At 36.2% G+C, this 144,179-nt stretch overlaps 3 protein-coding genes and 1 long non-coding RNA gene across 4 annotated transcripts; 3 read left to right on the plus strand and 1 right to left on the minus strand.

Annotated features, from left to right (window-relative positions):
- Positions 1-21,498: 21,498 nt before the first annotated feature.
- LOC127938777 (crooked neck-like protein 1) lies at positions 21,499-31,367 on the plus strand. Its single transcript, XM_052535640.1, has 14 exons — positions 21,499-21,684; positions 21,853-22,005; positions 23,570-23,661; positions 23,738-23,896; positions 24,009-24,175; positions 24,636-24,814; positions 24,906-25,076; positions 25,271-25,462; positions 25,588-25,647; positions 28,716-28,796; positions 29,341-29,580; positions 29,711-29,812; positions 29,898-30,146; positions 30,926-31,367. Exons 1-14 carry the CDS (start codon positions 21,637-21,639, stop codon positions 31,283-31,285), a joined length of 2,253 nt encoding a protein of 750 aa, XP_052391600.1. The 5' UTR covers positions 21,499-21,636; the 3' UTR covers positions 31,286-31,367.
- Positions 31,368-32,045: 678 nt separating this feature from the next.
- On the minus strand, positions 32,046-34,364 carry LOC127938778 (N-alpha-acetyltransferase 20). The gene is made up of 6 exons (XM_052535641.1): positions 34,239-34,364; positions 33,734-33,758; positions 33,546-33,636; positions 32,849-32,984; positions 32,504-32,649; positions 32,046-32,339 (listed from the first exon to the last, which is right to left on the minus strand). The coding sequence occupies exons 1-6, from the start codon at positions 34,289-34,291 to the stop codon at positions 32,254-32,256; spliced, it is 537 nt and encodes a 178-aa protein (XP_052391601.1). The 5' UTR covers positions 34,292-34,364; the 3' UTR covers positions 32,046-32,253.
- Positions 34,365-34,639: 275 nt separating this feature from the next.
- On the plus strand, positions 34,640-58,105 carry LOC127938153 (CD109 antigen-like). Its single transcript, XM_052534581.1, has 33 exons — positions 34,640-35,083; positions 35,484-35,650; positions 36,199-36,227; positions 36,345-36,581; positions 37,856-37,981; positions 38,171-38,210; positions 38,291-38,372; positions 38,451-38,544; positions 39,001-39,133; positions 39,211-39,320; positions 40,107-40,382; positions 40,500-40,598; positions 40,670-40,732; positions 41,334-41,510; positions 42,757-42,909; positions 43,312-43,401; positions 43,506-43,575; positions 45,051-45,153; positions 45,820-45,934; positions 46,022-46,135; positions 48,528-48,746; positions 49,420-49,561; positions 49,651-49,827; positions 49,914-49,995; positions 50,093-50,321; positions 50,418-50,589; positions 50,803-50,993; positions 52,448-52,606; positions 53,586-53,651; positions 54,124-54,260; positions 55,034-55,190; positions 55,333-55,435; positions 55,533-58,105. Exons 1-33 carry the CDS (start codon positions 35,013-35,015, stop codon positions 55,727-55,729), a joined length of 4,380 nt encoding a protein of 1,459 aa, XP_052390541.1. The 5' UTR covers positions 34,640-35,012; the 3' UTR covers positions 55,730-58,105.
- Positions 58,106-78,587: 20,482 nt separating this feature from the next.
- LOC127937984 (uncharacterized) lies at positions 78,588-106,443 on the plus strand. Its single transcript, XR_008148601.1, has 3 exons — positions 78,588-78,686; positions 103,491-103,605; positions 105,835-106,443. It is a non-coding gene; the product is annotated as an uncharacterized LOC127937984 (long non-coding RNA).
- Positions 106,444-144,179: the final 37,736 nt, after the last annotated feature.

Below are 144,179 nucleotides of genomic sequence, written 5' to 3' on the forward strand. Positions count from 1 at the left end.
GGTGAGCCGGCGGGACGCTCCAGGGTCGGGTCACATAAGGGCAGGAGAACAGATGCCAAACTCTGCCCCACCTCCTTAGAATTAAAGCAGGAGTCGCTCCACTGATTGGCAGGGTAACGGCGGGAGTATTCGGTCCAGGGGCCTGTGGCGTATATGGAGGGGACGTTGGTGTGGAAGGTGAAATCTATGACCAAATGGCCATCGAGCAGCAAACAGGCATCATTGATGGACTTAAAGGCATCATAGTGGACAGTTCTATGAGAGAAGAAGACCTATGAAAAGTGAATGCAAGTTTGTTTTATTTAAAATGTACAAACGTGCAGTATTTTAAGTGGTTTCCAATCATGATGGACTAAACATCCCTTAAACGCATGTTAAAGAACTCATATTATGAAGAGTTAAAATGTCCTTAATCTTTTTAAAAATTAAATACTAAATCATTCTGTAACTTTCATAACTAAAAATGTACATTTATAGGTGAAATAATATCTTAAAGGCACAGGAGCATGATAAAATAAATGTAATAATAATAACATTGCTACCATTACAAAACTACCATTTTAAATTTTGGGGTCAGTGAGATTTACCTTTTTTTTGGAAAGAATTAATACTCTATTTAGCAAGGATGCATTAAATTGATATAAAAATGAGAGTTAAAACATGTATAATTTTATAAACATACATAATTCTATAAATAAATGTTGAAAATTGAAATTGAAAGAATCCTGAAAAAAAAATCACAGTTTCCACAAAAATATGAAGAAGCACAACTGTTTTCGATATTCATAATAATCAGAAATGTTTCTTGAGCAGCAAATCAGCATTTTAGAATGATTTCTGAAGGATCATGTGACACTGAAGACTGGAGAAATGATGCTGAAAATTCAGCTTTGATCACACGAATAAATTACATTTAAAAATATATTCAAATAGAAAACTGCTATTTTAAACTGTAAAAATATTTCACAATTAATGACTGTATTTTGTATGATCAAACTGTATGATCAAATACATACAGCCTTGGAGAGACTTCTCATAAGAAACTTATTTTCATAGATTTTCTATATTTTTATATAGATTTTAAACAGTATTGTGCACAAAAAGCACCTCAAAGAAAAAATAAATAATAGAAAATGTATTTGTGAACTGATAAGATGTTTTCTGTTCTTCTGCATGCAATTTCACTCATCGCACACTCCATTAGTCTGAGCATCAGTGGTTATGTCACAGGATCTGTGTGTTCTCCATCCTTCACTGTTAAACCAAACAGTGAAATTTACTAAATGAAATGAGTTGATTTCACTCAAATAATAATAAAGGTTCATTGGGCTTAATTGGAATAAGTTCTATAAATTTAAAATGTTGTGAACTTAAAATGATTGCATTTTCTAGTTCCCAGCATGCTTTGCATCAGACAACAAGGAACATAAATGTAGAAATTACACAAGATTAACATAGAGAGACATAAGTTAACTTTAATGCTGTGTCAGTTAGGATTAACATAGGTTTCTGTTGGTTTTGTAGTGTTACCGTTGGCTTGTAGGATGGACATCAAAACTTAAAGACTATATATATTGCATGTTGTTTTACTAAGTACATGCAAGTATTGTTAGTCTTTTTGTTAAGTACATTATTACATGCCAGTGTGCTGTTGCTAACTAGCACTTATCTGTAAAGATCTGAATATAATTATCATTGTGATGAGTGGGGTAGGATCCCGGAAACAAGGCTTGGCTCCCATGGCTTTCAGCCCTCCCTTACTTATCATAAAAATAGTGAGTTTGTTTACTAAAATATTTTGAGGCAATACGTTTCCTCAAATGTTTTGAGTGTTCTTAACTTATCGGGATCTAGTGTTTGATTTGATTCAACAGGCAGTCATGACGGACATGGACTTCCTCCATTTCTAGCGCTTGTTTTACTGCATGATCCAGTCATTGTGGAAACAGGAAAATGGATCTTCTTTGGGAGAATGGACTACATGAACCCGACGGCCGCTGACACCAAGATGCATGAGCATCTCCACGCAGGTGAACATGTCTATGCTGTTTTCATACAGCGCAGCATCACCTGTGTCAAACATCATTTTGTGTTTGGTGTATATTTTACACAATTCACATTTAAGAGAGTGGCTACATTTGACATGGACAACATATTGTGAAAAAACACTGGACTTTATTACATTCATACCAATGAGAATTAATCAAGTTACATTCCCCCCAATAAAAAAAAAACTGGTTTACTTAAGTGTAAAATAAACTTAAGGCCATTTACCCTGAACAAGGGGGAAGGGAAGCAATTTATAACAGCCCTTTGGAGAGATAATATCAGTGGCTGTGAAACAGAGAAGGGTCACTTAGCAACCCGGAGAAGGTCCCATTAGGTTAGATGAGGGGGAGAAAAAGAAATAAGGGAGAGAAGATGAAGGAAGTGATGTCCTTTCACTGCTGCATCCAGTGTCGCAAACCCTCATACAACATCAATGCTGGATTGATTTAATTGAGATCTTTTGTGAAGGAAGGTCTTTGATATTAACATTAGAGTCTTCAAGGATGAAAACTAATCAGACGGTGCTCAAATAACACACAAAATGACACACGGTGAATATATAGGCACACATGCATGATCCTGTATAATGACTTTTTTACTGTATTACTTTTGCCTTGTTTACACTAAAGCATGCTCTCTATAATATTTCAGAATAAAACAATTGTAGCATCAATGAATACAAAATAAATGGCTTGTGGATCAATAATGCAATCAACATTTTTTTATTAAAAAATATGAAATTGGAACATTTAGGAACTGTAATGAAAATTATTATTCAAATCATTAGTATTATTATTTTTAATATTATTAATATTGCTACATTAATACAAAGTCCCATTCAAAATGTTTTTAAATGTTTTTTTCTTATGCACACCAAGGCTGCATTTACTTTTGAGCATCCTTGCTGAATAAAATTATTCATAAAAGTATTAATTTCAATAGTATTAACATTTGCGGTCAAAGGTGTGTGTAAATTGGCTTTGAACTTGATTCATCCAATCAGATTTGAGAACCAGACCTTTGTCTTGTATACATCTCATGCTTTCAGTCCTGTAGCTTATGTCTTCAATGCCATATTTTCTGCCAGTTTATGTTAAATAGCATTCATTTACATATCATCTGTCTTTCCTAATGCAGGGCTGAATGCTCAAGCCCTGTCCATGGTGCTGAAGCATCGCCAGCTCCGCTCAACCTCTGAGTGCTTGAATGTTTTCGACCAAAATCAGGATTTCTGCCAAAACTATTATCAGGTCATTTGTGTTGACAGCTTATTCTGAGCCAGACCCAGCGATGCCTCTCTGGTTGACCCAAATACACATTCTCATGCCACTAAACTGATATCTTTCATATGCAGACAGTATAATTAGCATTCACTGATAATTTGCACTACTTCCCGGATTATTAAAAGAGGCTGTAATTAGTAAATATAATAGGCTTAATCAGACAGATAGCAGTGGCTCATCTCTGCCCGTGTAGATTAATTCTTAGCTCACCCTGCTAATATTAATATTCCCCTTTAAATGGATGAAAGGAGATGAGATTTTACTCACGCTAATTAGCTACTTGTTATGCTCTGACAGTTGGATGCGGATTTAGAATAACAGTGTCTTGGTAAATGAGATGTTGGTTCATACTGTTGGTTTTTTGGATTATGGCATCGGCGCTGGTGAGACTGTGCATCAGAAGAGTAGTTAAAAATCTTTTATTTATCACAAATTGCAGAAACTTTGTAGAAACTGGTAAATATATTTGTAAGTACATACATTTTATATAAACATATGTACAAATTTATCTGCCATGGGCTGTGTAGAACAAAGTCCACAACGAAGGAGCAATAAACCAAGAGTACCTCAAGAATAATCCACAAGAAAAGCACAAACCAAACACAGCCACAAGTAAGCAAACATAAGACCATACAAAAGAACTAACTCAAACTGAGGACTTTTATGGATAGAAAACTAAGGAGCTAATTAACAAGGAACATCTTAACTGTAATCAGAAACCAAGGAGAACATAACAAATTAACAACATAAAAAACTAACTAGAAACAGAAAAGAACAGAACAGGAAAACAGAACAAAACAAACTCTAAACAAGCTAAAACAAAGACTGTACTCCGCCCTCCTGCAATGCAGGACCATAAACAGTCCAATGGGGTGGCCCAGACTGAACACAAAGCCTTCAGAGCGGTGGCGGCAGCTCGGGTGGCAGGAAGGTGTCGGCAGTAGCCCAGGAGGTGCTGGAGACACAGAGGGCACCGGAAACACGGGAACATGGTAGCCCCCTCACCCCAAAATTCTCTTGGGGAATTCTAGGAAATAAGTGGGCTTCAAGGTGAGCTCAGGGGCAAGTGTGGCCATCTGCCTGAGCTCTGGAGTGAGAGAAGCCTACTGGTACAGCCAGTGCTTTAAGTGGCCCAAAATAGGTGCCGGTACTCTATTATAGCCAAAAAAATATATATATATTTTCTGTTTTTTTATTTATTTTTTTTATGACTCCCCTCATCCCCTGAGGTAACAACAACTATATTGAAGGGGTTTTATATAAAGCATTCTACAGGCAACCTTAATAATAAATCCTTTTATTAGTTTGTGGATTTGCTTGAGCTAGAAAGAACTAGCTACTGAACATAAATAAAATGTGCAAAAGGATTTTGAAAAAATACCCTTAGAAAGAGCTACTGCATTCAAACTGATTCAAATGATTCGCGATCCCGCTCCAAACTCCCGAACTGATTCAAATGATTCGCGATCCCGCTCCGAACTCCCAAACTGACTCAAATGATTCGCGATCCCCAAACTGACTCAAATGATTCGCGAACCCGCTACGAACTCCCGAAATTACTCAAATGATTCGCGAACGCGCTCCGAACTCCCGAACTGACTCAAATGATTCGCGAACGCGCTCCGAACTCCCAAACTGACTCAAATGATTCGCGATCCCCAAACTGACTCAAATGATTCGCGAACCCGCTACGAACTCCCGAAATGACTCAAATGATTCGCGAACCCTCTACGAACTCCCGAAATGACTCAAATGATTCGCGATCCCGCTCCGAACTCCGGAACTGGTTCAAATGATTCACGCTCCATACTCCGAACTAGGAAGAATTAGGAAGCGTGCATTGTGAAGGGCATTCTGAAAAGCGGCAGCGCAGGCAAAGGATTAAAACCTCTATTAAAGCAGATGTCCAAATGAACGTACTGGTACGCTAAAAGCACGTTATGGGCGCACGGAGAGGTGGCGGTACACTCAAGAGCTATATGTGGAAGAGGCGGTACTGAGTACCGGTGCATACCGGCCCACTCATGCGCGTAATTTGCAGGGGGGTTACGGGGGTCATGACCCCCCCAAAAATCAGATCCAACAAATATAACACCCTCAATATCATAACATCATTCAGATTAAAATAATATGAAATATTCAGAATGAATACTTTTGTTCGTTTTCTTTATTAATTTCATTTGCCAGCAAGAAAGATAGTATCATATTTTAAATAATCTGTAATGTAAATTAGCATGTTACCTTTTACACAAGAAAATTATTCATATGCCGCGAGTTTAACCCCCCCAATGGTAGACCCAAAGTTACGCCCTTGGGCCCACTTAAAGCACTGGGTACAGCTCTAAACCGAGGGCTGATACTGTGCTGAGATTCGGTACTGGAGCAGACACAAGATTTTGTGATCTTAGTGCTGCGTTCGACACCATAGATCATGACATACTCATAGATCGATTACAAAACTATACAGGTATTCAAGGGCAGGCTCTAAGATGGTTTAGATCCTACCTGTCCGATCGCTACCATTTTGTTTACTTAAATGGGGAGTCATCTCATTTATCATCAGTAAAATATGGAGTGCCACAAGGATCCGTCCTAGGTCCCCTTCTATTTTCAATATATATGTTGCCCCTTGGTAATATTATTAGAAAATACGGAATTAGCTTCCACTGTTATGCTGATGATACTCAGCTATATATCTCAACGAGACCAGATGAAACTTCCCAATTATCTAAGCTAACAGAGTGTGTTAAAAATGTAAAAGATTGGATGACACACAATTTTCTCCAATTAAATTCGGATAAGACAGAGATATTAATTATTGGACCAAAAAACACTACACAGAATCTTGTAGATTACAATCTGCAACCAGACAGATGTACTGTTACTTCCTCTACAGTCAGAAATCTGGGTGTTATATTAGACAGCAATTTGTCTTTTGAAAATCATATTTCCAATGTTACAAAAACTGCATTCTTCCATCTTAGAAACATTGCCAAGCTACGAAACATGTTATCTGTTTCTGATGCAGAAAAGCTAGTTCATGCATTCATGACCTCTAGACTGGACTATTGTAATGCACTTCTAGGTGGTTGTCCTGCTTCTTCAATAAATAAGCTACAGGTCGTCCAAAATGCAGCAGCTAGAGTCCTTATGAGGTCAAGAAAATATGATCATATTACCCCAATTTTACAGTCTCTGCACTGGCTACCTATTAAGTTCCGTATCAGTTACAAATTATCATTACTTACCTATAAGGCCCTAAATGGTTTAGCTCCAGCGTACCTAACTAGCCTTCTACCACGCTACAACCCATCACGCACCCTAAGGTCACAAAACGCTGGACTTTTGGTCGTTCCTAGGATAGCAAAGTCCACTAAAGGAGGTAGAGCTTTCTCACATTTGGCTCCCAAACTCTGGAATAGCCTTCCTGATAATGTTCGGGGTTCAGACACACTCTCTCTGTTTAAATCTAGATTAAAAACACATCTCTTTCGCCAAGCATTCGAATAATGTTTCTTTTTAATTGTGAGTGTAGTTGCATCTGTTCAAAGTTGCATTTTTATTCATTAGCTTGGGTTAAACTAATTTTACTTTGTTGGATCAGCAGCTATGCTAATGATGTCTGTATTTTGTTTCTATGTTTCGCCACGGGATTTACATCCCGTGGTAACTAGGATTTAAACAAGCTCCAGTCTGGATCCAGAACACCTGAGAAGAGATGATGCTGACCCTCAGAGGACCCCAGATGATGCTAACCTTGAATCAACAAACAGAACTAACAATTATTGCTAAATGTGTGACTGAATCATATAATAACTTAATAATATTGATAGTTCATCGTCTAGCTGACTACGTCTTGTATTATTATTATTATTTTTTCTAAAATCCTGTCAAATGTGCACAAACTACTAGCTACTACTAAATATTGTAGAAACATAATTTTCTGTAAAGTTGCTTTGTAACGATTTATTTTGTAAAAAGCGCTATACAAATAAACTTGAATTGAATTGAATTGAACAAGATTGAGCTCTGGAACAAGAACATGCATGAGCGGATCGAGGTGCTGGAGCCAACACCGGAGCAGACTAAGGCGCTTGAGCTGACACTGGAGTGGACTGGGGCTGGAGCCGACACGTGTGGATCTGTGTGTGACCCAGACACACATACACATGTTAGAGCCATTATGGACAGTGTGATGCTCTCTGGGTTGGGTTCTGGGTTTCCCCGTACTGGAATGGACTTGAGAATTTGCTTCACAGGAACGGACTCAAGAACATTACTCACTGGAATGGATTTGGGGACTCGCATTGTGACCACTTGCATTGGCAGCTTCTATATATAAAGTATCTGCAATGTCCTACCATTAAATGTGTTAAGTGTTCCTGTAGCCCAGTTGGTAGAGCATTGCGTTATCAAGCGCAAAGTTGGGGGTTCGATTCCCCGGGAACACATGATAGGTAAAAATTGATAGCCTGAATGCACTGTAAGTCGCCTTTAAAAGCGTCTGATAAATGCATAAATTTAATTTAATTTGTAAATGTATTGTCAGACTCTGCCAAATACAGCATCATACTGTACACACAAGCTGAATTCTAATGTACTAATTACTGTACTCTGCATGAAAACCAAATTAGCATTGCATTAATTTGCAAACAATGATCTGCACTGGCACAGAATACATGTTTCATAATTCACAGTGGCATCTTGGTTCGCTGAATTGTGTTGATGTTGTGTATCTTTGACCTGATACTGCAGGCCGGTGCAGAGGATCTGATCATCATACAATTCATAAATTATGAATTTACTTTTTTCACTTTCACATACTTCACTTTACCATTCTCCATCAGCTCCAGGTGTTTGGCCTTGTGTACGATATCCTTCATCTTACCCGTCACCACGCTGATCCATCAGTGCAAAGAGAGCTGGGCTTGATCCTGATCACTGTATAGTGACTGTGGAGGAACTCATCCTGCAATCAATCTTACACTGCAATGAACAGAGCAGCCAGAGGGACATGTGTGTCTTTCACCGAAACGGTTTCTCAGTGCTCAAGGTTAACTGACATATTCACTGGTTTATTCTATAAATGAGATGCTCAGAATCAAGGTTTTGTGTGGAAGCTAATCTAATAATTATAAATTAACTAATTAATGCAAGAAGACAATAATAAAGAGCACTGAGCACTGACAACTCTGTTCTTTTAGGAGACTGACAATATTATAGCACAGTGCAGTTCTGCTGTATAAACTTTTCTCCTTGGAAATTATTAGTAATGTTTATAATGCATTGACTTTTCATTAAAATATGAGTCAGGCCTTCGAGTTTGAACTCTACTGACATCACAGGACAGCTTCAATGCTTAAGCACTTCACATCTGTGTGACAGAATGGAAATAAAGCAGTCTCTTCTTCTTTCATGGAGGGGAAATATGCTGCATGATGTCTGAATGCCTCTCGTTTGTAATGCATCTCTCACCTTGTAACCAGAAATCTTGTGTTGTCATCAGATTAGCAATTTGGAAAACCGTGCATGGAGATGAGAGTGAGATTGTTTGATCTGAGATGAGGACTGGCGGGAAAGAGAAATGTAGTCGAGTGAGAGTCACATAATGTCATCGACTCTTTTATTTATCAACTTTATGCATCCTGACATATACAAAGAATCGTTGATGTTCAAACTGTTGATCGAACATGTCTCCAAATCAATTTCAGGTACAGTAAGCGTCTTTTTGAAGAACAGACTCGGTGTAGGACAGATCGTGTCCATTGTGGAAAATGAGCCTTTTTTGATCAAATTTTTTGTTCCTTTTCTTCTGTCCAGAAATGAATACCATTGAATGAAGAGAGGACAGTAACGACGTCTGAACAAAAGCATGCGGTGTGTGAGGTTATTCTGCAAACACTCGATGGACAGATGCTGAAATCCCTTAATTTCCAGCATTAAAGTGCTTTCTTCTCCAACCATCACAGTAAAAGCCTTTCCTTTTGTTTTGCCTTTTTTCCCCTCTTGTTTTGTTTCCTGTGTGTAGTGGTCTCCCTCCATCGCCCTCCCCCGTCCCCTCTGGAGTGTAAAAAGGTCTCTTGTCATGTAAATGACCTGTTTTGTATATGTTAGAAAGACATGATCTCTATCTGAGGAAATCAGGCTAGCGTGTGTTAAAAGAGGAGTGTGTGAGGCCTGTGGACTGTCTTGATTGATCAGACGGAGAACGGCTCTGTGTTCTAGTGCTCTAAGGGATGCAGACAGACAGAGCTGCGACTGTCATCTTCAGCTATCTGTCCTCTATTTGACCCTGTTTTAAGGTTTCATTCCCTGTCAACAAAATGAATGACATGCCTAAATCCACTTTTAAATATACATACAAAATTAATAACATTAATTGATTTGTGTGCTAAAATAACATTTAAAAACGTGTACATTCAAATATTTAAACAAAATTTGGAAAATGTCTTAATGCACTAAATAATTTAAATGAAAAAAAAAAGATTTTTTTTTTTAGGATTTGATTTTAATGATACCCATTAATTTTTTTTTAAATTATTGTTTAGTGCTAAAGTAACATAAAAAAAAAAACACTTAAAAATAAATTAAATTAAAAACAAGATTTTTATTTTGGGACATGCCTAAATACACTAAATAAATGTAATTATACATTTTAATGATTAATTATTGTTTAAGTAATGTTTATTGCTAAAATACTAAATTATTATTTATTAAAATAACGTTTAAAAACATGTATAAATTAAATTATTTTTTAATATTCTCAAACACAATTATTATGAATAAATATTATGAATAAAAATAAGATTAAAAAAGGCATGCACATTTAGTCTAAATTAACCAAATTAGCTAATTAGGGACCAGATGTTGTAGTTAATTATAAACATGATTCAAAGAATAACTTTTTGTTTGATAAAATTGAGCAAATGTGACTAATATTATTTACTAGATGGCATTGGATATTTTCATTGTTGTTTCATTAAGAATGTATGGAATTAATTAAAGAACAGAATTATTTTTCCATCTTTTATATTCGAAAAATAATAATTGGTGAATCCGTGTCAGTGTGAAATGTTAATCTCGTGTGTGTGTGTGTGTGTTTTCTCTCCGCAGGCTGTTCTTGACCACCAGCTCACAGCGTTCTGGTCTTATCAGCAGCTGACAGGCCTTTATTGTGGCTGGTGTCTGACTGCTAAGTTTAGGGGCCAAGCATCTTTATTGGTCCTCTATGGTCCTGCGTTTCACCCCATCCTCAGGGGTGATAAAAGACAAGAGAGAGAGCGTGAGGGGGGTCAGTGGTTTTGGCTTGACAGATAAGCGCTGTCGGCCATGGCCTCCACCTTCTCCATTAGTCAGGCGGCCTCTACAGGGGCTGACCGGCCATAAGTTTAGTGGACACTAACTGCCTCATTAGTCAAGTCATTAGCGACAGCAAGCACCAATTGCGGCCTAGAGAACATTGGCAGGGCTAATTAAAGGGCCAGCATGACCTCCATGCACACACTGCTAGCTCTAGACAGCTGTGTGCCCGCGGTGTCTGCCAAACCAGCAGGAGTTAACACACACACACACACAGCCGCAGAGCGACCCCTGCTTGACAGACAGTTATCAGCTTTCAGGAAACAAGAACTGGCTTAAATCACTGCTTTGTTTGGTCAAACACTTTGCGAGAAGCTGCATCCAAACCCCTGACCTCTCCTGATATCCTCTTGAGAAATGAATTTCTGAAAAGTGAAATCCCTCGGAGACGAAACAGCTAAAGTGTGTGGATGTCACTGTCTAAAAACAGTGTTTCCCAATCTTTTACTGTACACTACCTTTAAATTCTTCTTTAGGGAAGAAATTAAAACTTTTATTCAGCAAGGATGTGTTAAATTGAAGACATTTATAACATTATAAAAAAAGGTTTTACTTTTGAACTTTCTATTCATCAAGAATCATGAAATAAAAAAATATAATGGTTTTCACAAAAAATATGAAGCAGCACAACTGTTTCCAACATTGATAATAATAATAAATGTTTCTTGAGCAGTAAATCAGCATATTGAATTGATTTCTGAAGATCATGTGACACTGAAGACTGGAGAAATGATGCTGAAAATACAGCTGTGCATCACAGGAATAAGTGTCACATTAAAACACAATCAAAAGGAAAACAGTAATTAAAAATTGTAGTTTGCTCTAGATGTGATGTTTAACAAAGAAAAGGTCATTTACAGTCTTTGTAAAGTGACTTATGAATTTCATAGTTGCATTTTCTATAAGGTTTTTCTCACCAGAATGTGGCTCTGATATTTAAGATGAAATCTTTCAAAGTACCACTTGGGACTGATGCCTAGCTGGGAATCACTGCTTAAAAATGTTAATAAAGACTTATAGTTTATTTGAAGAATCCTATTTAAAACACAAAGAGATTTCTGTCCAGAGACAGAAGGATCCAGAATACAGGTATTAATTGGTGTGTGCTGGGCTGAGAGTTATTATATAAAGGGATAAGCTCAGATTTCATGCAATCATTGTTTGGCTGAGATCCCTGAGGGTCACTCTCACTAATTATAATCACACTTGAGATGATGTCTCTCCACCCCCCAGAAAAAGAAGAACAAAAAAAGATATTTTCAGACACAAATATCTTGCTGTTTCTTCTTCTTCTTCTTAAAAAAAAAACTATTTACTGTAAGGCTTAGTAATCAGAGTTAACCATTTGACTGAAGTAGCATTTCAATCAAACTGCTTCCGGGAATGTTAGTGCTTCAAGAAAAGCTAAACCCATGTCTGATGCTCCCACTACCACGATTATGGCATTGATGGTGAGTTTTCTGTTTGTGTGGTACAGGGCAAATGGAGCCTGACAGAAAGAAATGAGAAAAAACTATCTTCTTTAGTGTTATCTAACCCATAAAAATGCTCACTGGTGGAGTTTTTCAGTGGCCAATGATGATATGAAATATGAAGCAGCACAGCTTTTTTCAACAATGATTCTTGAGCAGCAAATCAGCATATAAGAATAATTTCTGAAGATCATGTGACACTGAAGACTAAAGAAATGATGCTGAAAAGTCAGTTGTGCGTCACAGGAATAAATTACATCTCAAAACGTACTCAAATACAAAACAGTTATTTTAAATTGCAATAATATTTCATTTTTGTATCAAATAAATGTGGCCTTGATAAGCAAAACATAAAAAAATTACCAACCCCAAACCTTTGAACTGTACTGTACTTATATGTAATAATTTATTATTAATTTATTATTAGATTTATTGTCTTACAAATGTGTGTGATGTATAGACAACTGATTTAAATATGTAATCAAAATAATGTTAGGTATAAGTTTTTTTTTAAATCTGATAACTGATGGATGCCGTTAGAAAGGGTTTAAAATCATAAAGAGTTTTGTGCTATATTATGTTTCCATCAATAAGTTTGGTTTATGAATTTTTATGCACCAAACATACAGTTAAAACATAATAATAAAAAAGCATTATTTTTTTGTTTTTGCTAAAACAGCTGTATTTTTGTATCTGTGGTCACTTAAACCATCAGCTCAGCTGGACCTTATTGTTGAACACTGGTTAATCTCATAAACTTTTTGCTTGTTGATGCAGTGAAATGGCTGTGTGTTGTGTTTCAGGTGTGTGTTTTTGCTTTAACCAGAGAGTTAACAGCTAACAGCTAAGCTCAGCTAACAGTAAATGCAGTTTTCCTAAAAGCACTGCTGATGTCCTACACACGGACGGGTTCCCCTGCATGACAATAGTTTAATCAGAGCAAGAGCGACAGTATGTTTCACTGAGCACTTATTGGGCTAAAAACATACCAGCACAGCGAACAGGAAAAAAGCATTTGCATTAGCGAGCACTGTAACTCATCTAAAATACTGAAATGTGCTAATGTTAAAGAGTTCCACTGAGAGAAAGGACACATACTTTATAAAAAAAAAAAAAAAAAACACTTGCAGAACACCTAATATGAAGCATTGAAAAGATTAATTCATGTTGCAGATTTACTGAAAGGGACATGTTGGGTGCTGTGAACAGTCTCCGTGTTCTCCTAATCATTCTCTCTCTGGTTCTCTAATTGGCCCTTGAGCATGAATAATTTGAAGGATTTGTTCTGTGGTACACCTTATCTGATTTTAAGTGGTAGAATAGAGACGCGGTGGACTCGAAACTATGCCATTTGTCATTGTAATATAAGAACACAGCTGATTACATGGCGATCAATGATTGGCTCTTCAGAGTCATTCATTAACTGCTATAATCAATGGCAGAGACTGAAGGAGGTTTCAATTTTGGACATGTGCATGGGGCCACTTGAAGAATCAGAAAATGCACAACAGAGATCATGTGCATAAAAAAGTTATTCATTTATTTCTGTGATGCAAAGCTGAATTTTCAGCAGCCATTATTCCAGGCTTCAGTCTCAATTTCTTAACCATTTTCTTAACAGCTGTTAAAATTATGCATTGCTCATTTTGTGCCGTTCAGCATTCAACCTCTTTTAAATGATGTTTTTCATGATGTTATTTCATTAGTTTGCGTTTTGAATTCTGACTGGTCTTCCTTCTATCCATTTACCCTATAGCTGCTGAGAAGATGCTAAAAAGATGGCGACCAATGGCAGACTTTGAAAGTTTTAAGGAAACCTGTTTGAAAAGTTTTCTTTTTTAGAAATTAAAATGTTTTCAGATATTGTTCATCTGCTTCTGACAATGATGTGACAGCGATATTGATGTCAAACGGGAGCTGGCCCTGTCCTCTCTGCTCAGGTAAACCAGTGCAGGTGCGTTGGTCTCAAACATGCAGGACTTCTATAAGACATAATGCCCTTCGTAACACAACACTCTACTGACGAAGACTGAACAGGTGCTTTAACTCTGATTAATTCATCTGAACCGGACAGAGGATTAACGCAGTCATTGCACTCTTATCTGGAGCACTGCCTGGACACCAGCGTTGCTGCGCTACCAAATGGACCTTTCTAATGTGGACTGAAGGGTGACAGCTTGTGTTTCTTGCTAATGCACTGCACTGCACACACACACACTCACACACACACACACACACACACACACACTCACACACACACACACAAATCTGCATTTGACACAGCAGCTCTGTTCCAAACCTAACGAGCACCCTGTACTGTTTAAAATGGGCAGTGGTTTCAACTGGTTTTGCTTCAGAAACCAGTCTTTACACTGGACTTCAAGTGGTGACTTAATTGTCATATGCCCACTGTAAAAATGTCCTGTTAAATTTATGGTAATAAACTTCCAGCTGCAGCTGTCAGAAATTCACTGTAAAAATAAATACATTTATTTTCCCACCTAATATTGTAATTCATATTTTTAACATGCAAAAACCATACATTTGACAGTATTATTCAGTAAAATCTATTTATTTATTTTATATTTATTCTTTAATATATATATATATATATATATATATATATATATATATATATATATATATATATATATATATATATATATATACACACACACACACACACACACACACACACACATATATATATAAAAAAATAAATATTATTATTATTTTTTTATTTTTATTTTTTTTAAAGTTTGTGTGTGAGAATGTATATAAAGCTTGCGTTTAATAATTGGGTAATAATTTTCATAATTCTTTGAAAAGAAGACTCTTATATTTACCAAGGCTGCATTGATATGAACAGAAATAAACTAACTTATTTTGTGAAATATCATTAAACATTAAAATAACCATCATTACTCCGGTCACATGCTCCTTCAGAAAAAGTTTGCCATACAGAAGTGCACAAAATAGCAGTGCATGAATAATCAATCTTTATGAATGATGCATATGATGAAAAATACAAGAAAAGAAAATACATTTTGTAATAGCTAATCATGTTGTGAACATACATTTAAATGCTGCCTACTTAGGGCATATAAGCCACCTACAAGCTTTTATAGACCCATGTTTGTAGACTGCCATGGCCACAATCACACTATTCATGCTCTCCTGATGCATTTTATTGAAGAAAATTGTGAAATCATTTGGGGCTGAATGTGTTTCATAACACCTCATGGTTAATTGAGCTTGTTTAGATTGTATTGATGAAGAAACATTGAAGTGAAATCTTCCCTCTGGCTGTCGGGTGTGTGGTATCTCACTCAGGAGTAAACACACACACACACACACACGTCTACAGCAGATGTTGGTTGTTCTGATGATTGCTGGATAAGAATGCTGCTGTTACCTGTTAGAAGCCAGTGTAAACATTCTCCGCCATCTGCCAGCATCCATCCATCTGTTTCTTTACAACTAGACCTTCAATAACCTCAGGCAACAACGGCCCTGGGATCTGCTTCACGTACGGCTAACGATTCTGATGCGCAGAACGTGTAACGAGTGGAATAATGAAGACAGCTACGGCGTTAATTACTGATAACTGTAAGTGGAAACAAAGATGTCATGCTGTCCATTGACAGTTTAGGGATGGAGAGTTGCAAGTGTGTCACAAATTACATATGTGATGACACATTCATTTACTGCACAGCACCCTCTTGTGGTGTATCATTTTCTACTCGATGTGATCACTAAAGCATGCATCCTCGTGTCCATACTCAGGGTAAGCGATTTAAACAAAGCCATAGCCCTAAGCAGTACACTTCAGTGTCCAAAACTGTTTGTGCTCTAGCATTGTGCTGGTGAGTGCTGAGTTGTATGGAATAGATTCAACTATTGGTTTTGTATACAAATAACGTTACAGGTGCTTTCATTGTTGCAATATTTGATTGCAGGCTTTATGTTAATGTTGCTGGAAGCTGGTCTGACCTGTTTTTGGGTGGGAAAAGAAGTACAAATGAAGAAATGTTTGTCAAGCCCTGAACCAGAAATCAAGACTTTGGATGTAAAATATTTAATTAAATAAAATGTATGCATTTAGCAGATGCTTTTATACAAACCGACTTACAGTGCATTCAGGCTATCAATTTTTACCGATCATGTGTTCCAGGGGAATCTAACCCCTATATATATTTACTTGAAGCACCCCTGAGATGTTAAGTTAATATTTTAATAATATTATGAAAAATTCACATGATAAATGTTCTCTGATGTTGGTTAATGGTCACATGTCAGATACTTTTTCAGTGTTTGATTTTGTTTTTATTTTAAACTTTATATACAGGACTTCACATATACAGTATTTGGCTTATTGTTATGGTTATTATTATTAGTTTTAGCTGAAAATATAAAACTATTATATAAACTAACTAAAATATAAAAATTTATACTTGTTGTAAATTACAGTTGTCTTATGTATAATATATAATAAAATAATGTATAATAATTATAATAATTAAACTATAAGTTACAATATAAATATTTATATCTTAAATTCTTCTCTTTTAAATGTTCAAACTTTGATTTTGGCAGAATACGGGTGAAGTTCTGTAAACATCTGTCCACAAAAAAAGTTGCAAATTACACTACTAGTCAAAAGTTTAATAGAACAATTCATTAAAGAATAATAGTGATTTTTAATGATTGAGTCTCGAATGCTCACTAAGGCTCCCTTTTAAAAATATATATTTTTTTCTTATTTATGCATATTTTCTTAATAAAAGTACCAATTTATAAAAATTTAAAAAAAGAGTGACCCAAACTTTTCAGAGCTCTTGTCTTAAAGATGTATGACTTTTTTCTTCCAAAGTACACAAAAGGATATATTTTGAAGTATATCACTCAACTGTTTTCTAAACAAGCCAAAAACTTAATATTAATAATTATAATATCTCAGAAGACTTGAAATATAGCATTCAAATCATACAGACTACTATTACTAGTTTTTAATGGTACTTTTTGTAATAAAAGAAAGCCACAGAGCAACATGAGAGTGAGTAAGTTATGATAATTTTTGGGTGACTAACATATTTGGGTGATTTCTGGATTCCTTAAATTGATGTAGATTACTTACCGTGAACAGTTTATACAGTTACGACAGGAAGACGACAACAGGAATGAAAGCTTATGAGCATCATCTGTCCTGCAGGAGCATTGAGAAAGGCTGCCATGTTGGGTGGTAGAAAGAGTGTGGTCTGTCACTTTAAGCGTTCTGCTCATTAATTACATGTTCATGCTCTGTGGGGAGCGACAGGCCTCCATACTCCACAACAGCTGGCCAATAAGCTGGCACACAGACCAGCTCAGCGGGAGCCAAATAACACTCAGACTGATTTCTACTGGAGAATGGCCAGATGAGGACAGACAGTTTTCCTTTAACCAAAATTCATTTAATAAGTACAAGTGATAGCTTACATACTTCAGAAGAACCATATTTCACGTAGCATAATCCCACTAAAGTCATGGTTTCTTGCTCCAGAAACAGTCATATATTAGAATCTCAAATGACAAATATCCACCCTTTCTCTGACCATTTGAACTAAACAGGATATTCTCAAGGTTGCTAGATGGTTACTTACTGGTACAAGAAGACCTCATCTCATTTCAAACGTCTTTTCCATTGTGAAGAGCTGGATGCTGAATGCATTAGGTGGCCTATCTGGTTCAGAGTCCTCACCTGAGTCCACTGTGTCTTTGATGCAGATCTCAAACCACTCTGGCTAGTTAAGACAAATCAATAGAGAAACAAAAATAAGCTATTCAAAAGTTACTTGGCATGAATCACAAAAATAGTAACTGGTATTAAAATGCAAAAGAAGGAAGAAGCATCTCAAAGATGATGTTTGGCTCTGCCATCCATTCACCCTGTAAAGTTGCTTTGGGAATACTTTTAAAATATTTACAGTACAGACCAAAAGTTTGGACACACCTTCTCACTCAAAGAGTTTTCTTTATTTTCATGACTATGAAAATTGTAGAGTCACACTGAAGGCATCAAGGGCTATTTGAGCAAGAAGGAGAGTGATGGGGTGCTGCTCCAGATGACCTGTCCTCCACAGTCACCGGACCTGAACCCAATCCAGATGGTTTAGGGGTGAGCTGGACCGCAGACAGAAGGCAAAAGGGCCAACTCTTTGAATGAGAAGGTGAGTCCAAACTTTTGGTCAGTACTGTATATGATCCATAAAGAGCACCATTAAATATTCTGAATGTGTCTTTTGAAACTTGCACAGGTTCTTTTGGGGTCATCTTTAATTTTTATTGCTGGGCATCAAAGATATTATTTTCATCCCCCAGTGGATGTGATTCCTTTTTTTCTCTTGATGGGCTGGATTTGTCTTTCTCAATCTTTCAAATTCTTCAAGTTTAAACCACTTATTAAATAGCGTCAAATCCATGTGGCCACTCACACTGATAAAGCCAGAAAAACTGCCTCAAAAACAGAATTCCTCTGAGCCATTTACAAGTATACAGTAGCCTATGATAAATGAGTCTCAAGACTTTATTTAAGCCTAATCCTGATGCCCCCTTTTTCCACTCCTTTAAGTTGTTAATAGGTTAGGAATAGTTCTTTGTCAGTAACATTTTGACATTAAATTGCTTTTGTTATTTTGTTAAATCCATTAAGCTTATACATTTTGGATTATTTTTTTTTAAATCTATAATTTTTATTTTGTGATGGAAGTTTTAATGGCATTTTTGAACTCAGCATCATTAAATTAAGTATTACTAAGCTTTTTCTGCAAATCAGCAGATTTTTGTTTTCAGAGTTCAGATATAATTATGATTAAAAAAAAGATAAATGGTACTAAAAATTGTTGTCTTTTTCTTCAAAAACAGAATTCATTCCTATTTCTGTTTGTGATTTTGGGGTGAAATATGCTCTTGACAGATTTCATGAGATTCACCCATATATAATTTAAAACTCTCATAAAAACTGAGTTAGAGATCTCGAAAAAACAACACCTCTGTAATAATTTATGAATTTTCTCTAGAATTTTTATTTTATTTTTTTAATCCTCCTGGGCAATGTAGTACAGTTGTCCCGCTGAATGGACGGCACATTCAGACAAAAGGCAAAACTGCTACAGATGTCTGGACACAATATGTTCAGTGTGAGTATGTCTTGGCAGGACATGAGCTCTCATCTGCCATATGTCACATGAACACATGTCAGCATGCACCGCAGGGGAGAGAGTGGGGCGAGCTGTCGTCCTGTCATTCCTGAGAAAACACAAACTAACACAATTTCTGCCCCACTTTGCATAAAGAGTCAATGAACTTAAAAGGTTATTGTGCTCTTTTTCTCAAGCGATACATTTCCCTGTTGCTTTCCATTTTCTTATTTAAAAAGAAAAACAAGAACTTTGCATCTTGAAAAAAAAGAAAAAAAAATCTGCTGATTTACAAAAAGCCATCATATTACGCATTTTGATGATGCTGAGTTCAATAACATTAAAAACTTTCAATCATGCACACATATATCATGTAAATAAGAAAGCAAAAATGCTACGGAATGCATCTTATTTTGTGATGTTCGAGTAAACAGACACCATTAAAAAAAAAATAGCAGTCCTATAGTATAGTATAGTTTATTATAGTATAGGATTTAATTTCTCAAAAATAATACAGGGCCGTCTATTTAAAGAGGTCATATTTGTGCACATAGGGAAAATGTTATTTATTCAGAACCTAATTTTTTAAGCTTGATGATCAACATTCATTTTCAATTTCCAAATTGTAAACAAAACCTCACTAACTTCACAGACAGCTGCATGGTTCTCCTGGTCTTGAGCCTCGATGAGCTCAGACAGGAAGTACGGCCCATGGGACTCCACCAGTGGCGTGATCTGATCTGAAAATATGTGCATGAGGTCATCGTGATCTTCCACTCCGGGGAATATGAAGTTATTGCACCAGGATTTTAATACATCACTGTGCTGCAAATGCCCTTTATAAACTGTATTGATATAAATTGCCCACAGCAGGACGAAAACAGTCTAGACGTGGATTATAATAAGCTTAATACTAGATGAAACTACACAAATGTCTGAATGTCTGAGTGAATGTTTCACCCCAAATACAAGAGGAAAAGAATAAAAAATATGAAATTATATTTTGCATAGAGAAAGTGAAACCTATTTTAGATTTCTTTATATTAGATTTCTTTTAATCATTAATTGAAAATGAGTGCTGTCAAATGATTAATCGTTAATTGCATCCAAAATAAAGTTTTTGTTTATATAATATATATGCGTGTGTATACTGTGTATATTTATTATGTATAAATACACAAACATGCATGTATTCATATATTAAGTATTATTTATAATATAAATTATATATATATATATATATATATATAAATATATATATATATATATATATATATATATATATATATATATATATATATATAATTTATATTATAAATAATACTTAATATATGAATACATGCATGTTTGTGTATTTATACATAATAAATATACACAGTATACACACGCATATATATTATATAAACAAAAACTTTATTTTGGATGCAATTAACGATTAATCATTTGACAGCACTCATTTTCAATTAATGATTAAAAGAAATCTAATATAAAGAAATCTAAAATAGGTTTCACTTTCTCTATGCAAAATATAATTTCATATTTTTTATTCTTTTCCTCTTGTATCTTTAAAATTTATATGTATGTTTGTGTATTTATATAAACATATACATTTTTCTGTACTAATATGTACATTTAGGCATTTATATGCGTATACAGTGCTGGTAAGGTTAGTTTGGAAAAGTAACAGGTTACAGACTACAAGTTACCTTATTTAAAATGTAATAAGTAGTGTAACTATTTCAATTGCTTTATTAATAATGTAATTAATATGTATATTTATCTAATTAAAAATAATTATTCATTAATCATTAATAATTAGTCATTTGTTGTATTTAATTTTTCACTACAAAAAACAAAAAGTTTTTTTTTATATGCTTGATTATTATTTTTTATTTATTTTCATTTTGTTTTTTGTAAGACTAACTAATTACGTAATAATTTTCTTAACTCTTAACCCTTACAGTAGATGAATGACATCGATTCTCCCAACTCCCATACGGATGAAGTGATGTGGTCATTGCAAATCTAATACGATTAAGAAAACATACAAATAGTTACGATTAGATACAGGCATAAAATGTGCTATAGTTGTAGGCTTAAATATTTGCCATTTGTTTTTATTTTTACCACGGAGCTCCGTGACGTACTGAGGTCAAATGTTACAGCGTGTCACGTCAGACGCGACGCGCGACACACGGCATGCTAACGAAACGTTTTTAGCGGCTTATCGAAGTTTAAAAACGTAAATAAATACATAAAGTTGCCTTTTAGTAAAGTGACAGGAGCGTAACAATCATGGCGTCCACTGCGGCGGGTAAACAGAGAATTCCGAAAGTGGCGAAGGTAACGTAACTTAATAAAATAAACAATGTTTTGTGAGTTAGCATTAGCATGTAAGCTACGCGAAGCGGTTGTGTTTCACTGTAAACACCTATTATATCATGTTTCTAGATGTAGTTAATTGAGCTAAACGTGGTTTTTGTTTCTACTTATCTTGTGTTATGTGTTCAGGTGAAGAATAAAGCCCCAGCAGAGGTGCAGATCACCGCGGAGCAGCTGCTCAGAGAGGCGAAGGAGAGAGAGCTCGAGCTGCTGCCTCCTCCACCCAAACAGAAAATCACTGATGCAGAAGAGCTCAACGACTACAAACTGAAGAAGAGGAAGGTATAACTGCTGTATGTTCTGTATATGATCACGACATGTTTTGCAAAATGCATGATGTATCAAGTAGTAGTACAACGGTTACAGCTACTGTGATGCATACCATAGTACTGTGTGGTTACTATATGCATGCACCATGATATTACCATAATGTCTAGAATAGACGGTATTACCAAAGTATATGTACAGAAAACATGGTTTTGTCAAGTCACATTTATTTATATAGTGCTCTAGCAATACAGATTGTTTCGAAGCAGCTTGACACTAAAATATATACTAAACAGTATTAATGTTCATCTGTTGTGGAACATCTTCAACTTCAAAAGAGTCATTTTTCAGGTCAGTTTAGTTCAGTCACAGTTCATGCTTTAAAAACATGATATTACCATAGTACATCTCTGGAAAACATGGTATTAAAAACATGGTGCATGCACAAAAAACATGGCTATACCGTAGGACATCTCTGGAAAACATGGTTTTAAAAACATGGTGCATGCTTTAAAAACATGGCTTTACCATAGTACATCTCTGGAAAACATGGTGTTTAAAAAAGATGGTGCATGCTTTAAAAACATGGCTTTACCATAGTACATCTCTGGAAAACATGGTGTTTAAAAAAGATGGTGCATGCTTTAAAAACATGGCTTTGACATAGTACATCTCTGGAAAACATGGTATTAAAAACATGGTGCATGCACAAAAAACATGGCTTTACCATAGTACATGTCCATAAAACATGGTATTGTAATGGTATATGCCTCAGTGACATAGTATTATTATTATAGTAGAAGTCCAGAGAACTTGATATTGTCATGGTACGTGCCCCTAAAACATGGTATTACCAGTGGACATGCAATAAAACATTTGATTGCCATGGTACAGGCTTAAATTTAAAATGTATTGTCATGATATCATGATATCTCCAGAAAACATGACATTACTTTAGGGAATGTCCAGAAAACATTGTTGTGGGATGTGCTCCAAAAATATAGTTTTAACTTTTAAGGTGGAACCTGCCATAAAACATGGTACTACCAGGGTACATGCTGTAAAAATATTTTGTTACCATAAGTAAAACATTGTATTACCATAGTACATGTCCAGTAAATTTGGTATTACTCTTGTCATGTTATATGCCACAAAACAGAAGTATTATCAATAAAAATGTAATAAAATATGGTATAATTGCCATGATGCATGCTTTTAAGTATATTATAAAACCATGTTATATATTATAATACCATCTCAAGAAAACATGGAATTTATCATAATGCATGTCCAAAAACCTGGTATTACCACAGTGCATGTCCAGGAAATATTATATTGTCATGGTATGTGTCCCAAAAAATATAGTATTACCAATGTACATGCCATAAACATGCTATTACCATGGTACATGCTTTAAAACATGACATTACCATGGTGCAGCTCCAGAAAACATAGTATTATCATAGTACTTTCAAAAACTTGGTGTTATCATATAGAAAATAAGAACTTACCAGGGTCCTAAAAATGCAATTGCTACGGTACATATCCAAACACATTCAACTTTTTTCTATCAATTCAGGGGTTTGAAGACAACATCAGGAAGAACAGAACTGTCATCAGCAACTGGATCAAGTACGCACAATGGGAGGAGAGCCTGAAGGAGGTCCAGAGGTGAGTTTCAGTTTCGTGTCTGATGACAGAATCCTAGACTGGAGGTGATTTCTTTAACTGTTTTTATTGTCTTCAGAGCTCGCTCTATCTACGAGCGTGCGCTCGACGTAGATCACCGCAACATCACGCTGTGGCTGAAGTATGCAGAGATGGAGATGAAAAACCGGCAGGTGAATCACGCTCGCAACATCTGGGACCGAGCCATCACCATCCTGCCCCGCGTCAATCAGTTCTGGTGAGCTTCCTTCTCATGATCATTAATGCATTCAGACATAGATACTCTGATTTATTTATTTTTCTTATTGTGACTCCTGCTTCATTCTTTTATTCCTATGTTTATGCACTAGGTACAAGTATACCTATATGGAGGAGATGCTGGGGAACATTGCTGGCTGCAGACAGGTGTTTGAGCGCTGGATGGAGTGGGAGCCGGAGGAGCAGGCCTGGCATTCGTACATCAACTTTGAGCTGCGCTATAAGGAAGTGGACAAATCCCGCAGCATCTATGAGAAATATATCTTTTCATAAATAGTCTGTTTCACCAGCTTTATCCGGACACAATACACATACAGTACATGAGTACTACATAGCAAATCCCAACTGCCTTGTTTCATAGCACAATGAAACTATATTATCGCCCAACTTTTCATATAAAGTTAAATAAGTATGTCCAACTTCAGCTGCATACATACAGTATACTTCTGTGGAGTTATATGTATTATATGGCAAATATCAGCTGCTTGATTTTTTGTTGTGGCATAATGCAACTATTATCTCCCAGCTTGAATTTGCTAAATGCACAAGGCATGGAGGTACTCTAAACATTAACATCAAGAATTTCTGAAAAGCGCTAAAGAAACAATTTTGACTTATAAAACATATATAAAAATACGTATTATACATATATTGTCATCTGAGTGAATGCTTGGCTGTTACATAAAAATGTACTGTTGTTATCCTTAATGTCAAAGTACTTGTGATGGTTCATCCTGAAGTGAAGAACTGGATCAAGTACGCTCACTTTGAAGAGAAGCATGGCTACATCGCTCGTGCGAGGAAAGTGTTCGAGAGAGCTGTGGAGTTTTATGGTGAGGAGCACATCAACGAGAACCTCTACGTGGCTTTTTCCAGATTTGAGGAGAAACAGAAAGAGGTATGAAGCCCTGTGTTAACGCCATCCAGTAAACACGTGACCCTTCTGATGTTTCCTGCTCAGACCTGACCGTTTGCTTTGTGTCTTTTAGTTTGAGAGAGTTCGCATCATCTATAAATACGCTTTGGACAGAGTCCCCAAGCAACAGGCCCAGGAGCTGTTTAAGAACTACACAGTGTTTGAGAAGAGATTTGGAGACAGGAGAGGAATCGAGGACGTGATCGTCAGCAAAAGGAGGTTTCAGTATGAAGAGGAAGTCAAGGTGACAATAAACCCTTCCTCAAAATTAATACTTAATCTTAGTTCTGATTTAAAAACAAACAAAAAAACAAATGACTTGCTTAGAAACCTTTTGGTCTTTGCTAAACCAGTTTGTAGTTCTAGCCATATTCAAAACATCGGTTTCTTGCTTCATAACAACTCTGTTGCTTAATATCATCATTTCCCCCTCTATAGGCGAGCCCACACAATTATGATGCCTGGTTTGATTACCTGCGGCTGGTGGAGAGTGACACCGATGCAGACACGGTTAGAGAAGTGTACGAGAGAGCGATAGCCAACACACCTCCCATCCAAGAGAAGAGACACTGGAGACGCTACATCTACCTGTGGATTAACTACGCTCTCTACGAGGAGCTGGAGGTCAAGGTATGATAGACATCAGTGAGCTGAAGTATTCAGCATTCATTTGCATCTCTCAGTTAAGCTGTGGAATTACATCTGCATGTTTAGAGTCAGACCTTGGTGACATAAGTTTAGTCTGGTTTGTTTAGGACCCTGAGAGAACGAGGCAGGTGTACCAGGCATGTCTGGAGCTTATACCACACAAAAAGGTAAATCTGTCAGTCTTAATGGTGCTTAAAAACACTATTTACACAACCTCGTGTCATTTTTGGTGAACCAGTCCTTAAAATGTTAATTCTGTGCACTTTTGGACAGTTTGCAATAGGGCTGTCACTAGGGGCGGATCTAGAAAAATATTGATGGGGTGGCGAGAAGGGGGCAGGAATTTTTGAGGGGTGGCAACATATGGCAGACGTATATATACTACAAAAGGACACAGGCTATCATTTTCAAACTTAATCTCATGCAATCAATGTCTTGCATTTGAAACCGTTATAACAAACATAACAAACATTACAAACATATAAGGAATAAGTGACCATACCCCATAAGCACCCCCACACTCACTAATGCATACAGTATGCATCAACATGTAATTAAGAGCATTATAAAAGGTTCAGTGTTATTAAAATGTCAATTTTATTATAAGAAACACAAGATTTTAACAGCCAATGACATTTCCAGCTGGGGAGACTCAACTGATTTTCTACTGTTTAGTGTTAATCATCATCTAACTCAACCAGTCAAGAGCTACATTTAGACTTGTTATATGAATATGGTCTCTGAAGCATAGGGTTTTATTAGCTGACAATAATAATAAATGAATAAACATTATAGGCACAGATACAAATGTACTTTTAGAAATTGTTTTTGAAAAATATGGTGTTATTGTTTTGGCAAGCTTAAATTAAAATTTCTATGAAAACTTGTGTGATATTCCTTTAAAATAATGTTTTAGTATAGCTTTTTTAAGTATATTTTACTAAGCAATTTCTTACCTAATTTCTTTGAGTTGGACCAAACTTTTATTTTGGTTTCTGTGTTTTTTAATTAACTACTATTATTAGCTAATAGGAAGTATAGCATATCAAGTATGCTAATACTTGAAGTATAGCAAACTCTACTGTGCAATATATTTCTGTTTGAATTTCTTCAAGTTATACCGGAATTTTATTTTGACAGGTTGTCGTAAAGACATTGCCGTTTCTGTCTGTGTATACAATACGAATGAATGACGATAGTTTAATCAAATTAAATGTTGAAATCCTCTCATAGCGCGCTGACGTGCACATGTGTAGCATACATCATGCGTCAATATAGTGAAGAGCTGAAAACACCACGCGTGCTTCCGTGTGTGTGTGTGTGTGTGTGTGTGTGTGTGTGTGTGTAGTGGAGCACACATTCACAGAGACGTGTATAACAGCACCTTAAGGGTTCCCATAAGCAGGATTTATTGTTGTGCCCCCCTTCCTCAAATATGATGATGGAAAAAAAAACTAAATGAATAAATTGTATTATTTACAAATCACAATTGTAGCTCTCGACATTTACCTGTGGCTATAACTTTATTATGACTCTAATTTATTTTATAGTCTCAAGCATTCAGAAATCACGCAAAAGGAAACTAAGAAGTTTTACTATGATAAAACCATGGTTTATTTTTGTTAGGGTTGTGATATGAAAGTTTTTAGTTGAAGAAATTATAAAGCCTGTGTCATCTATAGCAAAAAGGTGGCCAAAAATGAAAGATTAAGTCAATGTCTGAATTAAATGTTTGGTCAGTAGCCTAAACAAGGATTTGATTGTCCTTTAAGTGTAACAGCAGCAATCACAAGGCATTTGTAATAACATGTACATAAATTGTTTATTTTGTATTTGCCTACATGATGTATTTTAACAGTGTTATTATTAACCAATTATTATTGCCTCATTATTTTTTTATATAATGCATTTTAAGCCATTTTAAAGGCTATTGATGGCTTAGGTCTGTTTTTATAGCAACAACAGCAACAAAAAATATTACAGTATATTAATACTTTGTAAATTATTAGAGTTTGGGGTTCGCGAATCATTTGAGTCAGTTCGGGAGTTCAAATTCGGATTCGCGAATCATTTGAGTCAGTTTGGGGATTGCGAATCATTTGAATCAGTCCGGGAGTTCGTAGCGGGATCGCAAATCATTTGAGTCAGTTTGGGGATGATCGCAAACCATTTGAATCAGTTCGGGAGTTCGGAGCGGGTTCGCGAATCATTTCAGTCAGTTCGGGAGTTCAAAGCGGGTTCGCGAGTCATTTGAGTCAGTTTGGGGATCGCGAATCATTTGCATCAGTTCGGGAGTTCGAAGCGGGATCGCAAATCATTTGAGTCAGTTATGAGGATCGAGAATCATTTGAGTCAGTTTGGGAGTTCGGAGCGGGATCGCGAATCATTTGAATCAGTTCTCGAGTTCGTAGCTGGTTCGCGAATCATTTGAGTCAGTTCGGAAGTTCAAAGCGGGTTCGTGAATCATTTGAGTCAGTTTGGGGATCGCAAATCATTTGAATCAGTTCGGGAGTTCGGAGCGGGATCAGGAATCATGAAAGATTCACGCTCGTAAATTTTCAAATTGGCCATAACCTTTAATTCGTTGCTGCCAACTGGGGTGGCAGCAGGGGTGGCAAGACTTTCTTTTAGGATGGCCCTTACTTTGAGGTTGCATGTTTTGATGTCCACATGTTTTTGAAATGACACTGGCTGTAGGATTTCTATCATAAAGATGTGGCCAAATAATAAAGAATAAGTGGACATCTGAATTAAATGTTTATTAAATTGTAAAAACAATCATCAGGATGTTGGCGCCCTCTGCAGGCATTTGATAATAATAAACACATAATGTACATAAGTTATGATTATATTGTTTTATTACATTGTATTTTAGCTGTTTTGTTCATTAAAACTATATGATTACTTGCTTTTGATTTTTTTATATGAACCGATTGTTATTGCCTCATTGCTATTATACATTGATTTTAAGTAATTTTAAAGACTTTGGTCTATTTTAATTACCACCAAAATATATCCAGTTTCTCCATTAATCGTCAGAATAATCTACCAATTACTCTATTACCAAAAAATCATTAGCGACAGCCCTACTTTGCAACAATTTTAGCAGCTGAAAAATGTTGTGCTTGACACGTATTTTATCTGTGAAATCTTCCTAGGGTGTTTCATAATGATGTAACTACTGTTTTTAAGTAGTTTTCTAACTAAAGCCTGTATGCCTGTGTTTTATACCTAGTTTACATTTGCCAAGATTTGGCTCTTATATGCGCAGTTTGAAATCCGACAAAAAAACCTCCCGAATGCTAGACGTGGCCTGGTAAGTGTTTCACTCTTAAACACACTTGTATACTTTGACTTCTGCTGTGTTTAGGTTCAGTAAGATCAACAAGGATGCATTAAATTGATTAAAAGTGACAGACATAACTTTTACAAAAGATTTATATTTCAAATAAATGCTGTTATTTTGAACTTCTATTTTTTTTTAAATCCAGAAAAAAAAAATCAGTTCCCACAAAAATATATTTTCAAATCAAAATAATCAGAAATGTTTCTTAAGCAGCAAATCAGTATATTCGAATACTTCTGTAGATCATGTGACACTGAAGACTGGAGTAATAATGCTGAAAATACAGCTTTGATCACAGGAATAAATTACATTTTAAATATTTAATTCAAATGAAATCAGTTATTACACTTTTTTAAATAATTTTTTTACTGTATTTTTGAATACAGTAAATAAATGCAACCTTAAGAGCATAGGAGATTTCTTTCATGTCTTTTAAAAAATGACCCCACACCTTTGAAAGGTAGTGTACGTCATACACACTGCAGAGTTTGACCTCTGACCTTTCTCCTGTCAGGGCACAGCTATTGGAAAGTGTCCCAAAAACAAACTGTTCAAAGGCTACATCGAGCTGGAGCTACAGCTGAGGGAGTTTGACCGCTGCAGGAAGCTCTACGAGAAGTATCTGGAGTTCAGTCCAGAAAACTGCACCACCTGGATCAAGTTTGCCGAGCTGGAGACCATCCTGGGAGACACCGAACGGGCCAGAGCCATATTTGAACTGGCCATTGGACAACCACGACTCGACATGCCAGAGGTCACTACTTAACATTTCTCTCTCTCTCTACAGTTTTTTTTCCCCTCCATATTCTCATTATATCATACTTATATGTGCCATAAAAGCCTGATAAAGCCCAAAAAAAACCTATTCCATGTGTTTACATCAGGTGCTGTGGAAGTCATACATTGATTTTGAGATCGAGCAAGAAGAGTACGACAACACACGAGGACTTTATAAGAGACTGTTACAGCGTACCCAACATGTCAAAGTAAGCCATCAAATTTACGCCAACACACCATGCTCATTCTAAATGATTATCTGATGCATTTGTTTCCGATCTGGTTGTATTGTAGGTCTGGATCAGCTTTGGCCAGTTTGAGCTGTCCATCGACAGTGACGACCGCATACAGCGATGCAGACAGATCTTTGAGGAAGCCAATAAGAGTATGCAGGGCTGTGAAGAGAAAGAGGAACGTCTGATGCTCCTGGAGTCCTGGAGAGACTTTGAGGACGAGTTCGGATCCTTAACCAACAAGGAGAGAGTCCAGAAACTCCTGCCGGAGAAGGTGAAGAAGAGGAGGAAGATCACAGCAGAGGACGGGGTGAGAGTTTATGCCTTCTTATGTCCGGTTCATGATGGTGTCATGAAAGTAGGGACAGTATGATTCATTTGTTCTCTTGATGCATCAATCTTGAGACATGAATTTTTGAAATGTTGATTGTTTCAGTAAAGAATCTATTTAAAAGGCTAAACACGGAATGAAATGTCATTTGTTAAAATATCATTCAATATTGTTAAATATTAAAACATTTAATTTATGGAGACATGGTGACACTCGTTTTCTTATTATATTGGCCTGCAGATGCATGCGCATTAATCTTAAAACACGAGTTTTTAAAATTAGAAATCTTTGTTATAGTCAAGAATTGATTTTAGAATTTGGTCAATTATCATTGAGTATTAAAAAAAAAGTATTTAATTACTTGTATGTGCAAATTATTGGATACTTTCTTAGTGTGTTTAATTCAATATTTATATTTATATATAATTCTATTCCATGTACTCTGTACATGCACTAGGGATGCAACAATACAGTAAGCCCATGGTTCAGTGTTTTTTTTTTTTAAACCAGTTTTTGGTTCCATTCTGATGGCTTTAGTACATCAATGTTTTTTTGCAAATTAAAATAAGATTAAAACAAATTTTCCTACCTAATCATTTACATAATCCTGTTAATGCACTTAAAAAAAAGAATTATTTGAAATCAGAGTCTCATTGTGTATTGAATATTTTTCAGAAATCATTCCTGAATTGAAAACCTATGAATTGTTAATTAAGTCGACCCTAGGCATCCCTAACATATTGTCTTTTGTTTATCAGTCGGATGCAGGCTGGGAGGAATATTATGACTACATCTTCCCTGAGGACGCAGCCAACCAGCCCAACCTCAAACTGCTGGCCATGGCCAAGATGTGGAAGAAACAGCAGAAGCAGGAGGATGAGGATGAAGAAGAGCAGGAAGAAGAAGAAGAAGAAGAAGAAGAACAGCAGGTTCCACAAGGAAAGGAAGCACAAGAGAATTCAGAACCAGATGAGCAGGGACCTGCGGCCCACAGAGAAGAGCCCGGAAAAGAGTATGACGATCGTGATGATGAGAGCAGCAGCAGTGACAGCGAGAGTGATGGTGAGGATGACAAAGACAAGACGGAAGAAACAAAAGCAGACACAGAAAAACTCTAAAACGGAACTTGACATGTTATGTGTCTCCATTTCTTTCTATCAATTTCTTTTCTTTTGTAACAAAATAAAGGTGTGAACCAAATGTGCCAGTCACTTACTGTTATTCAATATGGCGTCCTTCAAACCGATCATCGTTTAGATTGTAGTTGAAGAATCAGTGGGAATCACATCGCAAACGTTTGAGGAGTTGTCATGTTATTTATGATGACTGAGCAATCAGGTCACTGATATAGTACGAATGGAGACACATACCATATTTTCCGGACTATAAGTCACACTTTTTTTCATAGTTTGGCTGGTCCTGCGACTTATAGTCAGGTGCGACTTATCAAAATTAATTTGACATGAACCAAGATAAATGAACCAATAGAAAACATTACCGTCTCCAGCCTCGAGAGGGCGCTCTATGATGCTCAGTTCTCCTGTAGTCTACACTGAAGACATAGAGCGCCCTCTCGTGGCTGTAGATGGTAATGTTTTCTCTTGTTCTTGGTTCTAAATAAATGCGACTTCTAGTCCAGTGCGACTTATATATGTTTTTTTTCCTCATCATGACGTATTTTTGGGCTGATTCGACTTATACTTATGTGCGACTTATAGTCCGAAAAATACGGTAGTCTCGTGTTAATGGAAATGATTTATTGAAGCTGTGCATGGACATATGCTATGACACAAGTTTATTATAATTATGTCACTATGGTGTTCCCTGCCTTATTTGGACCGCCTTTGCACTGTTACAGGAAAAACAACGAGACAGATGTTCAACCTGCACAAAAGCCTTTTATATTTTATTAAAAAAGACAAATACGCCAGGTGTTTGCATTAAACTTTGTTAATGTAACTAGTCCATAAGATTTAGCTTTATTAACTAATTCATTCAAAGCAGTGGCTCTCCAACATTGTGACCAAAAAAATCAAATGTCTGTTTTCCCAATTAAATGTTGATCTCAGAGAGCCACATGTTAATGTTATTCAATATCTTCTGGCCGGACGGGGTGTGGAAGCGGGATTATAGATTTCTTCTCTGTGTCTCTGGATAAAGCTTTTCTCATATCTGTCAAAACGAAAGAATGGTAAAATAAGATTTGTACGTTTTCTGAAGAAATGTGAGTTTAGCTTGCAGAAGACTTTGCTGTGATTCAAGTCTTATTTTATTGTTTTCCAGGTAATAACCAAACCCAAAATTTTGGACAGTAGTGTAATAAGTGAATAACCCACCATATGCATCTTCATCAGGTTCACCGTTACTGGCCGAGTAATACTCTATAACGGTTCGGTACACGCTGTAGCCGAGCTGTTTGTACATATTCACAGCAACTTGATTGGAAACTCGCACAAAGAGATCCACAAAGAATCCACCCTTCCTAAATAAAACCCAAACAAACGGCTCATTTAGAGTAAGGATGCACAGATACTGTGGCCAATACTTATATTTCTAGTAATATTATGGCTGATAATATTATTTCAGATTATACAGTTCTGCCTGTTTTCATTTTTACATGCATTTATTTAACAGATAGGATATTTCAAATAAGGAATGCTACAACACAATGTAACTTGTACCTTTCTGAGATCTCCTCTAACATCTCCATGAGTTTGGCAGCCAGACCCAGTCGTCTGAACTCGGGGGCCACAGAGAGAGCGGTGACGTGCCCGTGCCACTCCTCTCTAGCGACGGACCCCTCTGCCTTTCCCATGACTACAGGATGACCATTAACATACAGGTTATAAATACTCCTGTCAGACAGTTTTACACCAAATCCAAATGTTGCTAGTTACTGTTTTAATAAATGTTTCTAGTTGTGCTGTCAAAATTAAGTGCACTAACACGTGCACTTAATTTTTACAGTTTAACATATTACAAATATTTAATGCAATTAAGCAGGGGTTGAGTTAGGGTTGGCCACCCCACTCACAACTGCTGCTTCTGTCTCTTTTATTTTATATTTTATTAATAATTTGTTCTGCCTCTGAAACCACTTTCCTTTTCAGATGACATCAATCCCTTTTATTATTCAGTTCAGTCCATCCCCTTTTTAAACATAAATGTACATAAATGTTCCCACAATGTAATCTTGTTTTGCACAGGAACATGTCAGATTTCTAATGTATAAATGTCTTTCTAGATTCCCCAGAACAAAGTAAGTCATATAGGTTTGTAATGACATCAAAGTAAGTAAACAATGTCTTAATTTTGATCCTTTACATGCACTTTGAGCTACAAAGTGACAGAGATGAGAAAGAGACACGTTTGACTCACTGTAGCCCATCAGTTCACCGCCTGGAGCCTCTGCTACTATGAAATACTCCGGCCAATGAGCCAAATACTGAAGATAGAAAGGAATTCCATACTGGCCAATTAATTCAAGTTAAGTTTTTTAATAAATATATATAACAGTGCCAGACTAATTCATATTTGGTCATTTTGTGGTGTGTTTTAAAGGATACAGTTTCTGTCAAGGGGTCCAGATTACTGTGGGATAATAATACACACGTTAATGTAAATATTATCACAATCTCATATATGATGAGCAGCATATAGAAACAAACCTTTTTTTTTTTTCATATTACAGTGTTCTAACACACTATTGATAGAATGATTATTAACATTTATAGAGGTAAAACTACGATATCACTACATGTTTATCCAGATCATGTTCAACATGTAGATAATACACAGTTAAATGATATAAATGATTCAGAGTGGAAGAAAATCCCGAGTACAGTAAAATACTATGATACATGACAATACATAAATAAAACTCCTTACTTGTTCTTTATAATTTATATTGATGAATATCTGTATGTTGAATAGGATCTGAATGAATATCTAACATGCCTTGCACCGGTGAAGGTGGCTGATTGTTAATACTATCGTATTATCGTCAGACACATTCAATTCTAAAGTACTTTTTTCGTTATTATATATATTGTATTTCATTCTATAACTCACATATTGTTGAATTTAAACAGATCATCGCACGTGAAAGCTCTTAATGTTGTCATTCTCCCGTGTGCGCACTGCGCAGGGCGACGCTCTGACCTCTCACCTCTACGTCACACACGTGACGTTTCGTTGTATTTTTAAACAGCGGCATCTGTCGGCTCGATGGAGAAATACACCGGCGGATTTATTTATTTAATCCAATATGTTTAGGCGATCGAGCGGAGCATTTGAGTGGCTAAGGACTGAATCTAAAAATTTCAGATGACACACTGCTGATTTAATAAATAATACTTTTAATAATAATGTATTCACTAATATTTGTTTGAATTAAATTAAAATATGAAAATAATTAAATCACTTTTATATTACATATATATATTAAAATTTGTTTACAAAACAAAACAAAGGCTAATTAAAAATGAATAAATAAAAATAAAGAAATTTTATTGTTTATGAAAACAGCACAAAACTGTATATTAATAGTTGAGTGCAGCAGTATTTTTAGACACCGTACACAGCTTTACCTGAATGTATTCTTCACATTTCATTACAGTTTCATTTGTTTAAGACTCATTAATTGTTTTTTCTTTTCTTTGTTAGTTTTTCTCAAACATGTCTTTATAAAGGTCCCTTTCTTGTGCAGAGAATGGCCTTTTATTGTCTCAGGTGTGTAGGTGGAGTGATGTGGGATCAGGTGTTGGATGGCTCTTTAAAAGCATGTGTTAGTCTCAGTAGTTCAGTAACAGTAACAGTACATTCACTGGAGCGTCACACCTGCAAATGGAGTGGCTTCAAGTTTTTGGGGTCCTGGGATGTTTACTACTCTGCAGTGGAACTCTAACCTCACCAAGGTAATAACAAGGTATAATTTGTACTTAAAATAAAAAATGCTTCAAGACTTTATAATTTATGACAGACTACTGTACAACGATTTAGGGTTGGTAAAATAAAATAAAAGAAGACACTTTTATTTGTTTGAAAATACAGCAAAAACTATTATATGGTGAAAATAGCTGTTTTCAATTTTAATACATTTGAACATTTTATTTAAATCTGTGAGTTAAAGCTGAATCCAGTCTTAGGTGTCACGTGATCCTTCAGAAATCATTCTAAAATACTGATTTGCTGTGCAAGAAGCATTTCTTATTATCAACAGTTGTGCTGCTTCATATTTTTTCAGGAGTCTTTGATGCATTTTTTAATGTGTCTCTATTATAATGCTATGAAAAATAAGACATTTTCTAATTTCAGCCCAGCACAGAATCCCTCCTATCTCATATCTGTCTCAGAAGTCCTGCGCTGTGGCGTTCCGACCACTTTATCAGTCACCGTTCTGGCAGAGTATCCCATCAAAGTCACGGTTGAACTCATCCATGGACACAGCAGTGTGGCCCAAACAGAGAGCACTGTCCCAGCAGGTAAATCAACATTATTATTGTTTTATTGCATTGCACTGAATAACCATCTGGCTCATCCCACATTTGTATATCTCCTATACATATATGCAAAACATTTATTATGTTAGCTTGACCAAACCAGCATATAGGTTAGTTTTTTTTTCTTATCTTATCTTTCTTATTTTATTATTTTATTTATCAGTAGTGAACTCCAAATTTCTTTCTCTTAGTTTATCTAATGTTATGTTTCAGTACGGAACAATTAATCATTGAAAAGCTGATATATGTAGAAAATCAGTATTGAATTATTTCGTAAAATCTCCTCGCAGTTTCTGAAGTTCAGAAATTATTAAAATGTATTAATTTAGCCCGAGATGCAATGCAATGCAATTTCTTAAATCCTAAACAAATTATTTGTCTAACAGAGTATTTACATTCTAAATCACACTGTCTAACTGGAAAAGTGACCTTATTAAAATGACCTTGGAAATGTACATATGATTTTATATAATATACAACTCCACCTTGTTCTAACAAGTATTCATGTCTGCTCTGTATTCAATTTAAAGGCTCTACCAGACTGCTGGCTCTTCCGCCTGTGAGTATCAAGACTCTCATTTCCATGAATGTATTTCTAAATACAATAAATGAACTGACTGAAAACCAGTACAGTACAGAGTTGCAGAGTTTACTGTGTGTTGTTTCCCCTCCGCAGGTCTTTTCTGATGCCATGAGTTACGTGCATCCATATCAGCTGAATGTCAAGGGGTTTGTTGGAGCTAATCAAGTGTTTTCTAACTCCACCACAATGGTCTTCAGCTCCAAGTGCATGTCCATCTTTATCCAGACGGACAAGAACAACTACCAACCAGGGCAGACGGTGAAATTTCGAGTTGTATCGGTTACACCTGAAGGAAAGCCATCCAAGGGTCAGATCGATATCTTCATCAGGGTGGGTGTCTTGAGAGTTTGGCGTTAAACAGCTCAGCTGTTCTAAATTTAGTGTAAGCCGCAGCTTCATGGGGCTTATTGCTTTTATAAAATGGTCACATGACACATATCTTAAATGCAAAATATGTGTATTAATAAGGGCTGTCAGTCGATTAAAATTTGTTATCTTAATTAAATGATTAAAGTTGATCACAAATTACATTTAACTTTGAAAATACGCACAGAAGATCATTTAAAGCCATCATTGGGTTAAATGAGAAAAATATCATGTAAATATTGCAAAAAGTAGCTTTATAATTATTTAAAAAAAAAAAAATTGATTCAGCACAAAATTTATTAAACATAAGCATTTAGCTTTAACATAACTAAATATAATTTGAGAAACATTTCAGTATTTTTTGTTCATATATTGAAAGTAATTGGTAACCATTTTTCCAAATATCTTCTTTTCTGTTCCACAAAAGTAAGTCATACAAGTTTGAAATGACAGTAAGTGACTACAGAAATTTTGTCTTTGTGTGAACTATCCCTTAAATGTTATTTTATTATCTTAAATGTTGTTTATTTATAAATGAATGAATTAATATTTCTTTTAAAAATTATACTAAGCTAAAAAAAAAGGTTTTTACATTAAACTATAACTGCCAGCAGGTGGCGGTAAATGTCTTTGTGAGTCAGTCATTGAGTCATTCATTCATTCAATTAGTTTCTGTTTCATTCAGGAATGACATAAATGCCTTTGAATCATTGTTCAACTGATTTGTTCAAAATGATTCATTCAGAAAAGAAACATCGGTGTGTTGATTGGAGACACACAGCAGTTCTGCTGTGGCTTTATAATATTTATAATATTTTCTTAATGAATAAATTTAATTAACGTTAAACTGACAGCCCTAGTAATATTTGTTTTAAATAAATAAATGATTATATGGCATCAGTCAGCTAGAAAAATAAATCCCTGACAGTAAAGCCAGTAGTAGCCTAACATGTAAATCAAAACAGATACTGGAACTGTTCTCATGTGCTGCTATTTATTTATTTATTTTTAACAATATATATTTCCTCACACATACATCTGATTATCCCTAAGTAAACCTAATCTTTCAGTTTAAATCAGAGACAACATTAATATGTTCTCATACTCCTTGGCAGTCAAAAGTGACTGAACATCTTAAAACGGTTATTTTAGCACCACTGTGAGGAAATGAACAGATACATCAGCAGTGTCCTCATGAAATGGATGGACTGTTTTTTGTGTGTTTTAAATGTGAACAGGATCCCAAGGGGAATATGATTCGCCAGTGGCTGTCTGTCGATGGCTTTCTAGGGGTTGTTTCGAAAGAGCTGAACCTCTCTCAGAACCCGCCGCTCGGCCCGTGGAAAATTGTAGCTGGAAGCAATGTGAGTTGAGTGGAAAGTTGCCTTTTTTTGAAGTTTTGGCCTATTTTGCAGAAACAATATTTTAGCAAACATGAAAATTACACATCAGACTGTTTAAACCCCCCTAAATACCCCCTAAACTATACAACTTTGACATGTAATTGATGCTCTTTACACAATTCCCACACTTCTTTTTTTGTATTTATGCAGGATGTTGTACAAGAGAGAGAGTTCACTGTGGACTACTATGGTGAGGTTTCACATATGCTGCATATCTTTTATGATCTATGTTTTGTCAAGACAGCAGTCTTTAACATCATGTGTTTACAGCGCTGCCTAAATTCGAGGTGAACGTGGACGTCCCCTCCGTCCTGCATTATGAAGACACACTGTCCGGGACGGTCACAGCCAAGTGAGCGTTTGTCCTGAACAGTAGTAAATAGAAAACTCAAAAGAAAAACAAAATTAATACTTTTTCCTCTGTTTTCAGATACTTTTATGGGAAGCCTGTCCGTGGGATGATGTCTGTCACATATTTCCACTTTTTCAATGGGCTTAATAAGCATTACCAACTCAAAGAAACAGTGAGTACAGTTTCAGGAGAATCATCTTGCAACTAACGATACACCATTACTACATTTCTCAGCTGAGACTGATACTGATAGCTTTGTTTTCTCTCTAATTCTGTAAGTTATTATATAAATTACTATTTATTTTCATAAATGTTTCTATAGCCTACAACTCAATTCTTTTCATAAAATCATGTCATAAAAGATGAATTCAGACAAACATAGATAACTAACAGTAAGTGCCCCCTGGTGTTGTATAGCTAACTAATGAACTGTGAACACTGCATAACGTTCCTGAGGTAAATGCATTGTTAAGTGTCATATTTTTCAGAAGCTGTTTTTATACGATGTCTTTCTTTTGGTTAAAAAGGCTGATTTAGTGACTGACTGGTACCTATTTGAAACCCCATGCATTGAATTTAAAGTCAACATTTTGTTAACCGTTAATCAGACTCATTATCTCTGGTGTAGATCGACGGTTCTGCTGCTATCACGTTTGATGTGCCGTACTCCAAACGGTTAGGTGACCACACATACTCATATTATGATGGATATGGGCCCAGTGAATACGTGGACATTAGTGTGAATGTCACAGATGTTACAGGTGCGTTCCATCCTGCCTGTACATGGCTATCAAACATTAATAACATTAATAAGATGTTTTTATTTCTCTGTCTGTAGGGTTAACCTACAACAGCAGCGCACGGGTTTCTATTGTGATGAATAAATACACCCTGGAGTTTCTGCAGCGTCCACAGATCATAAAACCCTCCATGACCTTCACTGCTCAGGTAGAGACTGATTAACAGTACTTTTCAGTCCATACTTGGGGTAAACTGGGTGAATCATTAAGTCATGTTTCACCCTAAAAAAAACAAATACACAAAATAATATAATTTTATTATTTTCATCACAATCAACCAAGATTGTGTGATGTGTCTATGTGTCATTGCTGTAATGCAGTTATATTTTACTTTATTACACAAAACTGCTGTAATTATCTTTTAGTAAAATCAGCTGCAATATTCAATATTTATGAATATTGTAAATTTACATAACATAGAATTACATTTTATTGACAGTAAACCCACTCAGAAAACCTTAGCTATTGGAGCAACACGCTAAAACCCCTCCAAGAACACTATGTGTGTGTGTGTGTGTGTGTGTGTGTGTGTGTGTATGTATGTGAGGCCAGCGAGTAGTGCTGTGCAGGTAAACCTCACTCCCCGATCTCAAGAGACGCTCTAGTGAGGACCCGGGAGAGAGGGGTTACATATGTATATATATATGTGTATTTATATATATTTTTTTTGTTATGGAAATAATGTCACTATGCAAAAATCTGAATGGTTCTAAGGAACAGGCCTTATTTAAATGAAGTAATGGGGTGAATTCTCTATTCTAAAAAAGAGAACAATAAAGTTGTATTTTCTTTTTTTTTATTGATTTGTTTTCATTATTTTATATACTGTATATGTTTAATTTTTGTGAAATATATGACCTACACATGACCTATCATGACCAATGGATTCATCCTTCATTTAAAATTTTTTCCCCTGTATTTTTTCTTTTCTAAGCTGAAGTTAAGCACCTATGACAGCCGGCCACTGACAGCTGAAGAGCAGAGAAGAAGTGTGCAGCTGGAGGTGACCCAGAGCGAGTCCAGCCCCTGGACGTGGACGTGGAACAACAATGAATCCATGGCACCTCGCATGCTGAACAACACACCAACATTCACCTTCTCTTCCATTTCCGATATTCCAGTCGAAGATATGAATCTTCCTGTTACTGCTGATGGCGTGATGTCTTTCCAGATTCACCTCTCTGACAGCATTGCCACACTCGATATACAGGTGTGAACACTTCATCCACACTTTCCACTGCCTTGATATCCAATATGCATAGTAGAAGCATGTCAACTGGGATGAAGCTTGGCACTTGACATCCCTTCCTCCTAACTTTGCTTTCAGGCTCGGTTTAAAGATGCAGTCCAGGGTCTTCAGCTCTACAGGAGTTATTCTTCACCAAGCAGTTCCTACATACAGCTTCACAGAGACAGTGAGCCTCAGGTACTCAGGCTGTTTGAATTTCATCTTATTTCACATTATTTTTGATTTCACTGACAGAGTGACTTTTGCAGGTTGGACAGCCGCTGTATTTGACTTTGGAGAACAATTTTAATCTGGCAGAATTTCACTACCTTGTAAGTATTTTGAATAAAGCGATACTTCATCCATTTTTAAGACAAAGATTTAACTATTGAGCCAATACTGATCAACCCTGTATGAGAAACCTCCATTTGTCAATCAACCAATCAACCAATCAATCAATCAACCAATCAATCAGTCAGAATTTGGAAAGTTCAAACAACCATTTTGAAGTAGTAGGTAAGATTAGGGATGTAGAATAAGGTCAAGTAGAACAAGGCATTAATATGTTCTTAATTAGCACTAATACATGGCTAATATTCTAATATGCATGCTAATAAGCAACTAATAGGTGTTACCTGTTCTAAAGTGTTACCAGTCCATTTAATGTAATTGTGAATAATGGGAACCTGCAAATGTATTATTTTACAATAAGAATAAATATTGAAATTTAAATGTTAATAATATTTTAATTAGATATTGTTTAAATCAGACATTTAAAATGTGTTTGATTTAAAATAATGTGATTAAATCCAGTACAAAATTTAAATTGATTCTATTAAATGTGATTATTTGAACTTATGAGTGCTTTTTTGATCAGGTTAAGTAGAACGTATGGTTTAAAGTATAAGTCATTGGGACACTGTATTGATGCAGGTGATGTCCCGCGGTCGGGTGTTGGATGCTGGGACGGTACATTCATCCTCCTTCAGTCTGAACACGGATCACTCTTGGACCCCAGAGGCTTGTGTGGTGGTGTACCACACGCTTCCAGACGGAGAGATCGTGAATGATGCGCTGCAAGTTACTTTCACACAAGTCCTGCAAAACACAGTAAGAGCTCATCAAATGATACTCACGTATATATATATATATATATATATATATATATATATATATATATATATATATATATATATATATATATATATATATATATATATATATATATATATATATATATATATATATATATATATGTTTGGAAATATAACATAAGATCAGGATGGAAATGTATAAATGTGATGTGATTTTATTTCTAAATTAATTGTTTGTGATAATGCTGGTTAATCTTCCTGATGGATTTTCTCATTAATTATCCTGTTTTATTCTTAAATATGGCAATATTAAGACATTGAGCTAAAAACTATTCAAACTGATGACACCAATGCTGATAAAGAATGTTTGCTAAAAATAATAAATAAATAAATAAATAAATAAATGATGTAATAAAATAAATTTATATTTAAATTGACATTTTTTATTATATTTTAATTATACTTAATTAATTTGTTCATGCAAATGTACCATTTTTATATTATATTATTGAGTCATATTTCTGATATTTTGATGAAAATCAGCCATCTAAAAAATAAAATATTTATTTGGCATTACAGATTAACTGTTTTACTAATCTGTAAAATATTAAGGTTTTATTAAATGTATTATGTTTTGTTTCACTTTTATTTTTTATATTTCTTTATGAATAAAATGTTGACAACTTACTCAAGCTACTTACTCATGCATAGAAATAACATGGTACACGCATTAAACTGAGCTAACAACAGTTTAACAGTCTAATAGTCCTGCAGTGTTCTGGAATGTTCCAGAAAGCACTAGAATATTACAGAATGTTAGCAAAATATCTTTAAACTTAGTGCAAAATTTGTACAGAAACGTATCTGTACTAAACCAGAGTTTCATAATTAATGACTTACCTGACTTAAATATTTACCAAAATATTGATGCAATGTGAAAATATATAGTACAATAATAATCAGCACCACAGATTTACAGAAGAACCATAAAATAATTGAATCACATTAAAAGTGATTTTTTTTTATTACAGTATGTATATATATATATATGCACTGAATGTAATGTTTTTGGACACTTTATCACATCTTTTGCAATAGATACAAAGTTATTGTAATTTTAATTTATATATTAAATGCAGTCATTTGACCGTTGAATGATTCTAGTTGAATACTCTGTTTCACGCTGAAGTTTGTCACATTATTGAAGTAAAATAGGTTGCAGTGTCATTCTAATAATAATTGATCCTTGATCTCAATTGCAGGTATCTGTGAGCTGGAGTCAGGATCACGCCGAACCAGCAGATTCTGTCTCTCTCTCCGTGTCTTTATCCGAGGCCGGATCTCTGCTGGGAATTCTGGTGGTGGACAAAGCAGCATTAGACTCCAGCAAAGACAATGGCATCACAGAGAAGACGGTAACATGGTCTCATACAGATTCTAGATCGTGTCATCAACACCGAGCCTTTGTTTCCCGAGTTTCTCACCTGATTTCTTATCTTGTTCAGTGTGTGTTTTAAAGTGTGGGAAATCTTCTTTGAGATTTTCAGACGATTGTTTCACCCACACAAAGAGCACACGGTAACTTTAACTGGGCATCCTATGTAACCAAACGCCGACACCACGCCTGCGTTTCACTTTTAGACAAAAGAAAGAAACTGAGAGGAGCTGTGTTTGTCAGAACTAGGTGAACAAATTTCAACGCAGAATTTGTGATCGCCAAACAGCAGCTTGTTCTATTCACATGATGTCTGGCATCACAAAAACTGATCCGAACTAACCTAAGATCAGCAACATGAGCTTCTGTGTGTGTTTTTCAGGTGCTGGAGGAATTTCTGTCATATAGCAGAGAGATGAGCCATACGGATTACAGCAGCATGAAAATGGGAGATCCGTATTCCATATTCACGGTAGATCAGATACATGAGTGTCATCTGATGCTTGATTTTAATCTCAGGAACAGAACTCGTATCATTTGTTCACAAGGGTTTATGGTTATTGTTGTATTCTGCAGATGTGCGGCGTCACGGTTCTGACTGATGCCACGCTGAATCAGGAAATTGATCAGTTTATACCTGCATTCCGTAAGTCTCCTGCAACCAATCAGAACACTTTAGCAACCACCTAGTAACGCCCTGGCAACCAATTTAAACAGAGCAACATCACGTTTTGCAGTCACATTTCCTCGAGACGAGGTGAACACCGTGCAATTTTTAACTAATAGATATTATCATACTCCTTTGCTTATTAATCACAGTACATTGACATTAAATTTAGAATGAAAAGATATGTTTAAATATGCAAATAAGCTATTATATAATTAAATATGCACTAATTTCCAGAACAGAATTCTGAACATTGACTAAAGCCAGTTTTAAATACCTTTTTGTTTCATTTTGCTGATTTAAAGGTGCTGTAGGGAACTTTTGTAAAAAAAAAAATTTTTTGTACATATTTATTAAACCTGTCATTATGTTCTGACAGTAGAATATGAGACAGATAATCTGTGAAAAAATCAAGCTCCTCTGGCTCCTCCCAGTGTCCTATTGCCATTTGCAGAAACTCCATCGCTCCCGGTAAGAAACAACCAATCAGAGCTGCGGTCCGTAACTTTGTTTGTGTTCAAAATGTAGAAAAATCTATATAATAAGAGAGTAGACCATGAATCCATTTTCCAAACCGTGTTTTTAGCTTGTCCTGAATCACTAGGGTGCACCTATAATAAGTGTTTATATTCGGACTATTTTAGATTGCTTCGGGGATACCGCGGCGGAGTAACCCAGTACCTTTGTGATTCTTCATAGACATAAACAGAGAGAAGTAGTTCCGGCTACAATGTTCTTCCGCAAGATGCAAGCAGTTCTGTTTATTAACCGCTAGAGCGTCAGAAGTTCCCTACTGCAGCTTTAACAGGGTATTTTTCAATATCTTTTTTATCACTCCATTAATCAGAAGATACTGTCAACAGCCAGAAAAAAAAAAAAGATTTATATATATATTAAACCGAACAGTTTGATGAATGTAAGTGCTCCTGAATGATTTCTGGCTCAGTGCAGGAGAAAATCTGAGGAAACAGCCTTTCAAGATATGCATTATAACTGAATCAGCATCGATAATAATCAGAAATATTTCTTAAGAAGCAAATCAGTATATTAGACTCATTTCTGAAGATCATGTGACAATGAAGACTGGAGGAATGATGCTGAAAATACAGCTTTGATCAAAATATGTTGATTAAAATATGTTGAAACTGAAAACAGTTATTTTAACTTGTAATAATATTTCACAATATTGCTGTTTTACCATCTTATTTTTGATAAAAACAATTAAGCATAAGAGACATCTTTACTATATTCTTCATAATATATATTGAGTATTCCTACAATGTCTGTAAGCTATTGACACAGTAGAAATAAATAAATAAACACAAAAATATGTAGTTCTGAAAATAAGAAATGTAATGCAAAATTTACCAGTACATGAAAAAACAATGGTTTTGCCTTTAATGTCTTGCATTTCATAATCCTTCTCTCATCGAAGCTCATATATTCCACAGCAGGGACGGAAGACTATCTGAATCAGCTGAACAGCGAGGCTCTTCAGGAACCAAGAAAGCGAAAAGATTTTCCTGAAACCTGGATCTGGCTGGATGCTAATGTGAGGTACGAGGAGAACTTGCTGACTTTAAGTAGGAAATAACAAGAATTCATAAATGAGATCTCTTTAATATCCCAGTTGTTTCTCCTACAACAATGAGCCAAACAACTTTGCTTTAGTCTGCTACTGATTTTTTCCCCCTGAGACCCCAGTAACTTCACATGCATCTCCTCTAGAGTTTCACAAGAGATCTCAACAAATATATGCCATTAGTCTTAAACCAACAGTCAGAGATCTCAGTTTTATTTGACTTTAATGCTTAAGTTATTCATTACTGTTCAAAAGTTCTATTTTTTACCCATTGTTTTTTAAAGATAAGACATACTTATATGCTGATTTGCTGCTCAAGAAACATTTCTGATTATTATCAATATTGAAAACAGTTGTGCTGATTCATATTTTTATGTAAGCCACGATACATTTTTCCCAGAACACCTTGATGAGTAGAAAGTTAAAAAAGAACAGCATTTATTTTAAATACATTTTTGAAGTATTAGAAATATCTTTACTGTCACATTTGATCAATGGAATGCATCCTTGCTTAATCAAAGTATTGTCTTCTGCTTCTCAACACCCCCCTCCCTCCCTAAGAATGATCTGAGCTTCTATCTACATTAATTTAATGTCAGCAATTTACTAAATTTTGTCTGTTTTTATTTCTTACATTGCAGTAATTCTGTCTCGGATTCCTTCCAGTTCACAGTGCCGGACAGCTTGACCTCTTGGGTGGCCTTTGCCATCGTGATGTCAGAGAATCTGGGTTTGGGCATCAGCGCTCCTGCAGAGGTGATTTACCATGTACAGTTTACTCATCACTGAATATTAATATATATAATAGAGATACTGATTATTAAAAGAGAGTTTCTTTCCCAGCTGACTGTGTTCCGAGATTTCTTTGTGTTACTGAATCTCCCGGCATTCCTGATCCGTGGAGAACTGCTACTGCTGGAAGTCAATTTATTCAACTATATGGATGTAGATTTGGAGGTGAGATTAACTGATGTGAACTTTGATTAACTGATACAGGAAAACACATTTATTAGTGTTTGTTAAAGTAATAGTTCACCCTACAATGAAACCTTGCTGAAAATGTACTCACCCTAGGGCCATCCAAGATTAAGATAAGTTTGTTTCTTCATAGAAACAGATTTTGATAAAGGTAGCATTGCAATACTCACTCACCGGTGGATGCTCTGCAGTGAATGGGTGCCGTCAGACTCAGAACGAGAGTCCAACCAGCCGATAAAAACATCCACAAGTCTTCCACACCACTCCAGTTCATCAGTTAACATCTTGTTAAAAGCTGCATAATTGTACGAAAAAAAAATACTATAATCTATAATCAATAATAACGCTTCCTCCAGTAAAGAAGTCCATCCCTTATTGTTCTCTCACATCAAAATCCACCTACATATTTGTTTAGAAGTGTTTTGGCATGTAAACAGTACTAGATCTGTGGACATTTCTCTTCTAATTCAGACAAGACAACATATTTAATTAGAGAAAGCAACATTAAAAGTAGAGCACTTTTTAACCAGAACAGTTTGACATTAAAAAAATATTTTAAAGTTTATGTGTTTCGTATAAAAACTCAGCTTTTCACTTCACATGATGAACTGGAGTCTGGATTATTGTGATGTTTTTATCAGCTGTTTGGACTCTCGTTCTGATGGCACCCATTCACTAAAGAACATCCATTGGCGAGCAAAGGATGTGATGCTACATTTATCCAAATCTGTTCCAAAAAGAAACAAAATCTTCTGCATCTTGGATGGCCTGAGGTTGAGTACATTATTCATTTTTGGGTGAATCATTACTACTGCTGAAACTGTTAAACTTTGTGTTAGTTATTTGAACAAAGCACCGGTGTTCTGTCGATTTGTCCTACCTCCCACTAAAACAGTGGGTAGTAATTCGACAACAAAAAATACTACTGTAAAGTTATGGTTTATTAACATCTACACCTACCACAACCCTAAACCTACCCTTACATTACAAATACAGTAATTATGTGTTATATTCGTGGTTGTAGCTAGAAGGCATACAGCTATAGGAAACCAACAATAAATATTGTTTTCTACCTATTAGATTGCGTTTTTATTAAAGTCTACACCTACCCCAAACCCCGTACCCTTACAGTAATGCAGATCAGTGCTTTAAGTGGCCCAAAAGAGGTGCCGGTACTGTAGTATAGCCTTTTTTTTTTTTTTTTTTGTGATGACTCCCCTCATTCCCTGAGGTAACAACAACTATATTGAAGGGCTTTTATATACAGCAGTCAACAGGCCACCTTAATAATAAACCCTTTTATTAGTTTGTGGATTTTCTTGAGCTATAGAGAAATACTCAACATAAATAAAATGTGCAAAAGGATTTTGAAAAAATACCCTTAGAAAGAGCTACTGCATTACTGCATTCAAACTTCCAAACTGACTCAAATGATTCGCGATCCCCAAACTGACTCAAATGATTCGCGAATCCGCTTTGAACTCCCGAACTGACTCAAATGATTCGTGATCCCACTCCGAACTCCCGAACTGATTCAAATAATTCGCGATCCCCAAACTGACTCAAATGATTCGCAAACCCACTTTGAACTCCCGAACTGACTCAAATGATTCGCGAACCCGCTACGAACTCCCGAACTGACTCAAATGATTCGCGATTCCCAAACGGACTAAAATGATTCGCGAACCCGCTTTGAACTTCCGAACTGACTCAAATGATTCGCGAACCCGCTACGAACTCCCGAACTGACTCAAATGATTCGCGATTCCCAAACGGACTAAAATGATTCGCGAATCCGCTTTGAACTCCTGAACTGACTCAAATTATTCGCGAACCCGCTACGAACTCCCGAACTGATTCAAATGATTTGCTATCCCGCTCCGAACTCCCGAAATGATTCAAATGATTAACGAACCTGCTCCGAACTAGGAAGAATAAGGAAGCGTGCATTGTGAAGGGGGCTCTGAAAAGCTGCAGCGCAGGCAAAGGATTAAAACCTCTATTAAAGCAGATGTCCAAATGAACGTACCGGTACGCTAAAAGCACGTTCTGGGCGCACGGAGAGGTGGCAGTACGCTCAAGAGGTATTGCGTACAGGCCCACTTAAAGCACTGATGCAGATACATTAAATATAGTTGTTTAGAATGAGAAAAAGGACACGATATTGATGTGCGCATGCTAAGTAACCCGGGTAGGAAAATCTGACGGATAGGAAAAAATGTCAGGACACTAGCTCACAGCATTAAACCCTGGAAATACAAATAAACAAAAGCAAACTGTTCTGTGAATTTAATTTGAAGTTGATTTGTGAATTGGAGTCAGCTACATTACAATTGACCTGAAGCTCTCTTCTTGTCTTTACCCATCACAGGTGATGGTGGTGGTTGCAGAAAGTTCGATGTTTGAGTTTGTGTCACCAGACAATGGAGGATTTTCTTTGGACAACGTGAGGAAAGCCTCAGTGTTGAGTAACAACATCACAACACTTCTGTTCCCCATCAGAGCCACAGCGCTGGGAGAGATTCCCATCTCTGTCAAAGCCACGTCCATCTACTCTTCAGACTGGGTCTACAAGACGGTTCTTGTCAAGGTGATTCATTTCAGTGTAATATATCACCCCAAATTTAAAAGAAAACCTTTGGCCTATTTTGCATAATGGAAATCCATTTTGTTTTGAGATTAGTATTTTTTTTTTTTTATTCATGCATTTATTTATGTATTTTGACATTATTATTACATTTTCAACTCAAGCAAATTATCAAACTCAATGTAAATTATCAACTCAAATTAAACGACTGCAATGCATATGTACATTTGTAGCTTTTTCCTCATTTTTTATAATTCTATATTTCTTACATTAATGGAAAATCAGTTTTTATTTAAATAAATTCAAGATGTTTATTTAAGAAGAATTATTTATTAACTTATTAATTAAATAATTATTTATTTTAACATGTTGACAGTTTTGATGTATTTGATATATATATATATATATATATATATATATATATATGTATGTATGTATGTATATTCATGACAATGCATCTGGATATTTTAGCTTTTTTCCCCTCATTCTTCATGATTCTATTTATTACAGCAAACCAAATCTGTAATCCAAATCCATTTTTGTTTTAAACAAATTAAACCGACTCCAACAATGTGCAGTGTACAACATGTGCAACAGCTGGGAAAGTGAAAAATCCCGCTAAACATTTGTTGTTATTTTTGTTGGATGTTGATGGTGATGAATGATTTTTCTCTAGCCAGAGGGACTGGAGCAGTCGTTCACTCAAACCTTGTTTCTGGAGTTTCAACTGAAGCAGAAAACGCTGTCCAGGACAATGTCGTTTAGTTTTCCTCCAAATGTGGTTCCTGACAGTCAAAGGGCCAGTGTGTCTGCTGTGGGTGGGTGTCCTCACTCTGTATTTCTATTGTAAGAGGACTTCATCAGACTGAGTGAAAACATCTATCCTCTATATCTGTCTGTGTTGAAGGTGACATTCTTGGCCCGTCCATTAACAATCTAGACTCTCTCATTGAGATGCCTTATGGTTGTGGTGAGCAGAACATGATCCATTTTGCTCCGAATATTTATGTTCTCCAGTACATGAGAAGCACGAAGCAGAGCGATGAACAGACCAGAAACAAAGCTTTGAGCTACATGATGGATGGTAAGCGTGTGGAGTCTTATAGTGCTATAGCACAAGAAGCAAATGTCCCCAAGTTGTCATATAATATATCATATGTTTGGTTGCAGCTTATGAACGTGAGCTTTCTTACCAAAGGGTTGATGGCTCCTTCAGTGCTTTTGGAGACAGTGATGATTCTGGCAGCACATGGTAAACACAAATAAACACATTCCAGCATAAATTCTGATTTGGAGTAAAACTAGCATTTACCATATTGAATATTGGTGGTGTGTTTTATGATCTTCAGGCTGTCAGCGTTCGTGCTCAGGTGTTTCCTCCAGGCTCAGGACTTCATTTCCATTGAGCCGATGGTGATGAATAGGACAGCATATTGGCTGCTGGTTCATCAGAACGCTGACGGTTCGTTCAACGAGCCGGGTCGGGTCATCCACACAGAGCTCCAGGGAGGACAGGATGGGCCGGTGTCTCTCACAGCGTATGTCCTCATAGCGCTTCTGGAGGACGCTGAATACAGGGTGACTTAGACTGAATGATTGAATGGTAGATGGATTGATCGAACGTAGAAAGGATGGATGGATTAATTGAAGACTATCTGTTTGTTTCTGTGGTAGAATGCATATGAAGGCAGCATCTCTTCTGGCGTGAGTTATCTGACGTCTCGACTGGCTCAGGGAATCTCCAGTAACTACAGTCTGTCTGTAGTCACCTATGCTCTGTCTCTGGCCAACAGCACCGCCGCTCCATCTGCCCTCACAGAGCTGTTGAACAGAGCTCTAGTTGTTGGTAAATATCCTCTGGATTTACACTCTAAAGACAGCACGCCACAGATGTGGAACATGTGAAACACACACACGAAGCTGTAAAAAATATCCTGCAACTTTCCTTTAAATCCACACAGTGTGGCGAGCAGCTGTAGTGTTATGGAAGAGCGTCGTACCTGGCACAGTAAATGTGTTTATAATAGTTGGGTGGTGATGTTGTACCTGGGTCTTTCAGATGGAGTGCCAACCTGGAGATCTCCAGCCAATGTCCTGTATGGTTCCTGGCAGCCAAGTTCATCAGATATTGAGATGTCGGCTTACGTACTGCTCGCCATGCACAGACTCCAGCTAATGGATGAAGGATTCACTCTGGTGAAGTGGCTCAGTAAGCAAAGAAACCATCTAGGGGGATACGGATCCACTCAGGTACATATCAAACAGACAATCATCTCACAAGAGAGACAATAGAAACAGTTTAAACGGGACAGAATGGCTGACTAAAAGGCACTTAAAGGCATTCAGGCTCCTGAAACGAATGTCAACATTTAAAACACTGGCTTAATAGTTACACAAATATGAAGCATTGGAAATAATCAGAAATATTTCTAGAGCAGCAAATCAGTATATTAGACTGATTTCTGAAGATCATGTGACACTGAAGACTGGAGCAATGATGCTGAAAATACAGCTTTATATCACAGAAATAAATACATTTTTTAATGATATTCAAATAGAAAAAAATGTTTTTTGAACTGTAATAGTATTTCACAATATTACAGGAATATTACAGGTTCAATAGAAGTTACGCTCCATCTATATCATTTGTATCATAATGTTGATTATCCCCAGAAATAATCTTGACTAATTCCACATTTTATTTTGTTAATTTCTCTTAAAAAAAAAAAGGAAAGAAAAAAAAAAAAGGCAAAACAGCCAGGCACTTACAATGGAAGTGAATGGGGTCTATGTTTAGAGGATTTAAAAGCAGAAATATGAAGTGGATAATTTCATAAAAACACTTACTTCTTCTTAAAATGCATCTATTATTTGGGCTGTAAAGTGATTTAAATCATAATTTCATAATTGTAAACATTGTTAACACACATTGTTTACATCTTATGGTTTTATTATTGAAACAATATTATACGTATATGGATTGGGCCCATTTACTTTCCTTGTAACAAAGCTGTAACAAAGCTTCTTATTCTTTTCTTTTTTTTTTTTTAAAGAAAAGAAGGATCAAACACACAAACAAAAAAGCTAATCAAATTACACCACAAATGAACCTGTGAAATTCCTTCAACCACAGGGTCCTTGCAGTCAGCAGGGTTTAACACTGACTAGTTTCCACTGTTGACGATTACACACATCTATTCCATTGATTCAGGGGGTGAATTAATTGGCAGGCAAATGTTTCAGTTGGAAATCGAGCTGTGCCAAAGGCCATTGAGGCGAGACAAGAAAATGTACTTTTATCTATTTTACTATTATCCTGGAGATTTGGCTCAGGACCAAGGCCTGCGATCAGTCATGAACACTTACCTCAATGATAACTAGCAGTTTCCAGGACGTGAGCTTTGATAAAGCTCTACTCTCATGTTGAAGCCCCTCGCTTTGACACAACAAACGAGTCCTGGCGGAGTGTGGAAAGATTAAAGGATCTGTGTCTCTGCTCCGCACATGTGCAGTGTTGGATTCCAGGCGGTGGGTGATTGAATTGAGAGTGTTTCTGTGACACAGATGCACAGACACCTGTCACTGACGCAGAGATTAGAACATCTGCCAAAAATGATACATGCTTTTCCCATTTTTTTTTTTTGAATGCCCTTAAAGCTTTATTAAAAATATCTTTGCTCAGTTTTTTTTGTCTTTATCGTCAGGATACAGTGATGGCGTTGCATGCGCTGTCGATCTACGCCACCTACAGCAGCGCAGAGTCCATAGATCTCAGCATCACTGTGAACCGTGCCTCCGGTGCTGCCGCCACATTCAACATAGACAGAGACAATTACCTGCTCCAACAGAGCCAAGACCTGCCCGTATGTATATAATACACTGCTCTAGAGACACACGTCTGTTCAAAAGATTGGGGTCAGCAGGGTTTTTTTTTTTTTTTTTTTTTAAAGAAACGAATGCTATAGTAAAGACAATGCTACAAAATACTTACAAATCAAATAAATGCTGTTCTTTTGAACTTTCTATTCATCAAAGAAGCCTGAAAAATGCATCACCATTTCCACCAAAAGTATTAAGCAGAACTGCTTTCAACATTGATAATAATAAGAAATGATTCTTGATGCTGAAAATACAGCTTTGCATCACAAAAATACATTACATTTTAAAATATATGAATATAATATAATCTATATATTATTATAATGTAATTTTACAGTTTTTACTGTACTTTCGATCAAATAAATGCATTAAGATGAACAATCTTAATGAACAATCTTATTGTAAAAGCACAAATGTGAAGCATATATTTTTTATAAACACATTAATTCTTCAGTTAAAACCTCTATTATTTGAGCTGTAAAGCTGTTTAAATCGTTTTAAGGGCTGTCATGGTAATTTTTAAGTAGTCAAATTTCACAAAGAAAAGATTAGTTTTTGCACAATAAAATCATATGAACACGCACAGTGTTTACATCATGTGGTTTTATTATTGAATCAGTGAAAATTCAGCTTTGCCATGACAGGAATATATTGTACTTTAAAATATATTACAATTGAAAACAGTTATTTTCAGTTGTAACAATATTTCACAGTGTACTGCATGTGTCTTTACTGTATCTTTGATCAAATAAATGCTTTTGTGAGCATAAAATACTTTATTCAAAATTGTATTCCCCATATTTCTAAACAACAGTGTGTAACTCCTAACATGAAGCATTAAACAGCATATGTGTGGTTTCTTATCAAAGTTCTGACTGCAGTTAACTGTTTGTGAAGCTCTAGTAATGTGTGAAGATCTGCTAAGCGACACAGGCTTACTGTATGTTGGGTTTATCTCTACAGATTGAAGCAGTAAAGGAGGTTGATATTGAGGTGGTGGCAGAGGGTAAAGGCTTTGCTCTTTTTCAGGTACGTCTAAACTCCCTCCTTGAGAATTTGTCCTGAAATAAATTGGTTTGTACTGCTGCAAAAAATATTGAAGTTAAAAAAAGCTGCTATTTGCTGGTTGACCATCTTAACACATTAGACCAAGCTAACATCTCCATTGCAAACCTGTCAGTTAGCAAGGTATTACCAATGAAAGCAGGTTATGAAGGTGCAACAGATGCGAATAACAACTGAAATCCCCATAAAGATAAAAAGAGATACTTTCTCAGTCCAATGTGTAATTAAACCTTTGATTGCTCGCCATGAAGCACATAAACCGGCCCAGGTGGTTTTCCTCATTAGAAGAAACAGCATCCAGATCTCTGTTCAGCAGAAGAGTCAGAAAAGCAGAGATGATCTCATTTCAAGTTGTGATTGCTAATTTGGTTATGAAATGAGGACAAAAATCCCAAAGACTTATTAGAGTAATATTGATTATCTCTTACTGTTTCAGCTTAGTGTGTTCTACAACGTGATGAACCTGAGAACATCGCTCAGACGGCGGGACATTCACACGGACGAGGCCTTTTATTTGTATATAGATGTAATGGATGATCGGCAGTTCAGTGTAAACCTTAACATATGTTTCAGGTGAGAGGCTGAGTTAAATGATTTCATCAGCACCAAAATATGTGATTAAAAAGTTTACAAAATAATAGGGCTGCTGGATTATGGTTAATTAATAAACTAATACAAATAAAAATCACATTAAACATATAATAATATAAATTAGAAAAATATATAAAATAAAATATATCAACAATACGTTGTTTAATATCTTATTTTCAAATCCAAAATGGTAATAATAAAAATATATAAATATTTGTATTATATAACAAAATATCAAAACAAATGGCATTTATTTTAAACCAAATATAGCAAGTGCACAATTCAATATAAAAAAACTAATCAAAAATGAAGTATGAGACAGAAAACATATTCTTAAAAAAAAAAAAAGACAAAAAGTCTTTGACAGTTTCTGGTTGGCAAACTTTGTGGATGTTTATTGTTATTTATATAATAAAGGACATTCATACAAAAAAGTACAATACAGAATGCATATAATAACAATAGTTAAGTAGTAATTAAAAAAAAACACAATAAATAATATACAGTAGTCTCATTATGGATGTTAAAAAGTAAAACCAGTGTCCACATGGTTGATTATCAAGAAACCAATTCCTAAAAATATCCAAGTTCTACAGTATATCTCACAAATATTACATTACATTTTGGATAACTGATGCAAATCATGAAATACAAACATTTTTAAGTTTCCAAATACTTTTTGGGGTCACTGTGAGCAATCGCTTTTATTTAGAAATCTGTTTGAAAGCAGTATTTTTGCTGTTTTTTTTTTTAAGGCTGAGGGAGAACCAGGGCCTGAGACAGACGGGGATGGCCATACTGGACGTGGGTTTACTCTCGGGGTTCAGTTTGGCCCAGAACGGTGTCCAGCTAAATGATATAGTCAGACGAGTAGAGACACCATCAGGACGAGTTATACTTTATTTAGACACAGTGAGTTCCTCTTAGCTCTTACAGTATTTAATCAGTATTACAGTATTGTGTGCTAAGTCTGTTTTTGTGCTGATGATGGATTATTTGGTTCATTGTTTTTGTGTTCATTCTGTGTGTCTCATTGTCTTTCCTCTCATCACAGGTGACCACAGAGGAAAGCTGTAGTAAAATATCCACCATCCGGGAATTTAAGGTGACCAGTGTCCAAGATGCTGTGGTCATGATTTACGATTACTATGAGCCCCGTAAGACTCTTTAAATAATAGCTCCAGATTCTCTAATGCATTTTCAGGTTCCAGTATGTGCTCCAAGCTCCTTGTTTCTTTCCCTTATCTTCTGCAGGACGGAGGACAGTCCGGTCCTACACATCTGAGACAAGACGGGACATGTCAGTGTGCTCACTATGTGGGCCGGATTGCACTCAGTGTGAGGATCAAGACATCTGGATGACTGACCGGACGATGTCTGTTAACCAACATCCACTTCTAACTCTAAGTTTGACCACAGCTCTCATCATCCTTCTGTCAATCTACAACTAGTGTTTTTTTTTCCCCTAAATCAAAACCATTGTAATCAGTTACACAATACAACAAGCAAAATATATGTGTAAATTGTTGAAAAAATGGTTCTGTAAATTCTGTGTAAATTTTATGTATGATAATCGGTGCATTTAGTTCAGTGCAACAATTAATGATTCCATTTCATTCATGACAGTTCAATTAAAAATAAACGATTAAATCAAATTCATTATTAAATTATTGATTAATATCACAATTATTTTAATTAATTAATTAATGATTGAATAAAATATGCTTTTATTTTTTGAGTTTTTTTTATTTTTTTAATTAATATAGTAAATGAGGGTCAGGATCAAAACTGATAAATGAACTTTTTAAATGTGAACACTGTGATTCTGCATTCCGTCAACATTATAATAATCCACTGCATAAAGCTGTTATCTACCGCAATTACACATTTTCTAGTAGTAAACATGTTTGTGTCTTTTTGGATCTCATAAGCTGCAACTTCTTTAATAAGTTTAAACATTATTTGTTCTTTAGACATTCCCCTTTAAAAACGATAAGTATAAGCTGTATGCAAGGTGATTTTTGATCATTGAAAATTGGTCAAATTTAAGAGTTTGCACATGGAGCCACATTGTCTCTGGCACTGAACCATATAGGGCCTTAAAAATTAAGATTAAAAATAAATCCAGAATTTACAAGATTATCATTGATTTGTTTTGAGTAACAGATATGCAATTTGGAAAAATAATATTTTGGGTAATTTTGTTCTTATGATAGTGTTTTGATAGAGGGAAACAAGATTCTACTTCAACATTATTTGATTTTCAAACATTCTTTAATTACATGATTTAATTTCATCACAATCATATTGTTCATAATCCATCCAAGCGTCATTATCTGAATAAATGTATATCCATTTAGTAAGAAATTGTAACTGATTTACCATATAGTACATTAAAAAGTTTGGATTGTCTAAGCCCCCTGTAATTTTTTTTTTTAATTAATTTAATTTTTTTATTTTTTTTTTGCAAAATAGACTATTTCTAACTTTCAGATATAACTGAGTTCAGTAATTGGAACCATTTAGAAGAATCCTGAAATGGAATCATTCAGTGCTTTAAGTGGCCCAAAAGAGGTGCCGGTACTCTATTATAGGCAAAAAAAATTATATATATTTTCTGTTTTGTTTTTTTTGATGACTCCTCTCATCCTCTGAGGTAACAACGACTATATTGAAGGGGTTTTATATACAGCAACAGGCCACCTTAATAATAAATCATTTTATTAGTTTGTGGATTTGCTTGAGCTAGAAAGAACTACTGAACATAAATAAAATGTGCAAAAGGATTTAAAAAAAAATACCCTTAGAAAGAGCTACTGCATTCAAACTGACTCAAATGATTCCTACGAACTCCCGAACTGATTCAAATGATTCGCGATCCCGCGCTCCGAACTCCCGAAATGATTAAAAGGATTCGTGATCCCCAAACTGACTCAAATGATGTGCGAACCCGTTACGAACTCTCGAATTGATTCAAATGATCCGCGAAGCCGCTCCGAACTCCCGAACTGATTCAAATGATTTGCGATCCCCAAATTGACTCAATGATTCGCGAACCCGCTACGAACTCCCAAACTGACTCAAGTGATTCGCGAACCCGCTACGAACTCCCGAACTGACTCAAATGATTCGCGATCCCGCTCCGAACTCCCAAACTGACTCAAGTGATTCGCGAACCCGCTACGAACTCCCGAACTGACTCAAATGATTCGCGATCCCGCTCCGAACTCCCAAACTGACTCAAGTGATTCGCGAACCCGCTACGAACTCCCGAACTGACTCAAATGATTCGCGAACCTGCTCCGAACTCCGGAACTGGTTAAAATGATTCACGCTCCATACTCCAAACTAGGAAGAATAAGGAAGCATGCATTGTGAAGGGCGCTCTGAAAATCGGCAGTGCAGGTAAAAGATTAAAACCTCTATTAAAGCAGATGTCCAAATGAACATACTGGTACGCTAAAAGCACGTTCTGGGCGCACGGAGAGGTGGCGGTACGCTCAAGAGCTATATTTGGAAGTGCTGGTACTGAGTACTGGTGCGTACTGGCCCACTTAAAGCACTGGAATCATTGAAAATAAATAATCTTTAATAATAAGGGAGTATTTTCATTTTCATTAAAAAATAATTGAATATCTATTGATTCTGAATTATTTATAGAAGAAGATAATTCATGATCAGTTTTTTGAAGACCTCATGGTTGATTTGACACTGAATGACCCAAATGCAGTCCCTCCAATGACCTGAATGCAGCTATGTTGGAGATGTTGAATGATTACATGCATGATTACACCATGATACAATAAACACATTGATTGCTAATTGCATTTTCAGTTCGCTTGCATTATTGTATGACCTATCAAGCCCATCAAAACACCACTGTAGACTTTCTGTATTACAAATTCAATTTACACCAGATATGACATCACATCTTTGTTAAAAACCCAGCGAGTAAGATAATGCGCTGGCTTTAACTGGTTTAAGATAGTTTGGCTGGTCTTTCAGCATGATCATCAGACAAAGACCCTTATAAAACCACCAGATCAGACCAGCTTGATGAAGTTGGGAGACTAGCTGATTTTCTCCCCAGCAGGGATACCACCACAATATGTATTCATAATGATATTTTATCTGACTGATTGTGGATCAATAAAACAGCTCCTGCTAAATAAATAGCAGACACAATGAGCCAGCAGGAAACGTTTACTGCAAACTAATCCAGACTGTTTCCGTTCAGTGACAAACTTAGTCTTAGTCGAGATGAAAACAAGACAAATGTGCCCCATATTCAGAGCCAATCAAACTCAAAACTGCAGAAGCGATTGTAGTCGCCCTGTTTACAACAAAGTATGGTAATGTGCAGAAGATGCGTTTGTATTCATTAGCAAAGATCCATGAGTCCTTTTTACTGAATGCAAGAGGTTGAATCTCTTTGTTCCTCCATGTTCACGTGGTCGAGCCACACGGAGCGTTTTCTCTGCCACTTCATTATTGTGGCCCACATGGAACGCTTTCACAGGAAACACGTCATAACTCGGCTCCATCCTGACCTGCAGGCCTGCTTTCCTTTTGGAGTCCAGATCCTCCAGCTTCATGTTGGCAGTGTGGTTTACTCATTCTTGTGAATAGCGGGTTTCTGATGCAGTGTAAACATGTGAATACTACGGTGTAAGAGGAACTCCTTTGTGTCTCGTTCAGCTTGTTCAAGCCCCATCTTCCCAGCAACAGATTTGTTTAAAAAAAATATGCAAATCACTGTTTATTTCAGTCAGTTTAATCTACTTTCCATTATGTGTGAAGTGTTTATCTATTATACAGTAATGAAAACTTATCTTTGTAGTTAATTGAATAACCATTTAAATAATGTCATAATTTTAGTTTTTTTTAATTTTGTTTTTTTTATTGAGGTAATTATCCTAAAATATGCTTCATTTAGGAGTAGATTATTATTATTGTATTCTTGCAGTATTTCTCCAGTGACAGTTATTTTTGTTGTTGCTATTGTTAAAGAAATATTTGCAGATGCTAAAAAAAAAACATTTGAATAATAAATCATGAATATTATTTTATTTCTTCTGTTTTCTATTAGCTGCAGAATAAAAGTGTGAATTTCTTTTTTTCTTTTTTTTTTGGAAGGCTTGAACATTAAAGTGCACACTTTACCTTTAAAGAGCAGGTCATATGGTATTTTAAATTGTCCTACTATTGTGTTGGAGTCCTCTACAACAGGTTTAAATGCAGCTAAGATCAGAAAACATTGTAATTTTCTCAGAATGTACATTTATTTTTAGAATCATTTTTCAATGATAACGAAACGATTCGTTTGAAGCAGTTCTCATCTTAAGGTCTGTAAACTCCTCCCTTCCATACCTGGCAAGTTGTGACCAATCTGCTCTGAAGTCTGTTGTGATTGGTCTTTCTGCATATAATGCGTTACGGAAAAGAAACCCCATTACCTTAATAACTGTTCTGCTCTGGAGGGTTACTTGTAAACAAAGATGCTATAAGTTTGCAAAAAGGCTTCGATATTACCTTATCATCTGAGAATTTTTCCGATGCAGTCGTTCAAACAGAAACTCCATCGCAAACACAACTTGATCAGGACGTTTCTAGTGGAAGTGTTTATGGGCAGGTCAGGGTGACGTGACATAAAGCCAAGCATGGTGACCCATACTCAGAATTCGTGCTCTGCATTTACCCCATCCAAAGTGCACACACACAGCAGTACACACACAGCAGTACACACACACACACTCCATGAACAACCATTTATGCTGTGGCACCCAGGGCGCAGTTTGGGGTTCATTGCCTTGCTCAAGAGCACCTATCATGGTATTGCCAACCAAAGACTCAAACCCACAACCTTAGTGTTAGGAGTCAAACTCTCTAACCACTAGGCCACGACTTTTCCCAGGGTGTTCGTATTTTGCGGTCAAGTGGGGAGTATGCAGATATGTTACCCTGTGACATATATAGGTAACAGGCAGAAGATTTGAAAATATGATGATGACATTGAGGCAGTTCAGATTCAACTCTTTCTTTTGAGAGATAATATATTTATTTATCATGCACTTTTTTGATTAACAGCTGCAGACTGTTAACAATGAAGGATAGCTACATTACAACTGCAAAAAAGATATTTTTTCGAAAACCCATATGACCTGCTCTTTAAATAGTGAAGTTGCGACATCTGCTAGCCTGTAGACAAAACTTAATTTTCCTCCTTTGATATTAAAAATATCATATATATAAATAAAAAAATATCATATATATGTATATATATATGTATATATATATATATGTATATATATATATATATATATATATATATATATATATATATATATATATATATATATATATAATACTGTAAACAACATATATTAATATTTGATTGTGTTATAGTATATGTTTTTAACTGGCAGCTCGATTAAAAGAATAAAGCTGACTTGATTCTTCATTTTCTGCTATGACTTGCACACCTCAGGATAGTCGTACTGAACGGTTCGGAAATGTGTGTATGTATGTGTGTGTGTGTGTGCGTGTGTGTGTGTGTGTGTGTGTTTCTTTTTAGTTACATCAGCCAGTGTCACGATGTCATTATCTGGAGCTATTTATCCCAGAGAGCCAAACCCACATGCATCAAAACACATTCCTGTTTATATCCACAACCAGCCACAAGTCACACACACACACACACACACACACACACACACACACACACATATATATATATATATATATATATATATATATATATATATATACATGTGTGTGTGTGTCTGTATATATATATATATATATATATATATATATATATATATGTATTACACAAGACACCATTTGAAGAAAACTGAACAGAGCGGAACGATGATGTCACTCAATCAGCAATGAAATAACTTCATGACTTAAACTATATAAAAACAATACTGTTCACTATTGTCTTCCTGCTGCTTTGACACAATCTGTATTGTATAAAGCACTATAAATGTGATTTGACATCTTTATATATAAATATGTACAGTGAGCATTTGAACCTTCTGTAATAGTAGCATATGAGTCCCTCAGCTGTCCTCAATGTGAAAAGATGGATCTCAAAATCAAATAGCCGTTGTTGGAAAGGGTTCAAATATGTAAAAGATGCTGGATAACCGAAGTATTTGTGGGAGCTGAAGGATTTTACTGAAGAACAGCAGCCAGTTTAACTGTTCAGGACAAACAAGGGACTCGTGAACAACATTCCCAAAACAACAAAAAACAGCTGTGGATCATCCACATCACAACACAGGGTCATTTTTATAAATTCAACTATTACTTTCTCTTGTGTTCTATATATGTAAATGCGTTTTATGTTATTTTTATGTTAGGACTAAATGTTAACTGATTTCACATTACATCAATTTTTATTTTAGCTCAGGTTTACAGAGTTTAGGAAGCATTACTCCACAGAGTCAGAGCGTGGGGGCGATGAAAGAGCAGGGCACACTTCCTCCCTGGCTGCACACAGGAAATGATTCAACGGCCTTCAGTCAGCCTGTCCAGAGTTAATGTGATTGGATTCAAACTTCCACCAGGAGGCAGGCATGGATAAGCAATGTTCGACAGGGTTAACTTGGTGCGTCTTGAAGAAGCCTCCTCCTAAATCATGTGCTAATAAGAGAAGGGTGAGTGCTTTCCAAAGTGCTCATAAAGCTGTTAGCATCACAATGGCACAAAAAAAAAAAAAAACATGCATGAATGAAAATCACAGTTGAAGCCGAATCAATCCTCAAGACCCGTTCACACACAGAACGAAAGTGTTCTCACCAATGCATGATAGCATTCTGTTTATCAAAAGCACGCTGCAGTTTGCAGCTTTACATTCTCGAGCTCTTTAAAATCAAATGGATTCTGTTTGGCTGTCATTAAGCCCTTTCACACATACAGACGTTTCCGGAAAATTACTGGTAAATTTCCATAAAGAGGTCATGTGTGAACAGGATCTTTTAAAAAATACCGGTAAATTCGTTCAGGAAATTTAACGGTATGAGAAGTTGTAACATTACCAGTAAATTCGGAATTCTGCTGTGTGTGAACGCAGAAGGAAAATTACCGGTAGGAGCACACGTAAGAGTTCAGAACGCGGTGACGTAAGACGTCTTCCAATCATCAAGCATTCACCCAATGTTTAAGAAAATAAAATAAATGTCATCCATCCAACTGAAGCGACAGTGAAATTAAGGCGCTTCCTATTATCCGGTAGGATGAAGTAGCCTAATTTGTCGTCATCTGAGAGAAACTGTTAGTGATGCAGTAACATATGATAAAATAACTGTTAACTGTCGCCGACAAAGTCAGGTCATCAATAAACTGAAAACATTGTGTCTTAATATCTAAAAAATAAACGACCATCACAAACGAAGTAGTATTGGGAGTATTTCTTGTTCCCATTATGACTTTTGTCCGTCTATTTGGGGGTTCTGCTACTCCACAAATCTTGTAGGCCTAGCTCTACGTGGATCTCAACCCGCGGCACGGCATGAAATCACACGCTGCCCACCATGCCGAACACAATAAATAATAAAAACAATAACTTTAAGTTTTACAACTTAATTTTACAACTTAATTTTAATTTTAGTTTTTACATAGGGAAAAACAGATAGGGCACAAACGAGAAGTCGGAGCAGTGAAGAAGAGTGCTTGACATTCGGCTTCAACTTTCGGTTTGCCCCGCAACTCACTTGAGGATGTTCAGCACGTCTTTTTTTCCAATTCTCCCAAAACAGCTCATACTACTGTTTGGAGCAGTTTTTGATCGTTAAACAGGCATATAGGCTAAGTTTTTTTTTTTAAAGCGGCCAGCACAGAGAGAGAGTTTACATAGCCTATGTTTAGCCTTCTCAAGTCATCACGAATTGTCTAAAATAAAATCTACAGATATAAAACAGTTCAAGCATAACGATGTTTTAACGTTGAACCCAGATGCGCGCTATATGTATATTTTGTGCGGAGAACGCAAGATAAAGCACGCTTTTTTTGGGACATAGGTGCCAGCGCGATCATGATATAACAAAGAAATATAAAATAAAGAAATATAAAATAAAGAAAACAAACATGCTTTCTGCCGTCTCATCTTGAACAGGAGAGCTTACAAAATACCGAAACACAGCGAATACATGCCTCACAGACATGATAAATATATCTATAGAAAGCTTTTAATTACTACTTAACGAAATAATAAAAACAAACAACAAAAAATCTAAATACAATCATAATCCGTTTAGGAGGCGCATCTAATGAGGAGTCAGGCAACTTCATCCTTGGGGCACAGACTCAGAAAACACTAGTCTATTAGTAAATAATTCAAATATATTTTTACTATTTCCCTCTGTCACATTCATGGTAATTTTTCCGGTGCTTTGGGACATATTTTGAACTCAATTTATACGCACAACATGTTTATCTGCGCTGATAGACTATTTGATATGAATTTGGATCAGGCTACATTTGTGAATGCACCTTTTCTGCAAAGTGCGTCTTACAGACTGCAATTTACAATCGCAACTTCATTGTGCTATTAATCCTTTCAATCCGATTTTCACTAAATTGGTCAGCTCCAGACAGCATCGGGTGTTTTATTAATGGGGAGTATAATTATTCAAAACAGTCATCTATTACGATGTCTCTGTAACAAAAGCAGTTACATGAATAATAAATTTAAAAAAAAAATTAAACCATAAACAGAAATACTGAACACGTATTACCCTCCGTGTTTAAAAATACAAGCGCAGCTGTTTAGAGATTAATTACGTCACAGAATTTACCGGTATTTTGGAATGGATGTGTGAATGGTGCTTTTCTGGAAAAAAGACGGAATGTCGTTGACTGTGTGAACAGCGCAAATGTTTTTAATCGTTCATACCTAAAAAAAAAAAAAAAGTTCTGAAAGTGATTTCAATGATATTGTTTGTCTGTGTCTTTATTGCTAGCCTAGTTGCGGTGTGAATCTCCCTTACGAAAATTAGGACCTCGGGAATTCACACTCCCGAGTGGAACTTGCCAAGTCCAAGCTACCAAGGATGCATGTCTGAATGTTGCATACTTGGCACTGAGAAACAGCTTTTGTTTCCTTCCAAAAGTAACCTGCTCTTTTTGTCTGTCAATGTGTTGCTTCGCTATGTATTTTTCACTGTGTGATGATAGCGTGACAATCCAATCGCCTCAGTTCAACCAACATGTGAACTTCTCTTACTCTTTACTACTATTTATAGTGTAGCCAGGTCAGTAGTGGGCGCTGCTGAGGGTATCAGTATAGGGTGTAAGTTCCCTTTAAATATGTCACTTCCTGTTGGTTGGAATGGCTGCAGTGTTTGAATTGTTTGGCATGGTTGGTCGCTGGAAGAACAAGCTCTGGTAGGTTTATTTAAGAGAGGTTATGGTCTTAAGAATAGTGTTTTAATGCTCACTTGTGATGTTTTGTGATTGGTTTGACGTGTTGACCAAAAGCCGGTGATTTTGGGTTTTAGTGTTGTTTTAATTGGGCATGGGGTGTTTGATCAATTCATTGTGTTTATGTAGTTGGTTTGTTTAGACGTGTGTTCTAATTTATTGTCCGAAATGAGCGGTGAAATACCTTTTTGTATGTATTAAAATAAATAAATACTTTTTAGAGAAGTTTCCTTAAAGGCCCTTATATTGGCTGCTGAACGAGATGAGCAGTGGATATTAACGACGGTTGTACTTCCTGTGGTGTCTGAAATAAGGTATCTATTTATTCATGTAATTCTGGAATAGCTAGCATAGTTTAACATTGATTGATTTTGTAATAGATGTACGGGCCTAATGTTATGTCTAGAGATAATACTTGTATGTTTTAATAAGAATGTGTTTTTGCCTTATTTTTTTCCTTTATAGAATTTGATCCATCCAGTGTAAATGACCACTGTTTTTCCCTACCTTTTGTGTTTTTTTGTTTCTTTATAGGGTTATGGTATTGTAATCGGTTTTCTATTTATTTGTGATTTTGTTTGTTTGGTTTTTTTTTTTTTTTGTTTTTTTTCTCTCTTTGTTTTTTTTAGTATGGAGGATGAGGATATGACCGCTCAGCTTAGGACACTTACTGAGTTGGTGAAACAGCTCCAGGTAGAAAACGCACAACTTAGATCAGAGGCAAGTCAGAGCTCATCCTCTGTCCCCATGGGTGCTCTCCCTATGAGGGAACAACAACCTCATTCTTTTGGTACTAGTGTTGTGGGTGGTTCTACCACACCAAGTCCGGTGGGAGCCATAGAACGTTATGTTTATGTACCACGAGAACGCAAGTGTCCTAGGTTTTCTGGGAGAATATCCCAAGACTCAATAACTGTAGAGGATTGGGTTGAGGAGGCCCAACGTCATCTGTCTATGCGTCCAATGCTACGTTCTGAGCGGGTTTTGGCCATTTTTGATTTGCTGGATGGTGAAGCTAGGACAGAGGTTAGGTTCCGTCCAGTTTCTGAACGAGATGACCCTGATAAAATATTTAATATATTAGCCAGTGTTTATGGGTGTTCTCAGTCTTATATTAGTCTTCAGAAGCAGTTCTTCCAGCGACGGCAACTAGAAGGTGAATCATTGAGAGAGTATTCTCATGCTCTTATGTCCCTCATGGATGTGATTAAACGTAAGGATCCTGCATGTTTTGCTAACCCAGACACTGTTTTACGAGATCAATTTATAGAATTTGTGAGAGATAGCATGCTTCGTCGTGAACTACGTCGTCATGTTAGGCTGGATCCTACCTTGAGTTTTCTAGATGCTCGACAGGAAGCCTTGCGTTGGGTAGAGGAGGGTGACAACCCTTGTGTACAGCGGCCTCGTGCCCAGTCTTGTAATATTGCTAATATTACAGAACTCTCAGCCCATTCTAATGCCGTTCTTGGTAAACCCCCAGATGAATTGACGGAAGTTAAAGAAAGTCTTCGCAAACAGCAGTTGCAGTTGGATCATATCCTGAAGCGTTTAGAGTCCTCTGTTCCCCATGCTGCTCCAGGATCGTTTCTACCACCAGCTCCCGCTACCTTGAGGGGTGGTGCTCGTAGCCCCCAGTATCGTTATCATTCAGATGGTAGACCTATCTGCTTGCGCTGTAATCAACCTGGTCATATTGCGAGATTTTGTAAAGCCGAACTTGGTACAGCACAGAGGGTAGCTGCAGGGCCTAGATCTGCTAATCAGCCATCGGAAAACTAATGCCCCCCGACAGCATGGCCCATGTGTCGGGTGGGGAATCCTTGGGCATTTCTCCTGTGGAGGAGTTTCAACTCCTAGGTAGATGTCCAGTTGTAGACATTTCTATTGGTGGGGTAACTGTGGCATGTTTGCTGGATACAGGATCTATGGTGACTACGATCACCCAACAATTTTTTGAGCAGTATTTGCAACCACATTCCCAGTTTCAGTTGCAACCTTGCCAATGGCTTAAGCTCAAAGCAGCCAACGGCCTTGATATCCCTTATTTGGGGTATTTAGAGACTACTATAGACATACTTGGAAAGGTTCTGCCCAAGATGGGCATTTTAGTAGTGAAAAATTCAGCTGATCCTGCTATCCAGTTAAAGCGAGAACAGGTTCCTGGCCTGCTGGGAATGAATGTTATTAGCAGTTGTTATCAAGAACTGTTTTTGGAGCATGGGACTAGGTTATTTAACTCTCCACCTATCAAACATGCAGGGAACGTATGGCAGAGGGCTTTTTCTGAGTGCCAACTTTGGGAACATGCCTTAGAGACTGGGTATGTGGGTCCAGCTCGAGTTCAGAAGGGCCCAGCCGTGAGAGTACCAGCAGGCGCCATGAAATTGGTTCCAGCAACTTGCCATCAAGGGTTGGGGGCTACCTTTAATACTTGTTTCTTGGAACCGGTATCATTTGTAGAAGGACGGTTGCCTGGGGATCTCCTTGTTCCATCTGCCTGTTTATCTGTTGCCTGTGGGGTAGTGAAGGTGCCAGTCATTAACGTGGGGAATCAGGATCGTTGGCTTTGGCCAAAGACTGTACTTGGAGAATTACATATTGTTCAGTCACCTGTTTTAACATCTTCTGTCCAGTTCCAAGAACAAAATGATGATTCTGAGGCAGTAGCGTTTATCCAGTCAGTTGGGGTAGAGAGTAGCCCAAATGTTGATCTTTCCCAGCTCACTTGGCCTACGTTGTCTTTTCAAGAACATCAACGAGCCCAGTCATTACTGGAGAAATATGCCAATGTATTTAGTAAGAGTGACAGAGACTTGGGTTGTACTGACTTACTCCAGCATACTATCCCGCTATTAGATGATGTACCAGTGCGTCAGCGATACCGTCGTCTGCCACCTTCTCAATATGATCTGGTTAAGACTCATATTCGAGAGCTGGTTGAACAGAATATAGTTAAGCCCAGTTGTAGTCCATATGCTTCGCCTATAGTTGTGGTCCAGAAAAAGGATGGTTCTATTCGTTTATGTGTAGACTATCGTCAACTCAATGCCAAAACCCGTAAGGATGCCTTTCCTTTGCCTCGAATAGAGGAGACACTAGATGCGCTTAGTGGGGCTAAGTTGTTTAGTACATTAGATCTGGCAAGCGGTTATAATCAGGTTTCTGTAGCCCATCACGATAGGGAAAAGACAGCGTTTTGCACCCCCTTTGGGCTATTTGAGTTCAACCGTATGCCCTTTGGGCTGTGCAATGCGCCCAGCACCTTCCAACGGCTTATGGAACGTATTTTTGGGGATCAGAGCCTCCATGCCCTTTTATTATATCTGGACGATATTGTAATTTTCTCCAGTACTTTTGATCAACATCTTGAACGGTTGGAGATGGTATTGAGTCGGCTTCAAACCCAGAATTTGAAGGTAAAACTAAAAAAGTGCCAATTTTTCCAGACCGAGGTTGGCTATCTGGGTCATGTGATATCTGCGGCTGGGGTGTCAACTGACCCAGGTAAGATCCAGGCTGTTGTTGAATGGGGTAGACCTAACTCTGTCAAGGAGTTGCGGTCATTTCTCGGGTTCGCCTCATATTATCGTCGGTTTGTGGAAGGGTTTGCTGGACTAGCTGCTCCCCTGCATAAGTTAGTTGGTGCGCTACAGGGTTCTCGAAAGCGTGTCATATCCATTAAGCAGGGTTCCTTTGCACAATACTGGAATGACGTATGTGAACAGTCATTTATTGACTTAAAGGAACGACTCATTCAAGCTCCTGTCTTGGGGTATGCTGATTTTACCCTTCCTTTTATCCTGGAGACCGACGCAAGTCATTTAGGATTGGGGGCAGTGTTGTCACAAGACCAGGGGGGGCTACGGAGACCTATTGCTTTTGCTAGTCGTGGGCTTCGGCCAAGTGAGAGGAACATGACTAACTACAGTGCAATGAAGTTGGAGCTCCTGGCCCTTAAGTGGGCAATGACAGAAAAGTTTAGAGAATATCTTCTCGGTAGTAAGGTGACTGTCTACACTGATAACAACCCTTTGCGTTACATTGACTCTGCAAAATTGGGGGCGGTTGAACATCGCTGGGTTTCCCAGCTTGCACTATTTAACTATGAGATCAAATATCGACCTGGCAGTGCAAACTGCAATGCAGATGCACTTTCCAGGCTGCCTTTGCCCTCTGTTGATCACTCTGAAATGGCATTATCAGGTATTACAGTCCCCAAATCAATTGTAATGCAGGAGAAACGGTCTGGATTGAGCCCCCAGGTGGTGGAATCATCAACAGTGGATGCTGTTCCTGCCCGGAGTAAGGCTGATCTGAGAGCATTGCAGGCTGCAGATCCATGTATTAAGACCTTTATGCAATTTTGGTTGCAAGGGCAGCGTCCAGTAGTTGCTCAGTTGAAGAATATGCCAAGGGATGTTCGACAGTTGGTAAACCAGTGGCCCAGGTTGCGAGAATTAGATGGGGTGTTGTATAGAACAGTTCAGGTTCCTCCTAAAAAAGAGTTGGTGTGGCAATTATTACTGCCTAAGGGGCTTCAAGTAGAGGTGCTTACTAGCCTCCATGACAACCATGGCCACCAGGGGGTCGAGCGCACCACAGACCTCATACGTCAGAGGTGTTATTGGCCTAACATGTGGCAAGATGTAAAGAAATGGTGCACTGAGTGTGAACGTTGTACTGTGGCCAAGGCTTCACAACCCAAGGTAAGAACATATTTGGGAAGCTTGTTAGCTAGAAGACCATTAGAAATCATTGCAATTGATTTTACAGTGTTGGACAGAGCGAGTAACGGGCAGGAAAATGTCCTTGTCGTAACAGATGTCTTTTCCAAGTTTACCCAAGCTTACGCCACACCTGATCAAAGGGCGAGTACTGTAGCTAAGATCCTGACAGAGAAATGGTTTTATGTGTATGGGGTGCCAGCAAGGATTCACTCTGACCAGGGGCGTAGTTTTGAGGGGGAATTGTTGAGGCGCTTGTGTGACCTTTATGGTGTTACTAAAAGTAGAACGACCCCATACCACCCTGAGGGTAATGGCCAATGCGAAAGATTTAATAGGACATTGCATGATTTGCTTCGTACCTTGCCCTCGGAACAGAAACGGAAGTGGCCGCAGCTGTTGTCCCAGCTCCTCTTTGCATATAATACCACTGTGCACCAATCGACTCAACACTCCCCTTATGAACTGATGTTTGGACAGAAGCCGAAATTGCCTGTCGACCATCTGCTAGGCCGTAATGATGAACTAGAAGAGCGTACCCCTTCAGACTGGGTTGTTCAGCATCAGGAGTATTTGTCTTCCGTTTATGCCAGTGCCCGTAGCCACTTAGAGTCTGCAGCCGAGCGCCGTAGGGCTGCGTTTCCTGAGTCCATATCTATACTGCCCCCTGGCACGTTAGTACACTGTAGAAACCATTTTCATGGCCGTCACAAGATCCAGGATATCTGGAGTTCTACGGTGTTCGAAATTGTAACTTGCACTGATGAAGTGGGGACTTTGTATAGAATAAGACCACAGGGAAAAGGCGCCCCTATTAAAATAATGCATCGTTCAGAGCTTAAGTTGATTCCCCGAGGCGCAGAGAGGTCTGCTTCACCCACTAGGAGTGTTTCATCTTCCACTGTTAGTCCATATAGAGATACGAGTACTGAGGAACCAGAAGTAAAAAGTCAGCCACAAGTGGCTGTTGTCTATACAAGAGCAGGTGCCCAAGTTGTTTCTAGCCCCCAGCTATTAGACCATCGTGGTAGCTTGGCACAATCTTCAAGGGACCATTCCCCTAGAAGAAGTATAAGAGAACCCATGAGAGTACAGTTTCATACCATTGAACATGAGCAGGAGTCTGATCTAGTGAGTAATGTAGATATTACGGTAGAGTACCCTGTAGACCAGTCAGTCGGTCAGCCAGAGGAGATGTGTCCCCCCATTAGACGCTCCACTCGTAGGACGGCAGGCCAACATCCAAATCCTTTTAATCTTCCCCAGTCTGTGGCACAGAATGGGTCTAGTGGTTTTGCAGAAGTTAGTTCCCTCACTGCCACCTTTAGGCCTTGGCAGTAGGGATTACCCTTTGGGTGGTTCACCGGGACGGTGATTATTAAAGCAGGGGTGTATGTAGCCAGGTCAGTAGTGGGCGCTGCTGAGGGTATCAGTATAGGGTGTAAGTTCCCTTTAAATATGTCACTTCCTGTTGGTTGGAATGGCTGCAGTGTTTGAATTGTTTGGCATGGTTGGTCGCTGGAAGAACAAGCTCTGGTAGGTTTATTTAAGAGAGGTTATGGTCTTAAGAATAGTGTTTTAATGCTCACTTGTGATGTTTTGTGATTGGTTTGACGTGTTGACCAAGAGCCGGTGATTTTGGGTTTTAGTGTTGTTTTAATTGGGCATGGGGTGTTTGATCAATTCATTGTGTTTATGTAGTTGGTTTGTTTAGACGTGTGTTCTAATTTATTGTCCGAAATGAGCGGTGAAATACCTTTTTGTATGTATTAAAATAAATAAATACTTTTTAGAGAAGTTTCCTTAAAGGCCCTTATATTGGCTGCTGAACGAGATGAGCAGTGGATATTAACGACGGTTGTACTTCCTGTGGTGTCTGAAATAAGGTATCTATTTATTCATGTAATTCTGGAATAGCTAGCATAGTTTAACATTGATTGATTTTGTAATAGATGTACGGGCCTAATGTTATGTCTAGAGATAATACTTGTATGTTTTAATAAGAATGTGTTTTTGCCTTATTGTTTTTCCTTTATAGAATTTGATCCATCCAGTGTAAATGACCACTGTTTTTCCCTACCTTTGTGTTTTTTTGTTTCTTTATAGGGTTATGGTATTGTAATCGGTTTTCTATTTATTTGTGATTTTGTTTGTTTGTTTTTTTTTTGGCCCAGAATTAATCCGTTGTATTTTCTTTATGGTTTATTTTGTGAACTTCAAGCTAAGTCAGTTTCAACAGCTCTTAATAGAGTAACTATGAGGGGAAGATACTCATTTTGATTTATACACCAGTGTGGTGTGGAACGAGTTTGAGTGTGTTTTTGTGCACGTAGTGTGCGGTGCAGAAAGTTTGTAATTTCTTTTGGGGTTTATTGTATTTATTTATTTTTTGTGTATATTTTCTTTTTGAGGTATTGTTACCCAACATAATCTAGTGTACTGACATCCTGTATTACTAAATGTGGTTAGCTTGTGAAGGAAATCAAATGAGACCAGAATCCATGTATTTAATAAAAGTGATGTTTTAATTCTCATAGCAGTTTGGCCTTAAGCTTATTCATTTAATTGGATAGCCGAGCGGGGAAACCCTTGAGTGATTGGGGATCTCCTACCCAAGTATAATTGGAGTGGCGTAGTCAAGAGCAATCAAACACCTTTGTAGCCTCATCACAATAGCATGAAATAAACACAAATGATCATCAGAGTTATGTCGTCTCAGAAAGTTGTCAATACACCATAGTCCACTGACATTAAACTAACTTTCCTGTTTGATTTGTTTGTTGGACAAATGGTGGATTCAGTATTATAAACACCCGTCAATAGCAACGGGTGTTTTCCAGACCCATCTTATATATTTTTTCTCATTCCAGAAGCCATTGCACTCAACTATATGTCAAAATAAGGAAAAAAGGAATATCACAACTTCTGTTAACTTCGACTCATATGCATGAGCTAGTTAAAGCAAGATGAATTCGGATTGGCTGTCAGTGTTATTATCGTTCTGAAAAGTTCTGAAAGTGATTCCAGCAATTACATTCCCATGTGTCGTTATCATTAGAGATGTGATGTTGAGTTCGTTATTCTCATAGAATAAAAATGTTTATTAAAACTTAAATCATTGTTATCATTATAGTTATTGTCCTTGTTGAGTTAACATTTCTTCATCCTGTTGCTTCCATCATGTAAAATTTCTTTTTACCCTTCTTAATAAAATTAGATTTTTCTAAGTGTTTTAGAACATTGTTATGTGGGTGTGATATTCGAGTCTCTATTACCTGCTGTTCTCTAAATATGTCTTGGATTCATAGTCATCGCAAGTCTATTTGATTTTTCAAACTTTATGGACCAGTATTTATCTTTTTTCAACAAGCCACATCATTTATAACAGTGGTTTGTACAAAGCTATCTTAAGTGTAAGTTTTAAATATAAGCTACAAAACATATGAGATGTAGACATGACCTGAATGGGCAATAGCCACTGTAGAATTAATCTTTGCTGAGTAACGTCATATAAAATTAACATGCATACACGCACACTTTTTGAAAGTGTGTGTTAAAGTTGTAGACTCTGTGCCTGAAACAGACACAGTAAGCAGATCTGTAATGACATCAGCAGGACACAGCATGTTTAGTTCATTATTGTTCTAGGGTTCTCTCTGAAAGTCACGGTCGAATCCCACAGCCAACTTGTGAGTAAAACCTGATGATTCCCGAATGGAATAGATATGATGTCTAACATTAACAGATATTTGAATGACTCTATCGCCCCCTGGGTACTAAGGTTTTTATTGGCGCACAAACTTAAAAATGTCAACATGCAACCAACCTTTTAATTTTTTTATGCATATTTCGGTCTCATTGTGCAAGAAACTTTAAAGCATATAAAATCTTTTTTTAATTTAAAGTGTAACTTTCCCCACCACTTAACTACAAAAATTGTAGTTATTAACGCAAACTATTACATTACAAAATATAATCAGACTACTTTTAGATTACTTTTTACTCATTTGTTTATTACATTAATATAAATAACAATCGTGTACCATATTTAAATAAAAATGTGTGCTGTCATACGATTAATCGTGATTAATCGCATCCAAAATAAACGTTTTTTTTTTATATAATAAAACTGTGTGAACTGTGTATTTTTATTATTTATATACTGTATAAATACACACACATCCATGAATATATTTAGGAAAAAATAAGTTCAGTTTATACATGTAAAAAAATGCATATTAGCAGTTGGCAGTTTTAGAAAGGAACATTTCAAGATGAAAAAGAATGGAAAAGAAGGGAGAATCAGTCAATTGTGAATACTTTATTGCTTTTTTGTGAATAATGTATAATCATGTAATCAATAAAAATTTAACTAGTCTAGGAGTATTTTAAAATATTATATAATCTAATAACAAGTACTTAATTTTTGGAATATGATTATGTAATTCAGATAGCATGTAATATGTCACATTTCGTAAAAATAATTACAAATTAATTTCATGTTGATGCATGTTCAACGAAACCACGTGCATGAAATGTGTTGGCTAAACATTCGCATCTGTGTTTGGGTTTTGTTTTGACTAAACTATAGTCCGGATGTGGTTTGTGCAGTTTTGTGTAGTTGCTCAGAGCTGCTGGCTTTTGTTTTCCTACTGTTTATTCTGCAATCAGAGAAGACAAGAGTGGATTTATGGAAGTGGATTTCCGGACTCGATCGATCATTATAAAAGGGAATTATTAAGTGCTTTAATGGGCCATAACTATTGCTACTAATGCTTCGTTGTTTTCCCATTTCAGTAATTTGTTATGAAATCTTAAATAAAGCCAACGAGACCACAAGCCTACGAAAGGTCGCAAGTTCTGTGTTACATTTCATCTGGAAAATATTGTGAGTTATCACATCAACACAGCATCTCTCATATGAACACTTTCATAGCTTATATTCATTATCTCATACAAATTAGATTAACCATTATGGCTTGGGTGATTTGGAGGCGTCGCAGAGGAGATGTCATAGATTGAAGAAGCCAGGAGGAAAGTTCTCATTTGTTTCAGACAAACAAGCAAACAAAACCTTGCGCTGGCCCATGATGATGATGTGTTTTTCTGGCAAGGACAGCTCACCCTCTCATAGGGAGTCATGGAAAAACCGTCTGGTGTTTTCATCCCACCCAGAGATTTGATTTAAAGAAGAACGCCCGTGCATACTTCCGTCTGGGGGTCCGCAAACTGAAAGTGTCGTGAATGACCTACATCGCTGTTCTCTCTCACAGCTGCTGCACTGAAAACTGTGAACAAAGTCTGCTAACATGTCATTTTTTTTGTTGTAAAGCTGCTGCTATGATAATGTTCATTTTAATTTGATGATAAAATATTTTTATATCTCACGTGGGGCCCACTATGTCCCATAAATACCACTGATGTCAAAATAACTCCACATGCATGTCACTCCTAAACAGGGGCGCCGGACTGGGGGTAAAACCAGTACTGATTACCAGGGCCCCAAAGGAAGAGAGGGCCCTTGAAAAGTCTGGAATATATATTTTCAAGGGGATGGGGGGCCCATTAGGACTGCCTATGCATAGGGTCCGGGATCTTGTGCAGCGCCCCTGCTCCTAAACATCAGTACCATGTCCTCTAGCTCATTTCAACAAACCTAAAAACTAATGCTAATACAGCCAGAAACATTCTAACCATCCACCATAACATCATGACATAAGCCAAAACATCTAGAAATGTTTTAACAACCTGCCAGAACACCTAGCAATCCTCTAGCAATCAGCTACAAGACCACTGTGTTAACAGCCAGCCAGAAGAACACCCAAGCAACATTCAAGCAATCAGTAGGGTGTAAAGCATCAATCATTCATTAATACTGCAATTTAATGATATTTCCCCTGAAGGGATTGCTCTTAATTTTTCTGTAATTTTATTACAATTACTTTTGATGTAATAGCATCAATACTGTATAGATTATGGAACAATTCTATATAAAACAGTAATAGATTTAACATTAAAATTTCACATTTTCATAACAAACTAGCAACACTCCGATATAACGCCCATCTGTATTTACAGGCAAACAACACTCACATTGTCTTTAAAACATTAACAGAAATTAGGGATGTGTTATATTTACAAAAAATGGCATCTCAATATTTTGGGGGATTCTTTTTTTTGTCTTGTGCGTGGATTAATGTTTTGTCAAAAACTGATTTATTCAGGAATAAAACACAGCAGTGTTGCTCTGAGATGCACAAAAGTTCTGCTCCAGCTTTGTTTTAACTATTTTTGTTGATGAAACAGAAAAAATTAAAAAAACCTATTGAACTATTGCACCTAAAATGACACTCATTTAGTAGTAACTTCCTGTTTGTTAAACTGTTCTATAAATAATCACATTCTCAATCGTGCTCGCATGCTGATATTCGTGTATTTCATTATTGTGTAATATTATTGATTCAGATTCCAGAAATTAAGTTCTTTGTAGATTAGATTACATTTTAAATACTCCTAATCAGATCACAGTTACATTTTTATTTGATTACTAGATTACATATTATTTACACAATAACAATGAAGTATTCATAGTTTAGAGACTTTTTCATTCCATTTGTATTTTTATATTAAGATGGTGTATCTAAATCAATGTGATAAATCTAAATGTAGTCTAATTATATAACATAATATGTGTAAATGTGAATCAGTTACACTGTTAACTTTCTAATAGACTTCATCATGCAGTGAAGGCTTTTTTACTCTTGACGGGGTCTTTTTTGTTTTTTGCATACAGTACTCATACAAACTCTGATGTCAGCTCACACATCGTTAAAGCAATGGTTACGATATTATTTGAGATATTATTTTAATATTAGTGTATGTCAAATTTAGCATACATTTTGTTTGTTTCTCTATAAGGGCATCATTCAGGAGTCAGGACAAGGTCAAAGTTCAAAGTTGAGATTTGTTTTAGCACGTATATATCATTGCTTTTTTGTTGTTTTTGATTGCTTCCATTGGCCTTGGATAAAAGTGTCTGCTAAATAACTAAATGTAAATGTAATGATGCAACCACGACTTGATTTATAGTGATACCCAAAACAAGGGGAAAAATCAGCAATATTTAACTGCTCTTGGACGTGCCTCTGCTGGAAAAAAATGTGGCTCTCCTCAGAGGGGCAAGAGAGGGCAAATGCCTCCGGGGTTTGTTTCCTGAGCATGCATTAGGATGCATTAGGATCCACGTTGAGTGCTCCACTTACTGATCCTGTACAAGGTAGACACAAGGAGTTTATGAGTTCTCAGACAGACAGTCAGTTTCTCCACGGATTTCCTGCGGCCTCCGTTTGACTGGAAATATGCGGCGTCATACACGAACAGCCGAGATGGGAACAAAAGAATGTTTGTGATGAATGGACAATGACTTTCCCTTGACCAGGGCAGTGTCTGAGCCATTTGAGATAGTTGCTGATATTGTGTAAGACTTCAGTTTGAGGTTCAGTTTTGGCTGCTTTCAGATGCACATCTGTCATGGGTGAGTAATATTGTGCAACAGACGTGTCGCGGAGGAAACGTTAAAGATGTAGCTCATCCAAAAAGCTTTTACTCATTCTGTGATGATCCAAATCGATGAGCTTTTGATTTACAGGAAACACAAAAGAGAACCTTTACAGCCCTTGGACATTCAACTGGTAGAAGTGGCCACTTCTGTCACACTCTAAATATGACAAAAACATTGTGAAAGAGGCATGAAACCCATACAACACATGCTCTATATAACAGATACTAAGTTGGCCCATGATGATCTTTTATTTGGCATGCAATGTCATATCACAAGAGGAGAGAAAAAATGCTTTGGGTTGTTGGAGATGAGTCTCAAGCAGAAATCCAACATATTTATCATGTTTTTGCAATATTGCAGTAGCTTTACCAGTGTTCCTATTGATTGTTTCTGGTCATATCTGTTTGGAGATGCAACTGGATGTAGTTCAGGGTACAATGAAGCATGTATCAGAGCTAATGGCTCTTCACTGGCTCATGTAGAGTTCAGTCCCGACTCAGTAGGAGTGTCCACTCATAAATTTAGACAGTTGGAAACTACAAGGACATAATCAAAAACAGAAAACTGTGGTTCCTCGGAAGCGCAAATATGTCTCACTAAGAGACATTTGAAAATGACAACGAATGCTGAAGAAGCTTCAGGAGATGGAGAAGGTTGCTGTATTCTGCTTTATTTTATAGCATTTGGTTGATGCTTGTTAGTAACTGATGACATGTCATCTGAATCCAAAAAATTAATTCACACAATGGCAGTATATTATTCATAATTTACTGATTCTTCCGCATTCTTTGTTTCTTTTTAAATTTTTTGTCAAACCACTTTGACCTTAAAATACTTACTTGAAATCCCTTCTGAGATTTAAAGTTAATATTTCAATAGTTTAACAATATATTTGCTTGTTATCTGATATTGGCTTAGGACCATACATTTTATTATTATTCTTTATATTAAATATAAAAATAATGCCATTTAAATCTATAAACAAGGTATGTAAAAATGAATCTAAAAAGTAGTCCGAAAGTAGTCAGAAACACGAAATGAGTAATCTTGAAAATTTTAGTCAGTAATGTAATCAGTAACAGATTATAATTTAAGTAATCAACCCAGCACCATTTCAATGACCAGTTAAACAAATACATGCGCATATGGTTGTGTAAAGTCCAGCCACTTAAAAACAAACACCATTGATAACCAGGATGTTTGCTGTAGAGGAACATCTTCAAATAGTGGAAAAACACACCTCAAATTAGTCATATATATATATATATATATATACACACTTATACACTTAATTCATCTTTTTATTTATCCTAAAGAATTGTACAATGAACATCTGAGACATTTAAGTTGATACATATTTACCATTTAATTATAACGCAACATGACTGCATCAAGCTGTGCAAGAGAACCTCTGAGCAGTAAACTTTCCTTCTCGACTGGTCCATTAGACTTTAGTCAGGGGTGTCAAACTCAATTCCTGGAGGGCCAGAGCCCTGCAGAGTTTTGTTCTGACCCTGCTCCAGCACAAATACCATGTAGTTATCATATAAGCCCGAAGGACTTGATTAGTTGGATCAGGTGTGTTTAATTAGGGTTGAAAGCTTAACTCTGCAGGGTTCCGATCCTACGGGAACTGAATTTGACACCCCTACCTTATGAGGAAGGTGAAAGAGGAAAGGTTAGGAGCTTGAGGTAAGCAGTGTTATGCTGATTTCATGTAGCATTTTTATTGGCTAGTCAGTAAACGTGAGTTGTGGCAGATGATTCATATTATGATGATCATGCTGAATTTCTGACACTGTTAGAAAATGATCATCGGCTATCTTTGGTCGCAAGACCATGTCAACGGCCATCTTTGAACTGCTCTCACTGAATTTACATTTACATTTATGCATTTAGCAGACGCTTTTATCCAAAGCAACTTACAGTGCATTCAGGCTATACATTTTTCTATATTAGTATGTAGTATGAATGACATAAAATCCACAACCACAGAAATCGACACAATTGTTTTCACAATGACAATCTTTCATCAGGAACAGCTGAAAATCGTGCAGTGTGTCGAAGGATTTAAGTGAATAACACACAGAACAAACTTTCTTTGACAAATTCAGAAAAATGTCTCTGCATTTGTTTGTGATCAGCACTCACTCTGCAAACTGCTTTGGTATCTTGGATGACTGATATGTTTGGCATGGAATGAGTTTGGATGTAAAGCTGGGTTTCACAAATCTTAAGAAAAGCAATAAGCAAAAATATAGGGTCATAGGATACCCATTTTCCACAAGCTGATATACTGTATGGTCTTAATGGAAAGGCTGTAACATAGTTTGGTAAAAATTTCTCAATGGTGGTACAAAAAATATTTTTACCCCGTCAAAAACCGCTCTGTTCAGAGCACGCAGTTTTGTAGCATTTGCCTTTAAATGTTAATGAGCTCTGCTGACCCCGCCCCTCTCTTCCAGCCGCTCTCAGAGAGGCTGTTTACTTTAGCTGCATTAATCCTGAAACTTGTTAGCACATTATTGGGAAAGGCGATTTGCAAAGATTCTTAAAAAAACCTTAAATAACTTCTTCTGTTGGTAAAACTGGATCACGAATGATTCACATGAACATAGACACATTTAGGTAGATCGGGGGTGCATTCCCTTCAGAAACAAAGGTAATCCACTGCATCTTCAGCGGCTCAGATGTTGGGAGTAAATGATTACTGCTATGTACTGCTATCCGTCCTTCGGATGAGACGTTAAACCCAGGTCCTGACTCTCTGTGGTCATTAAAAATCCCAGGATGTCTTTCGAAAAGAGTAGAGGTGTGACCTCGGCATCCTGGCTCAATTCGCCCATTGGCCTCTGACCATCATGGCCTCCTAACAATCCCCATATCCGCTGATTGGCTTTATCACTCTGTCTCCTCTCCACCAGTAAGCTGGTGTGTGGTGGGTGTTCTGGCACACTATGGCTCCCGTCGCATCACCCAGGTGGATGCTGCACACTGGTGGTGGATGAGGAGATACCCCCTGATTATGTAAGCACTTTGAGTGCCTTTAATGTGTTTCGTACTCAACAAAGATTTGGAAGATGGTTTATTCTGAGAGCACTAAAAAAAGATTTACTTCCCCAGCAAGTGGCCCTTTCATGTTATATGTCCTGATGGTTCAAACTGAGGCTTCGTTTACACAACAACGATGTAGTTAAAAAAGGAAACGTTTTTTCCTTGAGTTTTTAAAAAGTTTCACAAATACACGACAATGTTTTCAAAACTATTTGCGTTTACACGTATCCGCGAAAGCAGGCAAAAGAGCTGTATTACATATGCCAGGCCAGTAGTTGGCACTGTCACCTTGTTTGTAAACAGTACCTGAAGGGAAGTGATGATTATATGTTGTATATGATGCATCTCCGCTGTTGGTTGTAATATTGGTGAAGTAAATCCACACTTTGCTGAACAAGGGTTCACAAACTCTTGAGCAGCAACAACACTACCATGTACTCCGCCATTGTTGTGTATGTTTGTTCACATTTGCCTTTAATATCGACACGTACTGTGCATGTCTACATATCAAACTCGTCACCATATTGAGTAATGGTAGCGTTTTCAAGAACTTGCACTTTGCAACCTGTTTCAAAATATCAGTCCCCAAAACACCATTGTTGTGTAAACGAACAGGCAAAACACATAAAAAGTTTCCTGTTTTTGGCTGAAAACGTTGTCGTGAAAATGACCCCTGAAATAGTCTGAGCTCCAAATGCTCAGAGCTGCTAGTGATTGATTGGGTGAACACTCTACCAATCTGACCTCTTGCTTATTTAAACAAGGAGAGGTAACCCAGTATGTTAAGAGCTGAGATCACCAGGGAGCTACTGATTGGTGGCAGCTAAAGATCAGGGCTGGAAGCCCAATGGTTGTGGGTTCAAAACCCAGAAGGGGTTTGAGTTCAGAACAGGAGGGTTGCTGATTTCAGCTTAAATTTGAGCCGTTGAGCAAGAAATTTAAAGCCTGAAAGATACTCTTACATGCAAAAAAAGTGAATGCAAACACTTCTAGCAATGCAATGCAATGATGTGTTAAAATGTTTAATGGCACAGACAACTGAAGGACACTATCATCCAATTGAGTAGTGAGATTTGTTACTGCCACAGTAGAGTAAAAAAAAACGTTTTTAATGCACCAAGGCTGGATTTATTTGATCAAAAATACAGTAATATTTTAAAAAGTAAGTTTAAAATATCTGTAATATATACTATATACTTTAAAATGTATTTTATTCCCGTGAAGATGAGTTTTCAGCATAATTTCTCCAGTCTTCAGTGTCACATGATCCTTCAGAAATCATTCTAATATGCTGATTTACTGTTTAAGAAACATTTATAAAATATTTATCTTTCAGCATTATTTGATGAATAGAAAGTTAAAATCAAAACATTAGATATTAAAAAATAGAAATTTTGTGACATTACAGTTGTCCTTACTGTCACTTTTGATTAATCTAATGGCCCGTTGCTGAATAAAACCGAACTGACCTCAAATGTTTCAATTGTAGTGTACATGCAGCAGGCTTGCACACTTCAGCAACGTATATTTCTCAACTAACACTGTCCTAAGTTTGTGCTTTGGATAAGCAGCATCAGCTAAATAACTAAAAACCACAGAAAGAAAAACACACACACACACACACGCACACACACTGGCTTGTGGCTATGAACAAAATGTCTGACTCAACATGGAATCAATTTCTTTACTGTAAATTTTCCAGTGGTTGGCGCAAACATTTGGCATGAAATTGCCAGACGGGGAAAGTAAAGACGAAAGGACAAAAACGTTGTAAGAATTTCACCACAGGTCAGTGGTAAACCTGTTTGCAACTCACCGTGATCCTTTAACTCCCAAAGCGTGTCTTTTATTACAATGATGAAAGGTTTTCATTTAAATGATAAAAAGCACACACTGATTCAAAGTATAATTTGCCAGTTTGTGGAAAGTTAGTCATATAGTTGCTCTACAAAGTAGGAAAGTTCAAGTTAACAATTTTAGCATCACTTTTCCCCATAAATCACGATCTAAAGTCAGCCATATATTAAAGCCACAGTGTTAATGTCTTCTGGAAACTTTATAAGGCTTTGTGTAACTGTGACACATGTTGTAGAATTATTAAAATTGGCTGGTTATTTTAACAGCATCTTATTCTGAAGTTTGTCAAAGGTTCAAGTTTGCAGGAATATCAGTGCTGTGTGGTAAACACATCAGAATATTACCCACAATTCATGCTAATTATTTTGTTGCACTGCTGATTACCCAGCATGCTTTGCATTGGGGATTTGATTACTAAGACTACTATAAAATCTGTCAGATGAATTTAGAGGGTATTCATAGTTGGCTGTAATGTTATTATTGTATATGCATGCTACAGTTAAGATATAGTAAAAAGTGTTGGTCTTGTTCATTATTTTTATGCTTGTTGAGTTAGTGATGGGAGAAACAAAGCTTTTCAAATGTCGTATTATCTAACCAGTTGTTTGCAGAACATAGTACATCCTGATGATGTAAATCACCAAAATGGGTGATCAAGGATGTTCATGTACTTCCTCTAATTTTACTTTACTACACAGTTGTACAGGACTGGTTTAAAGTTTTTTACTTCAAAAACAAGTAAAAAAAAAAAAGAAAGAAAAAAAAAGAAAAGAAGGCGTGTTCTAGAAACATTTCAATTGTGAAACAAACATAATGTTCTGGACAAAGAAGCATGTGCATGAGGTTTGGTTTGTGTCTGACGAGGTACACCCTCCCCAAAGGAAGGTTCTCAGAATTATTTGAAGCTCCACCCTGAGTTTTTAAAGATTTACATCTGATTCCCAACTATGGGATGCCACATTTGCAGTCAGCCAGATTTTACAGAATTATGCACTCTGTGGAATTTCCTTTCGATGGCTCACTTCAAACATCTGAGCTGCATATGAGGCCAACAGCATGGGAAGGCTGACCTGTCAGAACCTTCACACAATATGAAAGGACCGTGGAGGATTTACAAACACCTCATTAGAAGTCAATCTCTAAACAGGGACCAAGTGCTAGTTCAACAACAATTGTTAACGTGGGATGAAGGTCTAACTGCTAATAGCCCAAATGAGAATCACACACTGATCCTAAAGTCCACAAGACGGTTTCTGGAGGAGTCATGGTTAATGATGTTCTTATTCAGTATTTTTTTTTTCTTGTTTCCCAGTACAAATGACCTATTTAAACATTTCTACATTTACTTGAGAATGGCATAAATGGCGTAAGATATTAAAAGTGCAGTGAGTGTTTTCTGTGACACAATGTTAATATTTGAAGTCACCAAAACCAACACGCACCCTGCCCATTTTGATAACCCCACCCCCAAAATTCAAGAACATGCGATGCAACACAGGCACCTCCCCCATCACGAGAAGTGGACACGCCCCTTACTTGTGTGTACTTGTGTGACTTATCAAAGTAAGTAAGTCAAAGGTTAGTAAAAACAGCAAAATTTTCCACATTAATCCATTATTGTTTTTCAGTGACTGGGTTCAGAAAAATGTTTTTTGATGCAAAAATATATTTGGCAGATCTTTGGCAATTTTTCTTGTTTTAAGCAACAACTCAATTTTGAGTTGTTGTTGATTTTTTTTTTTTTCCAAAAATAAGACTCTTTCTAAAGTAATTTTGCTTCTCAAATAAATATATCTTAAGTTGAATGTTTAGTAGTAAGAATGTTTAGATATTGGTACTGGAAAACCAGATTATGATACTGAGTAAGAAACACTTTTTTTTTTTTTTTTTTGCAGTGTTGTAATCAAGGCTGGTTTTGTGGTCTTGCGTAAATCTGTTGACTTTCTGACCTGCTGTATGGGGCATTGAGCCGTGATTGAGGTGTCAACTCACAAAACACACAACAGTAAATCAGCAGAGGTCATGGTGAGAAGCAGGACATGAAACAAGGCTCACATCAATACTACATCCAAGGAATGAAAATCAGAGGTCGGCATGCACTTAATTTGAGTGCCTCTGAGATGCTTTTCATATCGTCTGTCTGAACAGATATGACATACGGGGCTGTAACAGCATCTAATTGGTATGTGCGGACGGGAGCACGAGAGGGGTACGGCTGGAACGTGCCCTAGAGAGGCCTGCAGGTTTTGAAGAGCCTGCTCTGAGGTTTGGCGAGGCTGATTAAGGGTTATGACATCCAGACGCAGTCTAAGCCTGCAGGTTTGGATGAGTGATAGCAGACCAAACAGACCTGACTCATGCTAATCTGGGATCTTAAGAAACATTCTGTCTTCTTTTACAGCAGAATATGTTTTGCTGCCACAGAGCTTGAGTCGGTGCACAGATATGTGCCATTCTGAACTGATTTGTCAATGAATTTAAAATGACAATTCAAATCAAATGTATTTGTACTGCTTTTATAATGCAAATTGTTTTAAAACCGCTTTACATTTTGGTCGGTTTTGGTCTGTTAATGGTTTTAAACATTGGTCAGTTTGTTCCATTTAAGAGATTTTACTATTAAACAAAATGTTCCATTAAGAGACTTAAATGTTGCTCATTTTGGTCTATTAATAGATTTAAATATTGCTTGGTTTTCTACTATTAAGAACTTTAAATATTTTTTTGGTTTGAATAAGAGATATAATGTTTAGGTCTATTAATATATTTAAACAGAGGTCAGTTTTGATATATAAATAGATTTAAATATTGGTTGGTTTTGTTCTAATACAAGCTCTAAATGTTGGTTGTTTGGTTTGAATGAGGGATTTAACTGTTGGTCTTTTTTGATCTATTAATAGATATAGATATGGTTCAGTTTTGGTCTATTTAATAGATTTAAATATTGGTTGGTTTCCATAAAGAGTTTTAAATGTAAGTCAGTTTTGTTCCATTAAAGGGGTCATCGGATACTCATTTTCCACAAGTTGATATGATTCTTTAGGGTCTTAATGAAAAGTCTATAGCATACTTTGATTAAAATTTCTCAATAGTGTAAAAAACACCCTTTTTACCCTGTCAAAATCAGCTCTGTTTTTAGCACTCTGTTCTGTTTAACATACTGTTGCTTTAAATGCTAATGAGCTCTGCCCTCTCTTCCGTGGGGTGACGAGCAGACTATAAACTTCAGCCACTGTACTTGCTAACTAGCATATTAAAAAACCCTTATACTTACTTCTACTGTAGAGGAGGCTGGATCACTAATTATTCGCACAAACTTAAACACATTTAGGCAGATTAGGGATCAGCGCATTTCCTTCAAAAATGAAAGTAATGTTAATCCTCAGATGTCAGGAGAAAATGACGACCGCTATGTTTATTATTACATTGAACAACAGAACACCTCAGTCATGTAATTCCTCTGCACCAGAGTCGACACAATGGAGGACAACTTACAGTTCACTCAGGGCGTGTCTAAGGTGAGAGGCCTTGTCAATCAACAATCGTGGGAGGGGCCTGTGCAGAACTACGTCATTCTGACAGGAATCTCAGAACAGTCTGATTTGAGAAAGGTGATTTGAAAATAGGGATAAAAAAAAAAAAACACTGGGTGAATTTTTATCATTATAGGGTGGATGTGTACACACTTCCAACGGCGAGCATGATTTCACCAAGTACAACATGTTTGTTAATCCTGGAACAACATTTCATGCAACCAATCAGAATTGAGATACAACTTTTCAGAAAAGATCAGTTTTAGGCTTGCAACCAGGGTTATGTGCTTCTACACCCTTGTTAATCAGCTATCATTTCCCACTGATTTTAGGAATAAATTATGGGTAGGGTTAGGTTTAGGGGTAGGGATTGGGTTAAGTCTATATTTTTGGACAATAAAGTTGATCCAGGATCATCAGAAGATATTGATCCAGGAACGTGTCTTACTTGGCAAAATCACGGCGACCCACTTCCAACACACATTTATGTTCAAACAGCAACAAAAGTGAATTTTGCATCCGATGACACCTTAATTTAAATATTGAACAAAACATTTTTCTATTAAGAGATTTAAACATTGGTCAGTTTGGTTTGAATAAGAGATTAAAATATTTGTTGGTTTTGTTCAAAGCAAGACGCAAAACGTTTCTTAAAGTATTAATGAAGATAATATTGGATGTTAAAGGTGAAAACTGATTCTCTGGTGAACGTCATAAATTAATCAAGAGATTTCAGTAATGGTTTTGTTTTAAACAAGAGTAAACAATTCTCAGAAAGCATCAGTGAAGATATGATCAGTTGCAGGAGTCTTATCAAAGAGTCTTCAGTTCTTAAGTTGAATTGTGTGAGTGGTGAATTATACTCGAGTAGGTTCCTCTTCTTGTTTTTTTTTTTTTTTTTTTTCATCCTGAATTTTATGCAACACAATGTAATGGCTTGCAAACCATTTAAACCTATTACAACAGACTTTGGAAAACTGGTCCATGAGCTCAAATCTTTAAAACAGAAAGTTGAACGCAGGTTCAGTAATATTTTTCATGCCAGTTGGATGGCAACAGTGGTGTCTGCCACAGTTATGAATTTAATGACCAGAAAAGGAGCACACATTAAAGAATGAGTGTCCTTATACTGTTGTCAGTGATTTGTCAGTCTTACCTCATTCCTTATACGAGGGCACTTCTGAAATAAGCATGGAGAAGTATGAACATTGGGCAACAATAAATGTTTCACCCTCCAAGACAAGGGCGTATTGTGCTTGAATTTGTAGCAGGGGCTTTTGAAAGTGGTCAGCTATCTCCAAAAATACAAACAAAAACAAAAACAAAAAAATAATAATATTACAATATAGTATGTATTGTATAAAATTTAGATTTGGTCTTATGTAATTGCAATTTCTGATGCATCATGAGTCCAAATAAAATAAATGCATGTTTTAACATTCAGTGCAAATTAGTACCAATAACAATCATGGAGCACCATCTCAATAACATGGTACAGAAATCATTTGTACCCTGCTATATACGTATCAAAAGTACCATGGTATTGTGATCTAATATATTATAGTACACATGATACATTTAGTATTTGAAACTACCACAGTACCGTTACATGATCTGCAATATGTGTAACAGTATAAACAATACAAACAATATAAACAATATTAAATGCAATGGCTTTTTATAACTCTCTTTTGTCTCATTCATTCTTACATGTGGACTTTTACACTGCTGGTGTACACAGCATCGCTATTTATCTTTTTTTCATACTATCTTTATTGCTTTTTGAATGGGACATGTCCAACAGCTGGAAGGCTCTGGAATACTTTCTGAGCCAGATATTTAAAACTTGGTTCTGTTTTCCACTCGTTAAAAAAACAAGAGCTCACTCATCAAAAAAACAAGTGTCATCTCAGAGGTTTGCGTATGGAGGTCCAGGAAGCGTGCCATCAGCGTAGAGTACAGGTTAGCCGGGTCTGTCTCGAGCATGTCCCTACAGACCACCATCACATAATGAGTATTTTTCAGCTTTCTCGTAAATCAGCATCATCTCCTCTTGAGGTACAATGATATGATGGACAACGGGCCACATAAGGATATGTGTATAAGTGCCATGTGTATAAGCACATCAATGCCCAAATACCCATTTTTGGCTATGTAAATCTGATCTGTTTCTCACTTTTGATGTAGGTTAAAATCAGTATAAAATTTGATCAGAAGTAAATTAAAAATATGAGGCCCTTAGTGCTGAGAGTTCTGATTAGGTCATTTCTGAGCTTTCCTCAAAGCTGTGACGTGCAGCAAAGATATGTTAATGTCTGATGGTGAGTTTGAATTGTTTATGTTCTGCTAATGGACCCTTTAACCAATACACATGACATAAAATTTTACCATGACGTAAAAGATTATAATTATGAAAAAATGAAATAATGTCATAATTATGGCATTAATAGTTGAAATTGAGATATTAAGTCATAAATGAGATAAAGACAGAATTAAGATATGGAAAAATTATAATTATGACATAAAAGTAGAAAATATTATATACCAAGTCAATTATGAAATTTTGAAAGGTCTAAATTTTTAGATACTGCCATAATATTGATATTTAAAATGTAAATTATGAGAAACTAAGTCTCATTTCTGAGCAAATCACAATTATGACTTTATTTTTATTTTATTATGACAAATAAAAGTTTAGATTTTACTTCATAATTATGACATCACAAATTTGAAATTAAGTCATAATCTACGTCAAAATCGGTCATAATTTTGACATGAAGTTAAAAATGTTTAGATACGAAGTCATAATTACAGTATGAGATAAGCAGGAATTGTGACATACTTAGTTGTGATCATCAGTCATGACTTTTATACATAATTATGATTTACCAAAACATTTTATTCTTTGGCAAAAATTGGCTTCCTAAAATTAGGGATTAGAACACACACATAACTGGTTACAATCCTCTGAATCATAAACGCTTGGTGCTCATAGGGGTGGTCCAGGTTCTTATCTCATTTCTGTTGCTAATTACTTATCTCCTCACTTTTGCAGACAGTGATTACAGACTAAATCTAATCTGGAAGCTGAGTTTGTGAAGCAGCATGATGTTTGGTGTGATGACGAAGCCATGGTGTTCCAGTCTGCTGATAGCACAGATGGGAATAGATTTCACCCCAGAATAACCATTTTCATGTGATTCATCCATACCCACTGACGAGTTTCCAGGCACAACAGAGGAACTTTGGTTACAGTTAAACAGGTGGATGAACTGGTAGGAAATGTGGAATCATGATGAATAAATACCAACCCAAAAATAAAAACAGAAATCATAATTAAAACAGTGATGCAGAGAACATTTGTCATCACACTGAAAGGTTATCCCACTCTAATTTAGAGTTTCCTTAATGGAAAAAAATGAGAGGAAAGGAGCGAGAAGAATTAAACAAATGTGAAATGGGGCCACTATTCATATTTTTTAATCACAAAAAAATATATGTCATGTCATAAAGGCCCACATACTTTCCTCCCTGGATGTTTAGTGGCATGGAAGATGGTCAACTGTGTACTGTATGTTGTCATTTTGTGGAGATGGATATGCCCATTCTGAGGATGGGCCCATGCCAGCAGTTCAGGTTTGGGCATGAAACATTCTTGCCCTGCAGTCATAGAGCTTATGTAAGAGTGAGAATAAACACAGATCAGATGCTTTAGTTTCTTATATTACACACCACTGCTTTTGGGAAACCGTTGCATTCACATCATGATGGAATTACTGTAATTACATATTTCAACTCTGAGCTGGTAATTTCCTTGGACATAGAAATGTTCCTAATGCCAATATAGATCCATGTGCGGATTTGATGTCGTTAATGCCAAAATAACCCCCGTCTTTGTTTATTATTTGCAAAATCTTGAACAAAATTGCATCAGGTTGCATTAGCTGTAATAAGATGATATATCAAACAGATATATGTGCAAGTAGCTACATAACTAACCTTATGCTTTCACTTAGGAGTAAATAATTCTTTGGTTTAACTTAAATTGAATTGTGCAAAGTGGTTCCATATGTAAAATGTGAATTGAGTAACCCCCAATAAAATTAGACATGGCAAAGTAACTTGATAAATCTCTTTCAGGATAACTACAAACACTTTTGCATTCTATTTTCATATTTAATGTAATGCTTGGGATGAACAATACACAAAAAAGTATCGATGTTGTGACTTTTGTACAGTATTTGTTTATTACATGGTGAATAGAAAAACAATTGGTCAGAATGAACTCTCTTGGAAAAATGTGCTTTAGTGAATTTCAATATTTGGAATCACTATGGTTACTGATCTAGACAGTAAGAAAACATTTCCAATACCAGATTAAAAATGGCATACGAGCAATTAAGAAACATATCTGTTGTTATGGTTCAGATGTTGTTTTGGCACAGGATTCATCACATTCCCGCCTGACTCACTGTTTTTTTTTTTAGATTTCTTTGTTTTGAAAAGGTGATTTCCCCAAGATATCAACGAAAGTTCATTCAGATTGGTCCGTGTTAAATGCTAGCAGGCCAACTAGTTTAAACAACACTATTTATTTTAGCGACAAGCTGTATGCAAAACCTGCCATATAGTGTAGAAGCAGGACCGTTCCCCTTGAAAGGGAGCTCACGCTGCGTCCCCTATAGGGGCTATGGGGAATGCCATATGTAATACATGGACGTAGTGTCTGTGACGTCACTCATAGGTTTCTGAAGAGTGTTTTTAAAGCCTAAAGTGGGCGGAGCCAGTCGTTGGCATCTTGGTAGCGCGTCACTCCCAGATAATTACAGAAGCAGCAATCCACCTGTCACTCAAGTGGCCGCGCCCTTAATTATGCAGAACTCTAAGGCTTAATATAATTTAAATGGATGAGTTATTAAAAAAATACCCCACCCCCCTCACAGTTGTCAAAAATGGCAAAATTAGCTATATAGACCAAAACCACTTTTTGTACCAGGCTGTAAACATATTTTTTTTCTGCTGTAAATTTGGGCACTTTAACATGGGGAGTCTATGGGACTGACTCCCTGTTGGGGCCAGCCTCTAGCGGCCAGTTGATGAATTGCAGTTTTAGTCACTTCTGTGTTGGTTTCATGAGAGAGAGAGGAATGTTGCTGCTTTGGTATGATGCATTCATGAGACTGACTACAAGAGACAGGTAAAAAAAACTCTTTCTTTATACAGAGAGCTCTCTTTATTGAGGCATCTGTTGGCCAGAGCTCCACTAGGACATAATTTTGCATGTTGCAGGATCTCTGTAACCCCTTTTCCACCAAGGCAGTTTGAGTGCTGGTTCGGAGCCAGAGCCTAGTTTCAAATTGGTTCTTTGTATTTCAACACCCAAAGCACCAGCTCCGAACCAGGAAAAGGGGTTCGCAAGTAGCCCCAAACCATTGCTGGTCTAGAAGTAAGAACTGTTGTGTCAGGGGCTGAAGGCGGTGTTACCATGACCATCAAGATGAACAGAAATTTTGACCTCAATTCTTGAAATTGCAGCTAAAAGCGAACACATTGAATTTGCTGTGTTTTGATGCCGATGTAGATTCGCAAAGCCATAAACATCAATAGCAATGCAGTGTCCACCATTGTTGATTGTGTGCGTTTATGCTTGTTTGGGCTGCATCGGCATGTGTGTGGAGCGTAATTAGGTCTCATCTCGTTTTAGAGAGTCATCATGCTGAAGCCTCCACTCCTAGACTCCACTCCACTCCACTCCTGTCATCAGGTGCGCTTTCACTGCTTTCACTGCAGATAGTTATCTTCATTAAGGCCTCCACTAGGACAGCATCAGTGAGTTGATGGGTCTCTGTGAGCCTCCTTACAAGATATTTTGTGCGTGTGGTGTTGTTAGCTCTTTTCTCGATTTAGAGAGTCATTCATTCTGAGGCTACCGCTCCTAGAGCTCGGCTAGGCAGTAGTGTAGTATGTTAATTTGCTAGGCTCTCTGGGAGACACATTGGCGTCTGATATTAGTGCGGAGTGTCTTTAGACCAGCTCTCATTTAAGAGGTGATATATTTAGGCCACCTGCAGAGCTTTACAGGGCAGTAAGTTCTGAGTGTTAGGTTCTCTGTGAGACTCCTTGGACACTGGACTGAATAAGAGGGTAATTAGGATTCTTCTCTCCAGATGAGGCCTCTGTTCTTGAGAAGCTATCTCTCTCTCTCTCTCTCTCTCTCTCTCTCTCTCTCTCTCTCGCTCTCTATCTCTACATATAGTGGATGAATGCCACTTATTAAAACATAGTAGGCAGTATATATTATCATTTGAACAGGAGGATGCTAATATTACATTCTGAACATAATTCCATTCAGAATCTTCACTCACTTCCCGTTATGCTAGGAATCTACTTCTAGTGCGTAACCATTCCAAAATGAGTCCCAATAATGTGAGCTCATTTTTCAGCTATGAGGGAAAGACTGTTTCATATGATTAGAACCGTACGCTAAAGCAGACACTGGGGTGCAGGTCGCCACTAGATGTCAGGCTGGTTGTGTAAAGAAAACCTTTTCTTTTGGAAAGGTGACACAGAACAGGGCCGCATATTGTTTCTCTCATATCATCATTTCTTTCTTGTCTCTCTGTCGGTCTGTCTGGGTCTCTCACTAGAACATTCTAACAGGCTCGTCAGGGAAAGGAGGATATGTTTCCACTGCCACAAATCATCCCAGATCAACCGCGTCTGGAAACTCAATAACTCCCATAAAGAGAACCAGAATCATGCCTCCCTACAGCTACCTATGCTGCTAAAACAGTCCTGCATTTACAGCCTCTATTAGTGATGTTTGCAAAAGCTAACATTGCTATTATTATTCAGAGTTTGGGTTAGTGATCTAAACTAACCTCTAACCCAAATTAATAAAGGGTAATAAAGACACCAGCTATATATAGCTAAACTCATGCAAATTATTTAGGATAGGAGTTTGTTACTCTCTTATATGATTACACTGGCAATTCTGGCCTGGTAGATGATAAAAAAGAGCAAAAATTATCTCAGACTTGGCCTGCTTTTGAAGCTGGGACACAAGCCATATCTAGAGAGAAGAATATCACAGATACTTTGAGATATTTTGATTTGGACCAGTAGCAAACACACATTTCAGTGCATTAAGAACTACATGGAACACTAAAGCATCATCATTACTAAAACTTAAACCCACACTTGTAGGTATTTAATGAAGTACTGGAATCCTTCACAGAGAATAATAACGGTCTTCCAGGGACGATTACACATGTCATCCTTTTGCATGACTTCATTTGTCAAAACACGAGCTAAAATTAATATAAAGCATGTTTTATACATTAGATGCTATAAGTATAACCCAGCACCATTGTAATTTTGGGTCTTCATAGTGTCTCCTCATGGGATTTCTCATGTAAAAGGGAGTTACTGGAAAAAATAGCAGCCAGCGGAGAACTTTGAGGAATTGCATCTCAGAAACGTCTTGTTGCACATGGAAAAGCTATTTTGGATGGATGCATGTTGGTTCATCAGCATGCTTTGTGGGTTATGCAAATGCCTGGAGTTTCCCGTAATGGAAGAAAGGGAAATAGTGCAGCAAAAGTAAGTTAGGTTCAAGATTTTTTTTTTTTTTTTCGAGGAGGACATTATGGACTAGAAAACAGGAAATTTGCATCTTCATGTTATGTTTTTTTGTTTGTAAAGAATACATAATTTTAGATGAGGATCTAATGCATCTCATGACATGCCAAGGTGCTAGGTATAGTTTGTCAACAAAAGGTGTTTTCTGTCATCCAAAAAATTTACATTTTGTAATGATGAACATTTCAAACCATTGTATGCTGAAGTGTTGCATATTTACATTTATGCATTTTGCAGACACTTATCCAAAACTATGTTCTGTACATTGCATTCAAGGTACGAAACACATGCATTTCCAGGGAATCAAACCCATGACCTTGCCATTGCTAGGTTTGTCTTCATCTGGAAAGCTGCAGGTTTGGACATGATTGGTTGTGGTACACTCTTAAAAATTAAGGTTCTTTTTTGGCATTGATGGTTCCATTTGTAAAGATTCATAGAACCTTTCCATTCCACACAAGATTCTTTATAATGAAAATTAGGAATGTAAGAATTGAAGATTTCTAATGTAGGTTCTTTAGGGATGGCCTCACTGAATTTCTTTTTTAATAAATAAAAGGATGTACCATTATGACATTCTTGTGGAAAATATCAATATGTTATTTTAATGGTGTTACTGTGAATCACTTTTATAGTTGATTTGATTTATTCCAAAACACATGTAACCATTATTGCATTTATTACTTGAGTCTGATTGACCAATCATGGCATTTTGTACTCCAATTTCATTTATAAATCCTGATCATCCTGTTAAAGTAGGTTGTACAGCATTGTACCCCTTGGTTTACATGGAGATAGAATAGTATATTATCAGCTTTTTATATTCTTTCATATCAATAATATACGCATAGGCTAGTCTTCACCTCCAGTTGACTTTTTTCATAGAAACCTGTTGAATCATCATAACCAGTGGAAGAAAAACGGGGGAAGTGTTTGAAAAACCTTGTTTGAAAACCATCATTAATCTAAAAAATTTCCTTTGGCACAGCAGAAATGACACAATATTTATCTCCAGCCCTCCTTGTGGGAATGATATCTGAGCACGCTAGTTTCTGGTTCATTGTATATGATTGTACAACTCACATTTGAACATCACTTGAAATATATTCCATGCGGTTTGCTTGGATTCCCTTGTGCATATCTGTTTGTTCAAAATTTTGTTTTCGGTATATGGAGTGATATTTTCCGTAGCTTTCTAGTAGCAGCTCAGAAGCCCTCCATCATTGGCTGTCTGCCGAACACATTACTCTATGACAGGAAGAGAATATCTGTGGCTCAAATGTCTTCTTCTAGACATAACATACGCTTGCTTAGATCTGTCTGATTGGCTGACCTTGAAAAAATGAAGGCCATGGTGACTCCATAGCAGTACAGGGTTCCACATTTTTGTTATGTAAGGGGTGTGGGGTCACCTCAATGGTATTTCTCATAAATGTTGCTCTGACTTCCCAGCTAACAGGGAATGTGCTCAGAACTTTGGCAAGGTTCTCTAAAAGTTAACAGATATTCTAGCAGTAATGTAAATCCGGGGTAAAATTGGGCTGGGGTCACCCGGAGCTGAGCCATTGCACATGGCTTAGGCTGGTAACTCCTTAGTGAACATTCATCATATATCTTAAACAGTGTTCAGCTTGAAGGACACTAGGGACAGCTGAAGAATTGTACCTGCACATGTTTTTAAGTCTTGCCAATTTATTCATAGTTTTTAAACCATTGAAGCGCAATAAGCAGTAAAAGAGTACTCCTTTCAGTACTTACACATATTCTGAGAGATGGTTTACAGTAAGCATGCACACATAATAAAGCAGCCTCTCAGACAGCAAGACTCACTTAAACACAATCAGTTATATCTTTAGTGAACGTAAACAACTAAAAGTCCCCCTGTCCAAATACCCACACTGTTTGCACTTGACCACTTGACTACTTATATGATGTATTTCCTGTATTTGGTCCAAGTGTTCAAGTGAGCATGAAGACCACAAGTGTATGTAGAATTTTTCATTACATGATGGGACACTTATAGTGTTGTAAAATGCAATGTTTTACCGAGCTTTATTTTTATTTTCAATATTTAGAATTTTAAAATCAACTTCTAAAAAAAAGTTATAGTCTCTATAACAGATAACAGAATTTAATTATGTGTTGCTTCTAATTAAGTGATAAAACAGCAGTTGTAAATGTTGTACATATTATCACCAATACTCATTTATTTGCACCAGTAAAATGTGTAACTCTTTGTTTTACTACCAAATTATATGCAATATTGAACTATTATTAATATTTTAACATGCATTCGAAAGCTTTGCGTGACCTCTTGCGAGATCTCGGCAAAAAGTCTAAAGATTTATTTCCACAACATGATGCATGATGGGTTACACTATACCTCAAATACTGCTCCGGAGTATTTAGTGTGCGTGAAGGGCACTGCACTTTGGCATTTTTAAGACCTGGGACAATCTTGTGCATGCACTTCCTGTCGCGAGCACGCACTCTCAAGTGGCCAAAAGACAGAGAAATCACTCACCTCTCTTTAATTGTAAGTTTTCATCTGTATTTGTTTATACAGTGAAGACTCCAGTGTTATTTTACATTTGATTACTTAATTCAAATTCTGTCTTTCATCAAAGAATTCTGAAAAAAGTAACATAATTTCCACAAAAATATGAACAGCAACAGTTTTCGACATTGAGCAAATCAGTATATTAGAATGATTTCTGAAGGATCATGTGACACTGAAGACTGGAGGAATGATGCTTAGAATCACAGAAATAAATGACATTTTAAATCTATTCACATAGAAAACAGTTATTTTAAATTGTAATAATATTTCACAATATTACTCTTTTTTTTTTTCGATCAAATAAATGCAGCATTACTGAGCATAAGCAACTTCTTTCAAAAACATCAACAAAAACCAAACAAAAAATCTTACCAACCCCAGACTTTTGAATGGTAATGAATACTGCAAGCCATTATTTATTTTAGAAATAGATTGATTTTTTGATGTAGAATAAATGTCAGAGTTCTGAAGTGGAAATCAAAATCAAATTCTAAAAAAGAAACACCCACTTTAACAAGTCTGTCTTTTTCAACGCCTTGCAGTTGTTAATGGATACATAAGAGCAACACAAAATCACACTGATGCAGTAAAATTGCATTTTCCAAGAAGCTTTACATCAGAGAACAGAACGAGGTGGGAATGAATGCAAACATAATGGAAGGAGCTATAAAATAACAATTCACATGAATGCAGAGAATTTCTGCTGTGTATCGCCGGACGTCCTACATTTACAGAGTACTTTTGCAGACCTACTGTTGTAGTGCTTCTTTTTGAAGTGCATTAAAGATTTTACAAAATCTGTAGTTAAATTAATCGGCCACTAAATCAGCCGTACAATCTCATATTAACCAGAAATTTAACGAGTCACATGAATATGAACCGAAAATGATGTCATATTATCTTTTATGGCTAAATGCAAAAGTCACGGGTAAATTTATTACACCACAGAGACAATAGGGCGTGTATATTGATCTTAAAGAATTTTACAATCTCTGTTTATTTGGGTATTATTGTAGTTTGCAGAATTGGTGATACGTCATCTGTGGTGTTCTAAACAAACTTTATGCAACCGTTAACATACGTAATGTAATTTTATGCCCAAAACTTTCAAGAAAGAATACAAGTGCCCCATGAGCTTTATTGGTTTCCTAAAACTATAATTTTTCATTGTAATAGAGCTGCATGAAGCATTGCATAAGTGCAAAAAAAAACATGCAACATAAACAGGACAACTGAAAACATATGTAGCACTAAAACCTGAAGTTAGCCTGGGACATGTCACATAATGAAAGCTTGTGTAATTTTTGCCTGGAGAAACTATATCACCTTTTGCCAAAACGTTGGTAACTAATAACGATGCTTAAGTGACTGTGAAGTTTTTTTTCTTTATTTAGTTTGCCCCTTTTACTTGCACCTCTAAAAGTTTTGCGTTTGTTTTATTAATTTATTGTAGAAGCTGCCACTAGCTTTAGCGTTCCTGTGGCTCAAAAGACATTAACTGATGGACTGTAGTGCTGTGGATTATTGTGATGTTTTTATAAGCTGTTTGGACTCTCATTCTGACGGCACCCATTCACTGCAGAGGATCCACTGGTAAGCAAGTGATGAAATGCTAATTTTCTAAAAATCTTTTCAGATGAAGAACAGATTTGAGACAAGGCATGGATGCGTTCGGCCCATAACGCATTTTGCCAACTGCAAGGCAGTGAGAGCTCAGTACAGCTATGGGCAGATACCTTATAGCTCTCATTATGTCGAATGATTGCTGTGTACGGTTGTGTAATGGCCTCAAATGAATACGAGGTCATTTTTATAAGACCAGCTGCATCCTACATTATGAACACTATTCCCATATGATGTTGAAGAGTTGTTACAGAAACGCCTTCAATCACTCACCACATCTAAACGTCACCGAAACTTTAGTTTGGCATACTGTACAGTAGGTTATATATCGCTTGTCATTATTTTTATTTTGCTTTTACTAAACATCCATGAGTAGGCTTTGAAATGTAAAGGTGCAGCACTTTGCACACTGTTTCAGCAGTCTGCATCTGCCAGTGGTGTAATAAATGAATCGGTCCAGGTCAGAAATGTTGCATCTCGCCCGCCAGATTCAAATTCTATCACTGCTATTAAATAAAATCTCTTGAAGGGATCTTTGTAGGGAGGGTAGAAAGATTTACATTTACTTAAGAGAGTGTAAACTCCCTGTAATTCATCAAACGAAGCCTCACAGCTGGCCGTGTTCTGACGTTGAGTACTTTTACATGCTTTGAGGTGGATTATCTGAGCACTTTAATCAGACCAGCACTCAAATCCTGTCTGTCTGTCTCCTTAACCTCCTATGTCCCTTACAGGGGCCATTTGTCTGGCTGTTTTATATAGAAAGGGGCATTCCTAGCGGTTGTGCTGTTGGGCTCACTCCTCGACTGCTGAATACGGCAATATCAGGCGGCAGATCCCATGAGCTTCAGTTTTGCAAAAAGATAAACTTGATATAAAATGTTTTAATTTGAAGCACTTGCAAATTGTAACATGGGTTATTAAGAATTATTACAATCTTTGTTGTAGTGAAACCAACCTGTCAAAATGGGTACCAAAATAAAAACTGTGTTTGCATTGTGAAACAGGCCCTAAAGTCTTCTATATTTCCTCATCAGTACTAAAAGTCTTTGAGTTCATGAATGGCCCAAGTGGGCATTTTAGATGTACAACATAATAGTTTCCGTCTAACATGAATGAATTCCTGGGAATCTACCTAAATCCTTTTCAATTGTTGCGAAGGTGTGCCAATGGCTTAAAGGCAAAGCTGTGCATTCTCCACAAATATCCCTTAGCCAGGAAATAAAACATGGTAATCATCGTATTTCAAGCCATGTACTCATTTAAATTTATGCAGCAGATGTATGCTTTTATGAGTTTTGGAGCATGAAAGATGTAGACACACACACACACACACACTTGAATACTGCAAATGCCACTCTTAAGCTGGCTTTGGCCTCTTTACTAGTTCACATAGACTAGTATTAAATGGCTGAATTACTGATTTATTCTCTTGCGTCAAACAAATCGTTTTTATGAGAAGCAAATTCTCAGAGGTGAAAATGATGAGGATTATAGCCTGCAGTCTTGTGTTACTGTAAGAGCTCAAAAGTCTAATTTGCCCAACCGTTCACACATTAAGGAGGAAAGACATTAAAACGGCATACTGTAATCCTGCTTTTTCACAGATTACACACACCGTTTGTAAGTAAAAAATCCATTTAACTTCATCAGATGGATCTGTCATGTCACTGTTCTTGTTTAGAGAATATGTTTTAAATTAGTGCATGCAACATTAATCGCATCATTTAAATTGGACGTTAGTTTACACACGTCTACTTTGGCGTCATTGCAGCTTCACTGATTACAATGGAAGTGTTCTATTTTGTGCCATGTCGTGCCTATTGGAGAGTAGATTGCATGGATCAGACTGTGTGTGTGTGTGTGTGTGTGTTTATATAGCCTTAAGTAAGCTATCCAAGTGTTTGCATGGAAGCCCATTTCCACTGCTTGATTAAAAATATATATATATATATTTCACCATTTTGACTATTTTCCTCACAATTGTGAGTTTATATCTTGCAATTCAGATTTGTTTTTCTTTCTCAGAACTGCGTGACATAAATTCTGAATTCCGATTTATTTTTTCAGGCTTTTACAAGTCTACATTTTGCAATTATTACTTTTTCTCAGAATTTTTGGCAAACTCACAATTCTGACTTTTTTTCTTGCATTTGCATCATATGATATAGACTTCAATTGGAAGTTATAAAGTCTGATTTGTTCGATATAAACTTGCAATTGGGAGGAATAAATTAAGGGATTTATCTAGTCCGAATTACGAGATACCCAGCCAGCAATGACATGTGGGGCCCACTTGTATACGGCTTGCCCCAATGTGGATCCCGGGTACAAGCCCATAATGGGGCCCACATTTACCACCCATGAAGCCCAGATGTACAGTACTAAAAGTGGGACCTGTAAGGGTACTTCATGGGTCTTAATTGGGCAATTCATGTCAGACCCATTTGGACCCCACCTGCCCAAATGGGTCTAAAGTGGGTTTGCAACCAGGATCCAGCCGTGGATGCCCAGATGGGCTTTTAAAAGGGATCTATAAGGGTGTTATGTGGGATCTGAACCAGGCAATTCATGAAAGACCCATTTGGGCCCCACCTGCTCAAAGGGCGTTTAAAATGGGCTTGCACCCGGGATCAGCCGTTGGGATGCCAGCCGTGGATGCCAAGATGGGTTTTAAGTGGGACCTGAAAGGGTCTTATGTGGGTCTTAACTGGGTAATTCTTGTCAGACCCATTTGGGCCCCACCTGCCTATAGGGCTTTAAAGTGGGCTTGCACCAGGATTCAACCGTGAATGCCCCTATGGGCTTAAAATGTAAACTTTGACCTATTTCTATGTTTTTTACATTTCTGGGAATATTTTTCATTTTCTGCACTACTAACAAAAATGACTGCTGGATTGTTTTGGCAAAAGATCTACATGTATGCAATGTTTGTTATTTGGTGACTAGCGTGACTTGATATGTATTTAGTTACAATTACTCCATCACAACATGCTTGATTAGCCTACATGTAGAGTTACTACAAGTTACTTAAAATTGTACAGTAAGCAATTACATAACTCAATAGACCTACATAGTTACTTTGCACCTCTACCATGCAGGACCCGTGTTCCCAGTTCAAACCCAACTTAGCACATAAATATGCCATGCAGGACCCATATATGCGTTCCCAGATCAAACCCATCCGGCCATCCCCACTCAGCCCATAAATATGCTATGCAGGACCCATATATGTGTTCTCAGTTCAAACCCATGCCCAATTGGCCCATGCCTGTCCCTTATTGGGCCCATGTAATCAGCTCATATGGGCATCCTATGTGGGACTCATACTACAACAACTTACATGGGACCCGCTGATTTCACCTAGCCAAAGCCCATGCCCACACAGTAACCATATATATATATATATATATACAATTTTCTTAATGCAACCTTAATTAACCTCAGTCCTGATCAAAACTACCAAATGTTTTCATTTTTTTTTTTAAATCCAAGATTTTAACTCTTTAATTACCAAGTTCATAAATGATGTCACTGATTTAGGTAAAAAAAAAAAAAAAACACACACACACACACAGAATTACATATTTTAAATATAAAAAGTGATTGTGGACTGGATATTTTTTATCACAGTCTTGGGCATGTCAAAGATTAGTAACAACATTGGCTTTGATGCATTGTTAGTTTTTGTTCAGCATTAGATTTAAAAATGTTCTCCCTCATTTATGGTTTGTGGCTGTTTTTGCCCCATTGACTTCCATTATAACGACATTTTTGACTGAAAAGCCATGAAACCATAAAATCATGCATTCTTGATTGCTTGTGATTTTCTCTTTTGGGAAGAGGTAAAATTTGTTATTTTAACAGTTGATCACTAGGTGGGACCATTAACCCTTTAGATACGCCTGTGCAAAAAAAGGCTCAACTCTATATTCTTACTATATCATAAAAATGAGCCATAAAAACCTGATGTATTGGATTTGATTGTCAGCAACAACACCAACGACAACTAGTTTCTTTTAAGGTTTCTTTTTTTTCATCATTTCATATTCCTTTACAGGTTTAATGTTTGCGAGTCAAAAAGTGCAGTTGTGAAATGCTTTTCTGAAGCTTATGATGTTGCATTGAGGTGTTTGTGCTAATTTGAACTTTTGTTGTTTTCAGATGTTATTGGGAGTCAACTTCACAAAAGATATAGTTTTATAGTTCCCTTTACTTCCCTTTACCTCCACATCCAAAGTCTTCCTGTATTTTAAGTACAGTAAGTCTATGTACATTAAGTCCTTTCTTAAAACAACAAAAAATTGCCTTATGCATTGCATGCAAAGGTTAAAGTGAACATTTCTGTGGAGAAATTTGGCAGGAGATGAAAGATGCTGGTCAAGACAAGGAAGTGAAATCTGAAACGGATTCTGAGTAAGGATGAGTTGTTAACACGTTTATTAAATATTTTATTGATAACAGCCCTGAAAACAGGAACGCACTTAATCATCAAGTACAAGTACATGCACAGATCTGTCCACATGTTCATCTACAGCAGCGCTGTGTGATTCATATCTGCGTCAGATCTCAGTTGAGGCATGTATACATTTGGACTTTTTATGAGAAAGATCACAAAGCATTTAAACCATGTACTCTATGGGCTTTGGCTTTAACATTGCAACATTTTCCCTCAACTGATTAGACGTATTTGTATGCCTCCACACAATGTGCACCACATGTTTTCAGATAGCTTCATAAAAATAAATATTGACATAAAAAAAAGAATAGAAAAAAGCTGTTTGTCATGCAGAAACACAGAATGTCCACCCATGTTTTTAGATCAATATATTTTTTTTTTTATAAAAATAACTACAAAATAAAAGATGTTAGCATAACCAATGCCTTCTTTAGCCTTATATTTGTTCATTCTGTAAGTGCTTTGAGTTTTAGTTGGCTTGTAACCCTCTGACTGTCAGTTAATGTAAAAACCCTGCTCATTTCCCAGAATATGCATGAGTGCATTCACTGGAGCAGGACGCACCATTTCAACAGAAGCACAAACATGCCATGATGATGCATTCAGAGCACTTTTAAAGTCAAACTGCAGGAGATCATCGACTGTGATCTTTTGTTATCTTCTGACAGAAACACTTTGCACTTGCGTCAGATTCTGACTGGAGCAGAAGAAATGATTAGGTGTGTCGTCTGGCAACCGCAGGACGTTAGCACAGAGAAGACAGCTCGCCCTTGTTTCACAGTCAGATCTCTGGTTACAAGATAAATATTACCACCGTTTATAGCAATAACTTTTGTTTCTAGTGCTCAATCTCTCTTTATACTCTAGACACTGGACGGCCAGCCAAGTTTCCATCTCTTATCATCACAGCACAGGCTGAGTATGACTGATATAACAAAATATTTTATACAATGGTCAAAATGCTTGATGATCCACTTACAAACTTGCATTACTTGAGAATTACACCTTCGTGTTTGCACTGAATGGCTGTCTATGGAGAAAGATTAAACACACCGTAATCAGCAGGTGAACTTTGTCATTGTGAAAATGTACTTCTTAGTTTAACCATTAAAAATGGTGTCATGAGCTGACATTGCACAAACAGATTACGACAGAAAACATAGATCGAAACAAACTGAATTCAGCTTATGTTGAGTATTACATGACTTAGAAGATAATATAACAAGGGACACAAGAAAACATATGAATTTTAAAAAAGGAGAAAACATTTTGATCTTAATAAATGGTCAGTTTTTCTAATGATGAAATAATAGCATACTATTTTATCTAATATATGTATCTAATATAGTTACATATACAACAAATATATGACTTCTTTAATAACCATGCAATGTTGAAAACAGCAGTTCAAAAGAACAATATTTAAAATCTTTTGTAACATTTGATCAGTTTAATGGTTTCTTGCTAAATAAACGTATTCATTTCATAAAAAAAAAAATATATATTTTACTGATCCAAAAATGTTGAACTTTTGCACCTGGGAATGACCTATATGATATAGCAGGCGGATTTCGATGTAACCTTGTTCTTTGTGACTGGTTCTCTTTCTGTGTCTGGGTGGCTCAAACAATGGAGTGTATTGCGCACACACACACACACACACACACACACACACACACACACAGTCTTGTTGTTTTTGCACAGCGTGGAATGAAATGCTTCCTCTGGCATATGAACGCACCTCTCTCCTTCGCCTTTCATCTCCACAGATGTGAACGATCGAGCAGGGTGAGACACGGCCAATCAACCCAGCATGTGCACAAACACAGCATCCTAAATAAGAACAGAATCTCCACTCCAATGCAAGCATGCAGGGATGCAGAGGTCAGGCAGGAACATTTGTAATCCCCTTTTGAACTTTTACATTTCTCTGTGGAACATATGTTTGTTTTTACTGGATGCAATCAAAATAGGATGAAATCTGTATGAAATTGCTAGTAAGTAATTAAAAAAAAAATAGAAATAGCAAGTAATATTAAAAGAAACATTAAGTAGAGAGAATGAAAGAATGTTCTTGTAAAACGTAGTCTTTGTTTTTCATTTACAACTATAATATATATATATATATATGTATGTATACAGTACAGACCAGAAGTTTGGAAACATTACTATTTTTAATGTTTTTGAAAGAAATTTCTTATGCTCATCAAGCTTGCATTTATTTGATCAAAAATACAGAAAAAAACTGTAATATTCTGAAATATTATTAGAACTTAAAATAATAGTTTTCTATTTGAATATACTTTAAAAAAATGTATTCCTGTGATGCAAAGCTGAATTTCCAGCATCATTCCTCCAGCCTTCAGTGTCACATGTAACATCAGTCGATCACATGATCATTTAGAAATCATTCTAATATTCTGATTTATTATGAGTGTTGGAAACAGTTCTGCTGTTGAATATATTTGATGAATAAAAGGTTAAAAAGAACTGCATTTATAAAAATAAAAAAATTCTAATAATATATTTTCTTTACTATCACTTTTTATCAATTTAACACATCCTTGCTGAATAAAAGTATTGATTTTATAAAAAAAAAAAGAAAGAAAAAAAATTAATGACCCCAAATTACTGACCAGTAGTGTATATTGTTATTACAAAATGTTTCTATTTTAAAAACATAGCTTTTTTTTCATCAAAGTATCCTAAAAAAGTATCACATGATCTGAAAAAATATTAAGCAGCAGAACTGTTTCCAACTTTGATAATGAATCATCATATTAGAATGATTTCTAAAGGATCATGTGATAATGATCCTAAAAATTCAGCTTTGCATCACAGAAATAAATGATCATTTAAAGTATAATAAATTTAAAAACAATTATTTTAAATTGTAATAATATATCACAATATTACATTTTTTTCTGTATTTTTTTATCAAATAAATGCAAGCTTCTTTCAGAAACATTAAAAATAGTAATGTTTCCAAACTTTTGGTCTATATATATATATATATATATATATATCAGCAGTACAGACCAACACCTGCACACACCTTCTCATTCAAAGAGTTTTCTTTATTTTCATGACTATGAAAATTGTAGAGTCACACTGAAGGCATCAAGGGCTATTTGACCAAGAAGGAGACAGATGACCTGGCCTCCACAGTCACCGGACCTGAACCCAATCCAGATGGTTTAGGGGTGAGCTGGACCGCAGACAGAAGGCATGTCTAGGGGAACTCCTTCAAGACTGTTAGAAGACCATTTCAGGAGACTACCTCTTGAAGCTCATCAAGAGAATGCCAAGAGCGTGCAAAGCAGTAATCAAAGCTAAAGGTGGCTACTTTGAAGAACCTACAATATGACATCTTTTCAGTTGTTTCACACTTTGCACATGTGTTAATTCATAGTGTTGATGCCTTCAGTGTGAATCTACAATTTTCATACAATTAAATAAAGAAAACTGTTTAAATGAGAAGGTGTGTCCAAACTTTTGGTCTGTACTGTACACACACACACACACACACATTATATATATTAAATGCTGATAAAACAATAAATTAATTAATATTAACCTGATTATTTCCTTAAAATAAATCAGAATTTTCAAGGTTTAGTTATTAGTTTGGAAAACTGCTTAAACGGTTTGTCATGTACAATATAGTGAAAATTTGCTTAAGGTTTATATAAAGTTTGGATTATGAACTCTGGATTTTGGCCAGTAGAGATTTAATGGGTAAAATTTTAGTTTGAAGTTATTAGTTAGAATTTTAGTTTGTTTATTAGTTTTTGCATTTTAGTTTAAAGTTAAAATGCCTTGATGGATTTGTTTCTTACAAACACAGCTTTTCACTTCTCAAGATATTAACTGATGGAGTGGAGTGGTGTGGATTATTGTGATGTTTTTATCAGCTGTTTGGACTCTCCTTTTGACGGCACCCATTCACTGTGGAGGATCCATTGGTGATCAAGTCACGGAATGCTATATTTCCCCAAATCTGTCCCGGATTGGTTTGAGGATGAGTACATTTTCAGCTAATTAAAAATTTTCGGTGAACAATGCTTTTAATCTAATCTAATTAATGTTATAGTCTTCCTGATTTTTCCACAGAAAGGTATAACAAGCTGCATATGACACAATCTTGATCGCTTCACAACTAATGGCACATTTGAGTTGTGTAACAGCCGTTCACATCTGGTCATGGCATCAATCCCAGTGTGTGCTTTTGGGAACGACGGGTCATGAAACACGGTTTATATCAGCAGGGATGTCGGCTCACACAGCAGTCATGATAACATTTACCTGGGAAGCATTAAACTTTATGTGTTTGTTTCTAAGACTGAATCGTGGGTACACACTGAAGAATTTTAAGCATGTATTAGAGTCCGCTTGTAAACAAATGTTGTTCCTGTTCTTTCTCCCTTTGCTGTTTTCAAAGGTTTAGTGCATTTACTGATGCACAGTGGCTGTAATGACATGATTTACAGAGTAGGCCTACGGCACTACCACACACCATCACTGACTTCATTCCCACTGTTCACTGCTGCTTTGTGTTCTAGGACAGAAGAAAATCTTTGGACAGCAATGTTTCAATGTTTCAGTTTTCTGAAAAGGTATTTTTAATATGCAAATAGAGCATTATCTAACTGAATATGCACTAAACTGCTTTCATTTCTAGAACAGAAATCTGAATATTGCAGCCATGTTCAAAATGTATTTGACAAATTAAGAGTTATTTAGTCATTAAAAGTGTTTTTTATGATTCCATAAAGCAGAAAACTCTGCCAGGATTTTTTTTTTAATAAAGTTAGTTATACATTTTTATTTTATTTTTTGTGAGAAAACTGCCTTTAGGAATATGTATTGTAATTGAAATCTACATATCAGTGTAATAAAATGGTCATTTAAATGTGCATTCTGGATGTTTTATTTTTACTGGTTTAAATAAACGGTAAGTTGCAAAAGCAAAATAGCCTAAAATCTAAAAAAAATAAGATATATGAATAATAAAAATGAGTGTCACATCACCAACCAATATGTTACTGTAATGATGGGCCACTCTTGCCAAGCAAACATTGCAGTTTAATTTCCCAAATGAAATATAAAGCAGTGACCTGTATTCCCGTGTGTTGCCTAATATTGCCTGTGAACCCTTAATCTCTCAGCCGTCTGTTTCTAGTCAGTCTCAGTGAATGCGTTTAAAAGGAGAATGCATTTCCTTTTGTAAAAGCTTGTAAACTTGAAGATTTGTCTTTGAGTTTCTGCTGAATTCAAAAAAAAAAAAACAAGGTCGTTTTTGCTTTTTACCTTTCTGCTCTCCTCTAGAGAGTTCTTTTGCCTAACAGTGGTGATGCAACTACTTTGCCAATTTAATAATCAATGTCCAAAAATCGAATTTTATTTACACCATCTTATTGAAAAAGCATGTGTGCATCTCCGCAGGCAACCTGAGCTTAAGTGTTTCGATCAAAGCTCAATCCTTCTAAAAATCAAGCCTGGTAACAGCCACACGCTTTAATCACACTACCTCACGAAATCAAAAAATCACTTCATTGATCTGTTGCTTTGTTTTGGAAAGGAAAATTAATCTATGGAGGCTTTTTATAACGTCTGACTTTTTACTAGTAAATTGAATATCTGGTTGATATGACTGTGGTGGAATAAACGTTTTAAGAAATGAATTCACTTGAAGGTTGCACCACTTCTGTGCACATCATCCTCACTATCCACTTTAGCCACACATTGAATGGACTGAAATAGCAATTTAAATGAAATAATTCTCATGCATTTCAGCACGACTAATGCATGACTAAATTAAAAACTTTCTAATTCACAAAACTCGGCCAAACTTGTTTCACTGCCACTGTTAATGTCATGCAATCATCACCTGCAGAAAGGAACAAATAATTATATGTATTCTATTGTTTTTTGTTTTGTTTTTTTTAGCAAGGACAACAATTGATCAAAAGTATCCATAAAGACATTTATATTATTAGAAAATATTTCTGTTTCACATAAATGCTGTTCATTTAAACTTTCTATTCAAAATCCACGAAAATTTGAGGGAGCACAACATACTGTTTTCAACATCGCTAATAAAAAGAAATGTTTTTCATCATATTAGAATGATTTGTGAAGGATCATGTCACACTGAAGACTGGTGATGATGAAAATTCAGCTTTGATCACTGAAATATATTACATTTTAAAATATTTTCAAATGGAAAACAGCTATTTTAATGTGTAATAATATTCCACAATATTACTGTTTTAACTGTATTGTAATCAAATAAATGCAGCCTTGGTGAGCAGAAATGACTTCTTTTAAAAATTAAAAAATGACCCCAAACTTTTAATGTTAATTAGTGTACTGTATATTCATGTACAGTATGTTCTAGTAATTAATGGCAGCATTCATTTATATATATATATATATATATATATATATATAAAAATAATATAGCAGGGCATTATAATTAGAAAAACAGTCAGGACTCATGATTCAAAATATCAAAAAAGTCCCAGTCATTATTTTTGCAATTCCAAAACACTGAAATAACATACTTCTCCATTAATCTGATGAGGAAACTTTACACGTTCAAGAATCTTAAGTACAATATTTTGTCCAAGAACATAAAATAAAGCTGAATTATGGTAGCCTTCATCTAAACTGTTTAGAAATAGCTTTTCTGTTTGTTACTGGTGTGCACCTCCCACCGAAAAGAAGACATCTGTTTGTTTTACCTGACTGACTTGGAGTCATTGAAGGTCATTCGCTGAACTCTCTTCTTTTTCTTTTTTGGCTCTCATACACCATTGAGTCTGCATGAAACTTGAAATCTGTTTGTCTGAGATTCTGTATGAAATATAATCCACATAATTATAAACAAGCTACAAAGAACAGCTAGATGGAGTGCAGCTTAATGGAACAAGGGTCAAAAAACAGCATGCAAGAACAGTATCTGTGTGAGAAAATCTGACAAGCTCATGTTAAATGCAGGAAAGAGGGATATATGTACCTCTAAAGCCACTTTTCCTTTATTTAATGCTTTTGTCTGACACTGTAATGTAATCATTTGGGTTTTGGCATTGACAGTCTTAATTATAAGCCACATTTCAGCACATACAATTAAACTAATCAAGGCCGAAAATACAATTTCCATTCCCTTTCCACAGGGACCATTCTCTGTTTTCCATATAGACATTTTTTGTAGAAACATCTGAATAAAACATCAAATCCTACATGGTCTCCACATCCAGCATGCACTTCCTAACCGCTTGTTCTCTATCGAGCGTATTGTTCACTCCCCATCTGTCACTCAAGGTCTGTTCATGTATTCAGTCTTTCAGCTGCTTGAACAACCATTAACCTCCCATCTTTGATTTTGTCATCATCAATATTCGGCTACTATGTTGCACTGGACCTTGAGTTGACCTGGCACGAATCAACTCACTTGCGCCAGGCATTGCAAAATCACAATGAAATACAAAACCATTGCAGTATTTTATGTTTACTTTGTCTAACCTAATATTTACCTAGCCTTCAGATTCAATGAGAACAATGCATTTACGTTTTGAAACGACTGACTTGTTCTTGAAACTCAGACAATTTACTTGTAATTATACAAGCACATCTATATTTCTGGTTTATATTATTTGGTGTAATGTATTCTCAAGACTGTTGCATGATAACTTGCAAACATTTTAAATGAATTATGCATTATGAAGGTATTCATAATGTACATTATAATGCATTTTCTTAAATAATTGTAACAAAAGTTAAAATGCAGTTCTGGCATGAAGCTCTAGATGGCACAGTCCGATAGGTCTAGTTCAATCTGACTTGGTGACATCATTGTCACATCGCAGCTGATTGGTTCTCTCCTGTATCGGTAGCCAATGAGCTGTACTCGCTGCTCAGTATTGAAATACCTGTTTTTTGTTTGCTGTAGCAGTTGGCAGCGCAGAAACCCTCCACCTCCCCCAGCTCCACCTGTATAGATTAGTTTTGTGGTGATTTATGTATGCTATATGGTGGTTATTCATATGTGTTATGTGCCCCAGCAGCAGTGTAGCAGATCTATTCCGCCAAGACCAAATACATTAACATGGTCATGTACATTACCATGCCAATCCCTCCGAGAGTTGTCATGACAGAACTGTATTAAGCCAGTTGTGTTCAGATCAGTCAGAACCAGGTGTAAACGAGGCCTCTGTGTCTGGGATTGACTAACCGGTTCCCAGCAGGCCGATTCCAGACTCAGTCCCTCTGGAGCAGCATCTGGTCTCCATGCACAAGTCTGCGAGTCTGAGGACATTATTTTCCTCCCCCTCTCAGCGCCTAAGAAAACGCCACAAATGAACATTGCTGTGTCACAGAGATTTGCATTTCACCGAGTTAAGTTAGTGTTTGTGCGTGTGTGTTTTATTCTCTTGGAAAGCGTTTCGTGCCCGCTGACAGAATTGCAGCAGTGTTTTTAATGTTATATATTTAAGAGTCATTGTTGCTGAGATGACTTTCAAGATGTAAAATTTGACTGCACATCTGTAAACACTTTCGGTGGTTTGGAAAACGGCTTTGTTTCACCACTATGGAATGTGTTCACTTCCCTCTTTTGTGCACAGAGCCGACAGACACCTTGGGCACCTTCGAACGATCACCGAGGAGCATTGGCTCTCTCAGACGGACCTTGAAACTTTCACAAAAACGCTCAGTAAGGAGGGCGGCCGCCGTACAGGAGGTCTGTCTCATTCAAGACTCATTAACTCACATCACTAACCCATGAATCACAACTCCTCTCGGAGTAAATAATGGATCTCATCTCCATATGGCTCCTTGAGACATCATTCTGGGTTTTCAGAGACATGAGTGACAAGGCAGACTGTCTGCGGTGTGATGGATGGATCTTTCGCTCCGAGACTGTCGGCTGTGTCCCGGTGCCAAGGTCATCTGATTTAGGAGCAGCATGCTGGCACGTGTTCATGTTGATGGAAAAAAGCCTGTGAGCCTCAGAACAGAGTCAGAAAAGGCTCCTGATCCTAGACATTAGCTCAGATGTCTGCTCGCATTCATGCGTTTGGCTTGATTTCTACCATTTTTCAGAATTAGCTGTCCTTTCTTGAAAACACCTCTGAAATGAAAAACAGACTAAGTATTAAATGAATGACTAATGCTTCCTATACAGTGATTTAATTAGTCTTTCTCTCTATCAATCAATCTATCTATCCTTGCAACATGGATATATAGGCATAGATGGATGTTTGCATGGACAGATGGACAAATGCACAAATAGATAGAGAGATGGATGGACGGACAAATAGGCAGACAGGTAGCTATAAATTATTAAAACTCCAGTGACACTCATCAAATCACCCAGAGCTGGTATGTAGTCAAATATCTGAATGCCGTTACACAACCGTGAATCACTTGGCGTTCTTGGAAGAGCCATTTTCCATGAAGTCTCATATAAAACCTTGTTGGTAAACTGCTACAATAAAATGCAGTTTCCTGAGGCTGCAGAAGGAGTTGTAAAAATGCAGTATTGATGAAGTCATGAGGGGGAATCGGCCAGAAAGAGTTCTTCTTAATTCTTTAAGCTCCCCATTAGTGAATGATGTCACAATAGCAGGAGCAATTATGCGGCTTTAAACGGTTGTGTGCTGGCATCACTTTACTAACATGAAAACAACATGCAGAGCAGGAATCCTTTACCAGAGACAGATGCTCATATTTCCAACCTAATTACAGATGAAAAGAGACTCTAAGGTCTTTAACACATTTGAACTAAGTGTAAAAAAAATGTAATGGCCCATGCAAAGTAAAAGTCAAAACAAAAACAAACAAACAAAACAAAACACATTGCTAGGGTGTTGCTAAAGAGTTCAATTGGAACTCATTACAAGGTAGAGCTGCAATATTGACAAAAATCATTATATTCATTTATTACTCTTGACATTGTAATAATGATTATTAATATCGATGAATAGAACAGATGTAAAAACGTAGTTTTGAGTTCACTTAATATTCTGGCTGTACAGACAAACGTGTCCGTTCAAGGCTTATCAACTGCGAAACCAGCATAATACACTTTTTCATTCATTTTCTCATTTATTATTAATTACAACTGCCATAATAGATTTGATTGAATTGTTCAGAGGCAATGTTTGCACCTTTATCTTGAATCTGTGTGCCATTTTGTTCGTTTTTTCTGACCCTTCTTACCTCCTTCAAAGTAAGTGTGACTCTCTGCTACATTTTATGAAATCATCATTTTTTCCTATGGATGTTGTCTCTACTGTACTATTTGTACAAGTATTTGACTCCATTGGCCCCTCTATTGTTGAGATGATTAATTCTTAATTTTTAACTGGTGTTGTTCCTAGCTTTTTTAAACATGCTGTTGAAACGCCTGTACTTAAAAAAAACTAATCTGGATCCGCTACAACCTATAAGCTATAGGCCAATATCTAAACTTCCATTCATGTCAAAAAATCTAGAAAAGGTTGTAGCAGAGAAACTCACTCTTTTTCTAGAGAAGCATGAGTTATTTGACAAATTCCAGTCTGGTTTTCGAAAATAAAACATTCCACAGAAACGGCATTACTTAAAGTCTCGAGTGATATTATGATGTCAGCTGACTCGAAAGAATATACAGTGCTGGTTTTGTTGGACCTCTCATCAGCTTTTGACACCATTGATCATAGTATTGTAATCAATAGACTTCGTGATCTGGTTGGTATGTCTGGATCAGTTTTAAAATGGTTTTCTAGTGTTTATGTGAATCAGATTATGTCTGAAACTTCTGAGTTGTCGTGTGGGGTTCCCCAGGGTTCTGTCTTGGGACCTATTTTGTTCCTCTTGTACATATTTCCTCTTGGTCAGATAATTAGCCAGTTTAGTGACATATCTTACCATCTTTAAATTGTCTTCTTTAACCAACTGCCTGACTAGTGGTTGTGTGAGAACTGTTTGCTCCTGAATTCTGACAAAACAGAAACACTAATTATTGCTCCTGAAAGTAAAATCCCTAAGATAATAAAACATATTGGTGATTTAGGCTCGTCTGTCCAACCGAGCCTCATGAGCTTAGGTGTTGTTTTCGAGTCAGCTATGACCTTGGAGCTGCATTCTAAACAATTAATTAGAAACAGTTTCTTTCAACTGAGGAACATTTCCAAATTACGATCATTTGTGACCAAGGGTGAGTTGGAGATGATCATTCATGCATTCAGCTCCTCTCGATTAGACTACTGTAACAGCCTTTTTAACTGTTTGAATAAGAAGGAGCTTTATCGTCTCCAGGCTGTCCAGAACTCTGCTGCAAGGCTTTTAACTCACATTAAGAAAAGAAAACACATCACGCCGGCTTTAGTAGCACTTCACTGGTTACCAGTCCAGTATAGAATTCATTTCAAAATCCTGGTCCTTACTTTTAGAGCCTTGCATGGCCAAGCCCCCACATACATCACTGACCTGATACAGCTTCATACTCCTACCTGGAGTCTCAGATCATTTGACCAAAGGCTATTAGTCATTCCCCATACTCATTTTAAAACAACTAGGGACCAGTCATTCCAGGCAGTCGCTCCTAGGCTGTGGAATGCTTTGCCTCTTTCTTTGCGTTGTGCAAACTCTGTTGATTCTTTTAAAAAAACAGCTGAAGACTCTTCTCTTAAAGCAGGCTTTCGGTTAGTTGAGGGGTTTTTTATGGTTGTTTGTTGTGTTTCCTGTTTGTTTTTTATATTGCTATTGAATTACACCTTATTGTGAAGCACTTTGTGATTTTAATCTGTGAAAAGCGCTATATAAATAAATTTTACTCACTTACTTACTTACTTTTTGGCCTGTTTCGTCATCCGCCCGGTGAAAAACACAATTCCAGTTACTTTGAAATATAATAGCATGACCTTAGTGCAAGGAAACTGGGGTTAGATCGATGCCAAATTTGAATACTTTGTGAACCTCTAACCCTATAAACAACTCCCCAAAAATGTCTGAACCATCTTTTCAAATGAGCTCCATGTTCTGAACTCAGAGCGTCTGATCCGTGTTTCTGAGATGAGAGCCGGTTACTGAGTTAGAAATCAAGAACGTGCTTTTGATTAACCTAACTCCAATTTATCTTAATTAGCACAGCGTCTGTCAACTAAATTAAACAGAAGAAGTCATGTGAGAGTATATAAATGTGAAATATGGAGAGCAGTGGCAACCACATGAAGCCTCTCTCTGTCTGTGTCTCTGACATTAATTAAAGTGATTTACTGCACGTTCACGTTCAACACTTAACCGTCCCAGCTTTAACCAAACCCAGCACAGCTTCAGATTTAGATGCAGTATGTTAGTCCTAAATGTTTACAGTCAACTACTATTGGATTGCTCTGTAAATGTAAATATAAATGTGAATGTATTTATCAGCAACTGTATGGCCGAATTACAAAATAAAATAAAAAAATACGATATAACTTAACATTAATGCACCAGTTCAAGGAAAGTTTATTAAAAGCACTTGAAAAAGCTAGCAACTTCAGCAGACTTGTTGTATGATCTGATAGGCCTACTTTGTATTAACATTTTATTTTTATTTTTCATGTTTCAGTTTGTCATAATTTTAAAATTAAAATGTTAATTTTAAATATCAGTGCATATAAAATATTACTACTTCATTATTTCACGTAAGCTTTCATGTTATAACTAGTCTAAAGTGTGCTGAATTAGTAAATAAGACATTTATGGCCCTTGTGGCGTTTTGTGGTAAAGTCATTTTAGTAACATCTGCTTAGTGTAAATTTGTCTCAATGCATGCAACAGTTTTGGCAATAAAACACATTAAGCTTTGACAACTGCTAAGACTTTGCGGACACAATCTGGAGCTGAAACTCGTCTGAAGGTAACAGTGCCAGGAAAGAGACTTTGCATCTTTATCATTTTTTTCAAGCTACTGCTCTTCAACAGTGAAAACATATTAAAGTTAGCTACTAAGCAGACAACATTATTTTTAACCTGACATTTTATAGTAACATTACATTTTTATGCATGTTTTATCTGCCATGTTTACTATTGTAAATGAAATTTATATTTTTTATGTAATTTTTCATGTTTATAAGTAAAGTAAAAGTATCCATATAAATATTAATTCATATAAAGCATTAATTATAATATATATATATATATACATTTTCATGTTTAGCATTTTATATTCAAATTTGAATAATAAATAATATACTGCTACATTATTAATTTTATAATTTTTTGAGGTGCATCATTTTTTCATTAAAATATTAAATATAAATATTAAGTAATATAAAATATTACTACATTTTTATTTCATTTTTTTATGTTTAGAAATTACTTTTAGAATTTTTTTCAGGTGCATAATTTTTTCATTAAAATATTAAATATAAACATTAAGTAATATAAAATATAACTACATTTTTATTTCATTGTTTTTATTTTTATAATTTTTTTTTCAGGTGCATCATTTTTTCATTAAAATATTAAATGTAAACACTAAGTAATATTAAATATTACTACACTTTAATTTAATTGTTTTTTTAATGTTTAGAAATTACTTTTATATATTTTTTTCAGGTGCATCATTTTTTCATTAAAATATCAAATATAAACATTAAGTAATATAAAATATTACTACATTTTTATTTCATTGTTTTTTAATGTTTAGAAATTTGTAAATATTAATACAGCAATATTGATTATAAAATATAAATATTAGTTATAAACAAATATATAAACAAAAAACAATTGGAATGACAGTCTCACATTTATCCCTAAATATGTTTTCCTTAAAACATTTTTTTTCCTTCTAAAAAAATTCATGATTCATGCCATACAATACATGAATCAGTGAATAGATTTTTATTCTGAATAACCTGCACTATGAGCTACATTGTTGTAGCTCTGTTGTGTATCAAAATAGCTTAGTTATACTCAGTCTGTTGGAGAGTTCTTGCTATAACACGTGTTGTAAATGACAGATCACGATCAGCACTCAACAAGGTGAATCCTACTCACATTAGACGAGAGCAGCCTGATGAAAGGTGAAACACTCCTCTTTGTGTTAAAGCGAACAGTCAAGCACACCTGAGCAAAGAAGGGATTAGGTGGATTTGTTCAGAAGTGTGTATGTGTGTGAACCTGCAACCGAATGTCTGCATGTGTGCTTGTTGATGTCTTTGTGTTGGTTTAGCACATCAGAGGCATGTAGTCTTGGATCAGTTGTAAAATCATGGTTCTGATTCACACCATGCTGTGTCTCGCCTGCGGTGAAGCTTTGATTCATTCTCATGCCAAACATTATACAGCGAGGATGTGCTGGGACTTCACAGGTCTATTAGGAGGGACTAGATCAATTTGACATTTTAATCCCGTCTGAATTGAAACATTGTTCTCTCACACAACTTATCTAGAAATGATGTAGCAAGTTACCTGCTGCTTTTTGACTACTTACACTGACAAAGAAGCAGTTTTCACTAATAAATTGCTAGTATGGATTGCTTTGTAAATAATAACAAAGAGACTGCAAGTAATATACTGAATTAATCAAGAAATCTGGAAGTAAAAAGACTACTTTTTATTAATGTTTTTATTAATATATGATAATGTTTATTTGTTATGTTCTAGTAATGTTTTGTCATTTTAGTACTTTTAGATTTAAAAAAAAAAAACATAAAAATAGGTCTATATAGTGTTTAGATTTTTTTCAGTTTTAGTTTAGTTTAAGTTAAAGTAAATGAAAATGAGAAATTTTGTCTTGAAAATTTGCTGAAATTAAATGAGTTTAAGTTGTTTAATGTGCAAAAGAAAGGAAATTAGAAAATGTGAAATAAAAGTGCAAAAAGTGAGAGAAAGCACAAACAGAAAGCTGAAAGAAAGTGCAAAACAAATTGTGAAGGTGTGAAAGAAAGAAAGGGAATACATAATGTGTGAAAGTATGAAAAAGTGAATGTGAAAGAGTGCAAAAGAAAGTGCAAAAAAGGGTGAAAGAAAGAAACTGCTGAAAGTGCAAAGGAAAGAAAAAGGGTGAAAAAACTACAGAGTGCAAAAGCGTGAAAGTGCATGTGGGAAAAATGTGAAAGTGCAAAGAGAGCAAAAAAATGACAGAAAGTGGGAAAGAAAATGGAAAATAAATAAAGTGTGAAAAGTGCAGAAAGAAAGAAAGAGAGAACACATTAATAATAACCCTGGCGAACAGTAGCATATACAAATTAAAATTATTAATCACTTCTGCAAATAAGGATGGGCTGTTTCCAAATAAATGGCAAAATGCACCAGAATCAACCAAACTGCATTCGCCAAACCAAACAAACTTTGACATCAAGTGGATTGTAGTGTGAGAGCGTCTTAAGAGACATGAGGGTTTAAAGCAAGCCACCAGCACGTCCCAAAAACAATTAGCCTGCTTTTGCCAGCAGAATCATGAACTTCCACATACAGTACAAATGAATCCTTTTTTCTTTCATCGAGGATATCCAGTGACTGAATTTCTGAACGTGGAAACTGAACGTTGCTGGATCCTCCTGAATAACTGTCGGCTTGTTTTTTGGACTTTACGCACTATGGAGTCTGTTTCACCGTTGCACTTTAAATAGGTGCACAGACGAAGAAAGTATAAATGCTCTTTCCTCGCTGGCCACCACTTCACTTTTTTTCACTGAGAAAAATCCACTTTGGCTGCTTCTCTGGGAAAGTCAGCAGTTTTCCACATCGCAGGGAAACACTGATCATTTCAAATAATACTTCAAACAAAGTTAAACCAATTTTTTTTTTTTTTTTTTTTTACCAGAAACAGTTGTGAATACTTGGTCACACATCACAAGTGTGCCGTCCTGTTGTACATTCATGAAGAATGAAAAGTTAGTGAAAATTGAGTACATTGAGTGAGTAGATTTTCAGCAGATTTTCATCTGTGTGTCAAATATTCTTGTAAGATACATAACCTCAGTACTCAAATGTCAGACATTTTTAATCACTGTTCGATAGAGTCACGGTTTATAAAAGTCTTTTCAAAATCGTTTCATCAGTAGCTGATCTAAAAGAGAAACAAGAAAGACATTGCAGTTGTATTCTGCTTCAAAAATTATTTTTCAAAGATTAAGAAAACACTATTTCTAAAATACAAGAAAATACATTCCATGTTTAATTCATTGTGTTACTTCCCGGTTCTTGGAAACGAAACAAAATAAATCCAGCACCAGCTGATTCCAGTGTGTGTATCTGTTCACAAGTCAGCTCTTAATGTGCATGCAATGCATCTTGTGATAAGATCACTTTCTGAGGCTGCGGTCAGATTGCATGTGTAGTGCATGTGTAAACGCTAATGTATCTTGATACGTCAACACCGCCGGCCGTCGAGTCACCTCACATGCAATCAAACTTTGCCAGTTTAAATGAAAGCAACTTCTCAATCTTAAACAATGTAAACATTTGAGACATGTTAGTACCAGGTGTAAACAGCCATCGGTCTCGACTGACATGTGATCCGATCACTCCAGACAGATGTGCAAACTGGCTGCTATTTGGCTCTTATAAGGTGCACTGGCTGTAAATGCAATTAAAATCTCATATTAAATTACATTATTTTTTTATTATACAATAGTATTCACTGTTTAAATAAGATTTAGATAATTAATCACAATGCAATAACGTTTGTTTATTTATTTTATGATTACACTCCACACGTTCATACACATATTGCTTTGTTTTTTTTTGTTTTGTTTTTTGTTTTTGTTTTTTGTAATGGACAGTGTGATTTTGGTCTATTAATCTAGTCAGTACTGAGAATTGTTTTCCTGTGGTAATGGATGCAATCCATCCTTTGGGGTTTAACATTAAAAAACTAGATTTTTCATTTTCTGAAATTTTTGAGTGATTCCTTGCATATGCAAATCTCAATTGATCTCTTAAAGCAACAGAACACCTCCTTAAAAGCATGCAGTGTGATTTGTGGTATCATTGGTGTTCGTAGGACAAACGGTGTGGGATAAGTTATAGACCAAAATGTAATACTTATTCTAAATATGCATACTTGATAATGCATAATGCAATATGAGAATTTGTTTATGTGACACGCATGCAAAACTTCATCTGCAGTCTATTAATATTGATAGACATGCTCACCTTGATAACAAATAAACTGGTTGTCATGAGCAAGTCAGAGCACAGCAAAAATACATTTCCTAACTTGGTCAGGCCTAAACCCTGGCAAATGTCCTGGTTATAACTAAAGGAATTGCAATCGCACTGGATCCAAACCTCTAAACAAAAGATTCATAAGTGTTATTAATGAAATAGACCTTTTCCTTGTTATTGTATGTCATTTGATAAAGCATCTCACCCCCTTCTTTCCAATCCACATATTTCCAAGTTACTAACGGGTCAGGAATGGAGGAAAATATCACTCTATGAATCACTCAAATCCTCACCTAAAATAAAAAATATTTGTTTTTCATGAAGTTCTATTTAAAATGAGCAAGATGATTAATTTCCAGGCTCGTCTGGGATTTGAAAACATTTACAGAAGCCCTGCAAGGCTTTTCTTCTGGTTTCCTTGCGATTATGTTTTTTTGTAATTGCTAAATTTCCAGAGCACATCTGCCAGTTTGGTACTGTGTGTGCTATCTTGACTACAGGGAATATCAAACACACTTTCAGATTGGTCATTTTGTGCACATTGTGACACTAAGAGCATCTGAATTAATTATTCTTTATAGTTATATTCGCCATATGTTCGAGTAAATAAAAAACTAAAAAGGCCTATGTTATAAATTTATCCAAATATTAAAAGAAAAATGAATGTTGCATAAAAAAAAGAAGCTTTTTTCAAGATTTTGTGAATTTCACCCCTTTGGACTGTAACTGTGCATGTGAGACTCATCTTGTGACGATCATGATGTATGTTTTGAAACACATGGTCTTAGAAATGTGTGTAAAACAGCTGAACCTGTTTCTGATCATGGTAAATGAAAACTCACTATTCGTGAGCAAACAAATTCTTGCGTTTAAACAAAGTAGAGGAAAGTGTTCGCCATCATTGTTCTTTGTCAAAAGTTGCATGTGGTCAAAAGCGAAAGTCTGCAGGGGACAGACAAAGCATCTGGCTGGCTGACAAAAATTAGTGATAAAAGAACGTAAACAGAGAGAAAACGCGACTCAGATGTTGGAAAAAATACTTCAGCCTTCAATAATTATCAGGGTTTTCTTAAAACTGTCACAGATGGCATGTTGAAAACAGTTCCCCGCAGACTCAACAGCTGCCTGATTAAATTACAGCGCATTGTCATTGAGTCGATGCTTTTATCCAAAGTGACTTTATTAAGACATTAAGTTCACTACAACCTGCGATTCTGAACGAAACCACCTGGTCACTGAACCCTGAACCTTCACACACGAGCTCTGAGCTCAAACCTCTGGACTACTGCATGAAATACGTCTATTTTTATGTCACTCCATTTTCTCCAGCCAAAACTCAAAGTGAAATTCGCAGTAGGGACCATCTGGTGGATACTGTACACAGAAACCTTAAGCTCCAATCTGATTGCCAGGTTTTATGCAATCTCCGTGTCTCCGAGTGCATGTGTTTTTTTCATTGTCTTTCCAAGTTCCCCAACTGCTGCATTGCACTTATGCTGTTAAAAACCTGTCTACACAAACCTGTATTTCTCATGAGCGACTTCTTGGACCTAATCAGGGATGTGTAAATTGGAGTAAATCTGTAAATCTGCCGTTTGTTTGCCTCATGAATGCTTTTCTCAGTCAGTATTCCTGGCTGTATTCCCCACTCAACTGCTCTCCCTCAGAGAGGTCATGACCTCAGAAACACAGAAACACAAGCTGCATTACACCACAGGAGTCGTGTTTCACTGGCCCCGGAGCCACGACGTCTACCGTGTGTGAAGAGCTGAGATGCTGACGGACTAAATGGGGACCACACTCCAAAATATGTGCACCTAAATTTAAGATCTATGCATTATAATTGCATTTCCATGCATTTGGATTACACTGTTTTAATATTGAATATCATATTTTCAAAATGCATTTATTCAAATGGCATAGAATCAGCATAAATCAGAAAAGAGGTAGTTAGGTTAAAATATGACAAGCTAGATTTAATTTGCATCTGATTTTATTTAAAATAATCATGTTTTTAAAACGCATTTCTTTAAATTGCTTAGAACCAGCATAAATCTGTTTATTGTGCAAATGTTATTTATTCAGTTAAAAAGTATGAACAGGGTTAAACATTGCTAGTTGTGGAACAATAAATATAAATTTATTAGTGATAATTATATAAATTTAAATTTATAAAATATTTACAAATATATTATATAAACTGATTATTGTTTATTTAAAACAGTCAGTTTATTAGTACCATTATTGAGATCTGACCTGTTTTATTTATGCATGTCTGACAAATATACATCACATTGCTTTTAAAAATTAGAAATCCAAATGGATGGAAATTTTATATGCAATTTTAATAATAATAATAAAAAAATTACTTTAAGCCTAACTCTTTTTTTTTTAGAGTGTAAACGCGTCAGGCATCTGGCTTTTGTACTGATTTACTCTTGGCAACATGTCGCAGCACAGGCAAAAGCCATTTAAAGATCTAGTTTTATGCAATTAATGCAGTCCAGTTATTCATTTTATTAAGTGTCAGCAGTTATGATGAAAAAAACTGAATGCAGATAAATAATTAAACCTGATTGCCAAATGGACAGACATTTTTACACTGTAAATAACAACCAGACAGTGTAAACAAAGCAATTGAGAACTTAAGGTGCATCTTAAATCCTTCATGAATGTACGAGGTGTTCTGAGGAAATCACTTACCATCCTGAAAAGATAATAAGGAAAAGAAAACGGGATCCTGAATCAGAACGGTAACATCTCCTAAATAAACATCCATCTTTCTGCTCCACCCGTTCAGTGGATTTTCTCTTCATCTGTTTGGCACGACATCCGTTCTTCAGATCTAACCTGACAAGAGAAGAAAGGATGAAATGAACTCGATGATGAATGCGCTGTGATGAAGGTTTCTCACTCTATTATTCACCAGAACATCACCATTTCTCAACTTCTTACAATAATTGATATCTTTTTGTTATAGTTTTCCCTCGCTCAAATGAACTTGGGGAAATCAGCAAAGATAAGCCCTTTCCAGAGGATGTTACATTTTCATTATCAAAAAAGAAAGAAAGAAATTAGTTCTGACTTCATGTTGTGACCAACAGCTAGCAGACAGCATCTGATTTCCAGCTCAGATTAGCATTACCAGTATTACAGTTTATATTTCCATAAAAAAAATAAAAAAAATAAAAGAAAACCACACAAAGCAGCTGTAGCAAACAAACACAGCAGGTGCTTAGCAGAACAAACGCAAGTGCCAGCCATTAGCCGCTCGCCATGACACAGATAGTTTACCTTCAGCACTGTTCAGAGGCTCAAACAATACATTCCCAGCGCTGTTTTCTAGTATGAAAGTGACGTGACATACAGCCAATTATGGTGACCCATACTCAGAATTTGTGCTCCGCATTTAACCCATCCAAAGTGCACACACACAGCAGTGAACACACACCCGGAGCAGTGGGCAGCCATTTGTGTTGTGGCACCCAGGAAACAGTTTGGGGTTCGGTGCCTTGCTCAAGGGCACCTCAGTCGTGGTATTTCCAGCCTGAGACTTGAACCCACAACCCTAGGGTTAGGAGTCAAACTCTCTAACCACTAGGCCAAGACTTCCCCCATGTGTTATATAAACTATATGTACTGACAACATTTTAAATTTAAGTAAGTTTTAACTAGAAAATCTAAGCATTTTAATCCTTCTACTTTACATTCAAATTTAAACTGCAATTCTGCATTCTATTTACCACCTCAGTTCAAATTCATGAACTGGAATTTAAAGGGATTCTTGATTGAATTCTGAATTTTATCAGATTTTTTTGTGAAGTCTGTCCAAAACCAGAAGTATGTGTAAAATGTACTGCAGTGTCTTTTTAGTATTGTGTCCAAATGGTCCACATGCTGCAGATTCCACCTGAATGAACTGTATATGAACCCTGAAGAAGATCATGGACAGACATGAATCACACCTGGGGGAGCGATTGATCTGTTGATTATTAATGATGGGAAAACTCAAGACATTTAAATGTATGGTCTTTCAGCATATATCCATCACTCTAAACATATTTGAATCTGTAAATAAAAGATGGGTCAAATAACTCCAACGCTATTATGCAATGACATGAAGCACAAATCAATGCATAGCATAATTCTAGCTTTTTAATGACGTTCGCTGTTTCGTGAACCAGCTGTATATTATTATACTGAGCTATTCGGAGGTGGGGAAGCAGTATAGAGGAAGCCACATCACATTTTCCGGGTCTCTCTAAGACACATAAACCACTCCTGTGGTCTATCCTAATGCTACCATACTGTAATATTCTTGGCAAGAGTTTTGTTACCAATCTGCCTCTCAGGAGTGTGAGACGTGGCCTGGTGGGCTTTATACACGCTCTGAGATGTTGCATGTTGGCGCTTAACTTATGCATTTAAATCCATCACTGCACTCCGTTCTTCCCATGGACTCCTGTTGCTTCTTCACTTTCCTGTCGGATTAACTCTTTCCCCACCAGCGGTTTAAAAGTAAAGAAATATCCAGACAGCATAATAGCTTATTCTAATTGTTACATGTTTATAAAATATATGTATGTGGGTCAAAGACGAAAAAGTCTTTAAGCATAAAAAAGTGTAATACTGCTTTAAACTGTTGTAGTTTCCCCCCCAAAAATGCATAAAGTTTTCTGTTTCATGTAATTGCAATTTTGTTTTTGTTTTTCTGAGCAAAAAATAAACATCATACATTTAGCCCTGATTTACAGACGACACCCAGTAAAATGGCATTCAGTGTAACAATCTGGTCAGGCATATTTACAACAAAAATCAATTTATGACATATTAAAATACTAATTACTTTCACCCCAAATACTAATGAGTTGTAATTTTACATTTTTAACATTTGCCACTATCCTAGGTTTTGTCCATTTTTCAGTAAGAATTTTGTACTAATTTAAAACACAATAAAATTTAGTATGCTCCATTATTCATTTAGATATTTTAATATGTACACGTCAGAATAAGCATGTTTTTTTTAATTTTTGCATAAGTATTGTGTTAAACTGAATGGCAATGTAACATTATTTCAACCAAATTTTGACATTTTATTTTCCCAAAACTTATTTAAAACCTTAAAAGTAGACATTTTACTTGCATTTAATGTGCTTTCTATGGACACAAAATCACTTTTGTACATTTTTCTTGATGTGGACATCTTAACGTCTTTGACCCGTTTGTGTGTGTGTGTGTGTGTGTGTGTGTGTGTGGACCGCAGAGGCTGATTTTGGGACATCCAGCTAGCTTCAGACTCGTGTTTGTGAGCCTTGTTTCTTTTCTTTTTTGAGGTGACAAGTCAGGCTACATCCTGACTGTATTGTGACTGTAGATGTGTTTGAATAACGCAGCCAAATCAAGTAATTAACAGATGAGGAAAAGCCAGTAAAAACCCTTGAACATGCTTGTTCATTCGAGGTCTGGATTTGATTTCTAAAGAACAGAAAGAACGATCCAAGCCAAATCTAGAAACCAGAAGGTCACAGAGGCTTGAGCTGGGACAACTGCACAGCAACAGCCTAAACCCCCTCATAACACCCCAGCATCATAGCAGTGACTTCTGAATGTGTAAGTGTCTCTCATGTTTACTTCTGAAAGATCTAGTGTTAGCAGACACCTGCAGAGCATCATGGGAGAAGGAGCTCAGTGATTGTTTATGGAAGCTCACGTTTGTCAGCACAAGTCTCTTAATGACTGCTTTGTTCTGCTGAACACTCATTCTGCCCTCTAGATTTCCTGTATATTACACATATGGTAGGAATTAGTGGACTGGCGATATCTACGATCTGGATACATACAGACAGTCAGCGTTCCTCTTGTGCTTTACTGACAGTGTTCTCTAAAGCTGTAAAGGGTTCACGTCAAACTCTACTGTTTCTCTTTTATAAAGGAAACATAATTTGGTACTATACACCATTATGAGGTTTAGGTAGTCGTCATAGTAAGCTACCCAAAACAAAATTTTTGTTGGTATAATGGTTGTACAGGTTGTAAGCTCTCGTATTTCTTGACTTTAACTCTTTCTGCACAATTGATAGGATTTTCCAATTTTCTGTCTTTTCACTGTTATATAATAGGGGGCTCTATTACACATTTGAAACAGTACTGAATCAAAACGAATATGACTGAAGAATTAAATGAAGACAACTTTTTATTTTTAATGAAACTTGCCCACATTCAAGTGTTGATAAGAATGCTTGAAGCTAGGATAAAATGATTTTTGTCTATTTTATTTAAAAGCAGAGGCTCTGTTCTTTCTTTTAATATATTGAATGATCAGATATTCGTCCAAAAAATTAATTCGAAATTTTGTGATGAAATGACATTTTTGTGAAAATTATCAAGAATGCAGGCAATGGCTGGCAAAAAAAAAAAAAAAAAAAAAAAAAACAATGGCGGTGAAAGAGTTAAATATGAAATCTTTCCCATTCTATGGAAATCAATGGGAACCTCAAATATTTGTTTTTTTTTTAACATTACTCAAAATATCTTCTTTTATGTTCCATAGAAGACAGAACGTTTTTGAGCAGCTTAAGGGTGATTAAATGACAGAATTTTCTTTCATCGTTTTTTCTCTTTTGGGTGTACTTTCCCTTTAAAGAGACAGCCTGGCCAAAAATGATGATTCTGTCATTTACTCACCCTCATGTTGTTTTAAAACTGTATGCCTTTCTTTCTTCTGTGAAAAAAAAAGGAAAGGGGAAAAAATACTAAATAAGTGGATGGCTACCACAAACTTGGTTACCCACATTTTTCTAAATATTGTATAGTTTTGGAACAATTAAGTAGCTTCAGTTTACATGAATAATGGCACAAATAACTCAAAAATAGTTTTTTTTTTTTTTGTCCAATGAATGTCAATGGGCTCCAATGTTGCTTTGGTCCCTACAGACAAAAACAGTTCTCAGTTTTCTATCGTGTATTTGTAGAAGAATTATATGTAAGTCCGTCTAAATTGAAACAACATTGTTTTACACATAATAGGAGTTACGTATAACATTGTTTTGCTATTTTTGCCTGCATGGAAAGTTTTCTTTTGGTGTGTTTTCGTCCAGAGTGGACAGTATCTGGATTTACAACAAACTTCAGCTTTCTCAATCTGTTTAGCGTCGAATCCTGCCTTCAAGGGGTCGTATTATGGAAAACCAGATTTTCCTTGCTCTTCTGAATTAAAAGAGTTTGAGAAAATACATTATCTTCAGAACTGAAAACTCAGAATACTTTCATCATCTGAGTTCATTCATTCAAGTGAATGATGCTGATCTGACATTAATATCAGCTGCTTTTATCAATATTTCATAGTAAGCTGATAACTTTGATGCTGATTAACATCAAACATATAACACTAAGTCATCCAGTTTCCCCAAAAAAACAGAAGATGAATGAATGAATGGATTTTTTTAATCCAGATGCGTCATCTTATAGAAGTGCAGTTCTCATAAAAGGAGACTATAAAATGACATCAATATTCAACATAGTCTTAAAAGTTATATTTGTATGAGTAAGGACAGAACGTGGTGGTTTAAGAAGCATGATGTATCTGATTGGTTTTTCCACTGAGGCGGAGAGAGGGCGAGACGCTGTTTCTGCCATGAACGCAGATCTATGGAAAGATGCTCTGCTGCTTAGAGATCAGTGTGGTTGAAAAACTGCTTTGGAAAGCAAAAGAGATCTTGTTCTGTCTTCCTGTGTGGTCTGACTCAAACACGCTACACAAAAGGAGATGTTAGGCAGAATAGCAGACGTTTGGTTCGACATAGTAAATTGTGATTTATACTACCAAACCCCTGAAAAGACCAAAAAATAAAGTATCATAAAAGTGGTCAAAATGACTCACAAGCTATATTCCAAGTCTTCTGAAGTCGTATGATTTATATGCAATTTGTTCTGTGTGAGGAACAGACGCTATTTGCCCAAAATAGTCCTCTCAAATCTCATTCATACTAACAAGCGAAAAACTGCTAATCACTGAAATGTATTTATTATGTTTTATTTTTTTTGGTAATTACATTTTTGGCAATTTACATTCATTAAACTGCTTGTAACCGAAATGGCCAGGTTTCTTCTTGTGATTCTAATGTTTAAAAGATACTATATATATATATATATATATATATATATATATATATATATATATATGTGTGTGTTATTTGAATGTTTATTCATTTTAAATATTAAGATATCCAGCTTTCTTTTGTGATTATAACACTATTTAAAGTTATGAAATAATACATTCTAATAAATTAATTTCCACCTAAACTATAAGTTTATTTGAACATTTATTTTTGATGTTCTAAGAATGTTGAAATGTCCCATTCTTGTCACGAAACACATTTCATAGAATGTTCATCAAATAACATCATAAGAATGTTTTTAGAACGTTCCATAAACATTACTTTAAGAATGTTTAGTCCTAACATTTCACTTTTCAAAGATATTAGAGAAAGTTGTAAGAACATTCCATGTTAGCTGAGAAACTTCACAAATAAGTAAAGAAATAACAAGTAACACAATTAAGTACAATAAAGTAAAAATGCCTGAAATTTGATTTTCTTGTAAAACCCTCCAATTATCTTTATTTACAACTTTGAGAAAATAAAAAATACAGTAGATTGACAGCAGAGGTCTTGCAAACCTACTAGCACAGAAAAATGCGTTTAATATGACAGAAAGAAAGAAATCGAATGAAGACCTGGTTGACAAACAAAATTTGAAATCATTTTTATTTGGTCATGGCCATCCAGACCGTCCATGAGGGTGGGCACATATATGACTCCCAGAGCGGCTTATTGAGAGAAACCGTAAATATTTCCACTGACATCATGGCCATCTCCAGAGCGGAAACCTTGGAGTCGGTGGATTTACTTGTGCTCCATGGCACAGAGATCCCATCAGATCAGGATCGCTTACGGTCTAAATGAACATCAGCTGCTGGTCTCCCTGCATTTGAAAACCCCCAAACACTGCTCTTTTTCCAGCTTTAACGTGCAAAGGTCCAAGCATAAACCTGAAGCTGCTTTAGTTTAAGAGTGTGGATTCTTCACGAGCATGACGTTCACACATACACACACATACACATGCTGATGAACTGTACGTAGATGTCCTTGTCCTTCCAACGACACATTCGTCATGTAGTCTGTAAAGTGTTTAGTCTTTTGATATGCATGCATGTGTGACTGAAATAGATTTACGAAGCCAGATACTTCCTTCTTAAACTTTTAACTGCAGGTTAAAATCAGACGTTTATCATAAAAGTTTTATTGGGTGAAGAAAGATGACTGCCTCCACCAAATTTCCATTCGTGCAGCATGTCTGGCTGTAGTCTTACCTGTAAAGCTGTAAACTGGTGCATAGAAATTCCAGTGTCAAACAGGACAAAGTTGAAACATAATGAATTATTAGACCAGCACTGTCCTGACGTCTCCAGTAGGTGGCTTCTGCAAAGCTACTTTTGAGTCTCATTCACCAGATTTGCTTGAGAACACATGAATTTCGCATTTTCTAAAGTGCTCTGGCAAACATCAATATAACTTTGATCACACCATAAGGTTAGTGATTGAAACAAACTCATGAGTATTATACTTGGATGCATAACTCTTTGAGCTAATAATTCAAATCGTACGTATTGTTGAGAAGTATTGTTGTTGTGCTATTATTTTTCTAAGGAACTGGACTCAAATCTGGCAGGCGATAAAAGATCTAAGACTTCATTTGAGCCATGCACTAATTGGATTGAAAAACAAGTGTAAAAAACAAATAGTCTTTAAAGAAACAATACTTGTTTATAGATATAATAGACATTTACGTAGAGAACAAGACATAAATACTCTTGTTTAAAGGTCAAAAATCTCAAACAGCTTTGACAGAACACACTAGAAACATGCTTGCATTTTGTACAGGCAAGCACCACTCATTCTGCTCAATTTTATTCATATAACTTTAATTTACTCAGGTATGTCTTTCGAGGTGTCAAATGTCTTATTCCGGCTGTACAGTAGCTTACTTCTCTGCGCTGTTTATTTTTTGCATATTGCATAACTGGAAAAGCTCTTAGTTTGTAAATAACAGTGGAGTGTTGTTCTGCTGTTTGACAGTTTCTACAGAGACAGCTGCTTTACTGAGAGTTCACAGGTAGCGTCTGGATTCAAAGAGTTCCTATGAAAACTGTCTGAATGCTGGAAAACTTTGCTGACAGCGGAGCTCTACTAGACGCTGCCAAGATGATTTATCCAATCAAAGCCCTGAATGCAGACGCCAGGTCTCCGGGAAAAACTTTGCATCGGTCAGTGACTCTAATGGAAACATGCTCTAACCGCCGCTGGTAAATGCTTCTGTTCGAGTCGCCAAAAATGCTTCGAAGCTGGTGCCGTTATTTATTTAGTGAATCCTCTACCTACAGTAGATACTTGCCAGCACTGCCTTTTTTGGGCTGGTAAAATTATCTGAGCTGCATAGGAAGCCTGTAAAACCGCGTGCTGCCTCGCAGTGTCCCCTCATCCAGTCTCATAAATGGCTGAAAGCAGCAGTATCTCGCTCACACTAACGCCTGGCTTCCGTAACTTTGACAGGTGTTTACTGCAGCCCTTGGGCACAAAATTACACAAAACAGGGACAATGTGTAACATCACAATGTGCAGTGTATGAAATCTGTCTCTTAAAAATAAAGGTTTCTTATTGGCTCATGTTATTAGTTCCATGAAGAAACTTTAAAATCAATTGAAACTCCTTTTTTTTTTCTTTTTTTTAATAAATAACTTTTAGTTGAAAGGTCCTTTGGGGAATCCAAAACGGTTCCTCTACTGCTTTGCCATGAAAACCTGTCCCACTGCATCAATATTACATGATGAATAAATAAATACTTCTACCATTTTTTAAAGGTAGAATGGGAAACAATATGCAGCCACACAGCTGATGGAATGTTCACAAAATGTCAGGGTAAGGCGTTCTTCAAAGTAATGTTTACTTTAATATTTGATATATTCTTGTATATTCTTGAAACATCCTTGTGATGTTATTTGTACTTGATGAACGTTGTAAGAATGCTGTAACCTTTAAATAACGTTATAGTCAGCTAGCATTGCAAACGAACAGATGAAGAAAATTGGGTTTCAAATCCAGGGTATTTTATAATAAATAAATGTTAACAGGACAGAAGGTCGACGCAAACACTAAATCAAACAAGACCGGACAACAAACACAGTAAAAAGGGGAACTAACATACGGACACAAACAAGGTTAGTTAACGATAAACAGCTGAAAACTATGACGACAAAAGTGAAGCTGTGAAAATCAAACACAGGAAACTTATAAATACAAACTAAAAGTCTATGAAAACAGAAACTGAAGGTATTTGTGACAGTTGTAATTATGCCAAATTGAATAATGGACATTTAAGTATTTTCATAACATATTCAAAGCAATGTTCTTACAATGTTTTTATAACCTAAATTGCATTTCTTACTGTAATACTGTCTGCCTCAATATAGTCACATGTCCTCATTTTGTTGCATGTTTAATTTCCTGTTCTAATGCAGGAAATACAAAGGTACTTTAATCTTAAATCCAATTTTCTGTACAGATTTCTTAACAATTGGCAGTCTGTGTAAACAACGAGTCAAAAAAATTGATGTTGAAATCACTGTTAATGTTCCTTCTGGTTCATTTGCCACACTAGATGTGTCTAATGCATTACATTTTATGTATTTCATGCTCTGTGCTCTAGTTGTATACTGCACATTGACAAATGAAGTAGGTCATCAGGTTATTTTCTTTGAATATTATTATGATAAACAGAATTTCCCTAGCTGTTGTTTTTCTGTGTTTCGAAAGGTATCTAAGACTCAAATAAAATTGTCTGAAGACTTGCATTGCCGAAATAGTAAAAGTAAAAAGTTTGCTATTCCAAACACAACCTATTTCCAAAGCCAGCACTGTAATTTTAGGGAAGGTTCGTGGCCACATATGGAGAAATCAATGGTGTTTATTTCATTTGTAAAAAAACAATGACCTTCACCATATGATTTTGTAAATAGAGCCATCTGCTTCGTCTTATTGATTGACCTGCTTTTCCACAGAAAGCATGAGCAAATGCACATAAAGAGAGATGACAATAATATTTAAACGTAGCACCTCTGAGTAGAGCTGGAGATGATCCAGAAAGCACCTTGAGCTTCAATGGAAGTAAGAAAATCTGACTGCCTCACTTATTTACTTCCATTTGATGAATCACCTAGAAACAGTGCGCAATTTGCATAAGATGGTGTAAACATTTCTAATTCTGTGCTTCTTTCTCATGCAATTATCCTCTAAGCTCAGGTTTAAATTAGATTTTTTTGTGATATATCTTTTTTGAATCCTATGTATATCTCCTTCATGTAATTTGAATGCAAAACTATTACAAATGTGAAGTGAAAACATAGTGTTAGCTTGCATTCCAGGCAAAGATATGAAATGCAGATCCAATCACATCTTAATTTATGTTGATACTGCTTTCTAAAGAACAAGTACAGCTACTTTAAAAAGTAGCAGGTGTGTAATATCAAGCGTACAGCCTTGCAATCTTCTTAGACAAACATTTTTGTAATGGGGCCCTTTTCTCTTCCTGCATGCATGACAATGTTCCTGAGGTCCATATAGAAATGCTTTTCTGAATCTGGCGTGGAAGAACCTGACTGACCTGCCCTGCGCAAAATGTAAAGTTTGCATACAATATGACACGTCTTTTTCCATTCATTTAGTCTTCGTCCTGGCTATGGGAGGATGAGAACATTTTCTCCCCGAGGACAGTGAATGCCAGATGATGTGTAGAGCATTACATTACTTTATGCTTTAGATTAATGGACACTCTTAGTTCACGTGCATGTCTACATCCATAAAGTCAGACATGCCACACATGTTGTGTTTGTCATTGTATTTTGCATTTCAGATTCTGTTATCATCCCTTAAAATTACTACAGACATTCTGCTTTGACCAATAAAATCACATACCCTTAAAGGCACAGAAGGTTAGAGGGTGCACATTCAAAACGAACAAAGAAACAAAGGCATAGTTTGATGGCACCGTGATTAATTATTGAATCATTGGAGTGGTCATCTTTATTTCCACAGCTGATGCAGTCTGACGGGACTCGGGCAGAAATCATTTTCATGGATGGACTGATGTATTAAAGATTTATTAACGTCAATGATATGTAGTACTGTATGAAGCAGGGCGGGGCTGAAATATGAAGGTAAAATAGTAGCAAAACTAAAGAGCTTGTTGATTTAAATTTGAGAGCTTGTCAGTTGTACTGCAAGATCTGAGAGGTTGTACTGTATGTGGTTATACAGCGAACCTGAAGTATACAGTCTATGGTCCCGATATGAACTTATCTGAAGTAACTAATTGAAGACACATCGCGCGATGACAGAGGCACAGTCCTATTGGCTACAGGTATTCCAGTCATTCAGAAACATTAATCTTGCTCAGCCAAAAACGCAGTCATTCTATAATTGTGTGTGAAACTTGCAATGCTTTCGCAACTTGCGTTAATAATAGTGGTGGGCCGTTATCGGCGTTAACGTGCTGAGTTAACGCGAGACTCTTATCAGGCGATAAAAAAAAAATATCGCCGTTAATCTATTCTCCTAAGTCGGGTTGGGAGCTGGGTCTATATTAAGCAAGCTATGATGACTTTCACCTTGATATTTTATATAACTGACTGGCTGAAAAGATGCTCAGGACAGTTGACGGGCCACTGCTGCGCATCGTCATGAAAGCTTATCTTTCTCACGTGTTGTTAAGCCGTACCGCTTGTCGATTTAAACATTAAAGCATCCAAACACAAGACGCGGAAAAGCTGAACAGAGAAGCTGGTCACTCGCGCTGTGTTCTGTGCGGAGAGAGAGAGAGAGAGAGAGAGAGAGAGAGAGAGACGCGTCTGACAGACAGTAACACTGAACCGAGCTCTCTTCTGAGAAGTTCTCCTCGAAGTCCCTCCTGCACCTGAACGAACACATACAAATCGCAGTTTGAACAAACAAAAAGATGTGAAAGAGCACAATTCAACACCGCGGTGTTCTGGTGTTCAGGGCTCGCGCGGAGAAAGGCGTCTCAAAACACTTGAACGTCGAATTTGCTTATTTTTGCTCTTGTGCCGACAAATACATACAAAATAAGTCAAAATATCCACCTTGGAAATTATGCTTGATAAAACTGTCAGTTACTTATTAAGTGAAAGTAAACAGTTGATGAAAGAAATGGGATGTGTGCATTACGTATGTGGTGCAGCACGGACTCGATGTTCTAATGCACCACCCAACTTGATAAACCCCTTGTCAAAGACTTACTGTTTGTTAATTTTATTTGGGTAACACACATATTCTGAATGCCATCGGCAGAATTCGAATGAGCCATTTTAAACTAGATTAATTTCAAGATCACAGTGAGATTAATCTAGATTAAAAAATTTTATCTATGCCCACCTCTAGTTAATAATAATAATATTAATAATAATTATAATAATAATAACCTCAATTATGTAAAACAATAGTGTGTGTGTCTAGTCATTGTACATTAACTGTCACTATGTGCCCATTTTTTGGTTTTTAAATCACTTTTCATGGAGGAAAGAGAGTCAAAAGGATTTAGAATGACATAAGGGTAAATAGGCTGGTTTTGGCACCTTATTGTCATTTTTTTTTTTTTTGCTTTTGACCTATTTTTTTCTAAAACATGGCCCAAATATATTTTTTTCCAGAGACTGGTTACAAAAGAGTCTGGACTTCAGGTTTTTCCTTGAAGTTCCTAAATCTCCAGCTTGTTTTGTAATGTAATTGAAGGCCTTCACCGTCTGTTCTTCTGACCTTGGACCCAAACGAGATGATTGCCTCATTATTCAAAGTCCATCCAAGGAAATCACGGCTTCCACGGACGAACAGGAATCCTGAAGTGTTTCATGTATATGCTGAACATTAGTCACCTCCTCATTTACGTCTGTGAGAAAACAAGCCTGTTACAATGTTTGTTTCTTCTGCAACAATTCAGACAGAGTATCATGTGTTTTCTTGATTTGTGAAAAGACAGATTGATCATTCTTGTGCTCATTTGCTCTTTGATGTCTTTTTCTAATTTTCTTTTCCTGATTTTTTTATTATTATTTTTTTTGAAAGGCTGTTTTTCAGCATGGACTGTTTATGTTAGCGCAGCACACAGTGCCCTGATGGAGAAGGATGACGTATTCTGTTCTCTGACTTCATTCACCACGAAACCAGATAATTGTCAGAAACGCTTCTTAGCCCTGAGCAGTAATTACATCAGGTTGGCTTATATTTCAATCTCCTCACATCACGCATACAAGTTATAAAATGTAACCAATCATACTTCCCATGTGTTAATATTTTCAGAACCATTCATTATGGTACGAACAAAAATTATTGTCAAATACTGCATATTAATGAACTGTAAATAATGCATTGGCCATGTACTAACAATATTTTTTTACAGGGCTTAAAATTGATATTGATACAGTACGTCTGTATGTGTGTGTGTGTGTTGTGTGTGTGTGTGTATACTCAAACTTGCTTTTTTTGTAAAAAAAAAAAAAAAAAAAACAGTCATTTTTAGTATTTTTTTTAACTACTAAAAAAAGTTTTCATTCATTTTATTTAGTCAAACTAAATTTGCCTTGACAGCTAGCTGCATTTTTTAATTCATAAATATTTTTACATTTGTTTTATTTATAGTAATAGGTTTTTTACATACAGTTTTAATTTTAGCTAACTACAATAATCCTGATGTATACAGTATAAATACATTTCAACTTCATATATCAGACATTTTATTAAACATAATACATTAAATACAAATATTGAACATAGTCAGTCTGTGATACGTAATGCAATATTAATAAATATTAATAAATCAAACTTTAAAATGTTATTAAAATCTTTGTGATTTACAAATTCTTGCATCAGAGGGTTAAAGAACAGAAGGTAACACTTTTTATTTGAAGGATTGATTCACACTATTAACTAGTTGTTCATACTATAGTTATAGTTTGTTGTAGTTTAGTTTACAGTAAATAGTAGTTTATCAAGGGAAGACTCTTAGTTAAAAGTGAATATGTGTATCCTAATCTACAGTTTTACTGAACAAAAATATATAGCATTGGTGCTGTTAATGTGTCATTAAAGAATGAAACAGATTATGAATATGTGATACTGGAAAAGTATGTCAGCATTCAGAAGGAATGTGAGGCTTTTGATTTGTGTTTATGTCTGGAACATTTTTTAAATGATTTCAAAAGATCAAAGTGACCTTGAATCATAACTCCTGTCCTAGACAATGTCTGATCATAATCACTTTATAAGATTTTGCAATCTGCCCTGTTTGCACATTAGCAGAATATTTTCCAGAGGAAATGTTATGACACAACCAAGATCTTTGTTGTTCCAGTCCATAAAGCTCTTTGGTGTTCCCTCAGCAATATATACAGGGATCAGGGGATCTATACACTGCGCTGTGATGTTATAATGACTAAAGCATGTGTGTTGAGGTCTGGCAGTCTTTGTGTGCGTATAACTTTCAGGCACAGACACAGAACTACTTGCACACTTTTAATTTTATGAGCTTGAATTGATAACAAACCATGCTGGGTTCAGTTACACAGGCTAGAGGTCAAGGCTGATTTTCAAGGCAGTTTCTCCTAGTCACCATAATAATGCATGTGGTAAAATATTGTGTTCAAATAATCACATGAGATACAGCATCACTGACATCCAATGATCAACCAATGACATCCAGACTCAGATTCGAAATGGTGAAAGTTCATGTTAACACCATAAATCATTTGGACATGTTCTAATGAGTTAATGCTGCCATGATCATAAAAAAAAAAAAAAATATATATATATATATATATATATATATATATATATATATATATATAAACTTAAGGTCTAATTTAACCTGCAAATTTAATTTAACAAGTACGAAAACAAATAAGCCAAATTTACTTAGAAAATAAATGTAAAGATTCATAAATATGTATTTAGTGGGTTGTTAAACTTGAGTGCAGATTTATGTTTTATATAGATATATGTTAAAAATGTGTGTGTGTACATTAATATATAATTAAAAATGCAATTAAAAATGTTTAGGATGTTCAGTAGTTAAAAAAAAAAAGTTTAAAAAACATTTTTTTCACAATGCCCTGACACTGTGCTAAAAAATATAATATAATATTATCTATATTATAATCTAAATATTTCCTAAATGGAAAAATTCCTTCTTGAAAGCAGTCTGAGAGCTGAGGTGTGTTCAAACTTTGCTCTGTTTGTTTGAGTGGTTTGACATGTCCACCAATGGTGTGAGGTTTTGCTGCTTGTCTGACCAATGGCAGATGGTGGGCAGGGCTAGTAACTATCTCTCTCTCTCACTAAGCTTTTGAACTCCACAGTTTCTCACTTTATTTCTCAGAAGAAAGATAGTTTGTATTCTTTGGTAACCACCTTCCTGGATGAATCAGAGCAGTTCCTCCCAGAAGACATTAGTTCTCCTTCTCTGAGACTCCAACTTCCAAACTACATTTTCTCATGACGTTCAGTCCCTGTTTTTACCTCACTTCTTGTTGTAAATGTTGTAATCCTGTTCAGTTCACATCAACATGGAGAAAAAAATACAATTGTAGTTTCTGAAGAAAATGTGTGGTTTATGCAGTTACTGAGGTGTTCTGATGGGTATTAGCATGTTGCCATGCAGTTGCTATTGTGCTTTGAGTTTGATAATTATCATTTTTTATTTTGCATATTCCTATGTGGTTGCTATATAGGGAGTTATGGGTGGTTTATAGCTAGTTCCTACAGTATGTGGTTGCTGGCGTGTTCTTGGTGGTTTATAGCCCATTTCAAGTAAAAAACCAAGTTACATTATAATTTTATAGCACTAATGTGAGTGATTCTTGGTAGAGGATTTCTATGCTTTTGTGTGCTTTTGGATTTTTGTGCAGTTGCTAGGGCATTTTGAGTATTGTTGGGGTGTTCTGGGTGGTTTATAGCACATTGCTATGCTGCTTACCAGCTTCTGCCTCTGATATTCTAGTCTGTCGTTTTCATCCGCCAAGAGAAACAAATCAGTCTGACTTAGAATGAAGAAAAATGAATCATGATGATTGACTTAGCAAACAGCACTTATTCAATTTTGGGATAATGATTGATTGATTGATTGATTGATTTAATCACATACTTTACATTAGTGTTCATGCCACAATTTTTCATATCAACATCTTTAATTATCATGAAAACAATAGGTAATCACAAGCTATTTGAAAGCATGGTTGCATATTAAGTATGTTTTTCATTGCTATTAAATATAATTGCACCACATCATGAACACTGTAATGGAAAGTACAATGACAGCCTTATTCAGAAAGGATCAAATGAGTAAATTTGCATTGCGCTGATGCAGGTTCTTTATGATTTCAATCCCATCATAATCTAAATCGTTTTCTTTATTTTATTTTTTGCACAATCTCTGTAATAATTACTGAGCAAGTTCCCTACAGTTTTTCTTCTAACATGACCTTTGACAAATCTAATCCCAGATATTATATTTTCTCAACGCTTCTCTTCATTTATTTTGACCTTTGTGAAACACCGTAACTTAAGGTAACTTTCACATTTTGTGTGAATCTTCTGACTGCCCAATAAACCTTTAGGATTCTGCCAAATTTCCAAACTACAGATTCTCCCACGGTCACATCCCATTCCAGTCAGCCAAATAAATAATGATTTAAATGTTGTTTAGGAAACAAATCCCCTCCGAAGGGTGCTAAAGACTTAAACTGTTTTTCTTGTGCAATGAAATCTCTCTCTCACTCACAGAGAAATGTCACTGGATCAGCGAGAGTCAACATGAACGTATCTGAAAAAGCACTTATTTAATGTCAAAATGAACGCAAACCCAAGTCCGCCCAGAACTTGATTAAAAATGTCAGAGATGTGTAACTTTTCAAAGTTCAAAAGTTGCCAAAGTCTGACCCATGTGTGAATGATTTAGCTTTATCAGGAAGGCACTTTTCCTGCCATTAATCAATGGCGTTTTTTTTCCATCATACTGGCTCTGCAGTCATCTCCAAAGTCAACAGAACTGCAGGCATCATTAATCTCTCCACAGGCCGCGTCAGAACACAGAGCGCTGCTACCGATTTTGCAGACTTGAGGTCTTGATAACTGGCTGCTGTAAAGTACACTTAATTGCAGTTTGAGAGTTCTTTCACTCTTGAGCTCAACTGTGCTTGATTTATTACTAGCTGTTGAGAGAGACACCATTCATAATTGGGAAAGGCGGTGGGTTGAGTTTTACACATTACACATTAGCATCTCAAATGCATCTTCAGTTCGGTGGTATGAATCCAATTCCAATTTGGTTTCAAGGTTTGTCAGCATTGGTTTTTATGGTTTTACTGTAGGAGCTTTAATGTAATAATAACAAATTGTATTATTCATGATACTGTTACTCATAAAGATTGTTTTATGATTGTCCTTAGAGAAACCCCTTCCACCAGTTCACTTGCTGAGTCTGTGCATCAGGAAATCCAGCCGATTAAAGTCAAATGATGAACATAAATGCTGCATAACGACACATTCGATAGTCTTGTGTAACATAAATAATTGCTGTGGAATGGAAAGAGAAATACTCAGCATTCTCGCAGCTCCAATGCTTGTTTGAATCGAATTGATCAACAATCACTAGTAAAAATCAAGCAGGTGTTTTGGTGGGCACATGCATCTAATTACAGCCGAGTGAAATCATCCCTGTGACCCCACTTATTTCTGACAGATGGCCGTTCTCATGCCAAACGCAGAATTTATTCTTTGAGGACGATCGTGGAAAGTATATTATACTGTAGATCACTTGATAAATGCTGTTTGAGTTGGCCAGGATGACAGCGCTTAGATCTGTGTGATTCTGATGGGCACTCAGTGCCTCACGTCACTTTAAAGTGCTGTAGTCGAAAAAGAGTTTTATTTGTTAATTGGCTGTAGTTGAAAAAGAAGAGTGAGTCAATTAAAGGAATGGTCCACCCCTAAAATGAAAATTGGCTGAAAATGTCCTCATCCCTAGGCCATGCAAGATTTCTTCATCAGATTTGGAGAAATGTAGCATTACATCACTTGATCACCAATGGATGCTCTGTAGTGAATGGGTGCCGTCAGAATGAGAGTCCAAACAGCTGATAAAAGCTAGGGTTGCCCGATCAGGTTTTTTTGCCCTCTAGTCCGAGTCCGAGTCATTTGATTTTGAGTATCTGCAGATACCGAGTGCCGATCCGATACTTCTATAATACATTTGAAAAAAAATAAAGAACAGCGAAAAAACAGATCCAGGGTGTTCAATAAATTACATTTTGAAATATATTCGAATATAAAACAGCTATTTTAAATAGGCTTGTAAAATATTTCAGATCAAATAAATGAAGGCTTGGTGAACAGAAGAGACTTCTTTAATTACCTTATTTTCCAGACTATAAGTTGCACTTTTTTTTCATAGTTTGGCTGGTCCTGCAACTTATAGTCAGGTGCGACTTATTTATCAAAATTAATTTGACATGAACCGAGAGGGCGCTCTATGCTGCTCAGTTCTCCTGTAGTCTACACTGAAGACATAGAGCGCCCTCTCGCGGCTGGAGACGGTAATGTTTTCTCTTGGTTCTTGGTTTTAAATAAACGCGACTTATAGTCCAGTGCGACTTATATATTTTTTCCTCATCATGGCATATTTTAGGACTGATGCAACTTATACTGGTGTGACTTATAGTCTGAAAAATACGGTAAACAACATTAACAAGCTTAATGTTCAAAAACTTCTGACTGGTAGTATAGTCAACTTTAATTTTTCTCTAATTTCTAAATTTTTCTTTTAATTGGCTTAAAAATCTAGAACTATTGGACGATAACAAATAATAATGATTTGTTTATATACTACAAACACGGTTTATCACATAATTAGGTAGAAGAGTTTCTATAGTGTAATAAATGCTATGTCAATCAGCACTGCATTGTTCATATACTTTATTTATCACCTGCTGGAGATGACTTGAAAAACCATATATTGTCGTAATTGTATATTAATGTGTTCGTGTTTCCAAAAGTTTCTGTTTTTATGTCAAAATAACTTTTTTCATACAGCGATAGCTGGATGCTTTTGCCCATATTAGGAATTTCCTTATATGACTTTCTGCGCAAGAGCGCCCTCTGGCTTCGAGTATGAATGTAACGCACACTGCTCCGTGATGTTCATCTCGCCTTATTCTGGGTCCGAATAAAACACCAGATCATGCGCAGACTATTCTGTTTCTTTTGGTTTAAATCAATATTTATTCACACCTTTATTATATATATATCCGAGTCCTGATCGGGAGGTAACATCCGATTCCGATCAAGTCTGAAACCACGTGATCGGATCTGGACATCCTCGATAAAAAAATCACAGTAATCCACACCATCCACCAGTCCATCAATTAACATTAACATCAAGCTGTGTTTATAAAAAACAAATCCATCATTTAGAAGTTTTTAACTTCAAACTGCTGACCTGTACTGTACTTAGTCCTCTATATACAATATTGCTTCCTCCAGTGAAATAGTTGTCTAGTCTGAATCAGGAGAGATATGCAGATCAATCACTGTTTGCAATCCAGAAAAGATTCTAAACAAATTTGTTAGTGAATTTTGATGTGAGAGGACAACAGAGGATGGACGTTTTCACTGGAGGAAGTGTTATTATGAATTATAGACTTGCATTTTGGCTAAGAAATAACAGTTTTGATGTTAAAATGTTTTAATGGTTGATTTGTTTCTTACAAACACACAGCTTTTCACTTCAAAAGACATTAACTGATGGACTGGTGTGGATTATTGTGATGTTTTTATCAGCTGTTTGGACTCTTCATGGTGTTGCTAAAACATTGTTCTGTGGTTGATGTCTAATCACTTAAAAAGCATAATTTGAGCTATCAACTGATCTGTAGCATTGCCAAAGTTTCATTTAACCCTAAGTATGTTTAATAGTAATAGTGATCCTTTCCTTAATGAGCACCACTTGCAATATGCAGCAGACTGGAAGGAGCTTTGAAGATGTTCTTGTTCTTCCACAGCTGGAATCATCCAGAACGAAGAAGGGCTGCTGAATCAGTCAAAGACCTCAAGCTTATAGCTCCTCATAACCAGAGTAAACAAATTCATAAAAACATTATGCCGTGACATTTAGGGAAAGTGACACGCAATTGAAAACATTTGGCTCAATCATGCGTCTTTTCATTTTCAAGACAATGTGTGCCAGTCTCATATCAAATCAGACAGACACATGGGCTTTATTATGAGTCACTTGATTCAATCAAAGCGGGTCAGTTGTTTATTCACATATGGGAGCTGACATCTCATCCCAATTGTATTTCACAGTAAATGGACAGATACATGTTCCAAGATGAATGATTAGGGGGTTAAAAAATCATGGATTGTGATTCAAACAAATGCCTTTGTTTATGGGTCCTAATAAGTTAAACCTATTCAGTAGGTTAAAACGATGCACCTAAGGCAGATTTTAATGGCTCAAGTGGAGCTCAGATTATTATTAGTGCATTAAGGAAAAGCTTCAGATTCTGTCTAAATAAAATCTTAGCTATTAGAATATATTACAGCTAAATACATAATGTCTGCTAATTCAATAAACGCCTCAGCAAATTAGGCCTCTAATTGAGTATGCACATAGCATTCTTTAGAACGTCTGCTCTGCATAAGATAAGCAAGCTCATGAACTTCCAGTGAAATGTAATTTGATGTTGCTGTATACAGTATGTATATATGTAGAGACTCTTGAGACCCTCACTGAATCCTCTTCTGCCTTATTCTTGTCACAAACTCCAAAACAGATTAATTGCAAATCTGTAAATAATGATAGTGGCATTAACATGCGGCATCAGTTGCCATTTCAACTCTCTAGTTTTTGCACGTCTTGCTTTTGGATTTATTTTAAAATGACTATCAGAACAAATTTTACTACTTTTACTGTTCTGAAATATAAAGCAAGTGAAGGAAATGTAAACATTTAAATTCTTAACCAGTTAACTACAGATTAAACAAGTTTTTTTTAAATAATGGTACAACAATTCAATAATGAATTAGATATACTGAAATATTCTTGTATTTAACTGTAGAAACTGCTAATATATTCAGCCAACACCGACTTGTTTCTTGCTGTAGATTTGTTGCTCTAAATTGAGTCTGAATCACTTTATTCACAGCTATATTTTTGACATCGGCTTGTCAGATGTTTCGTTCCATCCACTGCTTCATGTTTTACTGTCATTAATAGCATTGATTTCCAAGTCCGCTTATAATATGCAGCTTTGGGCTTCTTTTTTTGTTAAATTGCATATTAAAATTCTGCCGCATGTCGCAGTTTTATGGGCTTATTTTAAAAAAATATAGTTGCTTTTTAGGAAAATCTGACAAGCAATATTGTTTCTTTATGAATTTAATGCACTGACTGAAACTCCACACAGCTAATAGCCAATCAGTGCAATATTAGACTTTGTTGCAGTTTGCAGATTTTTGTAAAATAACTTATTTTTTTGCTTTTCAAATAAAAATGTTGAAAGCTCATTTACTGGTAATAAATAATATAGATGATAATAATAAACAGATAATAGGCTATTGGGCATGTTTTTGAAGCTGCGGTAGCTTGTTTGATCATTTGGGTAATTTTTTACACTTGTGTTTGTCATTCTTGAAACAGTATGCATGGACGTTTGGTAAACAAAAACTTTCCTCAACAAAAGTCAAGTTACATGCTAAAGTTTAAGATTTGTTTAAGTCGCTACGACATCTTTCATTCTCTATGCTTGCGTTTTTTTGTAAATGGCTCCGACATGTCCCAGATGTTCTGACACACAACAGAGAGGGTCTCCGGCAGGTCTACTTAATGAAAAGTCCAAAACTGCATAGAGAGGAAATGAGCCTTGAGTGAGTTCATTTGGACTGAAGGACACAGACCACCCTGATCTGCCAAACACCTTTAGCTGCTCAAGGTTTGTTCTTACAGCACAAAAACTCCCATCAAACCATCGTGCCTTCTTCAGACTGTGTGTTATTATGTCACAGAGCGGTTTTCAGGATTTGAAATGTTAAAACACTGACACTTCTTTCTAAATACTAAAACTGTCTTCTTTTAGGCATCTTCCAGTTTCAAAAGTTAGTGAACAGCATTTGTCGATTACCACAGAAAATAATTTCAGATCAACTGGACATTGCAATATTCATTAAAACACGCACTGTTAACTTACAAACGACAGTTTTTTTAAGCAATGACATTGAACTTATCAAAAGTGACATTTATAATGTTGCATTTCTATTTCAACTGTACATTTAAACTTTCTATGCATCAACGAATCCTGAAAAGAAGGAGACTAACAGTTTGAATGGCTGATATTTTTAACAGTGTGTTAATTATGAGTTAACCCTTCTGCGATTGAAGGCAGGAATACATTTTCTCCGCAATACGTTTCAAGGGAATTTTTCATCAGTTTCATAAGGTCTACACAATATTTTGATTACTATGCCATTGCAAACACACAATTGAACAAAGTATGTATTAACATTGCTGGAAATATTTGATGAGATCAGTGTTTATTTTACATTAAAGTGCTATTTTAATGCAGATGTGGTTTTTGTAATGTTATAATATATATTTATTTCACAACAGTGCAACCCCTTCATTTCAAACCCTTTTCATTTATTTAAATCATAGGCTTTTATGGTTAAATAATCACGTTTGGTGAGCAAGATATTGTGCTATCCTACTTTAAAATAGCCACAAAAGACACTTCAACCTTTTCCATTTGACCTGATAATGTCAACAACCTTACCAAGCAGCTTTATAATAGATCTCCATAATTCAACTTCCCCAAAAAAGCCTTTTGTGTTTAAATACTTTTTCCTACTTGCTTTGACTAACTATTGGCTCTAAGAAAGATCTCAGATGATGTCATGCTTGAGATATAGAACTGAGAGGAAAGTGTCTATGACTGAATTAAAAATGCCGTCCACCTCCAATCAGCTCTCACTGAGGTCTGAGTCCAAGCATTTCATTCATCTTTGGTCTTGTTCTCGTATGTCGGTAAGGATATCAGGATATTAATTTCTGCAGACAAGCACACACTGAAACTAATTGGAGCGGTTAGACCCCCTTCTGCTGCGCGAGCACCAAGAGCTGCCAGATTCCTACTGCT

This window comes from Carassius gibelio, chromosome A20 (genome assembly GCF_023724105.1).
Source record: "Carassius gibelio isolate Cgi1373 ecotype wild population from Czech Republic chromosome A20, carGib1.2-hapl.c, whole genome shotgun sequence".
Classification (NCBI taxonomy): Eukaryota; Metazoa; Chordata; class Actinopteri; order Cypriniformes; family Cyprinidae; genus Carassius; species Carassius gibelio.

Coding starts and splice junctions, on each gene's coding strand:
- LOC127938777 (XM_052535640.1), top strand. CDS start 21,637: ATGGCGTCCACTGCGGCGGGTAAACAGAGAATTCCGAAAGTGGCGAAG. Junction 23,897..24,008: donor CCCCGCGTCAATCAGTTCTG/GTGAGCTTCCTT, acceptor TTTATGCACTAG/GTACAAGTATACCTATATGG. Junction 28,797..29,340: donor CGAATGCTAGACGTGGCCTG/GTAAGTGTTTCA, acceptor TTCTCCTGTCAG/GGCACAGCTATTGGAAAGTG.
- LOC127938778 (XM_052535641.1), bottom strand. CDS start 34,291: ATGACAACATTAAGAGCTTTCACGTGCGATGATCTGTTTAAATTCAAC. Junction 32,650..32,848: donor TTAGAGGAGATCTCAGAAAG/GTACAAGTTACA, acceptor GGTTTTATTTAG/GAAGGGTGGATTCTTTGTGG. Junction 32,340..32,503: donor ACCTGATGAAGATGCATATG/GTGGGTTATTCA, acceptor TCGTTTTGACAG/ATATGAGAAAAGCTTTATCC.
- LOC127938153 (XM_052534581.1), top strand. CDS start 35,013: ATGGAGTGGCTTCAAGTTTTTGGGGTCCTGGGATGTTTACTACTCTGC. Junction 38,545..39,000: donor ATTACCAACTCAAAGAAACA/GTGAGTACAGTT, acceptor TCTCTGGTGTAG/ATCGACGGTTCTGCTGCTAT. Junction 40,599..40,669: donor ACAGAGACAGTGAGCCTCAG/GTACTCAGGCTG, acceptor TGACTTTTGCAG/GTTGGACAGCCGCTGTATTT.